Here is a 144179-nt window from a genome sequence, read left to right on the forward strand (position 1 = left end):
CTTAAAGATGTCACGATAGCACACAGAGGTTCTTACATTTACATATATTAGTAGATCAGCCACAAAAATAACCACACACTAACTTTACAAAATGGCTACTAAAGAAAGCTCATTTGTTACTATATGTGCATTGCTCTTGCTTATAAGTGTTAATGAAATACACGTGTGTTAATAATGCAAATTGGGAAGTATAAAATATCATTTTTAATGCATTAGTATTGCTATCAATTATTTGTGCTAATGAAATAATAATGGAGGTACAATCCATATGGACCCTTTAAATTTCCTTTTAGCCAATAATTGTTCTTTTCTATTCACCCAACTTTTTACCATAAGTGATAACATTGACTACCTTAATTCCATCTTCTTATATTGTCATCCCAGGTGGGAAACAATAACAAACAGAGAAATGGCCCAAAGCCTGGAAACAGAAAAGGGACAAGGAAAAAGCAAATGGCTTGGATAATCCACCATTTGGACAATCAATTTGGCTTTACTTCATCAGTGGGGTGGTGGTGGAGGTGAGGGGCAGGTGGTTGGTGATGGGAAGTTAGGGAAAGAAGGAAAAAATTTTTCAGTTACTTATTTAGGCTTATATAAGTGATTACATTCAAAGGTAAGATTAAAAAGAATTTTCATAAATCTTTTTTCCACGGTGGCACAGCTCACTCTCAGATTCTCATGAAGATTATCACCTAGTCTGCATGAGTAAGTGTCGTACTGACCTAAAAATGATATGTTTATAGGGGTATCCAAGGCACTGGGAGAGCAGCTCTCTTAAGTCAAAACAACTTGGTCTCTAGTCTCAGGGAAGTAGTAATTAAAAGCAAAATCTCCTTGGGGCTGGCCTGGCTGTGCAGTGGTTAAGTCTGAGCACTCTGCTTTGGCGGCCCAGGGTTTGTGGGTTCAGGTCCCCGCACAGACCGCTCGTTAAGTCATGCTGTGGCAGCATTCTACATACAAAAAAAAAAAACAGAGGGAAATTGGCACAGATGTTAGCTTGGCAACAATCTTCCTCAAGCAAAACAAAAGAGGAAGATTAGCAACAGATGTTAGCTCAGGGCCAATCTTCCTCACAAAAATAAATAAATAAGGAGAATTTCCTCTTGGACATAAACCATCTTGTCCATCTCCCCTGCAAAAGTTCCAGGAAAATCAGCCTATTCATTATTGTTCTGGGGCTCATGGATTATTTCTAGAGAATTCAAATATTTATGGATAACCTACCAACTGCTAGATACTGGGAATACAGCAGGAAACAAAACATTCAGAAATTTCTGGCAATATGGATTACTTTCTACTGGGGTAAGGGGTACAATAATCAAAGATGCAAAACATATGATATGTTGATGGTGATAACATTGCTATTGATGGTGATAATAGAGAAGTTTTAGACAATTTTAATTGAGGAAGAAAGCAGGAAAAGGAAACGTATGTGTATTTTAAGGTGGGTGATGTCAGGTGGGGGAAGACAAGTTGATGTTTGAGTAAAGACCTGGGCCTGAGGGGTCCAGCTAAGCAAATATGTTTAAGCCGGAAGGACCATTAAGAGAAAAGGCCAGTGAGACCAAAGAGAGATGGGATCATGAGAACAGGAGCATCAAGCAGGGGGTGAGAGTTGATAGTGTGGGACTTTGTAGACCATTGCAATGACTTGGGCTTTTCCTCTAAATAAGCTGGGGAACTATGGACCTAAACTATGGACCTAAGTGTCTGTCAACAGATGAAGGGATAAAGAAGAAGACATATGTATATATCTATATATACACACAATAGACTATTATTCAGCCATGAGAAAGAAGGAATCCTGCCATTTGCAACAACTTGGATGAACCTTGAGGGCATTATGCTAAGTGAAATAAGTCAGAGAAAGACAAATACTGCATTATCTCACTTATATGTGGAATCTTAAAAAGACAAACTCAGAGAAACAGAGAGTAGAGTGGTGGTTACCAGGGAGTGGAGGGAGGGGAAATGGGGAGATATTGGTCAAAAGTGCACACTTCCAGTTCTAAGATTAACAAGTTTGGGGATCTAACATACAGCATGGTGATTATAGCTAACAGTCCTGTATCACATACTTGAATGTTGCTAAGAGAGTAGGTCTAATGTTCTTCCCACAAAAAAAGAAATGGTAGCTATGTGACAGAATGGAGATGGTAGCTAATCCTATGGTGCTGATCATTACACAATTTATAAATGTATCAAATCAATACATTGTACACCTTAAACTTACACAGTTATGCCTCCGTTATATCTCAATAAAGCTGGAGAAAAACAAAGAACAAAAAACCAATGAGAACTGTGCGGAAGTATGGGAAGGGTTTCGAGTAGAGGAGTTGTCAGGCCCTGTGAGCAAGTTCCCTCTGGCTGCTGCTGGGCATGGATTGTGAGAACAGCGGACGAGTGCCTGCTACAATAACCCAGAGGAGAGATGAGAGGGCCTTGGACCTGAAAGAAGAGCGGAGTCCATGTCTGGACAGCACGGAGAGCAGAGGCTGCCAAAGAGACAGCCAACATCTACATCACAAATGAGTTTATTTTACAAATTCTAATTCATAATATTTATGTGTTGTGAAATCAGTCCAACAGGGAGAACACAAATTAGTGGCCTCCAGTGTTAAAATTTGTTATAAAATACATTTGTGTGTGCTTTCTTTAAAGTTACTACACATCCGTACTAAAAATTGAGTCAAACGTTTGAGGAATGACAGAGAGCCCTTGTGGAATCTAAGGGTTCCATGGGGCGCGGCACGCAAACTGGAGCTCCCTCCGCTGCTCTGTGAGGACTGATGAAGATGGCCCCAGGGTGCTCTTGGCAGGTGCCAGGGAGGTGGGGCTGTTGAAGTGACTGGAAGCAGCAGACCAGCCCACTTCCTCATCACTCTCCTGGGAGGGCCTGCGTCTCACAGCCCTGAACTACTTCCTTACTCACCTCACCAAACATCTAGCAATAATGTTTGACAGCAAAATGTGTTAGTAGAAGTTTATAGAAAGCATGCTCTTTGTGAATAGAAACATCACAAAAATACACGAATTACATATAATAGAAAAGAGTCATGAGAACTGCATGGAAAAGCCATAAAGGACTGAGGGAAAGGTTGATTACCACCCCCTGCCCCCGCGAGTTCAATAGAAGGACATGCAAAGTCCTGGGAAGCAGGTGCTGGGTGAGTGCACGATGATTGCGGAGGAAGGATGTGAGAGGAAGGAAGGGGAGAGGGGCCAGACAAGGCTGCTGACTAGCGTGGGGTCCTTCATGGGGCCAGTGCCTCTTACCAAAGGTTAAGTGGGGAAAGGCAGCGGGTCATCGACGCCTGAACCTGTAGGTAAAGCCCAAGGGGATGGGAGCTATGGACCGCAGCAGTCCATCCTCTTCCCTCCCTGCCTTCAGGAGAAGACCTGGAGGCACAAGGAAATCCAAAACTGAGGTTTCTTCCTTCCATTCAGGAATCCCAAATTTCAGAGAAGATAAGCATCTATATCAGGGGCACAGTGTCCTGTTAAGAAACAATTCAATTCAACAAGCATGCGTGGAGAACATACTCTTTGCCAAGCACTGTTCTAAGTGGAGAGTTGAAGGTAGCCAAGAGACTATTAGTCCCTCAGTGAATCTGCCATCCAGGAAGAAGTCTGGATATACTTTGTATATCCATCCTTTGTATAAACCAAACCAGCATTTGAAGTGTGCTCAGAAAAACATTTTCATAGGGGCTGGCCCCGTGGCCGAGTGGTTAAGTTCACGCGCTCCGCTGCAGGCGGCCCAGTGATTTGTCAGTTCGAATCCTGGGCGCGGACATGGCACTGCTCATCAGACCACACTGAGGCGGCGTCCCACATGCCACAACTAGAAGAACCCACAACGAAGAATACACAACTATGTACCGGGGGGCTTTGGGGAGAAAAAGGAAAAAATTAAATCTTTAAAAAAAAAAAAAAACATTTTCATAGACAAGAAATATTAGGTATTTTTCAGTGCTGTCAGTGAAAATCTCATTGGAAAGACGATTTTTTTTAAATGGCACACAATCAAAGAATTTAGACATTGGTTTTAGAAATTCACTTAGTACCAAGAATAGAAATGTAATTTATGTACAGAGCAACTTATAATGATCTTTTCTGCTGTTGTCACAAATCAACTGACTCTGCATGGTATCACAGAAGAGCCATGGCCAACGGAGAAAGCGGAAAGAATGCACACTGCCCTGTACTACGTGGAGAAGGAGCCAGCAAGCAGTATGATACTGTATTCTTTTTCAGCTTCTAAAATAATAGTAACATCTCCAATAGTGTTTCATAAAATCAGGGCAAACTAAGGAGTGGTCATGTTAATAAAGGGATTCTTCAAGATGTTCTTCAGAATATTGAACAAAAATGTTACTATGGAATATTTTTGCAGAGTATTTTAATCACTTTAAAGTATGTAAGGTAAGGGGAATGTTACTCCTAAAGGGGCACTTTTAACAAATGGATAAGACTGGAGGTGGAGTGATATAGTGAAACATTTATGGACCAACCCAGGCTCAAATCCTGCCTTCGCCACTTACTAGCTGTGTGACCTTGGATGAGTTACTGAATTTCTTTGAACTTCAGTTTCCTTATCTATAGCATGGAGATGAAAATTATCTATTTCAAAGAATTCTTCTGAGGATCAAATGACACTGTGTATACAAGATGTCTTACAGAAGGTTGGGTATATAGTAAGCATTTGGCCAATTATAATTTACCGAGTAGGAAACCAGCACATCAGAGTGCCTCCAGGTACACTACTGTACCCAATTACATTTAAAATAATTACCATAAAGTAAATACCATAAAGTAAAAACCTTACATATCCTATAAATTCACCTATCTAATCTTCTAAATCATGAAATTCATTCTCATCTCTTTCACAAATTATCACAAATTCTCAATTTGGGAAGCTTCAATCAGATTATCAAAAGACAATTGTAGAACAAACTGCACTACAATGCATTACCGCATACTGTTTTGTGATTATTTCTAAGTGTTTATCATTACCCAGATTTAGGAAATTATTCAAACATCCATAAGAAGCAATCTCTATAGGAACTTAGTTGTGAGATTTCCAAAGATATATATTAAAGGAAGATCAAAAATTATGGTGCCATATAGCGTGTAACAAAGCAACTACTTATTAGAAGACAAAACCTTAGATATATTCTTCTTAATTAAAGGAATTAATGAGCTGTGTATGTCTATATACGTGCATATTAAGGGAGGTGGAGAAACATGTAAATGTGTGTGGGGACTTTCACACCCCTCACGAGCCGAGACCACTTTGTTTAAGTGGCTGGAAGAAAAAAGTCCTCTGAGCTTCTCAGATTCCTTCCTAATTTTTAAGTCCATATCATTCATAAACCATTCCTTTCTCTTCTGTATTCCAAGGTAACAGAGGTCTCTATATTTTTGCTCCTCAGATAAACTCATTTTTTTCTCTTTCTTTTGAAGTTGAACCTAAGTCAACTCTTTCTCAAGACTATGCACGTACGAAATTGCTCTGAATTTGGGAACAACCGAGTATTAACTTGAATTTAGAAATCTCTCTGAACACAATGATTTGTTGTAGATCATTATTCTAGATTTTTAATTTTTTACTTTAAAATGTACAGTTGTGAAAAGTAATACACATTCTTGATATTCTATTTGGAAAATACAGGAAAAAAACTAAAAAAAAATGTAACCTTACATGGATATATACATATATATACATAAGTGTTTGTACCCTTGCGCAGGAGACCAGACTTTATATAGTACTATGTAAACTTATATCCGCTTTTCTCTTAATATTAAATCACGAGCATTTTCTTGCATTATTAAAAATACTTCAAAAATATTTAAATGCATCCTTTAAACAGTCCCCCATTCCTGAACATTTTGATCCTCTATTTTTTTCATTATCATAAATAATTCTGTGATGACCCTCATTTTAGAGTGCAACAAGTTTAGACCTATAAAGCAAATGTGCAAACTGAAACTCAAGGTGTAGTCTGAAGGAGAGACGAAAAGAGGAGGCATGCAGAGAAGGAGGGAGACCGGACATCCAGGCCCTCAGCCCGCATTTGCCCCAGAAGGAGGGGAAAACTCATTACCACTCGACAGCTGCTCCATCGTCTGCAAAAAGTTAAGGGTTCAAACCTCTTGCCAGTGACCAGATGTCCCCGGCTTCATGCGTTACGGAGTGGTCAGTAATTGACTCGCAAGTGTGACGACGACAGTTCATGTGAGAGAAGCTGCAGGAGGTAAGTGGGACTGCACACAGAGCGCCTCGCTCAGACACAGTTTGCTTTAAGGATACAACTGTGTATGTATGAATTTATAAAGCATTTAAGCTAAAGGGACTAAAGACTAAAGGAAACCTAAAGGAGAGAAAACAGTTAATGCATCACAATGATAGAATGCAGTGAAATAGCTTTTTAAAGTTTTCTCTTATCGTTGTGCTTTAGATTTCTTATACTAAAAACCAAGAGAGAAAAATAGGCAAGTTTGGTGAAAAAAACTTATTTTGTGACATCACTGCATGAGCAGGAGGTTCCTGGGCCCAGGGGCGGGGGCCGAGGGGACATGGGCGGGGGGAGCAAGGGCAATTAAAGAGCAAGCTGAGGGGGAGGGGTGGAACTATAGTATCTATAATATCAAAATCCTTAAGATACCTTGTGATTCCTTACAATACCCTCATTTTATTTTCAAAATTCAACTTCACTAACCTGACAACTTTTAAGCAGTTCTCACGTCTAAAAGTGACCATTGACAAAGCTATCAGCAGTCTGAACACATGCAAGACCCACACCCTGAACTATGGTGTCGTTTTTATACTCATTTTGCCGCTTGCTCGCGTTGCCACTTTGTACCTGCATATAGCTTCCGGCCTTGGGGTTAATTTGAAGGATTCTTTAATGCCCAGAGAAAAGATACTTGAGATTCAACTGATTTTCTTAGATCATTCATCCAAATATTATAGTAACGGTAAGTAATATCTTTGATAGTTAGCTATTCCCCTAGAAGAGGGCCGCAGCCTCCTACTCTGTGGACTCACAGTCTTCTTTGAAAATTAGATGAGAGCTATGTATTCTCTTCCTGGAAAAATGCGCGTGCACACAGGCAAAGTTCTACAGAATATTCCCAGAGGCCTCTGGACTCCCTGAATCCCCATTAGCAACCTCTATATCAGAAAAAGAGGAATTTATAGAGAAATAGTAAACTGGCTGACTACGAGGTGTAGAGGGAGATAAAGGAAGGATGGACAGGAGAAAAGGAAGTTTCCCATTCTGGGCCAGCCTTGTCCTAGACTTTCCCTATTCTTTACTTTTCGCAGAAACTCTGTGCACTACATATTATTATTTTTCCATAGTCAAGGAAACTACGGTTCAGAGAGGCTATGCAACCCCCAACAAAGCCATCGTGCTGGAAAGTGGCAGAGGCAAAATGCAAACCTGCTCTCTTGACTTTTTAAGTCCAAGGTACATTTCCTTTAGCGCTAAGTCCGCTTACTGCTTTTTCATCTTGGGACTTCTCAAGACAGAACTGAACCATTAGACCAACCGCATCTGCTAGACTGTGAACTCCCGGAGAGTAGGGTCCGTGTCCCATTCATTTGATGTCTCTGGTGCCTGGCACGTAGAAGGCACTCTTTAAAGGAGAATGGAATGTATAAATTAACACACTGGGGCAACAATCCCATGGACAGTGGCAGAAGCTATATGCTTCTGTGTTGCCACAAGATAAAAGTCCTTGTCACTAAATATTCCTTTAGATGAGCACTGGGCGCAGACTTCAATATATTGTAAAACATACATGGTAAAACTCTTTTGTGCAGAAACAGCGTTAATCCTTTTGAAAAATAATCTATTCATAAACCACAAAGCACCTTTACAACAATCTGCCTAATATTATCAGGTCAACAACTAACATCTTTTGGTAGTGAATTACTGTATCATGGAAAACCAAAATCATGGAGAAAATAAGTGCACAAATTAGGACTATTTCTAAAGATACTTAATTTTACAAATTTCATAATAAGAACTTAAATGCATTTTTATTTTTGCAATAATTGCTCCAAAGATGAAAACTAAGGCACCATTTCAATGTAGTAAAGGTAATTGCTGCATTTACTGCTCATGTCATGTTGATGTATGAGTATGTATCAAAGGTCATCCTTCTGTACTCATACATTATCAAATTTGAAAGCACAATATTTGATTCTGACCAACCTTTAAACTGCCCACAATGTGTGTGAAAAATAGATGGAGTTCTTCCTTGGGTTTGAGAAAAAAATGAACCCATGTTTCGGAAGCAGAAGGGTCAAGAAGCCAGCAGCAAGGTTAGATGTCAGCACTATGAATCTCACAGTGTCTTCGCTTATCAATGAGGTCTAGTACAATGATCACAAGCTAAAATTGCTGTACTAATGAAGACAAAGGTCTAAAAAATTAGATAGCACGGGCCCTCTGACAGAGGGCAGTACCTTGTGGACAGTAATGCAGAAATACGGACATAAATCACTCTTCAGAGACAATAAAACCTATAATGCACAAATTGAATTGTTTACATGTCTATCGGAGGCACCGTTAAAAACAGAAGCGTCGGGCACCACACCTCTTGTTGCTCATCTGGAACGCAGCAGCCCCGAATTCAGCCTATTAGAAGGCAAGTCACCTGCTTCCCATCTCTCCTCTTCCAACTCCAAATACACAGCACGACTGTCCCGACACACAATTTAGTAGTCTTGTGTCATCCTACCCTACATGGAGTGCTGGACAGTCACGCGAGCTTCAAACTACCGCTTACAATTGTTTGCTGGATGGATAAATCGGTTTTATCAGAATCTGCTAAAACCTGAACAGATGCTGCTCTCTCCTTTGGTGTTTGGGGGTGGGGGTTTTAGGGGGCGGGGGAGGACAGCAGGAAAGAGAAAATCTCTGCTCTTCAGTGATGATTGTGGTTGTCTTTAAATAAATAAAATACCATTTAATTTCACCAGGCCCAACCACAGGAGATTGCCTTATTGAGAAGAGAGATCATACAAACACGTGAAAAGAACCCAAGTCTTCAAACACCAAAAGAAAAAAGTGTTCTGGAAAGAATCCACAACATCCTCCCCAAACATGTCTCAAGCGTACCAGTTTTATTTCAGCCTGTGTTCAGTTTATTTTTTTTTAATTTACTGCATCCTATTCTGAAAATTTATGTATTCTTTGGCTGTGCGAACACTCATAATTGAGCATGCAAGTTCATTCCAAAATTTGACTCCTTTTTGTTCCTAGGAAAAAGATTTTTTAGAAGGCAAACCACTATAATTTAATAAAATGTGTCAACGCTTGGCAGGTTGGCAAAGTCTTTAGAATTCTTGCTATAGACAGTAAGGCACAAGTAGCCTGTTTCATTATTATAAAAAAATAATGAATAACTTAGCTGCCTATAATTCATAAAATATACCACACTAGAGCAAGTTTTAATTACACTTGCCATGTACAGTATACATTGCCTTTTAATGGTTTTTTGAGTAAGTACTCAACTTTAAGGTCTGAATTCCTATGGCCTATATACTGAAAGAGGAAATATTCTTAAATTATATTGCATGTGTGTGTGCACATGCGTGCGTGTGTATGTGTGTATCCAGTCTCCACCAGACACAGTGTCAAAAAAGCAGTAACTGGGGCCAGCCCCGTGGCCAAGTGGTTAAGTTCGTGCGCTCTGTTTCGGCGGCCCAGGGTTTCGCGAGTTCAGATCCTGGGCTTGGACATGGCACCACTCATCAAGCCATGCTGAGGTGGTGTCCCACATGCCACAACTGGAAGGACTCACAACTAACATATAACAAGTTGTATATATATGTATATATACAACTATGTACTAGGGGGCTTTGGGGAGAAAAAGGAAAAATAAAATCTTTAAAAAAAAAAGCAGTGACTTAATTCAGAAAATTCCTAACTTAATGTCAGTTATAACATCAAATGGGTCAGAAATGAGATAAGGAATAAACATAAAAACAAAAAAGATATTTTTAAATACTCTATTCCATAGCTAAATAAAATATGGGATCAGGGGATGGGGGGGGTGTAGGGATCTTCAAGAATAGGAGTTTGTTAAACAAACTCAAATTATTTCATACACAATTTAGAAACCTTACCCAAAGAACAGCCTCGTGTGAATTAGGAAGAGCTCCGACACTGTAATCCCACCCTGGCACTTCGGCTCTTAGGTCGTCTCTGGGTCACTTCATTCAGTTATTGAGCGTCTCTGCCAGGCACTAAGAATACAGAAAGGAATGGCTCCGCCCCACCCTTCCTGTGCTCACAGTCAGCTTGAGCTAGTCCTCACTTTCCAGCCCCCATTAGTTCATTCGTAGGAGTTTCAGTAGAAGTAGCACACCAACCACTAGTGCTCCTCAAGTCAGGTCTATCCCTTATTTATGCGAGTCCACCCTCTGCACATATGTATGTGCAGCAGACACCATGCCAGGTTTTAGTTGTTTTAATTTGTGGTGTTTCGTTCAAAGAGAGCAAGAGTGAGCAAATAAAAACTGAGAAACATGGCCTATCTTCAGTGTTTAATATCAAATGAGGGAGGCAGACAGTAACAAAGGTGGCACTACAAGTCACTTATAGTGTATAAGTGCAGTGGGAACAAGCAGCAAGCGACTGCACAGGAAAGATGAGGAAGATGTCACTCAGCAGGGTACAGATAAAGCTGAATCTTAAAGAAATAAGAGTTCAGTAAGAACCCCATCGTATAAGATCAGCACAGGGCGTCTCTCAGAAGTACAAATGCTCAGCTGTGGTCAGAGCATAAGGAGAGTCATGCAAGAGAAGACTGGAAAAGTGATTTCCATTCTGAAGGGCATCTTACAAGCCACCTAAGCAGTCAGCTGTACATAAATAAGCATTAGAAGATTTTTTAAAATTTGTGATCTAGAGAGTTCCAACAGCAATGTGGATGATGGATCAAAAAAATTTTAAAAAGACAAAAGAGTTAATGGAATTTGCCTAAACTGTGAGTAACAAGTTATCTGGCCCTTCCCCTACTCAATAATTCAAATAACTTTGAGATTTGCAATATTCCCCATGCTATAAAATCTGCAGTAAGACTACAGCAGTATTTCCCATTCTGGGCATGTGTGTTCAACAGATAATTTATTGTGTCTTCTATCTGTCAGACACTAGGAACATGATAGCAAAAACAGATATGGCCCTGCCTGCAAGGAGCTCATAGTCTGGTGCGGGAGATGATATTATGAAAGAATTTCAAGGGGAGGGTGTGTGAGTTGAGAGTCTGACAAGTGTTAGGCTAAGAAAAGACTGCCCTGAAGATGTAACACTTGAATTATCACAAAAATATGAGAAGCCCAAGAGCAGATTTCTTCCAGCTGCCAAAGAAGGACAGGCTCATAGGTAGCGAAAAGGAGCAGGACTTAAAGATCCTAGGTTCCAATTCTGTTTACAACATCCATAAACTAAGTGGTACTCCATCTGCTCACAAAGTTGTTTTGAGAGCTGTAAGAGCGTGGATGTGGAAGTACCTGGAGCCCGGTGCCTGACCACGAGGAGGAATTCAAAAAACGTTCATTTAAGTCCCCACTTTCTCCACCCTCCAAAATCAGACTAACAGAGAAATGTTTATTTTCACAAAAATAAATGATTTTTCCCAGTTTTCCTAAATCAAGTGCCAGGGATCTGGTAAAAGTCTTTGGCAGCCGAAAATTTGGCCTATTCTCATATAATCCTGGAATAAGAACTTAAAAAAACTAATTTATGAGGGAGATTTTTGAGAACACTTTTTAATCTTCTCAGAGTGCTTCCAGCTTCTATCAGTTTTGCTGCCAAAGAAAAAAGGAAGGTATAAATACTAAAAAAAACAAAAAACAAAAAACCTAGAGAAAAATGCACAAAGCAGAAAATCTAGGTTTTAAAAAACATCAAGAAATATAGAATTATTTAAGTGCATAGAGTTTTCTTCTCCTAAGCACACAAGTAGTATAGATTAAACTACATATAACAGGACCTCTGGAGGAGAAAGAACAAAAAATTAAATAGAGTCTAAGTTTCACACACAAAAATACTGATAAAAGGCAATTGAAGGGACACATACTACCCAGCAAATATAACGATTTTTAAAAGGCATTTTTAAATAGTAGTAAAGTAGAAAATATAGATTCGTTTCTAAGGAGGACAGAAACTAGGCTGAGACAAATAGTTTATGGATTGATACAATTTAATAAGGTTTCAATTCTGTTCTTGTTTTAATGTTTATTCTTATGTTTCTATTCAAATAAATGTACTTTTCTATATTTACTTATATTTAAATTCAGAAACTGAATGCACTTACTTATTAACTGGGTAGAGTTAATATATTTAGAACTTTAATAATTTTTAAACAAGCAAATTACAAACTGTAAGATTTAGCACACTGATTCACAACCATCTCTAACTTGGTTTGTCTTTACATAAGTACATGAATTATTATTATTATTATTATTATATTACTTAGGAAGATTAGTCCTGAGCTAATATCTGCCACCAATCCTCCTCTTTTTTGCTGAGGAAGACTGGCCCTGAGCAAATATCCATGCCCATCTTCCTCTACTTTATATGAGGGACGCCTACCACAGCATAGCTTGACAAGCAGTGCATAGGTCCACACCCAGGATCCAAACTGGCAAACCCTGGGCTGCCAAAGCAGAATGTTCAAACTTAACCACTGCGCCACCAGGCTGGCCCCAGTACATGAATTATTTTTAATAGTTCTTTGGGAGTTCATAAACTGTATCTAAATGTCTTCTATAATTTTTATAATGAATTGAAGTTATACCAGATAATAACTTAGTACATCATCTAAAACAGCTCTCTTCTCCATAATTCTTTCAAAATAGCCATCCATAATTTCATACATTATCCTCATTCTTTGACCCTTCAACTAACTGATGTGCACACAATCCAACAGGTAATATTGTAGGGTAATATTGTGAACTACTATTATAAGAAAAAAGTTTTAGGAAAGCTAAGTAGTTGCTGTCAGCTGGAAATAGAAAAACGTACTACATTTTTTAAGTAATCTTAAATTCTAAAATCAATATTGATTGGCAGTGTAAAATCAGTGGTCCAGTATAAAGCACGCTGCATTAAGGGTTAAGATCTGAATTCTGGCTTGGTCAGATGCTACCTATCCCTATGACCTTATATAACTCATTGACCTTTTCTGACACTCAGTACACAATATTTAGTGAAAATCATATAATTAGAATATCCTCTTCCCCCCCCCACACACACACACGAAGGTTTAGCCCTTCTGATTCAATTACGTTCTCCATAACAATAGTGATTGTGTGCCCAGTGCATAAAATGAGAAAGATCAATTTCAAGAATAAAAGGCATAGCTTATCAATAACTAGCAAAATTTCCAAACTTCAGTTCTAACTGGAACTATTTCAATTCAATTCAGCAACTATTTATTGAATGTCCCTATGTCTATATGAGTGTGACAATATCCCAGGGGGAGAAAGAGCATAAAGAGGTGGGGGGATTAGAAAAAACTTTGCATATGCAAACTACAGAAAATATTAACATAGCTACATTAAAAGTGTTGGGGGGGGGGAAGGGGGAATGATGAGAGTAGTGGTGGTAAGAAATGCCAGAGGTAACTAGGGGCAAAATTACAAAGGCTTTACTCAGTGATGAAAAGCTAAAACCTTTTCCTCTAATATCAGGAAGAAGACAAGGATGCCCACTCTCGCCACTCTTATTCAACATCATGTTGGAAGTCTTAGCTATAGCAATCAGACAAGAAAAATAAAAAGCATCCAAACTGGAAAGGAAGAAGTAAAACTGTCACTATTTGCAGACAACATGATACTATATAGAAAACCCAAAGATTCTACCAAAAAACTTAGAATACGTATTCAATAAAGTTGCAGAATACAAAATAAATACACAGAAATCAGTTGTGTTTCTAAGCATAAACACCAAACTATCAGAAAGAGAAACTAAGAGAACAATCCCATTTGCAATTGCATCAAAAAGAATACAATAGGGGGAAGATCCAAGATGGCGCCGTGAGTAGTCCTCTTTGTCTCTCCCTCTTTGAGTCTACAATTATTTGGACACTCATCACTTAACAAAGGATATCCAGATAGCATCTCAGGATGTCTGAGAGACCCACGCGACTATACATCGGAAGGCGGACGGACTTCCCTCCGGGAGGAGGTGGAGATAGGTGAAAACTCTCCAACCCTGACCGAACAGCCTAGTACCTGCAAGCAGCTTTCTTCCAACGGATGCCCCCAGAAGATCAACACACACCTAGGGCAGGAGCGAGCACACACCAGAGGAGCGACGGTGGAAACAGGTGAGCAACCCTACCTAAACCCCCCGCAATTACTCCTAAACGCAGAGGGAAACTTTACACACCTCTAGAGTTACACACCTGAGCCCACGGGGAAAGTCTCGCCCCGCCATTGGCGGGGAGATCCCGCCTGGTGTCCACAGGCCCGGAGGGTCCCAGAGAGAATCACAAAGGGCGTGGTGGCCCCCCAGCTGCCACTGTCTGCACGGCCGGGCAAGGGATTGCCGGAGATCTCGGAGAGGACTGGTGCTGGGTGAAGCTCCAGAGGCCGGCTCTGCGCCCCGGAGGGGAAGCTCCAGAGTTCTGCTCAGGCAGCAGACAAAACTCTCTGTCTGCCATTAGCGGAGGGGCCACACCCAGCATTCACAACTCCAGGAAAGTCCCCGAGAGAATCCCAGAGGGCGAGATGACCCCCAGCTGCCGTTGCCTGCCCCGTGGGGCAAGGGGCGGCCGGAGATCTCGGAGAGGACTGGGGCTGGGTGGAGCTCCAGAGGCCGGCTCCATGGCCCGGGGGGGAAGCTCCAGAGTTCCACCCGGGCAGCAGACAAAACTGTCTGCCATTAGTGGAGGGGCCACGCCCAGCATCCACAACACCGGGAGGGTCCCGGAGAGGAGAATATCAGGCAGGGCAGCAGCTGACCAGCTACCACTGAAATCAGGATCTCCGGCTATCCCTCAGTCAGGGCAAAGGGCTCCCCAAGTTCCTGGGAAACAGGACTGGGGCTGGGTGGAGTTCCAGTGACCCGGCTCCGTAGCCTAGGGAGAAACCCTACAAGCTCACAGCAGCCTCAGCGAAAGCCTCTGCACAGCACTAGTAGAGAGCACCCATCCGGCAGCCACAAGGCTGGAAGACCCCGGGACAAAAGTAGCATAGCTAGGTGAGCTAACCACAGACTGTAGAAGATGCCAATAGCTCTGCTGCGACCCATAGTGGACAAGTGAGATTTTGTGGGTGCCGACAGTGACGGAGCGGCAAATGTAAGTGATCCTACCCATGGCCGCTGGAAAAGCCCATAACACTGTTGCAGACCCCAAGGAGGGAGCACGTCTAGGTGGGCTGCAACAGTAGGCACTAGCAGCCTGAAGCCCCCCCGTGACGGCCCCCACGGCAGAAGAGGGAATCCAAAGGACCACTGTGACTACGAGGAGGGGCCCAGGCCCAGTTAGCAACTGAGGATAGGGTTCCTGGTTGGTGCAGTATAAACAGCTGCTCCCCCACCACACCAGCAGAAACAAGTGGAAGGAGCAACTAATCTCTATCTCTATGCAGAGGCACAAATCTACAACATCAAGCAATATGAAAAAATACATTAAATCTCCAGAACAGAAGGAAAATAACAAATACACAGACAACAATCCCAAAGAAAATGAAATATATAACCTAAATGACGATGACTTCAAAACAGCCATCATTAAAATACTCAATGAGTTAAGAGAGAATTCAGATAGACAACTCAACGAGTTCAGGAGCTATGTCACAAAAGAGATTGATACAATAAAGAAGAACCAAACAGAAATACTGGAAATGAAGAACACAATAGAGGAGATTAAGAAAAATCTAGATGCACTGAACAGTAGGGCCGATAATATGGAGGAAAGAATTAGCAATTTGGAAGATGGGAATATAGAAATGCTGCAGGCAGAGGAGGAGAGAGAAGTAAGACTAAAAAGAAATGAAGAAACTCTCCGAGAATTATCAGACACAATTAGGAGATGCAACATAAGGATTATAGGTATACCAGAGGGAGAAGAGAAGGAGAAAGGGGCAGAAAGCCTATTCAAAGAAATAATGGCTGAGAACTTCCCAAATCTGGTGAGGGAGACGGATCTTCAGGTGACAGAAGCCAATAGATCTCCAAACTTTATCAATGCAAGAAGACCAACTCCACGGCATATAGTAGTGAAGCTAGCAAAAGTCAACAACAAGGAGAAAATATTAAGGACAGCCAGGCAAAAGAAACTAACCTACAAAGGAACCCCCATCAGGCTATCAGCAGATTTCTCAGCAGAAACTTTACAGGCTAGAAGAGAGTGGAATGATATATTCAAAAATCTGAAGGACAAAAACCTATAGCCGAGAATTCTCTACCCAGCTAAAATATCCTTCAAATACGATGGAGAAATAAAAACTTTCCCAGATAAACAAAAATTAAGGGAGTTCATTGCCACAAAACCTCCTCTTCAGGAAATCCTCAGGAAAACCCTCATGCCTGAAAAATCCAAAAAAGGAAAGGGGCTACAAAACCAAGAGCAGAGGAGATAAGTAGAAGGACAACAACAGAGAGTAGCAGCTCTACATCGGAACAGATTAAACCATGGGACGAGAAACAAAGGAAATTGAAGAAAACCGCAAAACAAGACATAAAATGGGAGTGGTAGGCCCCCACATCTCAATAATCACTCTAAATGTAAATGGATTGAACTCCCCAGTCAAAAGACACAGAGTGGCAGCATGGATCAAAGAACAAGACCCAACAATATGCTGCCTCCAGGAAACACACCGCAGCCCCAAAGACAAACACAGACTCAGAGTGAAGGGATGGAGAACAATACTCCAAGCTAATAATGAACAAAAGAAAGCAGGTGTCGCTATACTAATATCAGACAAGGTTGACTTCAAAGCAAAACAGATAAAGAAAGACAAAAAGGGACAGTATATAATAACAGGGACTCTCCACCAAGAAGACATAACACTTATAAATATATACGCACCCAACACAGGAGCACCAAAATTTGTAAAGCAACTCTTAACAGAACTAAAAGAAGACATCAACAACAACACAATAATAGTAGGGGACCTCAACACACCATTAACACCAATGGACAGAACATCCAGACAGAAAATCAACAAGGAAATAATAGAATTAAATGAAAAATTAGACCAGATGGATTAATAGATATATATAGAACACTTCATCCAAAAACAGCAGGTTACACATTCTTCTCAAGTGCACATGGAACATTCTCAAGGATTGACCATATTTTGGGAACCAAAGCAAACATCAATAAATACAAGAGAGTTGAAATAATATCAAGCATCTTTTCTGATCATAATGCTATGAAACTAGAAATCAACTACAAGAAAAAAGCAGAGAAAGGTGCAAAAATGTGGAGACTAAACAACACGCTTCTGAACAAACAATGGATTATTGAAGAAATTAAAGAAATCAAATATTATCTGGAGACAAATGAAAATGAGAACACGACATACCAAATCATTTGGGATGCAGCAAAAGCAGTCCTAAGAGGGAAATTCATCGCAATACAGGCTCACCTCACTAAACAAGAAAAAGCTCACATAAGCAACCTCAAATGACACCTAACAGAACTAGAAAAAGAAGAACAAACAAAGCCCAGAGTCAGTAGAAGGAGGGAAATAATAAAAATAAGAGCAGAAATAAACGATATTGAAACAAAAAAGACAGTAGAAAGGATCAATGAAACGAAGAGTTGGTTCTTCGAAAAAATTAACAAAATTGACAAACCTTTAGCCAGACTCACCAAGAAAAGAAGAGAGAAATCTCACATAAATAAAATTAGGAATGAGAGAGGAGAAATCACAACAGATACCAATGAAATACAAGGGATCATAAGAGAATACTATGAAAAACTATATGCCAACAAATTGAACAACCTGGAAGAAATGGACAAATTCCTAGACTCCTACAACCTCCCCAGACTGAATCAGGAAGAAATGGAGAATCTGAATAGGCCAATCACAAGTAAGGAAATAGAAACAGTAATCAAAAACTTCCCCAAAAATAAGAGTCCAGGACCAGACGGCTTCTCTGGAGAATTCTACCAAACATTCAAAGAAGACTTAATGCCTATTCTTCTCAAACTATTCCAGAAAATTGAGGAAGATGAAGTACTCCCTAACACATTCTATGAAGCAAACATCACTCTGATCCCCAAACCTGACAAGGACAACACAAAGAAGGAGAACTACAGGCCGATATCACTGATGAACATAGATGCAAAAATCCTCAACAAAATTCTGGCAAACCGAATACAGCAATACATCAAAAAGATTATACACCATGATCAAGTGGGATTTATACCAGGGACACAGGGATGGTTCAACATCCGCAAGTCAATCAACGTGATACACTACATCAACAAAATGAAAAACAAAAACCACATGATCATCTCAATAGACGCAGAGAAAGCATTCGACAAGATCCAACACCCATTTATGATAAAAACCCTCAATAAAATGGGTATAGAAGGAAAGTACCTCAACATAATAAAGGCCATATATGACAAACCCACAGCCAACATCATACTCAATGGACAAAAACTGAAAGCCATCCCTCTGAGGACAGGAACAAGACAAGGGTGCCCACTTTCACCACTCCTATTCAACATAGTACTGGAGGTGTTGGCCAGAGCAATTCGGCAGGAAAAAGAAATAAAAGGAATCCAAATAGGTAATGAAGAAGTAAAACTCTCGCTGTTTGCAGACGACATGATCTTATATATAGAAAACCCCAAAGAATCCATAGAAAAACTATTAGAAACAATCAACAACTACAGCAAAGTAGCAGGGTATAAAATCAACATACATAAATCAGTAGCATTTCTATACACTAACAATGAACTAACAGAAAAAGAACTCAAGAACTCAATCCCATTCACAATTGCAATGAAAAGAATAAAATACCTTGGGATAAACTTAACCAAGGAAGTGAAGGATCTATACAATGAAAACTACAAGACTTTCTTGAAAGAAATTGACGACGACATAAAGAGATGGAAAGACATTCCATGCACATGGATTGGAAGAATAAACATAGTTAAAATGTCCATACTACCTAAAGCAATCTACAGATTCAATGCAATCCCTATTAAAATACCAATGGCACTTTCTAGACAACCAAAACAAATAATCCTAAAGTTTGTATGGCTGGAATGACAAAAGAACCCGAACAGCCAAAGCAATCTTAAGAACAAAGCTGGAGGTATCATGCTCCCTGATTTCAAACTATACCACAAAGTTAGAGTAATCTAAATGTACGGTACTGGCGTGAAAAGACACATAGATCAATGGAACAGAATAGAGAGGCCAGAAATAAACCCACACCTATATGATCACTTAACCTACAACAAAGGAGGCAAGAATATACAATGGGGAAAAGACAGTCTCTTCAATAAATAGTGTTGGGGAAACTGGACAGATACATGCAAAAGAATGAAACTGGACCACTTTCTTACACCATAGACAAAAATAAACTCAAGGTGGATTAAAGACTTAAATGTAAGACCTGAAACCATAAAGCTCCTAAATGAAAACAGGCAGTAAACTCTCTGACATCTGTCTTAGCAAGATTTCTTTGGATATGTCTCCTCAGGCAAGGGCAACAGAAACAAAAATAAACAAACGAGACTACATCAAACTAAAAAGCTTTTTTTTTGCACAGAGAAGAAAACTATCAACAAAACAAAAAGGCAACCTACTGAATGGGATAATATATCTGTAAATGATCTGATAAGGGGTTAATATCCAAAATGTATAAAGAACTCATAAAACTCAGTAGCAAAAAAGACAAAAAATCAGGGCCAGCCCTGGTGGCCTAGTGATTAAGTTCAGTGCACCCTGCTTTGGCAGCCTGGGTTCAGTTCTAGGGTGCAGACCTACAACGCTTGTCTGTCAGTGGCCATGCTGTTGCAGCGGCTCACATACAAAAAGAGGAAGATTGGCAACACATGTTAGTTCAGGGTGACTCTTCCTCAGCAAAAAACAAAAACAAAAGCAAAAAATCTGATTAAAAAATGGGCAGAGGACCTGAATAGACATTTTTACAAAGAAGACATACAGATGGCCAACAGGTAGGTGAAAAGATGCTCAGCATCACTAATCATCAGGGAAATGCAAATCAAAACCACAGTGAGATATCACCTCACACTTGTCAGAATAGCAAGTGTTGGCGAGGACGTGAAGGAAAGGGAACGCTGGTGCACTGTTGGTGAAACGTAAATTGGCGCAACCACAGTGGAAACCAGTAAGGAGGTTCCTCGAAAAATTAAAAATATAACTACCAAACAATCAGTAATAGCACTTTTAGGTATTTATCTGACGAAAACAAAAACATTAATTTGAAAAGATATATGTATCCGAAATGGACACTCAGGGCTTTAAGCAGAGGAATGAGAAGTGACATGATCTACCTTGAGTTTAGAAGAAATCCTCTGTTGTATTTAGAATTCCCTGGAAGTGTGGAAGTGACTAGATCAAAAAGACACTAAAACAGTGATGCAGGTGAGAGAGGATGGGGACTCCAGCTGGCTCTTAGCAAGAGGAGTGGTAAAATTCTGGATATATTTTGAGGGCAACGATAACAGGATTTCCTGAGGGATTGGATGTAGGCTGCTACGTCTTCATTTTATTGTTCATTTCGTCTTTATCAATTAGCTTTCTGCTATGGGAGATGAGAATCTAGCTTTTCTTTTGCATATTTTATTCCTCCTTACACACACACACACACACACACCCCTGTTCCTCAAACCCTACAGTATAATTATACTTTAATTTTAAATAATTTTGTATTTATATTATAGAGATAATAAAGATAGTTTTCACAGCTAAGCTATACGGGTGCACTGTGATTAAATATCTTTTCTCATAGCTTTGTGCTGTTCATTGAGTTAATAAATGTTTTACGTGTGTGTGTAAAAAAAAAAGATATATGCATCCTTATGTTCATTGCAGCATTATTTACAACAGCCAAGATATGGAAGCAACCTAAGAGCCCATTGTTAGCTGAGTGGATAAAGATGTGACACACACAAACAAAACAGAATATTACCCAGTCACTAAAAAAAAAGAATGAAATCCTGCCATTTGTGACAACATGGATGGATCTAGAGGGAACTATGCTAAGTGAAATAAGCCAGAGAAATAATACTGTATGATTTCACTTATATGTGGAATCTAAAAAAAACAAAACAAAATAGAAACAGACTCATAGAGAATAAATTGGTGGTTGCCCTGGGGAGGGTGGGGGAGGAGGATGGGGAGGGCAAAACAGGTTGAAGGGGATTAAGAGGCACAAACTTCTAGTCATAAAATAAGTAAGTCATGGGGATGTAACGTACAGCATAGGGAATACAGTCAACAATATTCTAACACCTTTGTACGATGACAGCTGGTTACTAGTCTTATCAGGGTAATCATTATGTAACGTATATAAATATCGAATCACTGTTATATACCTGAAACTTATGCAATATTGTATGCCAACTATACTTCAATAAAAAACTAAACTAAAAAAAAAAAAATTACACAGGCTTTGTAGGCAATATCAGTCAGTTTGGACCTCATCCCAAGAACAGTGAGGAACCATTAAAGGGTTTAAGTAACGGTGTGGCATGATTCATTTCCCAATTTTGAAAACTCATTCAGGCTGCAGTGCACAGAATAGATAGCAAGTGGGCAAGCTGGAGACAGGGGAAGCAGTTGAGACAGTTTTGAGATGATGGAGGCCTGAATCAGAAGGCAGTACAAGTCTTGAAGAGCAAGACTTCTGAAGTCATTTGCCTGCATTCAAAGCCCAGATTTTCCAGTTACCAAGTTGCTTATTCTCTCTACACCTCAGGTTTTTTTCTCCTCTACAATCCAGAGATAAAAATCCTCATAGGGTTGCTGCCAGAGAACAAATAAAATAATACACATACAACAATTAGCATCTTGCCTGACACAGAGTAAGAACGCAAATGTTTATCATTATTAATGGAATGTTAATGGAATGGAGAACTGAGTATGTAACTGCAAGATGTTTACAAGACAGAAACTGACAGTTAAGATCCAGGAAAAGGGGGAAAGGGATGAGTGGATAGACTGGTTTCTGGCTTGAATCGTGGTGCTATTTGATGAGATGAGAAACACAGAAGGTGGAAAGTTTTGAAGCTCTGAAGGAGAAAACAGTGTCCGTTTTTAATATATTGATTGTGAGACATTCCAGCAGGCAGGTGACTATATGGCTCTGACGTAAAGGAAACAGATCCAGCTGGAGGGTTGAGAATCAGAGAGACAGACGGTGATTCAATCCCTGGGGGTTGATAAGAGCCAGCAGAGAGGGAATATGTAGCATGAAGAAATGCTGACACTAGGTAGAAGCTACAGCACACCAACATTGAAAAGCTGGGCAGGGGAAGAGAAGCCTGCAAAGGACACCAAACAACAGCGTGAGAACGCAAAAGCCCAAAGAAAATCGTGTTTCAAACAAAAGGGAGCGCTCAACAATGTCAATACTGCCAAGGAGGGAAGTTAAGGACTGAGTTTTCACTGGATTTAGCAACAAAGTAATCTGTTCACATAATAAATATGTGCCAAGCATTGTGCTAGGCCCTGGAAATACAGGTAAGTAAGACAAATAAGAGCCTTGCGCACACAGACTTTAGGTTGTAAAGATAGACAGTAAAGTAGAAAACAGATATAATACTTACAAATTGTGGTAAGGACCTTAGTAGAGATAAAGTGACATGATAGAGAGTAAAAGCTTTCGACAGGGAGTTTGGAAGGGCATCTCTCTGAGGAGGGAGCATTTAAGCTGAGACCTACGGCAGGAAAGGGCAAAGCATGGTCAGAGAACTGAAAGAGGCCCTGGAGGCTACAGCATAACGTGGAGGACGGATGACGAGACAGAAGGCAGGCTCTGTCTGTAGCTCCTGCTGAGGGCATAGTGAGAAAAGTTTGAATGACGACCTGCTGAGCATCAGGAAGGCAGGCAGTTAAGATCACTCTCGCTACAGCACTTAGCAGCTTGCTTTTCCTCATTTTTATGCTAGCCTTAATAATCAGAAAGAGGACATTTTACCATTCTTTCAATCATTAACAGTTTATTACAACAGTATCAGAATAACCTTTTCTGTTTAAAAGGGTACTCTATAATTACAGCATGTTACCTGTTGCATTAATTTTGCTAATCCCCTTTTTAACCTTATTCCATATTTCTTTCAAAGATATTTCTCATAATATCTCCTTGATTCAGTCACTAAATTATATTTCTCTGAGGTACTCCTCATCTTCAAGCAATGTACATCAGAATTTGAATATTTTATAACAAGAAAACTCAGCAAGGTGTTACTAAAATGTTTACAGGCCGATAATGCACAAAAACCTGATGGAATTCATCAAAAAAAATTATATTCCATAGTTTCACATTCCTATTTCCTTAAACTATGTATTTATATATATGTATATGATAGAGAAAAGTTGATGAAGAAAACTTTGGCTTGACTCTGAGCAGATGAATTATATGTTCATATTATTTTTTTCATTTCCCTATCTGCAAGAATTATTATTTATGGCCCTTTCATATTTCATAAAGATATCAATAATATAAAATGCTACATTTATTTAATATCTACTATCAGGCAGTGAGCTAGGCACATTACATAAATTACTTTTAATCATTCCCATACCCCAAAAAGTAGGTATTATTTTTCCCATTTTACAGATGAAAAAAAATTCAGAGAGGTCAGGTGACTTGCCCAAGAGTGCAGGGCTGGTATTTAAGCACAGTTCTGTAATCTCAAAAACTCTGGTCAATACACCAAGATGCCTCAGACTATTAACATGTTGGGATCCCTAAAAATACCTATCAAATATAAGATATTAAATCATAAAGATGAATTTTTAAATGATAAATGTTATTTTATTAAATTTTTAATAAACTGTGTACAAGTTAGAAGTATTTTCCATATACACCATTCCTATATATTCCTCCTTTTGGCATAATAATGTGATCTCAATTTTCTTTTAATAATGCAAAAGAGAGATAAAAGGAAGATAGAAAAAATAACCAGATGGTATGTAAGGTCCAAGAACTGCCATTCTGGGTCAAAACTTTCCCAGTTAATCCTTAACACACCTAGTAAGTCCAACGAATTACCAGTAGCTGCCTTTTCTCACAAAACTCATTTGTCTTTCCAAACTAAAAATTACAAATGGCCTAAGGTTTTCCTGAATCAGAAAAACCTAATTTCTGATTAGAACCTCTAAATGTCGCTATTATCTGAATTTGAAAGGTAACAAGCCTGAATGAAAGCATTGTACTTTATTCTCAGCAGAACCTACAGATTTATTATATCTTGAGCTCTTCCTACCAAGATTTTTCAGGTAGCCAAGTCATCCACCAAGACACTATCTGAAAAAGTCTAGATGTTTAACAAAAAGAAACTGCTGCCAGATCATCTTTATTTTCCTTAACAAAACACACACAAGAACACAAAATTCACTTATAATAATATCATCATTATTTTACAAGTATAAGTAATGCTCAGAATTCAAGTACAGTCAAGTGCAGAGATATTTCCTATATGTTCATATGTAAACATAAGCTAATTATATACATCATGTGCCTTTGGCCTAGCTGCAAAATGACATCAAAAAGAAACACTGCACTTGACTGTTCAATTGCATTCTTACTAAGAATTCATACCAATGCCTATATAGTTACAGGTACAATTTTCATACTGCTTAATGTAAATGCCTAAATAGACATTTTTCCCCCTGGCAAATATCCCAAGAGTTAAAATTCTATCCATTTTTAATGATGAAGTATTAAAAATCTTAATTGAGTTTCATTCCTTAAAACAAACACTATTATAACTTATTCCTAACCAAAATTCTTCCTATGTCAAAACGGATATTATTTACAGGTCACACATATAGAAAACAAGAATGCTATCATGTTTGTTTACTTTTAGAATGGAAAAAATATCTAAAAGTTCTCTAAACAGTGTGGGTCTTTGTACATTCAAAAGTTTCTTTATTAATATCACTTGCTTTTAATTTTAATACCTAGTAAATATAACTGACATATTGAAACAGCCAGGCAATCTGAATTCAAATGATATCAAGCATATCCTCAGAGTGGGGGAAAAATGCACCACCTAAAAAGCAAACACTGACATCAAAAAAGACTACAAATATCCAGTTGAAGGCACGTGGAAGCATTTACTACATTGTCACCAAAGATTCTCCACTTAGTTCAGAATCAGGAAGAGAATCAGCTCTGGGAATTGTTGATTTGGCCTCTTTCACCAAGGTTCCCTCATTCTCAGTTTCTTCTTGCTTCTCCGGTTCCTCTGTGCCAGATGCTTTTTCAGTCACTTGGCTTGTCTGCTCTGTATCTGATATTTTGTCATCTGTCTGCTCTGTACTGTTATCAAGAACATCTTGTTCTTCTAAAGATTCTGAAAAGATAAACAGTCAAGACTTTAGGAATACGCAAACGACAACTGCTAAATAAGGTAAGCAAGAGATAAGCATATGCACACATGGACTAAGAAATAGTAGAATGGCCTAACATTAGGTTTAAAATCTTTAAAAATATGTACTTAACTGCCCATAGCATATATGAGTTGGTATGAAGGAAATAAAAAAAACAATTTGGGGGAAACAACCCATAAACATACTTTTATCTAAAACCCTGTATTTTCATAGATTTTAGGAACTTTCATAATATTTAGGAACTTTCCTAAAGATGCATTTGAAAGTTGAATGTCCAAATACATCAAAGTCTCAACAGAATTGGGTGTTATAAGACAACAGTCCAGCACTAGATTATGCTTTCTGAAGGAACTGTCTCCCTTGTGCACAGGCAACTCTGTGAGCAATGTGTAAATGTGTACTTTTGCGTGTTTGTGTGTACATGTGTGTGTGGGTGCTATTTCCCACACTGATTTACATCCCTATTATCTGAGGACTGGGGAGGTCTGGATCCACCTTTTCCAAAGGCATAATAGGTCTCCCCTCAATCCTCTGCAAGGCAATTCCTCATGATTCAGACCTCTGGGTCAGAATACGCTACACATCGAGCAAGCTAGAGACACCAGAAAGGGTCTTCTGCACCTGTCTCCATAGCAGAAGGTAAGTAAGGGTCTTGGTCCCTACCTGAAAATTTCCCTTTAAACTCTCTTTTGCATTTCATTAAATTCAAATCCCTTAATAATAATTTAATAATAATAAAAATTTTATTAAATAAAGTCCTTTTTTTTTTTTTTTTTAAAGATTGGGACCTAACCTAACATCTGTCACCAATCTTCTTTTTTTCTTCTTGTCTTCCCCAAAGCCTCCCAGTACATAGTTGTATATTCTAGTTGTGGGTCCTTCTAGTTGTAGCACATGGGACACCGCCTCAGCATGGCCTGATGAGCGGTGCCATGTCCACGCCCAGGATTCGAACTGGCAAACCCCAGGCCACCAAAGTGGAGCGCATGAACTTAACCACCCAGCCACAGGGCCAGCCCCTAATTCTTTAAAGATTAAAGTTTAAAGAGTGGGATCAGGGAGGGAATGACAGGAGCAGAAAGATTTGGGCCACCCAATTTCCAAATCAAAGATAAAAATCCAGCTTTGAGGTGTTTGTTTTGTTGTTGTAATAAATAGCAACATCCTTGCTAGGAAAAATATGGTCAAACCACATCAGCTAAACAAATAAGCAGATTTTCCTACCTTCACAGAAGATCCCTTATGATATACTACAAATGAGACTGATTCAAAAAATCTGGAGGAAAGGCCTGTCTACATTAGTAAAGAGTTCTAGTTTAGTTCCTTGTATAGCACAGGCCAGAGTTTTGCCAAATAAATAAAATTAATCAATAGTTTTGAAAGAAATTATGTGCTATATGCACACCTATTAATGTAGAAGTCTTACAAATTCATGGTTTTACCATATCAGTTTTAATACATACAAATTTTCCATATCTCACACTCTTTGCGAAGACTTTAAAAGTATCTTAAAAGAATTATTTCTTTAAACAGATATCTTAGACTCTAGTTTACAGAATTAATTACAATCTCTTTCCCTCTTTTTACATATAGAATGAAAGGCCAAAATCCCACAGTTAGAGACATCCAAGTTAACGAGCTTTTACTGTATGAAAACTTCACATGATCACAAAAAGTAGCAAGGAATGTTCACAATCATATTTGTGCCAAATGTCACAAAAATGCTATTTTTATCTTAATAGAAATTTAAACTGGTATTGCTGCACCAGTTGGAATTATGAAAATCCAAAGTAGAAAAGCTTGTTATTTGAATGTTCCAGCACACAAAGGAAAAGAAGAAAGTACAAATGAAACTCTACAGACATGTACAGATCATTTCTGCTTCAAGAGCTAGCAAGTCCTTCAGTGGAAAACTTCAGGAGTCGCCAATGATTTGTAATTCTACTCTCACAGAATTTATCCAGGTAGAATTTATTTTATTTTATTTTTTTGCTGAGGGAGATTCATCCTGAGCTAACATCCACTGCCAATCTTCTTCTTTTTGTATGTGAGCACCACTACAGCACAGCCACTGATAGATGAGTGGTGTAGGTCCCTGCCCAGGAACTGAACCTGGGCCGCTGAAGCAGAGCGCATCAAACTTAACCACTAGGCCACCAGGGCTGGCCCCAGGTAGAATTTTAAGGGTCATGGTTTCACACAACTCTCTGGCCATAAAGCAATACTTACTTGCCAAAAACTTTAGAATTTGTTATAATTTACTAAGCCTTCTAAAACAAACCAATAAAGTCAAACAAAATGAAAAAACAAGCAACTCAGGATCCAGGACTAAACTCACCAATAAACACGTTTAAGTGAACACAGGCCCAAAGAGTTTGTCACATTCTGTCTGACAGATTGCCTCAGTACTGAACTTCAACAGGAGAGGTATCAAAGTTCATAGTTTATCATCTTAAAGCTTTGTGATATAACTGTTTTCAGAAACAGACACATCACTAGTCAAATCCAATTTAAAAATTCTGGGGTCTTAAAGAGGAGAACTACAATACCTAAATTTTTAAATGTCTACAAAGGTGAACTCTAAGAAATACCATGTGCTGTCACAGTTAGAAAACAGCATCATACACAAAGCTTGCCCGTCAATACCGTATTGTATTTCAGAGAATACAATATATGGAAGACTAAAAATTGGTGAAATGCTGGGTAGGGCTTGAAAACAATCAAAAAGCCTATTAATGACTACTTTTCTTCCCATAGGTTAATTTTCAGAAAAGTAATTTTAATAGCTGTAACACTACAAAAAGCTGGTATGTGTTAGGATGCCTACAATGCAGCCATCAGCTAGTATAAATGACACTAACATTTAGTGTTTGGATGCCAATGCCATTTTGTAAGAAGTCGTCCAAACAAGATTTAAGTGAACTAGGTGTGCAAGATTAACAGAAAATTACATATCAGTTTAATAATGAAAGCAGAGAGCTTTATAACAAGATTATTAAATGTATTCCGAGAGTACTTACTTTATTTCTGTGGGGGTGTACCATTTGCCTGTTCTAATAAAAACAGTAAATTTTTGCTGTGAAGTTGTAGTTTAAAATAGCTTGGTGGTATAAAATACCTAACAGAAGATGTCAACATTTGGGCATCAAATACTAAAAGAGAAACCAGCCTTCATGATCATACTAATTAAACAAGCCTACTCTCTTCTGTGCAGTACCAGTTCAAGACTAAAACTGAAACAAAATTACCTGAATGACCTAATTCCATCTGTAAGAAAATTTTAAAACCAACTTCAGCATCTGTAACACCATGAAAACAATATATTGCAGTGTGATAAAATAAAAAATGACCCATGAAATCTGTTTCTTTCCCCTCTCCTGCCCCCTACCCCACTCCTACTGCAACCTTCTGGAGAGAGAAGTTTTTTCTACCACCTGTAACAACCAGCTTCCAGTTGTTTGGGCAAAGCCTCAACTCAGCTAGGAAACTCAAACTCATAAAACTGAGCATAACTGTATAACAAATACCCCTGCCTCATCTATAAACCACACACATGCAAAAACATGTAAGAATGTCACCTTAGCTTTAGTTCTTTAGTCTAGCTCTTGAAAAAATAATTTTCTAAGAAAATTAAACAATAGTCTAGCAAACAATTTCCTATATTTTCCAAAGGAAATAATAATTTCCACAGAAAAATACATGATTCTATTTAGATTATGCCTTTGAAAACCCCTCATATTTTGGTGAATTCATTTAGATTCTTACTTTTTATTTCTTTTTACAGTAATAAAAAAAATTTTGCCTTGCTAACACATCGAAATTTTGCCTTGCTAACACATCGATACCCACTATATGTGTTGACTGTAAAACTTACTCAAAGGAAATTTGTTAAATTAAATGGACAATTTGTCTTTGAACTCACAGGTTTTAAACAGAGCAGTTTTTACAAGATTTTTCTGCCTAAAGGAAAACGGCCAACTTATATTTAAGGAACAAAGACACGAATTTCATCCCAAAACTGAATCCAATGGCACAAGGAATAGAATTCAATTAAATAATAACTACCTATGAGAAAATAGCTCATATTCAACATACAGAATACTGTTTAATTTTTCACCATTGGTGAACAAATCCATTAGATGAGTAAGAACATCATTATTAAGCAATGATGTAAAACTATTAGGTGAAGGTGTTTTAGAAAAGGGAATCAGAAGGTCAAAAGATCTCTATGTCTAAAACAAACATGCAAAAACATACTACAGACAAGTTTACATCGTGAGTAAGCTGTACATAATTGAATAAAATAAAGGTATAAATCTTTTTGGATCTTCTAGTAAATACACAGAATTCAACAGAATTTACATTATCAAATAGTTCAATTTCCTAGGGCATTATAACAAAAAATACTAAAAATAGAATTTTCCCTAGTTCAACATAACCTAATAGTAACAGTATACTGCTTAAAAGAAAGGAAGGGAAGAGCAGAAATTAAATTACTAAGATAAATTTCACCTTATATAAATTTTACTTGCTACTTGTGATAGTATTGATTAGATTCCATGAATTGTATCATTAGCAAGTTATTCTCAGTCCAATAAAAGCTATCTTCTACTAAAATAATTACATAAGATCTAGATAAATACAACTGAGCAACGAAAACAATATTAACATTTATTAAACATGCTAGCCCAAAATCACTGTACTGGTATACTAACAATGTAGCAACCTCATAGTCTAATTATTACCATATCTAACAAAAAGAATGCTATATACCAGGTATTTTGGAAAACACATTAAAAAAAAAGAAAAGAAAAAACCACTTTAATGTGGCGTAGCAGAGATTCAAGTATTACTGTCCTACTCACTTAGCCATAAAAGAAACTGAGGAACCTAAAAGCAGTGCATTACTTTGGCATACCATATCTAGTATGCTCTTAGATAAAAAGGCAATCCACAGTCCTAATTTCTTGTGTTTCTCTAATACTCTATTACTAAAGCATCTAGATATACAGTTCTGGGAAAAATTCTAGGAATTCAAATGAGCAATTAGTGGGAGAAATTTCATCTAGGTCTCCTCCTGTGATGAAAACTTCCCAAGATTTCATGTTGTTCTAAAGAGTGGTCCAAAAATTTCAAAAGCCTTGTGCCTTAGCCTAAATGCAAAATCTTCCAGTAGCAGAATCAAGACAAAACTTAATTTCAAAGTCTTGCATCATGGATTGAAAAAAAGATTTCTTTTATTAATTCTAGATTATTCATATAAATGGTTATAGAATATTCATTGAAAGAAAAATTCAGATGGAAGACAGCTACCTTTCGGTTCCATCTGTAAATTCAATAACCTAATCTCAGCAGTTTCTGCTGCTATCAAGGAGCTATTTTAGTACTTTAAAAAACCTAAAAATTAAAGCAGTAAAGTTTTCTTTTCAGACCTCAAGTCTCTACACCAGCTTCATCTTTTTATGAGAAATACTTCCAGTTGTTTACTAAAGGAATTCGTCTTGGAATCGATAACTGTGTATCAGTGTTGAGATAGGAGTCTTGGAGAAAAGTTTCAGTCTTCTGGAAAGCCAAAGTAAAACGTGCTCATAGCCATTTTGATGAATCCAAAGAGAATGTGAAAAAGTTACTACTCAACACTATCTTAAACAAATGGAATTGTTGCTTCAGTTTCTAGCACTATGGAGTTGTCAGACCCTGCCTCAAGTTTTGTCTTCACCTATTAACGTTACCTTATTAGGGTTGAGTTTGAGCCAGTTAGACTTCATTCCAGAGATTTCAGACAGAAAATGGGACATCTGGGGTATTGCTCCTCCTAGATTAGATGAGAAGGAAAGGTATGGCTGGGTGTTGTTTGCTAACTATCCATCTAGACCTTAGCAGAAGATATAAAGCATGGGACTCATTATCGAGAGTTTTATTTTGTTGCTGTTTTTTCTTTTTTTCGTCCCAACTGTTGGCTTTCAAATATTCACTTTAGCCTTCATAAGCAAGGTTACTCTTGGAAAGAGCTTCGATTTTTCCTCTAGGCATCTTCAGTATGAAATTCTTTAATTTTCAGTTCCAAGAGGCTGCAATGGCAAGGCAGATGATTTGCATGTGACAGCATGCAGCTCAGAGCATGACTTAAGCAAAAGAAAAAATCTGATATTGTGTTTGGAGTTGATGCTGCAGACCTGGAGAAGACGAATGCACTGATTCAGCGCTGGAAGTATACAGGCCTCTTGTCATGGCTATCTGTATTCCAATTCATTTTGATATTTGTTAGTAAGCCAAAAGCCAAGCCCAAGTCAACACATGTATTTTCACTCTTCAAAGTTTAAAAAAAGAAGACACTCAAATTTTCAGCCTAAACTTCTAATATCTGAAAATTCCTTGCCTCATATTATTCTTGGTTAAAGCAATTTTTTCACTGATCAATGCTTTTATAAAGAAGAAATCAAATATACGTAAATGATAATTCCTAGAAATTAAAAGGATGAATACTAACTGCTAAATAAACTATGTGAACTAAACTTTCAATGTGGATTTTTTTTCTATACCAAGTACAGAACCAAAATATCATGGCCTGTCTCATAATTTCAGCAATCTTCATAATTCAGACCTGCTTAAAAAGTAACTCCTCACCTAATACTAACAGCAAGAAATAGTTAACAATTAACAGTCAGATCTTCCATCTCATCTTTTCTATTTTTTCATGAAAGTTCCTCAAGAATTCCTAAAATAGGATTGCAAGATGAGTTCTAAAACCAAATAAATTCTGGCTCTCTAAAATAAGGTGATTTTACATCAAAGGCATGCATCAGCAATGTTAATCTTGTGGACCTTGATAAATTGTTTGTTTCAAAGGAACACCAGTTCTACTGACACAGTCATCCCAAGAATGCAACGATGACTTTTCAATTCCAAAGTTTCCTCCTTTCTGGTACCTTCTACCAAGTCAAGTGGTAGGCACAAATTTATTTTATCAATGTTCATTACAAATCTTATAAGAATTCCACCCTTATAAGTCATTGTTTCATAATTCTCATAATCTGCTTCATTTAAATAAACTGAAAAAAATGATTCCATGAAAACATTACTAGTCAAATCTCCCAACAGTTATTAGAAGAGGTCGCTCCATAAACAATGCTTACTTAGCTGTAGCTAGATGCTGCTTAACACAATAGAACCTGAATTTTAAAACTGAAACACATCATACCAATCACACAGGAGGCTACAGTATCATAGCAAGAGCTGATAGATGCATGCTGCTACATCTGATAAATTAATCTATTCCTATCTAAAAGCATTATGCTTTTATTGTTAAATAGCAAACACTATTAGGGGACAAAATTTATTAATTAACATATTCATACCTTCACTGATCTGGTTCTCTGATGAAATCACACTTCCTGAGGGCAAGTGACCAACTGAACTTGGGCCTTCCACTGCCTGCCTCTTCTCAAAACTAAACTCTGGAAGTCTCGGAGCCTGGGGTCTGGTTTTTCTTGCAGGATTCAAGAAAAAACAGTAGGCACATCGAAAAGCTGCAGAGAATTAAAAAAATAAAACCAGAAACCAAAGAAAATTCAAGGACTAATCAGATAACTTTCAGGATCACTTTTGTAAATAGTCAAAGAACCCTTGAAAAGTTAGTTATCCCTTGTGAAATTGGTTTTAATAACATTATGGCAGGTGTTCTAACCAAAGCTAATTTTAAAGTATATTTTCTAATTACTATTAGAATTAGAATATTAATTTTAAAGCAGAAAAGATAGTAAGTTATATATCAAGTTAACTAACAGCAGAACAATAGTGATGTAAATGTATTATAGAAATTACATTTCTAGTCAAAAGAATCATTAGGTATTTTAAAATCCAGAACCTTGCTCATTTGCCCAAGAAAATGTAGTATGCCATATTTGAGAAGCATAATTAATTAAGTATAATATTTTTTAATAGTGGCTGCATTTGAGAACCATTTGAGGAGGTTTAAAAACAATGCTGATGCTTAGACCCTATCCCAGATCGATTAAAGCAGACCCTTTGCAGGTGGGTCTTGGGCATCATAATTTTTAAAAGCTCTTCTGGTGATTCTGATGCACAGTGAAGTCTGAGAATAACTAGCCTAGAGGTTATACATTGTATGAGGGAAAAACCTTAGCTATCTTTTCTGCTTTGCTCTGTGTTCTAAATAAGGACAATATGCCTGAACAATATATACAGAGACAGTCGCTAAAATAAAATGATTGGCATAGAAAAAATATTTAAGAGTAAAATATTTAAATCTAACTGCCCCATAATTCTTACCAATGTATTCAAATTCTTCTTTCAAGGCCATGCCATTATGAGAAAAACACTGCTGACATATGAGGGCATACCTGCACCAAAAGGAAACACGAACAGGCCAGTTACAAATGCAGACGAAGCCCAGAGGAAAGGCTGCTTTCAGCCATTATGGCTAATTTATATCTTAACATAGCTAAATATGTCATAGTAAACAATACTCTTTAAACATAACCACAGCCACAAATTCAACCATTTTAAAATATAATTTATATGTCAAATTAAAAATAAATAAGTAACAAATGAATATATACTTACTAAGTTAGCAGAAACACATTTGATAACAGAACACTTAAATTTCAGAATTTCCTAACATATATTCCTGGGGATGATAGACTCCAAATCTGTGGTCAGAGAGGACTGGAAAAGGTGGAACCCCTTAGGGATTCACAATGAATATTATTAAAACCTCGGAGAAGTCTTGCACTAAAGAAATGAATTTAATGTTTTTAGTACAATCCAAAAGTTACTTTCTGTACATCATGATTCCTGTATCTATCCCAGTTACATTTAGACATCTTCCTCATTTTCTGTTTATATACTCTCTCTGTTCTCTGTGTACGTATTTAACAAATACTTGGCCCCATCAAACAACATTCTATCTGTTTGAACAGCATACCATTTATTACATTAAATTCTAGTCCCATTATTAAAATGATAATATTAACCAATAACCTTATCAAATATCTACTCTACTACCCTAAGAATTTTTTAAAAGTCTATACTATGAGAATTATCTGCTCATATCATATCTATCTTCCTAGAGTTACTGTAAAGATCAAATAGGATAATATTGGAAAAGCATTTTGAGAACTGTAAGTGCAAATACATGTAAATTATCTTCATGTTATTAAAATTATCACCATCATCAAGTCCAGTACTGACATCTTCTTATAACCTACCAAGTTTTCACTATTTGTGTTTTCTTCAAGTTTAAAAGTTTCAATGAAATTATTCAATTTCTCTAAAAATAATGTTATAGTAGGTTATAATATAGTAAGGTTACAACATTTTTTCTGTCTTTTATTTATATATATACACATATATGTATGTATTTTCTTTGTTTTATCTAGATACTTTATCTGAACACCTACTGAGAAACAATCAAATATGTACTCTCTTACAAGGCTACAAAATATAATGTTCTAAAATTAGGAAACAAGAGCCACAAAACTATAGAAAATTTAGTGCATCTGCACGCATACACACACACACACCCTCTGACCAACAAACTCTTTCTTCGTTTTCATTTATCTACCACCCTAGTAAACATTACCTGTTCTGCGGACCATCACCAACTAAATATTCAACAATTCTATCCAAAGCACCTCGTTCTCGGGGGAGAATGGGTCTTGCTAAAGGTGGGCCTGGAGGATGAAGACCTAGCAAATAAATAAATACATACAAAACTTATATGTACAAAACACGTTTAAATTTTAATTCACTTACCAAGAACTATATTTGCTTATCAGAACTTTTAAAATATTTTAACAAAACAAAAATAATATCCTTATAAATCTCTATAGACCATCCAAATTTTCAAGAAAAATACTACACTACAAAAAATATGTTTAAGTATGTGCTATTATATCAGAACCACCAACATAATCTATTAAGAAATGAAACTATGCTGGGTTCTGCACAAACTAATTTTAAAAATGCCCAAACTCTTAACAGCTTATGTAATAATAAATTAGGAGACTTCCACTTTGGGCCATAATAGAGTAATAAGCGTCAGATTTACCTTCCAACGTAAAACAACTAAAATACTGTGCAAAATATATGATACTACAGTTTTAAAGACACTGCATATCAGGCAATGCAGGATAAAGACCCCTGAGAGACAAAAAGCAAGTAAGATGAGCCCTACAATTGCCCCAGCTTGTTGCCTAGAGAGAGTTTCCAGCCAGCAGCTCAGTGAGGGTAAACCCAGGTGAAGTGCATCAGTCTCTCTGAGTTGAGGAGATAAAGCTGGAACTCTGGGGAAGCCAAAGCAGCTTGAGTTCATAAGAAAGAGTACCAGGGATGAGAGCAAGAACACCAAAGATCTGCAGAGGATCCCCGAGACTATTCAGCAGAGTACTGATTGGTGCATGCGTCTGAGGACAGAGAAAGAACTACCCCCGAATATTAAAGGCAACGGTGCTCATATGGGGCCAAAAGTATTGCATGTTGCCACCAGTCAGGGTGGAAAACTTCACACAGGTCACTGGGTAAGTATTCAGAGGAGTTTTGTATAGGGATTTAAAGACATCCAGCATCCAGTAAGGTAAAATTCACAATGTCTGGCTTCAAATCAAAATTATTAGACACGAAAAAAAAGCAAGAAAATACAACCTGTAGTGAGAAAAATCAAAGTGATCCAGAAATGATGGAGATGATAGAATTAGTAAATATATTAAAACACTTATTATGACCATATTTCATATGCTTGAGAATCTAGAGGAGAGATTCAGTATGTTAAGTAGAGACATGGAAAAAATTTAAAAGACACAAATTGAACTTCTACAGATGAAAACTACAATGTCTAGGATAGAAAAATCCACAGAAGGGATGAATAGTAGTTTGGGACATTACAGAAAAAAATATTAATAAACTTGAAGACAAAGCAATAGATACCATACAAAATGAAACATAGAAAAAAGACTACAAATTTTTTTAAATGAACAAATCATCAGCAAGCTGTAGAACCACCTCAAGCAGCCAAATATACATACAACTGGAGTCCAAAAGAAGAGAGAGAAGGAAAAGAAAAAATATTTAAAGGAATAATGCACAAAAATTTTCCAAATTTGATGAAAGCTATAAACCCACGGATCCAAGAATATAAACAGACCCTAAGCACAAGAAACATAATTCTGCACCAAGGCACACCATAATCAAATTGCTTAAAATCAGTGATAAAGAGAAAATCTTAAAAGCAGTCAGAAAAAGATATATATGCACACAGAAACAGAGATAAGAATGACAGTAGATTTCTCATCAGAAAATAAGAAAGCCAGAAGACAGTGAAACAGTATCTTTAAAGTCTGGAAGGAAAAACCATTAAATTAGAATTCTGTATTAGTCAAAACACCTTGTAAAAATGAAGGCAAATGAAGACTTTTTCAGAAATACAAAACTGTAAGAATTCATCACTAGCAGAACTGCGCTAGTGGTTAAAAAGAAATGTTAAAAGAAGTCCTTCAGGCAGAAGGAAAATGAAGCCAGACAGAAAGCTTAGTCTACATAAAGGAAAGAGGAGTACCTGAAATGGTCACCATGTGGGTAAATACACAAAAATTTCATTATTTAAATGTCTTTAAAAGATAATTGATGGCTTAAAGGAAAAATAATAATTCGTTTGGAGGTTCATAACATGTAGAAGTAAAGTGTTCTGACCACAACAGCACAAAGGCCAGGAGAGGAGAAAGTATACTATTGTTACGTTCTTTAACTATATGTGAATTGGTATCATACTACTTGAAGGTGAACTGTGATAAACTAAAGATATATACTATAAACCCCAAAGCACCCCACTAAAACAACACAAAAAAAAGCAATATAGCTAACAAGGCAACAAAAAAAGATAAAATGGAATCATAAAAGATACTCAATCCAAAAGAAGACAGAAAATGAGGAGAAAGGTAACAGAATAGATGAAACAAATAGAAAAAAAATAGCACAATAGAAAAACTTAAACTCAAACCCAAACATACCAATCATTACATTAAATGTATGTGGCCTGAACATCCTCATTATGAGGTAAAGATTGTCAGAATGGATAAAAAAGCAAGACCCAATACATACTACTTACAAAAAACCCACGTTAAACATAAATAGGTTAAAAGTAAATGATATAAAAATATATAAATATACTAACACTAATCAAAAGAAATCTGGAGTAGCTATATTAATATCAAGCAGAGAAGATTTTAGAGCAAAGAATATCATCAGAGATAAAAAGGGTAACTTCATAACAACAAAGGAGTCAATTCAGTAACATTACAATTCACGACATAATAATCCAAAACATATATGTGCATCATAACAGAGCTTCAAAACACATGAAACAAAAACTTATAGAATTACGAAAAGAAACAAAGACACAACTATAGTTGGAGATTTCAACAGCTTTCTCTCAATAACTGACAGAATAAACAAACAGAAAATCAGACATGATATAGGAGACTTGAACAACCTTATCTACTACCAATTTGACCTAATTGACATTTACAGCCACTCTACCCAAAAGGAATATATTCTTTTCTAGTGAACATAAAACATTTACCAAGACAGATGATATTCTGAGACATAAAACAAATCACAGTATATTTAAGAAGATTCAAATAATACAAAGTATGTTTTCTGACCATAGTACAATTTAAATTAGAAATTAGCAACAGAAAGACATCAGGAAAATGTCCAAATTTGGATACTAAATAACATACAATTTTTGCATTTATGATCATGAAGGATATTAATCTGTAGTCTTTCTTTTAAAAAACTGAAATTTTAGTTTAAAAAAAAAACTTTTCCACAAAGGAAATACCAGACCCAAAGGCTCTAACCTGTAAATCCTACCAAACATTCAAGGAAGAAATAATATCAATTCTACGTAAACTTGTCCACAGAATTGAAGACGAGGGAAAACTTTCCCATACTGCGAGGACGGTACCACTCTGATACCAAAATAAGACAAGCACATTGCAAGAAAAAAAAATACTACAGATCAATATGCCTAAGGAAAATTGATGTAAACATTTTTAACAAAATTTTAGGAAACCAAAACCAACAATATATATACAAAATAAAACATGACCAAGTGAGATTTATCCTAGAAAAGCAAGGTGGTTTATGTATTTCACTATATGAACAGACATTAAAACAAGGCATCTCAATAAAGGCGGAAAACCATTTGCCAAAATCCATCACCTCCATAAAATAAAAACCTTCAGCTAACTAGGAATAGAAGGATACTTCCTCAACCTAATAAAGCGTATCTATTAAAACAAAAAAACCAACAGCTGCCATCATGCTGAATGGTCAAAAAGTAATTGCTTTCCTCCTAAGATCAGCAATAAGGCAAGGACACCTGCTCTCAGCACTTCATTCAACCTTGTACTAAAGGTTCTAGCTAGTGTGATAAAGCAAGAAAAAGAAATAAAAGAGATCCACATTAAAAAGGAAGAAGTAGAACTGTCTTTATTCAGAATGTTGACAGTCAATGTAGAAAATATTATGGAATCTACAAGAAAGCTATTAGAACTAATAAGTGAGTTTAGCAAGATATAAGCTCAATATACAAAAATCATTGTATTTCTACATATATTAGCAATGAATAATTGGAAACAGTTAATAAAACAATACCGTTTACAATACGATCAAAAATAGGAAATCATTAGATGTACATTTAACAAAAAAATGTGCAAAACCTATATACTGAAGACTACAAAACATTGCTGACAGAAACTAAAGAAGATCTACATAAATGGAGAGAGATGCTGTGTTCATGTAATAAATTAGGCAATATTAGAAGAGACAAATGGAGAGTGAGAAGTGGAAGAATAACCTAGAATTTACTTAATGGTTTATATCATACAAAACAGTAATAACAAAAATAGAGAGTTACACATTCAAACTTTATGAATTGTAACTTCAGTCTCTGAAAACTGAAAGAGAACTGTTTTCAGAAGATACTCTGGACAGAGACAACACAGAAGAGGGCACTGAGAAAAAAGCGAGAGGATAAAATAAATAAGATTCGTGATGCCTGCCTTTGTAAAACAAGGCAGGATGAACTTAAGAGTAAGATGAGCAGCAACAGAGGTTTACATGGAGACCTCACAGAAAACCCTGAAACAAAATGAGGCCTTGTTGGAACAAGCCCTGCAATATAAGGATACAAGGCTTTCAAAATGACTGTGACAAAACCTTTAAAGGATTCAAGAATGGCTTTAGGGTGGCGATATCATATCACTATTTTAAAGGATAAGAAAAAAAGATTTGCTTTGTAAATAATCACAAACCTAAAAACTGTTACCATCTAAAAAGGGCAAATAATGTCAAAATTATGGCTATTAGTAAATGAAATTTAGATTCTAGAATAAGTTCTTAGTATTACAAATCAAGTATATTTTTCAGATTTCATCAGTTATTGGTTTACTTGTACTAACAACATTCAATCATTATCATCAAAAAATAAACTTGAATACAGACATTAAATGTCATCCTTCATTATCAAAGTTTCAACTTGAATTAGCACGCCAAATTAGATTTCGAAAGCATTTAAGCCAACTTAACTTTTGCTGGAGTATTTTATTTCTATATGTTTAAAATGAAAATGTCCATAAAGGAATCTAGATACATAAAACAACATATTTCATAAAAATATCTTAAACTCCTTGCATATTAATAACTTTTAAAATAACACATCTTTGAATCCATGCTGTTATGAATAACAGCAATTAATACAAACATCAAGAGCAATCATTGTAGGAATACTGGTCATTTTTACACAGCTTGGCAAATTATCAAGTACCTGCTGGTTATTAATTTTCAAACATATGGGAGCCCTGTGGTAATACACATTAAGTTGATTCTCTTCCACAAATAAGGCATAATGAAAAAATGAATTGCTAATCTTCTCTCTAAGAAATCACTTAACTGATTCATATTTTTGGCACTGTACAACTGAAATACAAAGTCTTTTACACAGAAACTAATTAAAAACTTTAGTAAAATATGTTCTATTCACACGATCACAAAATTAAGGCCATGTTCCTTCAGTAACCTATTCTTACATGGGCAATACAGTTCTTATTACTTTAAGTTGTTAAAACTTTTATTTCTTTAAAACTAGTTACACAAATGTATATAATTCACGCATTTTCACAAAAAAAGTTTTTTTATTAAACAACTAAGAACTTTTCAAATCATGGGTATCTCATATCATACAGATAACTGAAAGATGAATAATTTTCAATCAATTTAATTTTTCTCAACTTCACATAATATACAGCTGCCTTAAGGGACATCATTATAAGTCAAGTTTTAAAGTATTTTTTCAATAACTACTTTAAAATTTATGGTTTCATTTTAAAAGTTACATTTCATTTGTGGCCAGCTTCCTTAATTTGTTTATAAATTAATATTTTTCTAGTTTTCTAATATCTTATGTAGCTTTTTTTGAAGGAAAAGCAGGGAAAAAAAATCTGTAATAGTAACATTTATATTACCTATTGGTTCTATTACATAAGTGCGCTGAATACCTGATATCAAATACTGACTGGCCTCAAAATCATTATAAATTATGTTAGTAATTAGTCATGAAATACCAAAGTAATCTAAACTAGAATTAAATATCTGAAAATAAGATAAATAGTTGACTATCATATTCAAGGACCTGACATGGAAATCTACATAAAATAATGTGATCTGCTGAAGCAACAGACTCCCACAGCCCAGAGATACTCCAAAAGAAAGCTGCAGGGTTACAGAATCCATTACACTTGAAAAGCGGGATCTTTCCCTAGACAGCTGCCACACAGAAAAAAGAGAATCCAAAGGAGTGAAACAGCAGTAAAGGCAGTATGTTAATTTAATAGAACTTTATGTTAAAGTATCTGCCAGAAAATACTAAGGTTCCACAGCTTAAAAAAAGAAAAATCTACCAGCCCAAATTAACAATAGTAGTAGTATACATCACAATGCAGGAATATTCTTCCTGAAATAGGTTAAGTAATCGTCAGGTTTAAAAATATATGGGAAGAGTTTAGCAAAAAGCATGAATATATTCCAAAAGTGTTCTCTTCTATCCTCATTTTATATAAATATGGAGCCATTCTAAAGCTGAATATAAAAAGATATGCTATACTGTTACTACAGAATACCACAAAGTTTTATTGCCATTTAAACAAAGAAGCCATAACAGTTAAATGAGCTCAAGAAATAGGTTTCAGTATCACAAGGTGCCAGCTGTAAAGAGTTATGGCTAATTGAATATGGAACTCCTGCTTAATCAGATAACTGCTCTGCTATTTCCAAATGAAATGCCATTTCCATACTGTCTGAAAATGGCCCGTTTTATTGGTAACCAGAGAAAACAATATAAACTGTAAATAACATTAAGTGCTCTGTTTACCCATTCCAGGCACTGAAGTAGCAGGGGATCCGAGACGTCTTGGTAACACATTTGACGACAGGGCTGGAGTAACAGTTCTTTCTGGGGGTCCACCAGGGGCTGAAGTGTCCTTTGGTGGTCCAGGAGATACTGAAACCTGTGGAGGAGGGCCCTGGCTAGAGCTTGCTGGCGTTGGAGAAAGGTTTCTTTGAGCTGCAGTGCGCTGACGAATCTCTGAGAATAAGAATAAAAAGTATATATTAGATTCAACATCCAATAAACCACATTGCCAATACAACAAATCACTTACATTTAATAAAGTTTTGTGGCACCAGAAGACATCTGTAGGGTCAAAACTGCTTATACTAAGAAATCTATAAAATGCCACATTGAAAACTGACTGTAACACAGTACTCCATCTCCGAACCTACAACCCAACTGCATATATTTACACAAATGGCCTTCATCTACCTCTACCGACTGATAGCACTTTTCAAAATAAATTCAAATAACATAAAATCATCACCCAATTGTGTCATGTCTTTTTACAGTAATCTCTCCTAATTTATGATAAAGGAAAGAAACTTTATCAGAATTAGTGAAAACTGCAGATATATTTTTTCAAGACAAAAAATGATAATTCTAAGAAACAAGTGAATAAATATATTCTGGAATTATCAAAAAATTTATGAGGTAATTAATCTAAGTATAGTCACAGAAATGCTGAGAAAGTGTTCTTTACTATTAGAAACCACTCCCATTCTCCCTTACACTATTACTATCTTTTGGGTAAACTTTTTTTGCCAGTACATTCAATTAAAAAGACTTCAACGCTGCATAAACAATGTATCATCATAAATAAATCTTATCTTTTAGTAGCAAAAATTAAAGATTTTCTGTAACAGGGGTTGGCAAATGTGCCAGATCCAGGCTGCTGCCTCTCTTTCTAGTTTTACCGAAACACAGGAATGCTCTTTTGTTTACAGATTGTCTACGGCTGCTTTAGAAGAGTTGAGTAGTTGCAACAGAGACCATATGGCTCTCAAAGCCGTTTACTATATTTAGTATCTGGCCCTTTACAGAAAGTTTCATGATCCCCTACTCGATGACATAAAATTCAATTTATCATTCCCCATTCCCACCAATATCTTACTTGAATGTTCATGGTAAGATCGCAAGTAAAAAAGCCCTTATAGCTTTTTAATTCTACATATCACATCAAATTATAACAAATTCTGAAACTGTAGGCTGAAACTAAAGAAGTTAAATTTTAATTGGCATAATTGGTAAAAATGCATACTTCCAGAAGCAAAATACTTAGATTTGGCCTCTATTTGACATGGAAAGTTCACTGCAATCAAAAGTACAAACTCTAGCATCAGATTTCAGTTTGCTACAATCTACTAGTTAAGAACCTAGGCTCTGTGTGGTCAGAAAGGTTTGGTTAGAATCCGAGCTGTAGCTAGAGGACCTCAAATGGGTTAACTTCGTTAAGCCTCTGTTTCTTTATCTGTAAAATTAGGATAATATTCTTAACTCATAGAATTGTTATGAGAATTAAATAAGATAATGTCTGTAAACTGACAGCTCAGTTTGAATAGATATTATTTCAGATGACTGTTTTCACACTATTTTCAAATGACCATTTAACTATAATTACTGAGACCAACTAATTTTCCATTGGTTCTTAATTTAATCCTAACCCAGCCACTGCAATAATAAATTACAAGCATGTCACCATTATATAAATGGAATTGTCTTTATATTTGGCTATTTTCCATGCAGTTTATATACAAAATTTCAGATTTTACCTGGACTAATTGCAACCGAATATCTCCTGCAAATTAGCTAGCCACTTAATTATTTTTTTCTCACAAGGAACATTTTAAAAAGTGGTTATACATTAGAAAAGCCATTAAATGCTGCAAAAGGTACTGAGGGCAATGAAATCATGTTAAGATTTGGTCATTTAAATTATTTTTTTAAGTATAAGGCATCAAATATTGTAAATCACTTTTTAGCCAATTTTCTGGTAAAACGCAACTCAAAAAATGACATTTTTCCTCCCAATAAATAAAAGTTCAACATTTATTAGACTATATTAAGAGTAGCTATTATCCTTTTACTTCTTGAACAGACTTCCTCTGAACGTGCACTTACCTTGTGAAAATTAAAGCACTCTTAACATGAAAGGGGAGGTCTATAACGAACTAGTTAACAAAGAACACTATGTCTAGCATTCCAGAAAAGACACTTGGCTTAATAATTTCTAAATCCAAATTTAGGCAGAGAAAGGAGAAAAATGATATAGAAGAGTCAGGAAAGGAAGAAAACAGTTTCATCGTCTTCAAAGGAAAAGCAGGAAACAAAGAGTTACAATATCAATAGCTGAAAATAGTTAGCAATACAATACCACTCTACATTTGGTAAAGTGTTATGAAATATTCTGGTAGGCTCAATTTAAAATATCTAAGATCTATCTACTTTTAGCTACTTGACATTCACAAATGCTTTGTATTATAATTACTCTAAAAAGTTTCTAGGTCTCAACAAAGTAGTCATATTGGTTATATTCAATATTTCCTGCATTTAAATGTAAAAGGCCATCTCCCAAAAAAGATTTACCAAGCATTCCACATCAATCTGGGAAAGTATCATAAGGAGTGTTCCATAAGGTCAATTCTTGATTGGAGGATGTCTTAACATCCTCATCAATGATCAATCAATGAGTCAATAAAAATCATGCTCACCAAATATAAGGACATATCTATATTTTTAAATTTGAAATGAAGCAAATAGAATCAAAATGAGATTAAAAACTACTATATTACAATAAGCAAAAGGAAGAAAACAAAGTTTAAAATAATGATTAAAACAGGATAGCTGTTAAAAGCATAGACTGGGATCAAACTGTCTTGATTTAAATTTTAGTTCCACTCTGTTTACTAGATGTGCATGCAGCCTTTTCCATGTTGATGACACCTCTCAGTTCAGCTTCCTCATAATGAGAATACTTAACCTCTTATGGTTGTTAGAAAGATTAAATGAGATAACCAATGCAAAGAGCTCAGCTAAAGCACAGGAAAAGTACTTAACTAGCTATAACTATTAGAAGTAGTATACATTTAAAGGTTCTAGAGAATATAATAAATCAAAAGCCAAGCAATCTAGAATTTCTAAAGCGATTATTAAAATAAAATATAGATACTAACAAATCAAATGCCTTCCTAAAGTTATTTGTGAACTTGTTTAAATGTGTAAATTCACAATTTATGTAAAAACTTAAATCTATAACTCTAGATTGCTATTGAATAATTCTTTGAGTGACTGTTCTATAATACAAATAATTATCTCTTAATTTATCAGATTTTTAAATACTGATTCTTTACTGGTAGGTTTTGTCTTTGTTTTGGTATTAAGCTGTAGTAGGAAGAACACCATACAGTAGTTAGGAGGCCTGGATTTTCATCCTAGCTGATACCACCAGTTTCTTACATGAACTTAAAAAGTCTTTTTTTTCACTCTGGGTTTCAAATTTCTTTAAAGAGCATGGGAAGAACTAAAAAGACAATCCTCTTATTTTTCCCTAGCACTGGTCAAGGCTTTATGAACTATTGTGTCTAGTTCTAAGCCTCATAAAAAAAAATTTCAATAAATATGATTTTAGTAATAAGAAGGAAAAAAAATCTTTAACCCCATGAATGATTCACATATGCAGATGTGAAAACTCTTAAATTTAGGATGAATTTGGCTCTTTATAAATGCAATTATGAGATGCAATTAGGTGGGGCACAGGGATGTATCTTCAGGAGAGTTTCTATTTTTGAATTTATATAAATTCAGATCTCTATTGTCTAAATTTATATCAATACGATTCCTCTAAATAATCAAAATAATAGAGACCATGCATCTAACATCTCTTCCTTATACTTTCAAAATTTCCTGAAGTCTACATTCACTCTTCTTCACATCCTACTCATACTAAACTCTTTTAAAATTCAGCTTCTGCCCCTCTTCTCCACTAAAATTGTTTTCTCAATAGGTTGATGGCTTTTTATTAACAAAAATGACTCCATAATCCCTTCCTTTCCACAGAGGCAAAGCTTTTTGAAAAAAAGAAAAACTCTCCCAACATTTCACTCCTCAACCTAATGCAATCTGGCTTTTGTCCTCCTTCTTAGCTACCACAGTATCACCCACCACTGAACGTACCATTGCTTTGGTTACCAACAAACTTATAACATCACCATTACTGTTGTTATTATAGCTACTCTTTAACAAATCCCTGTTATCTGCTAGGAACTAAACTGCCGCTTTACATGAGTTTACTAATTTCATCTAATGTTTAGACAAACTCTTTAAGATAACTCCTATCCTCAGTTTTCAAAAGAAGAAACCAAAACAGAGAAGCTATGTAACTTGCCAAAACTCTCAGTAAAATTAGAGATGCAGCTAGGATTCAAACCCCAGTTTTTATGACAACAATGCCCTCCCTCTGTTGTACAACCTGCCTGATTCAATAGCCTCATTAGTATTCTACTTACTTGACCCTTTGCAGACTATGACAGTGGATACCATCCCTACTACACCTCAACTTTCTAGATGCCACTTTAGTTCTGCTTTTAACTCTGATAATTCTTTCTTTTTCCTGGGCTCCTCTTTCTGCATCTACTCTTAAATGTTAATGTTCCCTGGGGTTCTGCCACAGGTCCTCTTACTCTATTTTCTCTCCCTGGTTTCACTCAATCCCATGGTTTCAATAACTGTCACCTATACTTCCTAAGGATTCCTAATCTGTATCTATAACCTCAACATTTTTCCTGAGCTCCACATGAAACAATTAACTACCTGTAAACTGCACCACCTGGATGTAACTCCCACTCAAGAGATCCAAAATCAAGTTCATTATCTTCTAACACACCTACCACTCCAATTCATATGCTTCTTATCTTGCTTTATTAAAACACTAACACCCAGGGGCTGGCCCCGGGGCTGAATGGTTAAGTTCGTGCGCTCCGCTGCAGGCGGCCCAGTGTCTCGTTGGTTCAAATCCTGGGCGCGGACATGGCACTGCTCATCAAACCACGCTGAGGCAGCGTCCCATGTGCCACAACTAGAAGGACCCACAACGAAGAATATACGACTATATACTGGGGGACTTTGGGGAGAAAAAGGAAAAAAATAAAAAATAAAAAAAACACTAACATCCAGCTACTTACCCAAGTCAAAAACCTAAGTGATATCTTGATTCCTCCTTCCACTCCCCACTTTCCAAATCTAAATGTCAAGTCCTATCAATCTACTCTTAAATCTGAATTATCTATTAAATCTCTTCCTTTTTCAACTCCTTTGCCACAACTTTATCGAGTGCAGGCCTTTATTTCTTACCTATATTAGATGCTATCCTAACTGATCTCCATGTCTTCAGCCTTGCTCTCTCCATTCTCCATGTTACCAAAAAAAAAAAGTGTTCTTTCTAAAACGCAAACTTGATCTGAAATGCAAAGCCTCCAGTGGCTTTCTATGTTCCATATAAGATAAAGTCCCAAACTCACACGAAATCCTTCATAATTATCCCTTCCTCATATAAACCTCTTTGTTTGGGCATATGGCTCTATTTGCAGTCCCTCAAGGTACTGAGCTGTTTCTCTCTCCTTACCCTTGCATATGAAGTGAACCGGAAGAGTCTTTTCCCAACATGTTCTCAAAGCAAATTATTATCAAAATTTATAATGCATTGTGATTTGTGCCTACCTTCATTGTGGTTCTTAGTGGGATAAGATTATTTACATGTGCATACACTTTTTAATCAAGAGCTAATAGACAGGAACTGCATCTTTGTAGCCTCAGGATGTGGCAAGGTAACTGGCACAAAGTATGAGCTTAATAAATGTCTGAAATAAATTTACTTTACTCCTGTATCAAATTTCCAACTGCCTATTACCTAACTTACATGGTGTAGTAGGCAGAATAATGGCCTCCCAAACATATCCACATCCTCATCCCAAGAACATATAAATATGTTATGTTATATGCAAGGGGATAAAGTTCCAGATGGAATTAAGATTGTTAATCAGCTGAATTTGTTTTGCTTACTGCAATTGAGATTTCAGCCTAACTTTGGGAGACCATACCAAAAAGCTATCTTCAAACAGAAAATTTGCTAATAACACCTACCACTTGCCAGCCTTGAGCTGAGTTTACTTTTTCTGTTGTTCTGCTTTTTAAATTAATAATATATTTTGCTTTATAGTTCTTTATCTCGACATTTACTTTTTTTCATCACCTTCATGATCTATTTCTACTCTAGTTTGTCTCCTACCTTTCTCAACTTTAAACAACACGCACCTTGCAGTTCACCAAGGTCCCATTGGTAAATTACTATTTTACAACATTTAAACAAAATTCATGAATTCTAAAAGAAGTTTCCTTTTATTTCCTTCAACTCAACATATTTATTAAGCAACCACAAGGAGTAAGGCACTACTGAATGGGATTCAGAGTTGTATTAGAGGCAGCAAGCAAAGATAACACAAAATTAAGAAATACATTAATGCAAGGTAAGCACCATTAAAAAGGAACCAACAAAGTACATAAAGGGTTCAAGAAGGAGGAAATTAAACTCAGCGATGGGATGAAAAAAGGGATCATGGCAATGATGGAATTTAAGATGAACATTGAAAAATGGATAGGGATAGAAATACATTTGTTACCTGGATTAAGGTACATGTGGTGGTTTTAAAATAAGAGTCTAAAATTCTCTGATTTCCCTCCCATCAAATGAAGGAGGGGGGATGTCTATGTCCCCTCCCTTGAATCTGTGCTCTGTTACTGTTTGACCAAGAAACTATAGGTGTGTCAGTTTTCAGGGCTACTTTCTGTCCCTTGGGCTGCTTGCTCTTAGAACTCAACCACCATGTTAGGGGTAAGCCCAAGCAACCCCATTAGAGAGGTCCAGGTGGAGAGGAACCAAGAGCTAGCACCAACTTGCTAGCCACATGAGTAAGCCATCTTGGTAGGAGAACCTCCAGCCCAATCAGGTAGCTCCAACTGATGTGAGGCAGAGATGAGCTGTCTCGTGCCAAACCTCAACAAAACTGCAAATTCATGAGTAAAACAAATGAATGGTGTTTTAAGCCACTAAGTTTTGGAGTGGTTTGTTACACAATAGATTAATGTAACAGTATCGGTATGACACTTAAGTAAAGAACACCCAAAACAGTGAATTTTTCCAGGTTTTCTTAATCAAATGTTCATGCTCAAAACAGCAAAATATGAAGTATCTTTCCATTTGCTATCAAGATCAAAAAAGATTCATGATTTATACTTTAATCTTCCATATACTCCATGGAACACAAATGAGTAAACTCTAAAAACCTACTTAAATAAGAAGTTGTAATCCATTTGCTAGAGCCCTTAAATTTTTCTGCAATACTTATTGATTTCAAATTTAGCTGTAGCAGGATACAACTGACTTTTCTTTTGTTAGTTTCACTAGTAGAGATGCAGGGTTATGTATAAAGGTAAAAGAGAATGTACAGGAAGGTGGCTTCCTTTTACAATAAATATAGGAGGGTCTGCTAAGGATGTATTTTTAGCTATCAGTTAGCATTCTTCAATAATTTTATCAGCTTCCCTATTTCAGTCATTCACTCCTATGGTCATACAGAGTCCTAGAACCTTGCTATTAAAAATAACTGCACCCCTCTCAAGTTCAAGCATTCCACTCTCAAACCACATTTACCTTCCCAGCTTACTTCCTCTGTTATTCTTTCAACTCCAAGGGGATCTACAATCCATTAATTATTAATTATTAAAGGCATCAGAAAACTTTTTTCGTAAAGGGTCAGAGAGTAAATACTTTAGGCTTTGTGGACCACATATGTTTTCTGTTGTATATTCTTATTCTTCTTTGTTATTTTTTAGAACACTTTAAAAATGTAAAACCGATTCTAAGCTCAAGCCATATAAAACGTGTTGCCCTTGGCCCAGATTGGCAGGCTGTAGTTTTCAGACAGCTATACTAGCAACACCTTTTGACTGTCTATCATCCCCCTCTCATGTCCTTATTTCCCCCAGGATCATCTCAGATTCCATAATCTATTGTTACAATCACCCCCTTGCATACTTCACCTCCCTGCCTCTATCACTTTATCTAATCCATTAGGCAAAACCCTGGTTAAAACCAACTCTGCCTACTCCATTCCTGTACCCATCCAGCTAAATATCACTGGAAAATACACACAACTATGCTTTAAATTCATGACCATTAACTTTAAGTGGACCTTAGTGTCCCCTGGCATTCCTACATTTTCCTAATGCGTTTACTCTCTCTCTCTCCTAGAGAACTACTTTATACCTCGTCTTCAGGCCCCCAACATCATCTTCCTATCCTCACTCTCACTGAGAAAACAGATACTGAAGACAGTTCCCACCACCTACCTCTATCTGTTCATGTTCTCTGTCTCCTTACTATAGATGAACTGTGCACAGTCCTACCAAAAGCCAACTCTTCCACTTGTACACTAAATTCCATCTCTTCTTGCCTCCTCACGGACGCTTCACGCTCAATTGTCCCTACTCTCTCCATCATCAATTACTCAGTGTCTTATAGGACATTCCCAGTGGCATACAAACATGCTATCATTTCTTTCATATGGCATGTTAACCCACACACACAAAATGCTTCCCCTCTAGGTATCCATTTTTCCACTGTCTTTTACTCAAAAGAATTGTGTGTTCTCATTGTCTCCAGCTTCTCTACTCCCATACTTTCTTAGACCCACTCTAATCATGCTTTTGCCCCAATTTCTCTACCAAAACTGTACTTTTCAATGTCACCAAGTACCTCAACATTGCTAAAATCAATGGTCAGTTCTGGACCCTCAACTTACTTGGCAGCAGTATTTGTCACAGATGATCACTACCTTGAAACACTCCAATATCATCCAGGACTCCACACTCTCCTGGGTTTCCCATCTTACTGACCACTTGTCAATTTCTTTTTATGGTTCCTCTTCATTTATTCCCAACATCTTAATGTTAGAGTGCCCTAGGGCGGCCTTGGTCCTTTTCTCTTCTTTCTCTGCATTTACATCCTTGATAATCCCATCCAGTCTCATGGTTTTAATACTAACCACTCACTGGACACTCAAATTTATATTTCCAGCTCAGATAATTCCTTTTTGCTGGACTCATATTCAACTGATTCCTTAAAATCTCTACTTGGATGTCTGTCTAATAGGCATCTCAAACATATATGTCCAAAATCAAACCCTGTTCTTCACCACCTCACCTCAACCTGCCCCCCCCGCCCCCACCCCAAAAAGTGCTCCTCTTGCAATTTCTACCATCTCAGTAAATGGCAAATCTTCCCAGTTGCGCAGGCCAAAATCCTGGAGGTCATCTCTGATTCCTCCTTTTCTGACCCCATATCCAATCCATCAGAAAATCTGTTGGGTTCCACCTTCAAAATATATGCAAAATCTGATTCAAGCCACCTCCAATGTTACTAAACCAAGGTCCAAGCCACCATCGATGACTTCCTAGATAACTGCAATAGCTTCCTACGTGGTCTCCCTGCTTCCACCTTTATTCCCTTTGGAGCCTCAATGCAGCCTTTCTTGTAAAACATAATTTAGATCATGTCAATCCTCTGCTCAAAACAAAAAACAAAACGAAGTTTAAAAAAATTTGAAACCTGAAGTTCTTAAATTGTCTACATTCTACAAGGCCATAAGATATGATCCTTTGACACCTCTTACTGCCTTTCCTACTACTCTCTCAGTTGGTCAATCCAGTCCAGCCATACTGGCCTCCTTGCTATTTCTAGAACAATCTGGGCATGCTCTCTACTCGCTTTCTGCACTTACTGATTTCTCTGTCTGGAATGTTCTTCCCTCAGATATCTGCAAGGCTTATTCCCTCACTATTTTCATGTCTTTGACCAAAGGTCACCTTATAAATGTGGCCTTCCCTGACAAACTTATTTAAAATTTCAACCTACCCTCACTCAAGGCACTCCCCACTCACCATCCTTTCTTTATTTTCCTCCATCTAACATTATATTCATATCTGTGTGTGTGTGTGTGTGTATGTGTATAATGTCTATTGCCCCACCCCCCAAACAAAATTTGTTCACTACTATGTCCCCAGAGCCTAAAACAATGCCTGGGAGACAGCACACACTCAGTAAACATTTATTGAAAAAATCAAGTGAATAAATCAGAAATTAGTACATAGAAGCCAAATTTATTCCTACATACCAATTAAAATCTTTAAAAGAAATTTAATTGTTCACCATCCCCGAATATCTAGATTTCTTTATCCTATAGAAGCTACTCAGGAATTTATACCATGGCAAATTCCATTTTCATTAAATCCAAACTTTATTACTTTTTAATCTATTAAGGACATAAAGTCTTTCCATCTCCCAGTCCATAATTTCTACACAACTAGAATAAATGCTAAGCATCTAAGTACCATATCATTTTATTTAATGTGTATGTGTGTGTGTGTGTGTATACTTTTTATGTTCATTTATTCCTTCAAATCAAATGATGACACTAAGATTATGCACTGATAAAAACCGCTCATAAAAAGGGGTCAGGGCTAAACTGTCAAGGTTATCAAAAACAAGGAAAGTTGAGAAACTGGCACAGCCAGAAGAAGCCTAAGAAAATGGGACAACTAAATGTAATGTGGCATTCTGTATGGAATCCTGGAACAGAAAAAGGACATTAGGTAAAAACTAAAGAAATATGAATAAACTATGTACTTTCAGTTAATAATAGTGAGTCAATATGTTCATTAATTTTAACAAAGGTACTGTGTTAAAATAAGATGTTAATAACAGGGGAAACTTGGTACAAGGGTATATGGGAACTCTTTGTACTAGCTTTGCCATTTTTCTATAAATCTAAAAATGTCCTAAAGGATTAAGTCTATTAAAAAAGAGGGAGGCAGTCAGGTTAGTATCATGTCCAGTAAATATTACACTCTTTTTAGTGCCAAACCTAAGGAAATCAAAGAATACTAGTCTCAAATTTTATAATCAATATCAGTACAATATATATCATTAAAAACTAAGTAATGAAAAATAAAAGAAAGATATCTACTACACATGAATCAAAATTCTAGTTCAGCAATCAGGCAAGAGAGCTAATAAAACAAGGACAATTAGATTCAACTTGGGGAGCAGATCTATTCAAGTACCACATACATACATCCTTTAGTGTTTTTTTTCCCCTTTTCTGTTATTTAATTTCAGAAACAGGTGAAAGGAGGAAGAGGGGAGGGAACAAGGTAGAGAGAGAACGAGAGAGTAAGGAAGGACAGAAGGAAGGAAGGAAGAAAGGAAGGAACTAACAATGGCTCAAGCAAAGAAATAAAGACTTGACTTTCAGAAAAACACAGAACTTAAATATAAATAAAATATATGACTAAGTCACCTATAAAAATGATAGGAAGCTAAAGAGATTTGACAGGATTAAACAACAAAACTAAATTATAATTCTCAAAAAGTAGAATAAAGTTGAGATATAGTTTAGAATTTTTTCAAAATAAGGAAAAAATTCCTAACAGCAATTAATTACCATAGACCTGGAAGAGCTAGGAATACTAGAATAGTATACTCCAGAAGAATATTTTTTAAAGAAAAAAAAGGTTATAAGCTTCTTAAGGTCAAAAACTATATTGTATTCATCTCTTTATTCCCCATGGTGTCTATACATAAGAGTTATTTAATACATCCTTTTAAATGAACGATTCATTTATATTATAGCTAAATGTTAATTCTCCCCTAAAAGAATATCCAAAAGCAGTGCTGCAGGAATAAAGCAGAGAGACCAGCAGTAGTTTTTCTATAATTATGGTATGACATCAGAAGGAAAAAATTTATTTGTGTTTCAAAAGTTTTTAAGAAAAGATAAGCTGAGATTCTTAAAGGAACTTATGTTGCCTAAATTTTAATAAATACTTAAGAATGTCAGTAAAGGGGATCATACAACTGTTCTTTTTTAATAAGAGAGAAAAGAACAGATTTTTTAAAAACAACAGCACAGCTTTCTGCAAAATATCAGATTTTTAAAATGTTTTCACTAGGTTATTTAACAAGTATTTTTGAAAAGTTAGTACCAGTAATAAAAATACTATAAAATTATAGAAATCTGGCCCATAGGCCAAAAAATGTTTTTTATAATTACTAGAAAAAAGTATAAGTTGTAGAAAAATTTAAACTAATTATGGAAGTAAGAGTTTCATTGCAAGTATCTATGGCTAATTTATTTTAATCATATGTAAACTTTTACATTTATCAAGAGCAAGCTATTATTTCTATAAACCAAAATCCTCCTTAGGGAAGATGGGAGAGGGTTGGCTTCTTCCCACATAGCTCTCCCATCAGAAAATCTAAAACTATTATGGCTTATTTCATACCCATGGTATTTGCAGATATTTATAAAAGAATTGACTTCTCAAAGTTCTAAATGTCATCTTAACTTTATAAACCAGGCTACACTTATGATGATTTACAAGAATAGAAGTGAAATTCTTAAAAATAGTATACTCTGTATTGCAACAAAATTCTTACAAACTATATTATTACACTGTAGAGAAGAGAACAAAAAAGGAAGCCAATGAAAACTCAAAAATATCTTTTCACATGCCAGTCTTGGGAATATTTTATATAACCACTTAAAATAATGACTTTTAAAATTTTACATAATATTTAATGATATAATAGTGATGGCTTCACTAATAATCCAGCAATATAACCTCAAAAAAAAATTTAATGTTATTTTATAGCAGAAATTCTATTTTTTTATCATTTCTAAATTATTTTAGTCTCTTCCTAAATAAAAATGTTATTTTAGAAAAAAACTTCATATTTGACAAAAATCTTCATTAAGTTCCTCAAAAATAAATCATATAAATGTAAGAATTTTCATAATAACAGCTATTCCAAGAGATTCTTATTTGAAGAGGGAAAAAAACATAAAATATTGCTGAAATTATTTAAACTTCAAAAGATGAAAACCGATTATACAATTAATCTCAACAGATAACATCTATATTTATCAACACACTCCTGTAAAGTGAAAATGAAATAAACTTATTGCCATCCACATTAAGTCATATCCTAAATCAGCAAATATAAATTAACATAAAAGCATTCTATATAAGTTTTCACACATCTCTATCACACTTTTGAACTCACTTGGGTAAATATGGATCTTTCCAAGAGCAGCAGCAGTTTCTACAAAGTTATTTACCTTGTCCAGGTCTTGCAGTTACAGCTGCTCCAGCAGATGGCGGCTCAAACTCCTGTCAATTACAATAATGTTATTAGTGACCTATTACAATGTGCAAGTTATAATAAAATAGTAGTGATATCACAGCCTTACCTTTGCTTTCTTTGAGTCTGGATCAAACCTTTCAAGAATTAATTTAGCCGTTTTATAAGTTTCTTTTTCCATGACTTCTTCAAGCTGCGAACAAAAATTTCCATAAGTTGTCACATTTTAAAACACATGTATTATTTATTTTTATAAGTCTTATTTAAAAAGTTTCAAGTGCAAGGCTTAAAATAAACAGCACATCATGTGTCCAGATAACATGAAAGATTTCCTGCATTCAAATAATTAAAATTCAGATTTTAAAATGGCTTCTAACCTCTAATGTTACTTGTATTTAACAGTTTTACTGCAAGGAAATACCAAATATTGCTAATTGTTTACATATAATGAGGAGAATAATTACATGCACCAACTTCAATAATGGAATGTGCAAAAATCTATCAGCTATCATTATTGGAAGTTATTAGACATGACAAGCAAATGACAGGCAATTCCTCAGATTTATTTCCTCATGACACTTAATGCTATTAATTTAAAGAAGGTCGTTAGCCAAGAGCTTTACAAAATAAAATCTCTGTGCCAATTAACTGCTGTCAGCATCGATTTTAGATTATTTATTAGCAGAAGCAATTAGCTTGCTGCAAATGCAGTGAAAACTAACTGGGAGAACAGCCATGGAATTTGCTCAAACGACTTCAAAAGCTGAAGCTCCCCCTTTTATATTTAGATTCAAACAATGTTAGAGGGAAAAAACTGAACATAGTAAGAATTTAAGTAAAAATTTTATTGAGTTTTATGCTCACACTAGGGACTGTCATTAAAACACTTCATTATTATAGCATTTTATTTACAATGCACTCAAGTCACTTTATGGCTTAATACATGGATTTAATCTAAAAAGTAATCACTAGTAAAGTATCATTTTAGCAGTTATGGCCCAATATCAGAAAAAGTTTAACTTTAGTACAAGACAGTCAAGACAGACAGTACAAAAAAAACAGCTAATGTGTACAATAAAATGCTTTTACAAAAACTGGAACGAGACCTTTTCCTTCTCAGTGACCACCGATAGCCTCTTAGATTCATGAAATGTCATATTTATTACAAAGGACATTTATTTTAAAATGCAATGCAAAGCACATTTATCAAGTTAAAAATATGCTGCCACAATAGTAGTTAATAGATTCTTCCTTAAAAACTCAATTCAACATTTAAAAAACTAAACTGCTTAGATGAATGATTTATTAACCTTGGTTTAGTGAAAGTAAAACATTTTCCTAATTATTTTAAAATTATGATAAATTCTTAAACAAGCAAGTTTAATTTTCTGACATAAAAGAAATGTTTGTAATCACTTTAGAGTTGAGGAAAGACTGGGAATGGAGAGAGGGCATGATAGAATATATCCCCAAATCAACATAAGATACATGGAACACCAAAGAACTGAATCTCTCATCTCTACAAATTAATTTTTGATGTTTTACACCAGTATTGTGGCAATAAACTTTATGTAATTATGAAAATGGTTTATATCTGCACAATACAGTAGCCATTAAGCCATGTGTGATAAATAAATGAGCACTTAAAATGTTGCTTGTGCAACTGAGGAACTGAATTATAGTTTTATTCCATTTTAAATAATGTTAATTTAAAAAGCTACATGAAGTTAGTAGCTATGGATTTGGACAGCACAGTTCTAGACTAAGACTAGTGCAAGGTTTAATCAAAAGATTAGCTACAACTATGATTTTTAAAACAACACAAAAACTCAAAACCAAAATGCCACATCAAATGACTGCAATTCCTCGTACATCATTCAGTTAGTGTCTGTGTTTATGTCTGTGTACATGTAAAGTATCTCACATGAAGTCATTTTAAAAATCATTTAATGGATACAAATCCATTCTCCTTTTTTTTTCCATTTACTTCTAACAAAAATTTTCACATAATAGCTTAATTACTCTGTGTTTTTCATAATATTCTATATATGTTAAATAATAATGAATGATAGAATGAATTGTTTTTCTGTGATATGGTTATACCAAAAGTTCCAGAATTTTTTTATTTAAAAAAGAGAACAAACACGATTATTACGAATCAATATTATTTTGACAAGATTATATATTTTGATAACAGGTAAAAATTATTTCTACCTGATATCGACATTACATCATAGAGAACACTAAAAGAAGGGAGAACACAAAATAAAGTCAAAATTTTTAATTTTGAAAGATAATTCTACAAATATTTAATAGTTAAATTATCATTGTTGAAATAAAATTTTAAAACACACAAAGCACTAATTGCCCTATCCAATATTCTAGATCTTTGTCTCATGACACATATTCCAGATGCAGAAAATTTTCTTTCGTTTTGCACTACTAACTTTGGTCAAATTATTAAGAGTGTGCCCAAAAGCATCTTCAATTCAGAGTATTAGGGTACATATTGCATCATCTTTTTACAACAATGAACATATTGTCTGCTTACTCTGATTTTGGTTTTGCTGCTGAAATCAATGTTGCTTTTACTAATTTGGATTTTATGTTATCTTCTGATTTCATATTAGGAGTATTCCACAATTATAAGTCACATCTTTTCTCTCTGCATTTCTTCTGTTAAAGTATATACAAGGTCTGTAGCCCATAGTGAAGATTCAAACACTGGAAATGCCAGCAAACATTATTGGGTAATATGAAAATGTAACATTTGAAACTTCTAGTGAGGTTAACAGTCCTACATGGAATCAACATGCTGAAATTGTCAATTTAAGGACTTTTGCTTCCAAAATTTATTTCTTGGAATATCATTCACAGGATTTTGTATAAAGTATACTATGTTCATAAACTTATTAACATTTATTTGTAAGAATAACTCTCTATTAATAAGAGACAGGGCCCATAAAACATACTTATAAAATAGCCACATAGGTAAAACTGACTAATTAGATTGTGCCACTTCTCTTCTACCTGCTCCTGTCCTGTTCCCAGAAATGTCCACATTAACCTACAGCTCAGCATGGCAGCATTTCTTGCTCTTCCTTTCAATTGACATTAGTGGATTCCTTTGAACCAGTAACATTAGTAGTTGATTCTTAAGCTTTAATTCTCAGAGAATTATAACACTTCTTCCCATGTTCCCAATTTCTTAACTGATTTTTCTCAAGATTTTAAAAAACAAATTTCCTGAGAAATGCCACAAAGAAGTACCATAGAAAAACATTATTCTGGAAAAAGCACAGCATGTTCATGAAGCCACTTAAACAGGTCATCTTGACTCGTTTTGATGGATCTTGATTTTGAACTGTTTAGATGAGAAGCTTATGGATGCAGAGGGATTATCTATTGAACAGTGACTTTTTAAAAAAACAAAAAGTTTTTTTAAAAGACCACAAAATACGTGAGTGGCAAAATGCATACATCCAGAACTGGGAGTGTTTTCGATAACTAAAGTTTAACTTCTAGCTTTATTTTAATAAGTAAATACTTAGATTTAGCTCTTAGATTCAAAACATTGTTGTCACTCGTTTTTCTAAGAAATTTGACTTTTTAATCAACTGATAATTCAAGTTTATTGTTACAAATTACACTTTTACAAATTACAAATTACATTACAAATCTATACAGATTAAAGAGATGCATCCCTAAGGAAACCACCTCTAATAAAACATCAAGTAGTAAGTATAACTTGTATTAATTTTGTTAATGAAAGAAAAGGGTTAGGAATTGAATAATTTTAGACTGATAAAGTTTTTTTTCTTCAGGTATTTCAAAACAATAAAAGTATTTTTAAATCTATAAATGTAGAGTTTAAACTTAAACATCAATAAACAAGATCAGTTTTGATTACATTTAGCTTTTGCTCAAAAGCAACGTCCCTTCTTTTTCCTCTCATCACCAGCACAATCATTAGCTAGCACTGTGCTCCTTACTAACTCACACTTAACACCTATTGTTCTAAACAAAGTATAAAGCTACTCAAACAAAGCAGTTCTGGCCAGGAACTAGTTCCCAGTAGCAACAGTATAATAACCACAATGGTCAAGTCAACGCAAATTGTGTTCCCTAATTAATAAAATGAGTTAGAGCAGCCAACTTCTTTTTTTAATCATACTGCAAGAGAAATGCCATACTGAACTATTCTGTAATATCGATGCCTCATGAACCATTTAGATATACACAACTATTGAACCCTGAACTGAATTTCCAACTGTCAGGCGTAGATAGAGCATCTTTTATGTTGTGATTCCTTTAAGGGCTATTAAACAAGTAAACAGCCTGGCCTGCCCTTTCACAGCATTTACCAAGTCTGCTCTGTTACTCTATTGAGAGTTTTTCCCCAATCATATGTTCTCCAAGTTTCTGTTTTCTAGTCATGTGATGCCACTGACACTGGGTCAGCTTCTCATCACCTAGAATTTTTTATTTTCTTTTGTTTCTTTTTTCTTTTTTCTTTGGCTTCCTCCTTGTCTTCGCTACCTTAGTCAGTATTTCTCCATTTTGGTACAAGTCGGGCTTGGCTCTGATCACCACTGCCAGTTCTTCTTTTTTATGACATCACCAAACCAAACCAATAATATCACAACTTCTCTATCACTGAGAACCATCAGTATTTCCTCACTTTGAATTTCTGGCTGTTCCATAATGTACAGAATGCCAGAAATATAATAAGATATAATAGGAATATATGTTTCAACTCAGGCCCATCAAAAATGTCAATGTAATTTTGCTAAATACCTCACAGAACACTGAAGAAGCATCAAACAAACAAAAAGATAAAGAATCCTTTCAGAATTAAAGTTCCTTTATTTTTCAGGTACTTAAAACCCTCAGAACAATTTTTGACACTGATCTTAACCCTCATAATTTTCACTAGTTTCACACATAATTGTTACTTATTACGTGTTAGACTAAAATACATTGAATTGATCATTTGTATCTGACTAAATTTCATTAAGTAAGTTTCCATATAACATGATATTGCTAGTAATTACCATTTGCATACTTCAAAAATAATTATATGAAAAAAGCATATGCAAATTCAAGTCAAACATCAACTTCAATTCACTTATTAGAGACCATCATATATCAGCCTCTATATATCTAGGGCCCTTCCTCTCTTACTTTTGGCCCTCTTTCCAACACATCGGAAGGATGGCCCCCCAATAGATACCCATGTGATCAGCGTTGCTGATAGAAAACGGAAGAAATCAAAGAAAAGAATTTTCCATCTCTCTTCCCCTTTTCTTCAGCCTTTTCATGTTAAATTTGTCTTCTACAACCAATCTTCTTGATTCTCTCTCTCCCAGCCTACCGCATCAAGAAAACCTGAGAACTGACATATGTAGATATTTGGTCTTTTTTTGGCCCTAATAATCAATCTAGACACCCACCTTTTTACCAATGTTCTCATTTAGTCCTCCAATATGATTCATTTACTTACTTCTCAGCTTCCAACTGACATAGATTCTCAGAATCTCAAAAGTCCATCTAACTACTTTTTCCTGTCAATCACTATTAACTAGCAAAAATATTCATAATTTAGCTTCATCATTAAAATGCTATCTAAAAGCATACTTCTTCCTTGGAGAGTCATTACTTACAACATATAAACATTAATTATTCAGTTCTTAATTTATTAGTTTCATATAAATTAACTTTAAATAAAAGTTAACTTACGATTTTTTTCTTCTGGGATTTTAAATCATCCAATGCTTCATCTAGAAAACAAGATTTAAATCAAAGCTAAATCAGATATTAAGATAATGAGATATAAGAAAAAATCATGCCAAATGACATACATTAAAAAACCACAAGAAAACTTTCTCATTTTAGGATTTCTCGCTGATGTGTATAAACAAATATTACCTCAATCTTTACTCATATATATTTCATATTTTTGCCTATTTTATATACTGCAAGCTAAGTAGGGAAAAATGGACTTTACGTAGAATAAAATACCTTTCCAAATTTAAAAAGATACATATTTTTAAATGTTTTCAGAAACATTACTATTATTTCTTCTTCCTTTCCACATCTCCTTCAACATCTCACTCACGTTAACTTCAAAATTAATACCCAAATCTCTTTTCATACATTGGTAATAAAAGTGTTCTCTCTTTGTTTATAAGGAAGAAGTGCATAACTTTTTAAATTACTCAACCTTTAAGATATTGAGCGCTAATAAGGAAAACCTTTTGAAAATCGATAGTATTATACCTGAGGAAGGATTCAAAAAGGAAGGGGATACTTTTCAAAATTAAACTGTTCTAAGGTGTGCCTGCTTATTTAGGTTGGCATGGTGGAACATGAAGAATTATTTCAAAGAATATCATTTGTGAATGTCAAACATATACTTTACAAATTTATCTTAGGTTTCTAGTCTTTCTCTAGAAATATTTAACTGTACAATTGGGAATGCAATTCCAGCTGGAAAAAAGAAAGAGTCAGAACTTGATTTAAACATTTTTGCAAACAGAATTTAAATAACTGTTCTTAATTTTTAATCAAGTTTATAAATAAAACTGTTATCTCTTCATTGAAGTTTTGGGGTAGCAAACATATGAACACCCAATTCAAAGTAAAAGTATGTAAAACTCCAAAGAAATACAAACTTATAAAATGATAATTTTACTATAAAATTTTTTTTCAAAATATATTAAGTAGTCTTTAATGTGCTAGCAGACTTATTACTAAAGAGGAAAAAAAACCTGCTGACATCTTTAAAAAGAATAGTCATCTTTAGTTAGCTAAGACCAAGCCAAATATCTATCCTTTAATCCACAGGTCAGCAAACTTTTTCTGTGAAGGGCCAGACAGTGACTATCTTAGGCTTTATGGACCAACAGGTAAAATCAAATTGGTTATTTTAAAGCAAAAGAGAAAACAAATTTCCACAAACTTTTTATTGACAAAATTCAAATTATATAGTAATAATTGAGTTTAATTTTTTGTAATACAGGTCTACCAATGAAAAGGAAGAAATTATTTTCTTTTGGGTAGGAGGATAAAATTTCACTTAATTGAGGTTCAAAGCTAGTGTTCCCTATTATCACAATTGATTGCAAATGTTAATCTGTTAATGTTGATCTGTAATGAGATTTTATGCATTTGATTATCAAAAATTTTCTTTCACACAGATAGGTACTGCTAAAGGTTGAAATCAATCCACAACCACATGATTTAATTTATTGTATGGAAGGTACCCATAGAATTCTTTAGATTCTTGATATTTGCCTGTTATCATGTCATTACACTGCAAATTAATCACTTCCAAGTGAAGATTAGTGGAAGCTGCTCAATTGTACAGTTAAATGGATTTTGAAATATGGAAATTTCCTTTGCACTTGCATGAAGTCTGAAAAACACTGCTGGAACTGGCAGTTTGAGCTCAGATAATGTATCTGCTACACTGTGTTAGAATGGAGATCTTGCTTCTTGTTTTGACTTTTCATAGCTCTTTTTAAAAAATTACTTTTTGTGATTACAATGCTATTTGTTTCCTAAATAACTTTACGGCAGTATAGGTTTCCCACATAAGCAGTGTTTTCTCTTGCAATCTTAGGCTGAATTCATTAAGAACGACCCTCAAGTCTGCAGCAAAAGCTAATTTCCAAAGCCAGTCAGTGTTCAATCATAGTGATTGAAGAGGATTCTTCTCATTCAGAAAAATTTCAGTCTGAGCTCGGAGCTCAAAATATCACAGTAAAGCTTTACCATTGCTATGCCATCAAGCTGCTGCGTAGTAGGGCAGGTCAAGATATTCAGCCTCTACTTCTGATAAAAGTTTACATAACTGACGACAGTTAAGTCCATAAGAGCAAATGAAGTTCTCCATTAACATTACTACCTCAAGAACACATGATAGGTTTAAACACGCTCTGCAAAGTACCTGCTGTCAAATAACACAGTGAATAACTGTAGGTTTTAACACCTTAGAGTTCACAAGCTTTATAAATTAACCCGACTAAGCCTTTTTCTGCTACTCATCTACATTTACCACCAAGAGTTGTAATACATCTTAGCAGATTCCACTTCAGGTTGTACCGTTTTTTCAACTTTGAAAATATTCTCTCCTGGAGTGGTTCCACACATACTATTCATAGAGGCTAATTCTTCAGCCACTTCAAGCTCAGTACTGACTCCTCAAATAAACTACAATTGAGTGGTATTGGTAACATCTGTCAACTCATCTACAGCCAAGGAAGATCACTTGAAATTATTTGCCTTGTTTTTAAATTGACTATGATGCTTTCAACATTCTCAATTCTTTAAGAAATTTTTCTTGCCAAAAGGCTACTACTCAAGCAAGTATATTTTCTCTGAACACACTTCCTAAGCTGCTGCAATCAAATGCAATTTCATGAACTCGCCATTGATTAATGGCTTTCTTTGCTTCACAAATAAGCCACTCAGAAACTTACTTTGGTCAAAGTTCCATTTTCATCTTTTATTTTTATGAAGAAATTCTGCTATGATGAGATATTCCATTTTAAATGCTCTAATTTTTCTGGACATTGCTTTTTTGTGAGTTAGGAATATCATGTTGAGTACTTAGTATGGTAATGTCAATGTATAGGAGCATTCTTTTAGCACAGCTGTAATATCATTGCATAATAAACACAATACTTTGCATTTTGATAAAAATTAGTCCACCTTCCATTGCTCCCCTAAAAGTGCAACATTCAAAGTCCAATTTTCTCTTCTTTTCTTGTTTTCACATGATGAGTATGAGCTGGTAATAAAAAAATAAAGTGTCGCAATACAGCAACATACATGGTACCTGAAAGGCTGTCAAGTCAAAAACGTGTCACTATGATTTGTTGTGCATCCTGCAACAGTCTGAAGTGTTGAGAGCACCATATGCACTCTGTCCAAACTCCTCAACTCTGCCACTATGGAATGAAAGCAGCTATAGACAACATGTAAATAAATGGGCATGGCTGTGTTCCAATAAAAACAGAAATTTGAATTTCACACAAATTTAAATGTCACAAAATATTATTTTTTGAATTTTTTCAATGATTTAAAAATGTAAGAACTATTCTTAGATCATGAGCCATGCAAGGTGGTGGGTAGGACTTGCCTCACAGGCTATAGTTTGCCAACCCTCACTTTAATGTACACTAAGTTCAACTTGTAAAACAGGAAATAAAACTAATAGAAAACAAAAAGCAAGGACATAACCAATAGCTTCAGGCTTAAATATATATATATACATATGTTGTACCTGACTTCATGCTAAAAAAAAAATGTGTAATACTGCAAGACAATCTTTTATGAAGTCTACTTTAAGTGTGCAAGCAATTCAAACAAATTAGTAAAATTTTTTAAGTGAAAAAATCCCTGAAATAAACTTTTAAAGCAAAAACATCCCTTTATATAACAGCCACATCCTGAAATGCCTATTTGTAAATTAAAATATTTGCTCATTCGATTTCCTCAGAGAAGTAATTCCAAGGACTCTTTTAAATATCATTGGAAAAATACCATACGCTTAATTTCCTTAATCTGATAAAAAGCATCAATGTTTTTTTAACTACAGGAAACATCATATTTTTATGGTAAAAATTAAAAGCTTTTCCACTGAAATCAGGAACTAGACAACTATATCTGGTATTTCCACTTCAATTCCATATTATACTGGGTCCTAACCCACTAAATAAGGCAAGAAAAATTTAAAAGGCAAGAAAAATAAAAAAGAATAAGGATTGGAAAAGAAAAATTAGTACCATCAGCCGACATGTATATAACACTTTGCAATTTTTACATGCTTTCACAAATAATACTCATAACAGCCCTGCCAAAACAAAATATTTGTTTCCATTTTATAAATTAGGAAACTGAGGTTTAGAGAATTTGTTTGCAGGACAAGAAGATGGACAGTGTGGCTGAAGCAAAAGAGAGAAAAAGGAGAGTGGAAGCAGATAAAGTTAGAAAAATGAGCAGAAGTCAGAAAGCTGGGATAAGGAATCAGATTTTACTCTGGTTGCAATAGAAAGCAATTAGAGAATTTTAAGCAGAAGAGACACAACATCTGATTTATACCTTAAAAATAGACTTGTTAGGAAGCCACTGCAGTAGTGCAAGAGATGATGATGACCAGAAGGAGAATTGAAGTAGTAGTAAAGAAAGTTAGAAGTGGTCAGATTCCAGATAATTTTGGAGGTAAAGATGATGGGACTTTGAAAGGGAGAGAGAAATGCATGGTAGATTAAAGGGAATATGGAGTCAAGATAGAGCTTTTTTCCCCCAGAGGATTGTACTGAGGCAGGATTAAAGCCAACAGGGACAATCCAATAGAAAGTGATGATGCAAAAGAGAGGACAATCATAGGAAGAGATAACCATGACAAATAAAAATGGCAAGCAACAGGATATGTTGGACTATAAGAGGAAGTCATTCAGTGTAAACCTAATTCTGCCTGCTTTGTTTTTCCAAAAGGACCTGACATGGCCATTGAGCCTGCATTGTATATCTGCTTTAAGCATTTGCTATGTCCCAAAGACAACAATAAATGGCCTTAAGATAAAGGTGCAACTTCCCCCACATTGGCATTTCCTTAAGGGTAAGCATCTCTCCCTAGGCTAGGAACTGATTCCTGTGACCACCCAGCTTGAGACAACAAACTTGCCACCCTGCTGTGTCCACCGAGACCAGCAGACCTACCACCTGCTGTGTCCATCAATCGCTGTGCCAAGAGAGCAGCCTCATAATTACTGTAAAAGGGACATTTCAATCATATGTGAAACCTTCTCTTTGAGGGTATATAACCACTCTGTACACCCCACTTCTTTGGTGCCCTTTCTTCCTTGGGGAAGGAAAGCCCCAGGCTATACAATCCTCACATTTGGCTCAGAACAAACTCACCCCAATTTTCATTTATAGATTGGTTATGGATTATTTTTGTTGACAACCACAAGGGCAAAGTTCTTGAGATGTCCAGAGTATCTAGAATCCAGAGCATAAATGGAGGGCTTAGGCACAGATGGGATCAAGGTCAGTCTTTCAGAATATCATGAAGGATGACAACACACTGAGTAACAGATGGACTTAACTTGATGTATTTGGTGGTAGAGGTAGCTCTCATCTGTTAATATCTATTTTCTCTATAAAGTGAGACAAACAGGTGACAGTGGCCAGGTAGATTTTGTGGGGGGGTTTTTTGTGGCTTTTGAATTTTTTTTGGTTGGTTGTTTTTATTTTGGTTTGGTTTTTGGTAGGGAGGCAGGTATTAGTGATTTAAGGAGAAATACAATCTCAAACAATGCTTTCAAAGAAAAAAAAAGTGAATTTCCTAGGGAACTAACTGTAAAATAGAACTGTGTAGTACTGTTGACTGCACATTTGATATTTGCAATCATAGATTTAAAATAAGTCTGGTCAGCACACTGTATGATTTTCTTCTAACAAATTTTAGCTTTTCTGATGCAGGCATAGATTAAATATATAAATGTTTTTAACCAGGATAAGGTTTTGCCAGTCAAAGATTAAGCATTTAATTGTAATTAAACAAGGTACAGTTTGCAAGATTAGTAGGATGATAAGAGGGACAAAGGAGTCAAGAGTGTCTGCAAGGGGCTGGCCCCATGGCCGAGTGGTTAAGTTCACATGCTCCGCTGCAGGCGGCCCAGTGTTTCGTTGGTTCGAATCCTGGACGCGGACATGGCACTGCTCATCAAACCAAGCTGAGGCAGCGTCCCACATGCCACAACTAGAAGGACCCACAACAAAGAATATACAACTATGTACCGGGGGGCTTTGGGGAGAAAAAGGAAAAAATAAAATCTTTAAAAAAAAAAAAAAGAGTGTCTGCAAGAGATGGTCATTGGGCTAGACCACAGAAACTAAACTGAGCAGGAGACAAGTGATGAGCAAGGAGGGCAGTTTGAAAGTCATATATCTGTATGAACCTTACTTGGATCTTGAGTCAAACAAAATATTTTTTAAAGCAAAGGACATGAGATAATTGGAAATTTAATATTTTTATATTAAATATTTTGACACTAAAATTCTTTTTTAGGTATGATAATATATTGTGCTTTTTTTTAAAGTCTGTTATGAATAGATATATCTGGGGTATACTTCAAAATAGTACAGGAAGTGAAGAAGTGGATGAGGGTAAAAATGAAACAAGATTGACCATGGGTTGATGATTATTTAGGTTGTATGATAGGTATATGAGGGTTCATTATACTATTCAGTCTACTTTTGTATACCTTTGAAATCTTCCATAATGAAAAGTTAAAATAAGAAAAACGTCACACATAAAGTTCATTTTAAATGAAATCTGCATCTTTGATTAATTACAACTCATAGTTTTAAGACCTGAAAATCTTTAAAATCTGTACATACACACAACAAATACAGAAGGAGGTTTTATCATAACTTGTACATTTCAACAAAAACAAAAGCCTAGGGGCTGTGAGGTTAACGAGAATGGTGCAATTAATAGAAAAAATCAAAGATATGTAATTATACTTTATTCCATAGTAACATAAGTTTTCTATAAAGATTAATTTAACAAATATAATTTCTCAATTTAAAGAAATGAATTGTGTAAAAAAAATTCTAAATGAATAAGACAGAAATAATACGAATGAAAAACAGAACCATCCTGATCACTCATAACCTTTCTTATGCTTTAATCAACTCTTGAATATTTACCATGTCATTTCAACATACCATTTCACAAACTGCCATTCAATTACAAACAATGCACTATCAGATGGGTTTTTTAAATGTATTTATAAAAACTAAGAAATTAAACTTACTATTTCTTTCTGTTCTCTTGGAAAAGAAGAAAATAAGCACTGTTCTTATGCTCCAGATTCTACAAAGGAAGTAAAATTCAGAAACAAAAACGATCATTAGGATAAATGAATAAAAAGGCATATAAAATGAAAACAAACACACATTTCCAATTTGAGTTAGGTACATTGTTTCCCTTTATATTTTGAAAATCAAAAAGTACTCCTTTCAGAGACCATCAGAAAGTCTACCGGTGCTTTCAAAGGAGACAAAATCTCAATCTAAAATCCATGGACTTTCTGAGGGTCCCTCTGAATCGCAAAATCGCCTTTGTATGTATAATTGCATTTCTTTGGAAAGGCCATTGCTTTCATCATTCTCAAAGGGGTCTATGAACCCCTCAAAAATTAAAAACAAATTATAGAATGCCTTCTAAGTAAATATCAACTCCAAAAATTTGTCTAATCCCATGCATCAAAGTAAAAAGGAGGTTTTACAAATCCAGAGCATTATACAAATATAAGTTGCTGCTCCTTCCTTATTATTTAACATTGGAGAGATCTGGAGCTTTCTGGAGGGTAAAAAAAATCTTACCTTCAAATAAATACTGATAAAGTAAACTCAGCTAAACAGTTCCTTCCTAAGATTTTATGAGGATAAGTCTTTAGGCTTTGCATTAGTAAGACATCAAATTATATTAAAAGAAAATCAAAGAATGATCCTAATCACCAGCTTGTCAAAGTCATCTCTTAAATTCAGTGTAAATATAGCAAATATGTCTTTCTCCATAGAACACAGCAGAATAAGTATAAAAACATTCATCATGTTATAAAAGAAATACATTGTATTTGAATATAAATTCAGATAATAAGTATGAAAATTAGTTCTCCATTGAAATATATCATTGCTCTTCTTGGGAGTCAGCCTGTAGGGCAGGCAACAGTGAACTCTATCTCCTGGTATTCACACCTTGGTGTAGTCCTCTCTCACCAGTGTTGGTCTGTGTGACCAACAGCATATGGCAGAAGTGATCGTATGTCACTTCAACATTAGATTATAAAAGACTGCAGCTTTCATCTTGGAACTCCTCTTCCACTCACTATCTTTCTCTCTCTTGGATTACTCGGCCTGAGAGAAGGCAACTGCTATGACACAAGGACATTCAGGGAATTCCATAGAAAGGCCCACGTGGTGAGGAACAAAGATCTCTGGCAAACAGCCAGTGAGGAGCCGAGGCCTGCCAACAACTGCGTGTGTGAGCTTAGACTCCAGCCTTAGTTAAGCCTTGAGGTGACTGAAGCCTCAGCCAACAGCTTAACTGTAATTTACATACAAATAAAAGACCCTGAGTCAGAACCACCCAACAAAGCTGCTCCCACATTCCTGCCCCTCAGGAACTGTGGAGATGATAAACATTTATTGTTTTAAGCTACTAAATTCTAGGGCATTTTGTTACACAGCAATAGATAACTAATACATGCTTTTTATATTGTGATGATTTATTTTTAGGATATGAAAACACCAAACAACCAGTACCAGATTGCTATATGGTCCTTGGACAACTATTTAAGCAATACAGACACTGAACATTGTCCTTATCAAGGGAAGGGCGATGACAGAAGAGGTTAACCGTACTGCTCATAACCCTCAAAGGATCCTACGATAGTAGAAAAGTCCCATACTATTTCTCCACTGCAAAGCCACTGAAACAGTGGCAAGCTGATAGAGATGACTTAGAAAAAAAGTACAGGGAAAGAAAATAGAGACACAGGAGAAGGAATTGCAGAGATGGTAGCTATAATTCTGTAAGAAATCAGTAAATTTCCTTAAACGAGTAGATACTTTTTTAATAGTGTATATAATTTTCAAAGGGTAGAAACTACAAGAATTGAAATATATTCCCTTACTTCAGAATAAAACTCACTAATGCCCCACTTTGTGAACAATAAATTCTCCTGTTCGTTTTTATCACAACTACTACTGGAGGAAATGAGCTGACAAACAATACATATTTCCATGCGTCAAGTCTTCAAGACTTTAAAAGGTAGAACACATAGAATTAGTTATTTTTTAAAGCTAAATTAAATTCTTTTGTATTTTTAAAATAAAATTTAGAAAAAGAATTAAAGTATTTTAGAAATCTATATTCTAATTATCCCAATAAAGGTTTTGCTCTCCCAATAATTAAATATAACTTATAAAAATACAGCAACATGTTTTGTGAAGATGTTACAATACTATTACTGACACCTACTTTGAGAATAGTGGCATAATCCCCATTTCCTCCTTCTCTTCTTAAAAATCATCCAAACAAGGAGAACAAAAACAAAAACATAAATTCCTTTTCTGATAAAATTAAGATAGAGCTAAAACACAGCCCTCAAAATATGTGGAAGGGCTCGCAAAAGCAATGGAGATGATGTAGGGGCTGAAAACAGTGGAAGAAGAGAAGGAAAACTGCTTCTCTCACAAAGAGGTAGCAAGATAAACTTCTCAAAGTGTAAAGCCTAAAATCCATGTTTATAACAATGAGAATGAGATACACATGCTACAGGCAGAAACTCCTCAGTTTGGTTCCCACAATGAAACAGAGAAGACAGAGCTTAAAGGAAATCATTCAGGAATGCACTATTTACAAAGAACACTCTATTTCTATGGCAGCAGGAGAGAAAAGAGGTTTTCTATTACAAAAAAAATACAGTAGCCTAACTCTATTGGCTGGGGAAAAATAAAAGCTGAACAAACTAACACACTTATTCTTGGATCATAAGGAAAATTCTAGACAGCCTGGAACATAGGAAGACACACCTCCATACTCACACACACTTCCTACAAATAACTAGGCCAAAGTAAACATACTACATAGTTAGAGATTTTTTCACAGTTATAAAAACCAAAAGCAAAATAGAAAATTATGTTTCAAAACTTAGACTGTCTTTCATTTCAATAAACATAAGTGAGCTAAACTCACCAGAGGAAAACAAAAAGACTGTCAGACTGGATCATAAAACAACATCCAAGCCTACAATGTAAACTGACATCTAAGTGGTTTTGAAGGTTGAAAACAAAACAAAGGGCAAAAGTATACTAGGCAAATACAAACAGAACAAGGGTTGTGATCTTAATACCCTACAAGGTTGAACTTGAGATCCCTCAAAAAAAAACTTTAAACTAAAAAAAGGTCACGTTATAGTGTAGTGTTAAGAAGGACGCAGTTCCTTTCCAACGAATGGTGCTGGAGCAATTAGGCATCCATGGGCAAAAAAACCCCAGAATCTCAACACGAACCTCACCCCTTATATAAAGATTAACTCAAAGTGGACTATGAACTTAAATGTAAAATGTTAGAAGGAAAAAAGCATTAAAACAAAAAGCAAAGAAGAAAATCTTCAGGACTTACAGCTAGGGAAGTGTTCTTAACAACAAAAGTGCAATCCAGAAAAGGAAAAATTAATAAACTTTCTCTGCAAAAGACCTTATTAAGAGGATGAAAAGACAAACTATAAAATGGGAAAAAATATTTGCAAATCATATAGTGAGCAAAGAACTTATATCTCCAATATATAAAGAACTCTCAAACCCAACAGAAAAAGGACTAATAATCCAATTAGAAAACTAAAAGATACAAACAGACATTTCACTGAAGAGGAGATACAGATGGCAAATAAACACACGAAAAGATGTTCAACATCATTAGCCATTAGGGAATGTAAATAAAAACCACAATGAGATATCACTACATACCCATCAGAATGATTAAAACAGAATAGAAAACAGTGATAATACTAAACGTTGGCAAGGATGTAGAGAAACTAGATCACTCACACATAACTAGTAGAAATGTAAAAAGTACATCTACTCTGAAAAAAAGTTCAGCAGTTTCTTATAAAACTAAACATGTACTTACCATATGCCCAGAAATTGCACTTTTGGACATATACCCCAGACAAATGAAAACTTACGTTCAGCAACACCTGTACACAAATGTTCATAACAGCCTTATATGGAATAGCCAAAAACTGGAAACTATTCAAATGTCCTTCAACAGGTGTATGATTAAACAAACTGTGGCACATTAATACCATGGAATACTACTCAGCAATAAAAAGGAACTGCCGATACACTTAACATCTTGGATGGATCTCAAGAATATGCTGAGTGAAAAAAGCCAATTTCAAAAGGTTACATACCATGTGATCCCATTTTATAACATTCTTGAAATGACAAGATTATGGAGATGGAAAATAGACTAGTGGGTGGCAGGAGTGAGAAATGGAGCAGGTGGAGGAGGGTTGGTATGACTACAAAGAGGTGGCAAAAAGAAGCCTTGTGGTTTTGGAACAGTTCTAGATCTGAATTGTGGGGTAGTTACATGAAGCTACACGTGTGATAAAATTTCACAGAAATATAAAACACACACACAAATGAGTGGTATGTAAAACTGGTAAAATCTGAATAGGCTTTGTGAATTGAACCAATGTCAATTTCCTGGCTGTGATATTTTACTATAGTCAAGATGTTACCATTGGGGAAGGCTGGGTGAAGCGTGCACAGGACCTGCTTATACATCTTTTTTTTTTTTTTTTGCAACTTCCTGTAAATCTATAATTATTTCAAAATAAAAAAGTTTTTTTTTAAAGGATGTGTTTACAATGGAGATATAACAGGAATATCTATTCATCAAACAGCAAAGCATCAACATTCATAAAGCAAAACTAAAGAAAATACAGAGAGAAGTAGAAAGATATTGTTATTAGGATACAGAATGAGATAGTTCTCATTGAGAATATTAAACTCTGTGTACTTAAAAAAAAAGAATACATCTTTAAGTGTTCATAAAACACAACTGACCAAATAGCATGCCAGCAAAATAAAGTTTCAACAAATTCAAAGAAGTAGAAATATGACTCAACAGTATTCTCTGAAAGCAATACAATAAAACTACAAATAGTAATTAAGCCAAAAACCAAACATATAAACACACATTTGCCACCTGGAAATAACACTTAGATTACAAAAACTAAAAAAAAGAAAAAGAAAAAGAAAAAAATTATGATATCTAGAAAACAACCAAAGTAAATTACTACATATCAGGACCTGTGGGATAACATTAAAGCAGCGGTCAGAAAATATCACGGCCTCAAATACATATGCGTACAGTGTCTTGTGTTAATAAGTAAGATGAAAATAAATATATTAAGCATTCAATTTAAGTTACAAAAATAAAATAAAGCTAAGGAAAAGAAAAAAGAATTAACAAAAATAAGTAATTTTTTAAAAGCTGGTTCTTTGGGAGAAAAAAAGTATGTAAACAACTAATACAAAGATAGAAAATAAAAATAAGGAAGCAATAGTCATAGATACAAAGAAAATTTTAAAAATCAGTAAGAGGCAATGATGACTACTACTATTACAACACTATGTAAATACATTTTAAAACTGTAGAAAAGGTAATTTATATATAGAGATAATTTTTAACAAAACACCTTGGAAGAGACAGAAAACTTACAAGATTAACCACTATTGAATTTTTTTTTTTTTTAAGGATTGGCACCTGGCCTAACAACTGTTGCCAATCTTTTTTTTTTTTTCCTGCTTTATTTCCCAAACCCCCCTGGTACATAGCTGTATATCTTAGTTGCAGGTCCTTCTAGTTGTGGGATGTGGGACGCTGCCTCAACGTGGCCTGATGAGCAGTGCCATGTCCGTGCCCAGGATCAGAACCCTGGGCCACCGCAGCCGAGCGCACGAAATTAACCACTCGGCCACGGAGCCAGCCCCACTACTACTGAATTTTAAAAGTTAAGAGCTACCCTCTATAAAAAGCACCAAGCCCAAAAGATTTCAAAAGGAATACTACCAAACCTGTAAAGGACAGATAATGCCAGTACTATTTAAACTGTTCCAGAGCATTAAAAAATACAGAAAAGCTTTCAGATGTCTTTATAAAATGATTACAACTATGAAAGTAGAAATTTTCCTGGAAATCAAGATTTCAATATTTGAATTCAATATTTAATATAATTCGTCACATCAAGAGACGTAAGATAAAAAAATCATACAGCTATTTCCATGGATGATAGAACAGCATTCAACAAAATTCAACAATCTTTCTTGATCTAAAAGAAAACTAAATAAAATATGAATGGCTAGAAAATTCCTTAATGTGATAAAATATATCTGTCTCAATCCCAAAGTCAGAATAATGCCCAGTGGGGAAACATCAGAAGGATTCCCAAGGAACAATTCAAGGATGTCCACTATTTTTTCTATAACTTAACATTGTCCTGAAGGTGTTAGCCAACACAATTAGCCAAGAAGAAAACCTCAGACAAAAAATCTGAGAGGAGGTGTTAAAATTATTGCTGTTTACAAATGATATGACTGCATACTTGGAAACTCTCAAAGAATCGACTGAAAAACTTATTAAAAACAAGACAATTATTGTAGTTGAATACAAAATTAGTATAGAAAATCAGTAAGCTCATAAATACAATTAGTTCCAAGACATATTTAAAACTCTTTCTTAATTCACATTCATCAGATCACTACAGTTTCTCTTTTCTGAATGAAACTGATGCTATTTGCAACATTAGTACAGCATGAATTTCTGTTAAATAATACCTAGTGACTTGAACTATAAAATTACAAACGTGTTCTAACGGAAATACTTGGAGCCTCAATATAACAGAACCACACTCTAGATAGAGTAAACATTTTAAGTCCTTAATATTCAGTGTTTTACTGTACTAAAATTAAAAATGCTAAAAGTTAAAATATAGCAGAATACCTAAAACTCAACCAATATAATCAAACCTTTCTCACTTTTACTAAAGGATTAACATTCCATAAACCTCTGATAGTTTTTCACCAACGTTCATAATATGAAGCATTTTTCACCTATTTAGTCCTTTCTGCCAAACTTAAGGGTTCTCTTTCCAACAACCACTTAAGTCCTACTCAATTTACTGCAATGTTTTTAGATGAGATTTAGCAATATATAAAGCTAAAAATGAAAAGATATACAGGTCTCAATATTTATAACTATGTTGACTATTTTGTCAGTTTATTCAACCGTCAAAGGCTCTAGCAAGAATTACCTTCACATTCAGACAAACTAATAATAATTATTTATTTTGGTATAAGGAGTAAGGCAGGAATCAAGCTTTGTTTATTTTACTTTTTTGGATATAACTTAACACCATTTTCCCCCAACAATTTGAAATGTCACCTTTATTATATATAAAAACCATACATAAAAATTCCTTTTGGGATTTATTTCTGGATTCTTACGGCTCTTTCTTTGGTCTGTGGCTCTCCTTATTTACCATAGCAAACTTTTAATTAATGAAGTTTTATAATGCAAGTTATTATTATTGTTTTATCATTATTTACAATAATTTTTATTATTATTATGAAGTCTTTTGATGCCTGGTAAACCTCTGCTTCTCATTCCTCTTCTTTTTTATAATTTTCAAGACTATTCTTATTTGCTTATTTTTCCATTAAAAATTATGGAACAAGCATGCCAAGATTTTTTAAGTATTACTGGTATTTTATTGTGATCATACATTTTTAGATTAATTTAGGGAGAACTCATCTCATTACAATACAGAGTCTTCCCATTCAAGAATAGTATTTGTCTCTTAGTTATGTCTCAATACACAATTCTTTAAGTACAAAATTCTATCAAGTGACTATCAATATTCAAATAACTATCAATATTGCAAAAGGGATGCTTGCAAAATGATTTTCTTACCTACCAAACCTAAGAGTAAATAGTCTCCTTAATATCAAGAGATGTTCACAGATATCTTCTCCTTTAAGAGTCGAGTATAGTTGATGAGCGATACTTTGTATTTTTATTAGAGTGTCATGAAACAAATGTTTAACTTTCCTCAAAAGGCTACAAATTATGTTCGTCAACCTTCCAGCTGGATTGAAGAAACATCTATTACAACTAGTTGGAAGAAGCAGGACTGGGAAGGAGGCATAAAAACTGTCTAAGATCAAAGTTCTCTCCTCAAATGGCTTTCAATTTAAGTAGAAAAATAAGAAAAGAAACAGAGACAGGACCACCTTCTTCATTTCCTTTGCTTAAAATTCTTCCCTCATAATCCCATTTAAGAGGCAAGAAAAAACCCAAACAAAAAAACACAGAGGGGAAACATGGTTAAATCCTCTGGGAAAGAAAACATTTTACGTGAGTTGATCTCTGAAATGACTGTATACAGAATGGAATTTCTAGAAAGTTATAATCTGTAAGAATAAGGGATCCAGGAGTAAAAGTCTGTAAGATTGCTTGTAGAGTTAGTTAAGGGTAGAGACAAAACTTAATGGTTGTTCACTCAGAAAACGAACCAACTCCGAAGGCAATGCATGTCTGCCAGAATAATGTAGAAATACAAGATTTTAACTGTAACCCAAACCTTCCCTTACTATGCAGCACAGCTTTAATGAGTCCTATGAAATAAGCTCAGCATTTAGATTAAAATTTCAGTTTCAGTAACAGCTGAAAAGATCAGAGATATAAAGATATTATTGAATCTGAAAGGCAGAAAAACAATACCCTGAAATCACACCAAGTTACTCCATATTACACCCTAAAAATAAGATATAATAAAATCTCAAAGCATCTTAAATAGAATACTGATTTTCTACCATAAAACATAACTTTGGAATAGTTATGGTTACGTAATATACATTCAGTCCTGAATGCCTGACTTCTCTGTCCAGTAAAAGCATTTGGGAAACTTGGAATGCAGAGATAGCAGTCATTTTTTGCAGCTATCAGGTAGATTTCCAAGCTTTATAAATCAATATAGACAGGGATGAGTAAACCCATACATTTTACTGCTCCTTCTGCCTCCATCTCTTTAAGTAAACCCTGGTCTGGACCTCAAACCTTTTGTTTCCAAAGGAAAAGAAGTCCAGAGATAAGCTTGGGCAATAGCTCATATTACACGCAAAAGAAAATGTCCCGTGGTAAGCCTTCATTCTATTTACCACAACTTCCACTCTGACATTGTTGTATTTTATTTCATGCTTTTTTGATTGTCATCAATCAGAAGGACAATTCTATTCTTTGTTGGATAACCGGTCTATGCTTCCAAAAGTGAAGAGCTCACTGAAACAGAAGCCGCAGCAGTTGAGACCCAGGTCACACACATGAATGAGACAAAGTGAGAAATGGCTCTGAAGCTTAACAAGCCCAGAAATACTAGATGCAGGTGATGCAGAACAGGCAGAAGGACACAGTAAGGGTAATAACGCTTCACACTCAAAATAGTAGGAAGATCAAACTGAAGAAATAAATATTTCTTAAATGAAGTTTTTCTACTTTTCAAAACAATTAATATATTACTTATTTGCCAAAAAAAGTCTTCTGAGGCATAATAGCAGATCTAATAGTTCACAATTTGTGGATAGCCGTTAGAATTACCACAGTAGAGCTGTGAGACATTCTTTTGCAACTAGATACAAATCTTTTATAATCAGAAAATCAATTTTTATACGGAAATGGATGTCAAGTGGGTTTTTAAAAAGTTTTTAAAAGAAGTTTAAATCAACTAAACATCTCACACTGATTCCCTTTCTAAATTTCTTTTCTCCCCTCTTTCTTAGAAAAAATAGAAGGGAAATAAGGGGAAGGGAGGCTCCGTATTATGAAATCCACTGCTACACCCGGGATAAGAAGCATTCCAAAAGATTACAAAAGAAAAGGAAAATAAAGAAAACGGCACAGCCAATTATTTTGTAATATGCATGCATTCAATTTTTGGCTCTTTTGTCTACATACAAAGTTAAAATTTTATAAGCTCCAGGAGTTCCAATTTCAAAATATGCCCTGCCCTAAAGACTAAACAAAAGACTTTACTATAGCAGTTCCGAAGAAAAAGATCTTTCTCCCCTGCCCCTCGCCGAAATGTAAACCAAAAACCTAAGTATCACCCTGATTCTTCCTTTTCCGTGGCCTCCCACCAAGTTGTCGTGATATATTTCCAAGTCACCTATTCATCTCCACTGCCACTGGGCAGTCCATCCGTCTTCATCTTTAGATTAAACTTCTGTAACAGCCTCCTAGCTGATTTGTCTGTTTCTACTCTTGTCTTCTTACTCAGCCTCCACAAGGCAGCACATACGATTCTCTTAACTTAAATCTCATCATGCCATCTCACCTTTATCTTCCATAAAACCTTTGCAAGCTTCCCATTTCACCCAAAATGAGATTCAAACTCCTTTTGCATCTCCATGATGTGGATCCCGCGTGATTCTCACCTCCTATCACTCTTCCTCTCCATCATACGTTCCAGGTATACCTATCTTTCTGACACTCAAGTCAAGCTCTCTCCTACTTTACAGCCTTTGCATTTTCTGTTCTCTCTTTTTGGAAAGATCTTCTCTCAACTCCTGGACTTTTGTTTTTGTTTTTAGGATTTAAAGAAAACATTGGTGTAAAAAAATTCAAATACCAAAAAGCATATGGAAAGAAATAACTACTTAAAATTCCACCACCTAGAGAGAATTACCATCAATACTTTGATGATAATCCTTTTCTACATCTATCTATGGATATATGTGATACTACATACTGAATATATAAATAACTGTCCAGAAATCCAAACTCTTTCCACGCTGCTTCTTCCTCATACATTAGTTCTCAACTCCAGCACCACCTCCTCAAAAGAGGCCTTCCAGGACCATCCTAAAAGCAGCCTATTCCTCTCACCACCCTGTTTATTTTCTTCATAGCACTTATCTCTCTCTAAATTAACTATGTTTATTTGTCTCTCACTTTTTATCTCCAACCCCAATAGAATGTAAGCTCCATGAGGGCAGAGATCTTGTCACAACTTTCTCAATCACTAGGGTCTAGCCCAATACCTAAAACTTTGCAGGTGCTCAATATTTATTGAATGAACAGAGGATGGCTTTGATTAGAATTTATAGGCTGCCAAATCCTAAATATCTATCCCCCATTCAAACTTGTCCTCTGAGCTTCCTACTCATACTTAACCATCCCACTGGGCAGCTCAATCTGGATAGACATAGGTATTTTAGGCTCAGTGGGCCACCAAACCTGCAACTCCTCATGTTGTTCCCTGTTTAGATGAAAGACACTACCACCAACCAAATTTATCAAGCCTTAAGGTTGAATTTTATCCTTGATGCAATTCTTCCTCCTCACCCCACATCCAACCAATCACCAAGAGTCTTCCCGTTTTACCTCAATTCTACCTCCTAAATCTCTTCAATCCATCCATTTCATTCAGTCCACCTGCTTCTCTTCAACCCTGCTACCACCACTCAAGTGCAAATCACCATCAATCATTTCTCCCCTAGACAACCATAACCTTCCCACTTGTGGCTCCAGATCCATTCTTATTCCTAATTCCATTCTTATGCCTAATTTATTTTCCAAGCTGTAGCCTCAGTGGTATTTTCAAAATAACAATATGATCTTGTTATATTCCTTCTTAAAAATCTTCAATGGCTTCCCACTACTCTTAGAGTAAAACCTAAAATCCTTATCATGGACAATAAGGCCTATAAGAAATATCCCTTACCTAAATATCCAGACTTTTCTCTATAATCCAATCTTTGGCCTTCTTTCAATTCTTTACACCTACCATGCTCTATCCTCCATTAGGGCTGTTCCTTCTGCCTCACACACTACCTATCATGTCACACCACCCTTGATGCACATACTCACCCTTTGGGTCTCAAACTCAACTATCACTTCCTCAAGGAGACCATGATGGGCAGAATTATAAAGATATCCCTGCTTTTTCCAGATCTCTAACCTTTAGTTATACAGGTAAACAATAAGTTAGGTACTGCTGTGAAGGGACTTGGCAGATATAATTAAGTACTACTGAGGCGATTTGAAGATAGAGAGATTATCCTGGATTATCTCGACAGGTCTAATATAATCAGTTAAACCCTTAAAAGCAGAGCTTTCTCCCCAGTGGGGGGCAGAAAAGGAACTCAGACAGATTCAGCATAAGTTAGCCTGTAAGTATCACCACCCTCCCAAAGACTCCAAATAAGACCCCAGGCCAGCTGACAACCTTGACTGTAGCCTGTAAGACCCTAAACAGAGAACCCAATCAAGCCATTTGAACTTCTGACCTACACAGCTGGAATATAATAAAGAGGTGTTGATTTAAGCCACTAAATTTGTGGCAGCAATAGAAAATGAATACAAAGGCCGTTCCCTGATCCCACCTCCACCCCTGACTGCGTCAGGGCCCCTGTTAAATGCTCCCATGGTATCTGGCACTTCTCCTTCATAACATTCATCATACTTATTACTTAATTTAAGTATGTAGTCTAAGATCTACAGTCAGAGATTTTTGTATTTTTGTGTACCGTACACCATTATAATCCAACATCTACACAATTGAGACCCATAAATGTTTGTTGATTGAATGACCAAATTTTTTATTCAATTGTCTCTCAAAATTCTCAATCACAATACACTTTCTGTAAAGTGCTATATTATAAAATATTTCTAAAATAAGGGTCAATTGCTTTATAGCAGTGACTAAAAAAAGGGAAAGAAAAGTGGGATGAATGGAATATATTCAGAATCACTGGGGCAGTTGTCCTCTTTGTTTTACAAACCGTCCCTCACTTTCCAGTATCCACAATCTGAAATGCCCACTCCATGCCCAACACCCCTAACGGAGCATGATCATCTACCAGAGAATCACAAAAGACTGCCATATAGAGCCTTTATTACTAATGTCACTGGGCCATATTCCTCAGGTATGTTGAGTTGCAAATAAAGGTTTAAAACAATTGTCCTACTTTTTTTAGAGAAATATTTTTCAAACTGCCAAAAAGAATGAAAATTTATTCAATCTGAGACATTACTATTTCACAACAAAAAGAGACTGAATATATTAAAACTATCTGTTCAGAAAGAGGAAAGGTCAACAAAAACAACAATTTACTTACATTAACGGGAAAGCAAAAAATGGGAGTGTCATGGCAAGTCTTGCTGTCAATTCATCGGGAAGATACCACAAGTATACAATTAAACATGTAAACAGATAGAGAATTGAGGAGTAGAGAATTAATCTTCCAACCCATAATTTTTGTAATCTCTGATTTTTTTCCCTAAATTCTTCCAATGCTTGAATTTCCTGTTAAGAGAAAATTATTCTATATTATCTCAAATTTCATAAGGAAATTAAAATGTTAAAAATTTTTAACATGATAGAGAGGTTATATAGAAAGAACTCTTAAAATTCAACAAAATATAATATCTTAATTTTTTTTTTTTTGAGGAAGATTAGCCCTGAACTAACATCTGCCACCAATCCTCCTCTTTTTGCTGAGGAAGTCTGGCCCAGAGCTAACATCCATGCCCATCTTCCTCTACTTTATATGTGGGACGCCTGCCACAGCATGGCTTGACAAGCAGTGCCATGTCCACACTCAGGATCGAACTGGCAAATCCTGGACCACAGAAGCAGAATGTGCGGAACTTAACTGCTGTACCACCAAGCCAGCCCCCTTAATATTTTAAAAACAGAACATAATATGAAAAAGAAAACAAAAAATGAAGTTAAAAATATATGAAAACACCTATTCTGACAAATCACTTTTTTAAATACAAAATTAAGATACTATTTTTAACCTGTCAAATTAGCAAAGATCAGAGGGATGAAACTGGCATCAATAAGCAGTATTTTTTAAAATCAAATAAGTAATAATTCTCCCCGTATAAAGCCTAAAAAAAAAATCTGGCTATAAGAAGAATTCAAAAAATTGAAACAGTGACACATACTAGATTGTTTCAATCTATTCAGCACTCTTAATATTCCCAAGGAATAACCATTTTTGATAATGATAGAAAGTATAAAAAACTATGAAGTTTGCAGACTGATTAAAATTGTTGCAGATTATTTTATAATCTACTTTACCCTATCTGCAGCATTGATTTGCACCACGCTGTAGATCTAATTTCATTCTAACAGGCTCTATTACTTGACACAGACTTCTTAAGTCACTGATAGACTTTGGATTTTCTCGAGATCATGTAACAAAGTTCTCAGGTTTACTGTATATCACCTCTAAATTCCCATACCAGATATGGTCTCCAAAATAATATATATTAAAATAATATTTACATAACACCTAAAATAAATTAAAATACCCCCAAGCCAAGGAATATACCTTACCTTATCTATATTTTCCAGAACTTCTACAGTTGAAGGTTTTGTCTGACATAGAAAGAGAAATAAGAGAGAGCATTAAAACTCATTACTGCAAACTTAGAAACACTTTGATTTATATAATCATAAAAGAACATTTGAATCCAAAATTAAGTTTTTCCAAATGTTATCAAGCAATATGTATTCTTCTTTATTTATAAATGAGATTGATTTAAATAAAAATTATAAACAGAACTACATAAGATTAAAGAAATAATCACCTTCCCACTTAACTTCTTTTTATTCCTAGAAGTACTTTCAACTCTGATAGCTCAATTTTTGCCATTCTCAACCCCAATAGAGCATACTTTTATAAGGAGAAATAAATTTTCCTCCAAGAAAAATTTTCTTAGATATGATTATTCAAAAGAATTCACATACTAAAAAATTCAAGACTAAAGATGGTGTCATTTGCTATTACTAAAAGTTCACTTAGGACTCTCGAGGTCAAAATCAATAGGCTACCTCCTTTCTGAATTCCTAAAATACTTTTCTGAAGATCAGATTTTAAAAGAGCATCTTAGAATACTTCATTATTGTTTGTCAAAGATATTTTTTATACCACCTAGAATAAAAACCAGCCAAATGGCTCATACAAAACTTGAGAAAATATTTACCAATTATATATGCAATAATCTAAGAGGGTAATGAATATCAATTCATTATAGTTCCCACAAGAGTTGTTAACATAAGGTTGAACCATACGAAATTGCTGTTTATGTAAGTCAAAGCTATTGAATATTGGCAACTTCATATGGTTCAACCTAACACTAAAGACAAAGGAAGAACAGATAAATCTGATCCAAAGGCAGAAACGTAGAGGAGGGATCAATATAATGCCAATCCAAAACGAAGCAGTTCCAGCAATAGTCCCAAAACTAAACTGAGCACCAAGTATTGCTAGACTCCATTATTAAGATAAGAAGAAATCAACAAATAAGCAAAGTAGTTTGTCCTAAACTATATTATCTTCTCTTATATTAGAGAAGAGCATTTATCAATATATTTTATACTTTCTAGCTCTAAATTTGAGATACTTCCTCTAAAGGTTTAACCAATAAAATCAAACTGCATTTTTACTTTTGTTTAACCTACAATGCTTAAAAGTATATTTAGTGTGACTTCAGTAAATATTTGTGACAAGCTTTAAGCAAAAAGATATAGCCTGTACAAACGTAAGTATTGTATAGAATACTTAATTTCAACTATCTTTCAAGTAAGTTTGAAATTTAAGCAGTATGAGAAGAAAACAAGAAAATTACCATTTGTACAGGAATGCACAAATCAGAAATAAAAATAATTCATAAGTCAAAGTGAAATAATTCTGTTAAACAGAGACATTAGACACCTATATAGCAAGTAGAGCTATTAAAGTCCAAATAAAAAACTAATTCATAAGGAAGAAATTTTTAAAAATCAAATAAAGTTAGAGATATCAAACTACTACTCAAGTCTACATAAGGGAGACTTTCACAAATAGCTTTCTGTGACAATTTTATGTTAGACTAATTACTGGCTAGAAAGAAAGGTAACTTACCCTCCATCGAGAAAATAATCCACCCATCTTTTATTTGTAGAAACTGGGCACAATAACAAATGACATCAATTGTCCAAAGGAATTCACAACTAGAAATAAAGCAAGTATTCGAAAATTTTAAGTTAAACACACAGCAAACTCACTATAAAATTTAGCTGTTGCAATACTGCCTAAAAATACCATAAAATACTAATTTCTTTAGACTCTACTTAAGTGGAATTTTAATTCAGACAGTCTTGGGATAGAGTCCACCTTTTAAAAAATTCTTTCTTCTAAGCCAGGACATATTTAAAAAGTGAAAATAAGGCTGAAAAGGCTTTTAAATGGTAAGGCATTTAGAAATGCATTTCATACCACTTTGCAATTTCTCTTCTTTTAAGTAGGTCCCCTGTGTTGTTCTTGTAAGCAAAGTTTTACTATACTGCTTTCATTCTACACGGGCTTAAATACAACCATTTCTATCATTCAGCTATCTCCCAACTAACCTAGTTATTTGGAATGAGGAGTGTTTTACAATGTTTAGAACAACATCACATTAAAAGCAATAATAGCCAACTGGATTTTGAATAAAAAAATAAGGGTTACAAGGCTACCTGTGACCTAGAGCAAATCATTTATTGTTTCTGAGTCTAAATTTTCTTTTCGGTAATTAGAGTTAATAATACTACCACTTTTCACAACATAGCCTTCATTATTACTATTTTGCAGATAAGAAAATTAAATGAAAAGAGGTTTAGTGATTTGCCCATTAGCTCAGAGGAAACGGCCCAAAGCCACTCTATTTTCAGACTTCTGGTCTACTCACTACTGTTCAACACCCAAATAAACTTTTCTCTCTGAAATTGTGTCTAAGGGCCTCAAGTTAGTTGACCTTCATGTCAGCTGGCTGTACATCCTTCTTTTAGTTGTTTTTCTATGACTTTCAAATGTAATATAATATTACTATATGTTTGAAAATGTATCAGCAATATTATATTCTAAATCAATTTACCAGTCAATAATTATAAAAATTTTTATTCTTTTAAGTTGAAATAGTGAAAATACACTTTCAAACTTACATATTTTTACGTTATAGTTATATACTGCCAATGTCTAAAACTACTTCATTTCCACCCAAAAAAGTTAGGCCATAATTCTTAGAATTTTTAAAACCATGAATGTAATCACAAAATAATGCCAGTACCAAGTAAGTACATTCACTCTGCAATTCTATTTATAGGTTGGAATTAGTATAAGGCATATTTATCTCAGACTTTCTTGGTTAAAGAAGTAACAAAGAGCCTAATTATGAAATACTTACACTTACAAAGTAACTTTTAGGGACATCTTGAAAAATTCTTAAGTTTATAAATATAATGAATGTTATAAGCCACATTTAAAACGCAATCTAAATATTAATCCTTCAATATTAACTCAGTATTCAAATTTCTAAACTTCGGTTATAAGAAATCCAGGAACCTTACTGAATAAAAGCACAAATTTCTGAATTAAGACATTAAATAGTCTTAAAACCTTCTTAAGAAGCTAAAAATAATCACCAAGAAAGGTAACTGGGGAAAGCAGATTCAGATGAACCACTTAACCTGGTATTTTCAAGGTATATACCATCCCACTATTTTGGACCTAACACTGTCTAGCACATTGTTTTGTACACAATTGACCTGCACATTTTGCGTTGTAACAGTTACATGCCTCCAAGTTAAGTTTGTAGCCATCACAAATTAGAATTTTTCATATTTGAAAGTAATGACAATAACAATATCAGGTAAACACTTGCTAAGCACTTAATCTCTAGTAGCCCCTAAAACCAATGCTTTACATGAATTTTATCATTCAGATACTACTGGCCCTCCATTTTCAAATGAGGAAACTGAGGCGAGAGAAGTGAAGTAATTTGCTAAGGTCTCAAAGATATTAAGTAGCAGAGCCAGATACAGTATTTTCGTTTTGATTTTTTAAAAAGCAACCAGTTATTTCCAATAACACGAGATCAGAAATAAAGTCTGCTTTATATAGATCAGATTGGAATATTTATACATAAAATATATGAAAGCACCCCTGACATTCTCAAATAGCTGGTAAACAGAGCTACTGAAATGGAAAGTGAGTTATAAACACAAGAGACATTGTTAGTACAGTGTATCATGTAGCCCAATTCCTTCATTTGCTTAAATATGAATGCTTAAATCCACCTGGAAGAGAAGCTAAACGATTTACCAAAATCATGTAGCTCCAGCTAGGGGCAGAACTGATACTAAAAGTCTGCAAGCACTGCCTTTACTTGCTTACTGCGTATCACTTTTAAAATAAGCGCAATATGAAATATATGCATAATACTGCAATTAATTCCAACTTTGACATCAATTATTTGCTTGGAGGATTGTTTTGGTGTTAATGAAACAAACTACAGCTTAGCCTTTAAGATGTCTGAAGCAGAGGATTGCGCTTTTAAATTTATCCTCAAAAACAACATTAGGGTAATAGTCATTAAATCCATGCTTTCAGGATCACAATCAAAGAACCAGTAAATGCTTACTGTTCCAGCAATTTTCCTTTCAAATTCTGGTATTTGTTAAAGAACCTGGTTTACTATAACACACAGGTAATGGCAGAACTTTCCAACAGATATAAAAGCATAACAAAATTAAATAAATCAACTATTTGTCTATAGCTTTATTTTCATACCGCTTCCATTTTCAAACATTTTTCCCCTCCTTGCCACCCAAACATCCTAACTCCAATTCCCGTGGCCCATTACTTTCTATGAAACCTTGGGCAAATAAATTACTTAATCTCTCAATTACTCAGTATCTTCATCTGCAAAGGAGGGATAGTTAGGGAACCTCTTAAATGTTGAAAGGCTTAAGTGACATAATGCATTCTAAAGTATTTACAACAGTGCCTCTCACATACTAATTTCTCAATACAAATTGTTGTTTTTACTGCTGTGGTTGATGCCATTTTCTAGTCCATCTCTGCTTCCTTTGAACACACGGAAAAAACATGGAAACCAAATAACCAGCATTTCTTTCTGAAGCATAAATCAATTTGTTTGCCCTTGAGTGGACAGATGGCTCGATCTTAAGTGGCCTGCCCCCAAGAACTCTTCCATGAACATGTACAGAGAGTCTCTTTCTACTCTGATATCACAATGGGAGCTCACATGACCTTAAGAGCTGGGTGCATCTAATGTGTTTTTCAATAACAACGCCCACCGTACTATTTAACTGTTTTCTATTAACTGCTATTCACTGTCAGGTTTGGGTGTCAGAATTTAAAATCATGGGGCACATTATTCTTAAATTTTCAACTCACTTCACGTCAGATTAAAATAATGGGAGTAAAAAAGGTCTGGGTTCAAAATGTGGCTCAACTACATACTAGCTACATTATCTTGGGTAAATGAGACTCTCTAAGCCTCAGTTTCCGCATTTGTAAAGTGGTGAAAATATCTACACTTCACAGAATTGTTGTATGAATTAAACGGAATCACATATCCCTTGGCACATTTTCCAACAAATAGTAAGTGTGTAATAAATTGTGGCCATTATTATTACTATTACCAGAAAACACATGCAGTACAGACAACAGTTCTCATATGGAACAAATTTCTAACTTCTTATAAAGAAAAGAACTGTTTCATAATTTTAAAATTGGAAAATAAAATTACAGTTTGTATTTTAACTGAAATTGTATTGCTCTCATTTTCCCTAGTATAAAAAATAAAGCAAAATACTTCGCAGATTCTTCCATTAAAATAACCTTGTAGGCCTTTAACAGTAAAGAAGTTTAGTTTTATGTTTATTAAGTTCCAAACTTAAGTAGAAACTATTCAATCACCATCAACAGTACTTCTATAACATATTGTACTATTCAATTTAAGATTAAAAGTGATTGTTCTGGAACTGTAACTTTCAAATTTCCTAAATGAAAAAGGCAATTCTGAAATACCCCAAACCACCACATATTGCTCAAAAATAAAATTATTGAAAAGAAGTACACCTCTAAAAGCACTTTTATTATATGATGATGAAGTTCTTCATGATTAATTATATGATGATGAAGTTTCCATGATTAAGGTCTTCACGGTAAGTCGATGTTCATTCTGAACTAAATACCACCAAAAAAAAGACTATTTGATTAGAAAGATGTCTATATGAAATCATACCTGTTTGATAGCCATATAACTTCTTTCTTTATATTCTCTTTCAAGTTAATAATATATAAACACTATGTAAGTTTATTAACAGCATTGGGCTGACCTCAGTAGAGAACAGAGAAACTTAAAATTCTAATTTTAAATGCACCACTTTTGTTTAAAAAAAAATGTGTTCAAAATCAACTTGGTCCTCCTAAAATGGAACCATGGGGGCTGGTGAGGACAAGAGATTGGCATTCCCTGCCAGTTCGAACATATGCCTCACACCAAGTTTACTCACATCCACACAAACCGCTATTGAACAGGGTCAATTTTGTCAGTGGTGACATCCAAGCCACAGAGAAAGGACAAAACACAGTCGACACTAAGGGACCACAGAGCAGAAGCCAACTGGGAAAGGCGGAACATGGAAAACTCAGTGAGTCATGGGTTTTACTTAGCACTGTGAGGGCACCATCAGCAAAACTGAGTTCACCAATCCCAACTCTCTCTATCCCCATACACAATATTAAAGAATTGAAACTCCTGATGTAGTTTAGATCTGCTCTTCTCCTTCTGCCATGCTTATGACACCTACGCAACCTCGCCCTTCCCTCCACCCCTTAGACCACCCACCGTCCCCCAAACAAGGACGAGGGTTGCCGAGAGGCTTCTCTAAGCAGCACAGAATCCACGCCCACACGCCTGGGCCGAGCAGCATGACACTGACAGTTTTCGATCCCTCCAGATCTTTCCAACTCACGGCGCCTCCGCACGAACTCAAAGAAGAGACGGGTAGAACACTCAAAGCGATCGCTTAGCAGAGCACCTTGTGACCCTTCGCCTAGACACAGGCGGGCCAAAGAGCCGATGCTCAAATCAATCCAGTCACCCCCGGCATCTCCGAGAACAGAGCTGGGGAACAACCTCCCCTTCGGGGGCAGAAGGGAGTCCCCAGCACTGCAGAGCCACCCCTGCCACGGTGCTGGGTAACCAAGGGGACCAGGCGGCGAGAGTTGGGTAGCGCAGCCGGGCAGGGCTTGACCAGCCGCCGCCCCGGAGCTCTTAGGCCACTCGGCGTGGGGCCGAGCGCCCGGGAGAGGCGAGCGGGGGAACCGGCGCGCATCTCCCAGGGAAAAGCTCAGTGCGCCTCCCCTCCGCCGCGCCCTCCCAACGGCCCTCCTTTGGAGCGCTCTACCTTTGAGAAGCGGGCAAAGCCCGGCGCTGGCGTCCACCTCTGCCAGCTTGCGCCGCCGCCGCGCAGCACGCCTCCGGAGCAGGCAGCAGCCGCCACTGACAGAGCTCTGGGCCCGGCCAACTCCTTCCCATCAAACCCCGCGCTCCAGCCGCCAGCCAATCCGCGCCGCCGCCGGCGCGCGCCGCTCCCCCGTCACGTGACTGTGACCCGGCCGGGCAGTTGGGGCGGGGGAGTCGGGCGGTGGGTCGGAGGATGCTTGTGCCTGTGGCCTCCGCGGCCAAATACGGCGCTGGTCGCCTCGTCTTGGAGGTGTCCTGCCATTTATGATGACTCTTACCAGTGCGGTTACTTCTTGCTGTTCCTCTGCCTCCTTCTTGTCTTTTAAAGCCTGCACTGGTAGGTCTCGCTGGAGACAGAAGACCCCGAAATGGGTCCTGGTGCTCCTAGACGACCGCGAGAGAGAAGAGTGGGGTTGAGGGTGGAGATGGGTGCATCTAGAAAGGAGTCCGCCCTGAAGAGTCCTCGATCAGCTGTCATCCAGCCGGCAGCAGAGCAAGTTAATGCTACATAGCTTAGAAGAGACCCAATTCCCAAACAAGCCAGTGACATTCAGCCTAGAGTCCAGGAGTGCTTGAGGCTTTTATCACTCGTGACGTCAAAAAGGTTCATTTGATGCCTGGATGCTTACCTCACCGGCGTGTGGTACACTTCAGATGCCAAATGATGTTGATTTCAAACCTGTGGTTAACAACAGAAGCCGAGTTTTCGCTTAAAACTCTCACCTCAAGAAAACTCCTTCACAGGTCCTGATACGTGGGCCCACCAATAAACCACCGAGACCTCTTTGCCTCAGATTTGAAACATTGGCTAAACAGCGTTAAATTTCCTAGTCAACTGGGAATGACAAGTCTAAATAGCAAATGAAACTTGAAGCACACAAGGTAACTTGGAGAAAAGTAAAGAAACTTCAGCAAAAACTTTTGTCAGGTTTTACCCCTGTGACATGTTTTAGCCCTCTGTGCAAACATTTTTTATGGGATTTTTCTGTTTTATTTATTTACATATACATTTTAAAATAAAAAGTTTCCATGATTTTTAAAGAGTATAATCACTTTAATATGCTGCATTTCAACTTTGACAATGCAAACAGGTAAAGTAAGAAAAGAAACTGAGTGTAGTAGTATCTAGTGGGTAAGAATAATTTATTATACTGGAAGCTACCAGATAATTCACGGTGAAGATGCTTGTCCTAACTGCTAAAATCTTTAGTTACATCTTTGTAAACTTGAAAGGATGAAGAGGAGGGAACCAAAGTTTTTTTCTTGTGTACTCTGGGTCAGGCACCTTACAAATCCAGAAGAAAATGAAAAGAAACATTCTGCCTATCTTGACATGGAAATTTAAACATTTTGTTTTTCATCCTTTGCCATTTCAAAGTATTAAAAAAAAAAAAAAGGCCTATGCAGTTATGCAAATAAATCTCACCTCAGGAAGATGCCTTTTCCTAAGAGAACAGGGTAGAAATATTTTCCACTTGCTAGTGACTTGTTACCTAGTTTTAACTAAGCCGTCAGTCTAATGTAAAGGGGGAAAAAACAGGAGAGGGGAAACAGAGAAGAGCTAGCTGAGTGCCAGAGATTCCAAAACCCTAATCCTGAGACAAAATTCCCTAGGTCGTTCTCTAGAAGAGGAGAGATCTGGCCTGGCAAGGGGAGGGATAGAAGTGGTGAATCGTTAACTCTTTTAATCCTCCCAACAACCTTTTAAGATAGGTATCGTTTTTCAAAAGAGGAGACTGAAAGTAGAAAGATTATATTGGAGAAGGTAACATTATACCACTGCCTCCTTTACATGAAGTGGGAAGAGTTTGTCAGGCACAGTGAGGGAAGACATTACAAGCAGAGAAATCAACATATGTACTATATGGCTGGATTACAGGCCACAGGGGTCATTCCAAATATTTATTGAGGACAAGACCTTGTGTTAAGTGCTGAAGATACAGAGATAAATAAAACAGCTGCCCTAAAGCAACTGACACTAGCGAGAGAGACCTTCAAGAAAACAAACAAAAAATATAATATAGGGTGAATAACTGCTGTGATAGAGGCAAATGTTCAAGAGATTGGAAAATGATAAGATGAGCAGCCAGAGGGGATGTGGGAAAGCCAATGAAGGTGGTGCTTAAGCTAAGTCCAAATGTTAAAGTTATTCGCTACTGATTCTAAAATTGTTCTGGGATAGATTCTAAGGAAGTGAAACTGGAAGAACATCAGAGAAGATGAGAAAAGAAACAAACCAGTCAAAGGAATTCTAAAAGGTCTAATTCAAATTTGTGAGCCACGTTTATTTAGAGAAATAAATGAACGTTGCAAGAGATAGCTGCTATAAGAGCTTACAGTAGGGTCATTCACTGATCTGGCCAGAAAGGTTAGGAAGGCTTCCTTGAGGAAGTCACACTGGAATGGAGATCTGAGGATAAGAGAGGAGAAAAAGAAACAGAGGGAACTTTTGTCAGGAGGGAACTTTGGAAGCCTGAGGGACTGAAAGGAGGCCATTGTGGCTAGAGCAGAGAATGCTGGGAGGGAGTGCTACAGTATGAAGCTGGAGACCAGATTAAGCAGGACCTCACTGGCCATGCTGAGAACCTTCATCTTTTTCTTGAGAGCATCTTTTTCTTGTGGAGGGGATTTGACATAGTCAGATCTGTGTTTTAAAAAGATTATTCCAGCTGCAGTGTGGGAACGTGAACAGGGTCAGCATTAGACCAATTAGGACCTATGGGTAGTGGTTAGTGTCGGTAGTGGTTCAAGTGAATTGAGTGGGAAGAAGGAAGTGGAGACAAGTGGGAGAAATGGAACAATTTGGGAAGTAAAATGGGAGATCTTGGTGATGGATTTAGATATGGTAGAGTGGAATGGGGACTGACGGACGAGAGGGAGGAGTCAGAGATGATGGGATTTCTGGCGGGCCCAGTGCGTGGGTAGTAAATGCTATCGCTGGATGTGGGGGACACTGAAAGAGAGTTGGTTTTGGAGGAAGATGGTGTTTCAACATTTGAACATGTTGAGTTTAAGATGTTTTTGTGACTTCAAGGAGAAATGTCAAGTAAGCAGATCTATGGATCTGCAGAGGAGAAGTCTGGGCTGGAGAAAAAAAATATTTTACAGTTTGTAATTTGTCCTTTTCCACAAGGTACATATATTTTCAAAATGCAAATATATTTACTTATTATAAATAAATGTTTTATTTTAAAATACATTGCATAAAACCAGAAAATAACAAGTGGGAGTCTCTACGGCAGTTTCCCAGACTTCCCTGTGAGTCACTTGGGGCCTTTGTTAAAAAAACAAATTCTCAGGCCCCTTCCCTAGGGATTCTGATTCCACATGTCTGGTATGGGGCCCAGAAATTTGAATTTCTAACAAGTGCCACTGACGATTCTTCCTATCAGGCAGTTTCTCTGGACATTGGTACTCCAGTGCCAGAGGCCGCCTGCATGAGAGTTACCCAAGGTACTTATCAAAATATAGACTCTTGGGCCCTGCAGACTAAAGCCTCTAGGGGAAAAAGGGAGGAGAGGAATGCAAAGAGGAAGATGGCACAGTACCAGGTGGTCCAAGACTTCACCCGCCATCTTTGACAGAGGTGTCCTAGGCTCTCCACCAAGCAGTTCAGAGGAAAGCTGGTGTCCTTTGCTGGATGATGCTTTTGTAGGCACAGGCTGCTGTAATCACAGCTTTCTTGACTCCTAGCTCAGGCCTCCTGCCCTGTCCACTGAAACGGCCCTCAGCCCACTCTGATGTTCTCTGTTTCCACCACTCCCATCAAACCTCATCCTTCCCTCCCTGGCCCCTTAATCTTCCTCAGTGTTATGCTCCCTATATATTCCTCCCAGTTCAAGGGTTTTTAGCTAATCTGGCCAGGACTGGGAGGGAAATAAGATGAAATGCTATGTTTCACTGTCATCAAAGCTTTTTTTATTCTCAAAAACTACTTTGGAAGTGTTTTTGTTTTTAAAGACTGAATTGTTTATTCTTTTTGTTGTCGTGTAACAACTCTGAGTCTAAGGCACTGTAGATGCTTCTAACTAGAGGAAGAATCAAGAAGTATGAGGGAAAAAGAGAAGATTAGAATTATTTTTTTGTGGTAGGAAATATAACAAACACACAGAAAAGTTCATAAAACGGAAGGGTACTACTTAAAGACATAAACCAAACACGCATGGAACCCCACTGGGCCAAAAAGTAGAACATTACCAACACCCCAAAAGGCCCCACTGTGCCTCTCCCCTTATAATCCCCAAGTGCCTACAGATAACCACTATCATGATTATTAGCATATTCATTTTCTTGCTTTTCTTTACAGTTTTGCTGCCTAATTGCTCATTCTTAAGCAATATAGCTTAGGCCTGTTTTTGAACTCTGCGTCAATGGAATCATAGAGTAAGTTCTTTCACATCTTGAAATTTTTTGATGAACGTTATGTCTGTAAGATTCACTTATGTGGATGCGGCTGTAGTTTACTCATTTTCATTTTGTAGGTTACTATATTGCATGGGTATACCATGATTTGTGTATCTATTCTACTATTGGTGGACGTATAGGCTATCTTGTTTGGGCTGTTATAGACTATGCTGTTGTGAATGTCTGCACGTGTGTGCACGTGTGTGTGTATCCTGGAGCACATAAACATGGATTTTGATAGCGTCTTTACCTTGGTATGGAATTCCTGGTTCATAGGGAATATTTATCTTCAGCTTTACAAGACCATGCCAAAATTTTTCAAAATGATTGTACCAATTTATGTAACGTAAAAGTTCCTGTCACTCCACATCGTCACCAACACTTGAACTGTCTGACATTTTAATTTTTGCCAATATAATGGATATGCAATGCCAACTTATTGTGGCGCTATTTTGCATTTCCCTGATTATTAATGAAGAATAGCATCTCTTCGTATGTTTCATTATCTCATTGTTTAGGTGTTTTCCCATTTTTATATTGGGTTGTCTGGCTTTTTCTTATTGATTGTATTAATTGATTATATAATGTGGAAACAAGTCTTTGGTTGATTATATGTGCTACAAATATTTTTTCCGCTCTGTGGCTTGCCTTTTCACTCTCTTAGTAATGTCTTTTGATGAAAAGGAATTCTTTTTTTGTTGTTGGCTGACGAAGATTTGCCCTGAGCTAACAGCTATTGCCAATCTTCCTCTTTTTTTGCTTGAGGAGGATTCATCCTTAGCCAATAGCTGTGCCAGTCTTCCTCTGTTTTGTATATGGGTCACCACCACAGCATGGCAACCAATGAGTGGTGTAGGTCTGCACCTGGGAACAAAACCCAGGCTGTCAAAGTGAAGCACACTGAACTTAACCACTAGGCCATGGGGCCAGCCCTGAAAAGAAATTCTTAATGGAGTTAAATTTATCATTCTTTCCCTTTATGACTAGTGGTATCTGTATCCTGTTTAACAGCTCTTCTCCTACCCTAAAGTCATTAAGATAGTCTCTTATATTGTCTTCTGAAATTTTATTGTTTTGCTTTTCAAATTTAGTTCTAAGCAGACCTGAAATTAACTTTTTCACTTATGAAGAAAGGGATACATCTGTAGTCCTCACATCCCTCCCTCCCACAATGTTGAAAAGTAAATCAGCACCATTTATTGACAGGTGGTCCTCTCCACCCTACCTTGCAGGGCTGTCTGGGTGATAAACCAAGTAGTCATATATATGTGGATGTGTTTCTGACCTTGCTATTCTGTCCCATTGTTCTGTTTTCTTTTTTATATATTTCTGGACTCAATATGCTAGTATTTTATTTAGGATCTGGGGGGCTGTCATGAATGAGATCAACCAGTAATTTTTCTTTCTGGTAATGTCCTTCTTTGGGTTTAGCATCAAAGGTGTACTAGCTAGCCTCATAAAATGAGTTGGGGAATATACTTTCCTTTTCCTACTCTAATATCGTTATTTTTATCCATTTATTCTTCTTGTCTTTGGAATCACATTTCCAAGAACCCCCAAAAATCCATTTAGATTTTTATTAAACTTTCTTTAATTGTGTATATTAATCTCAGGGAAAATAATATCCTTCCACATGAGCTTTACCTTTCTGGAATATGATATGACTCTACATTTGTTCAAGTGTCTTCATATGTTCTCCAAAAATTTTATTATTTTCATCATATAGGTCTTATTTCTCATAATAGGCAGAATTCTAACGATGTCCCTCCAAGGTTCCCATCTCCTGGTTAGTCAGTAAACCACTAATCTAGGTACTGCTGTAAAGGACATTGACAGATGTAATTAAAGTTATGGATTATCCTGGATAATCTCCGTGGCCCCAATCTAACCACTTGAGTCCTTGCAAAGAGAAATTTCTCTAGCTGGAGTCGGTCAGAGAGATGTGGCAGAAAGGGGAAGTTTGGGAAAGGTGAGGCAGAAGAGGTCAGAGAGATTCAAATTGTAAGGACTTGACCCATTGTTGCTGATGTTGAAAAATGGAGAAAAAAGGCCATGAGCCAAGAAATGTAGGCAGGCTCTGGAAGCTGAGAATGCCTCCTGGCTGACAGATAGATAGCAAATGGAGAGCTCAGTCCCACAACTGCATGGAACTGAGTTCTGTCAACAACTGAATGAACCTAGAAACAGGTCCTCCCTTGGAGTCCCCAGAAAGATATGCAGCCTGCTGACACCTTGATTTCAGCCTTGTCAGATGGGAGCAGAGAGCCAGCTGAGCCACAGCGTACCTGGATGTGTGACCAACAGAACTGTGAGGTAATGAATGAGTGCTGTTTTAAGATGCTAAAGTTGTGGTATTGTGTCATGGCAGCAAAAGAAAACTAATACCTTTCTCATTAAGCAAAAATATTTTTGGTGGCTCATCAAGTAAGCCTTTACTCTAAATAGGATTATACCAGGTCGCACCTTCAAATCCTGTGGCTGGGCTTGTTTTACCATTTAGAATCCAGACTAAAAATGCACATCTAGCACATGAGGGAGGTGGCGCTTGAATCTGCCTTCTGAAGGTGCGTTTGGCAGACAACATAGACAGTACTTGAGAGGAAAGGGACAACTTTGGGGAAAGCACAGCACCAAACCAAGAGCTTGGGGTGCAGCAGAAGGAGCAGTGCAGCTCCTCAACCCGTTTGCTCGCTTCAGGTTTAGACTCGCATCACACTCTCCTGGGGCAAATGCACACTAAGTGTGGTTCCACATTCCAATAAAAAAGTGAGGAAACAGAATCTAGACTGCTGTGAAATAACTCTGAAAATATCAATGTATTTTTATATTGACATTTATCAAGGCTAACATTAAAGATTCCTATTATCATAAATAATGCATAATTTCAGAGATGATTTGTGTATGAAAGACAATTTAAAATTAGAACATAAGATATCCTGGCATGTAGACAATGGCGTGTGAGCTCAATCTAGTTATTGAAAAAGAGAAGAACATTTCCTTCTTACAATGAGAAAAAAAAGCTTTGCTTGTTCTGTTAAATATATATATAAACTAAGCAGGTTGATATAAATTCTTGGCCTTGTGCCCAGTAATTCCAAAAGGTGGCATTCTAATGCTACCTAAAAAATAATGATAGGCGTTACAAATCAGGTAGCTGGTGAAACTTGAGGCTTCTCTCGTGTGTGTGTGTGTGTATGTGTAAAGCTTATACATAAAACAAAGAAGATGTAGCTTTAGCTAATTCATACTGAGATTTATTGTTAATAAGAGTCATAAGAGTACATGGTGTTTTATAAAGCATAAAATATGGAAGACAAATTTTCTGCCCTGAGGAGGTTAGTAAAACCTGTATAGGCGGTAGCTAATGGTGATTTACAAAGTGATCACCAATGGAAAACAGCATCAAAATGATGTCTTATAAGAAGAAAGAATTGGAAAATGCGAACGATTTGAAAAAAGAAAAGAGATTGCAAGAACTTGAAGGAAGAATGAAAAAGAGATGAAAGAAATGAAAGACAGTTCTAAGAAATGAGGAAAGAGGGAAAACGGAAGATAGAGAGGAAAAGACTTGCTGCTGTGAGACACGAACTCATACATGAGAAAGAACGGAGGATTGATTTGTTTGACAAACCTCGGATATTGGACAATTGGAAATCCTAACTCTACAATTCACTTATAACGCATAAGAGCTAGTTTTTCGAAACAGCAGAAACTAAACCAAACCTCTTATTCAAGCCATATTATTGCATCTGTAACATATGTATATATAAATAAAACTCCATACAGCTCTGTATGCAGTTGAATTGTGAATGATTTAAAAAGTTCAAGGGTATTTTTGAGCTAAAGTATAAAAGGAACTTCACTTTAGAAGATATATTGAAAAGCACTAGTTTTCTTCATATATACATATATTCTAGAAAAGTCCCAATGCTATAGCAATACTGAAATCAGACCCAATATTTCCCTACAAGATAAAGACCAAGTTTCTGTGCAGTGTACTGAGGGCCCAAACCATCTCCAGGTCCCCGCTTTGTGGACGTAGCAGCTGCACAGACTTCTCTTTATTCCCGAAATAGGCCATACTCAGGGAGCTATCTGTTCAACACGTTTGCCCATTTTTAAAATGGCATTGTTTATCTTTTTAGTAATGAGTTTTGAGCATTCTTTATAAATTCTTGTTATTGGTTCCTTCCCAGATATGTCATTTTCCCATATTTCTCCCAGTCTGTGGCTTCTCTATGCATTCTCTTGTTTGTCTTTCAAAGAGCAAAAGTTCTTAATTTTGATGAAGGGAATTTATCTTTTTTTTTTTTTATTTTATGAGTTGTGCCTTTGGTATGCTCTAAGCCAAGATCATAAAGACTTTCTCCTGTTATTTTCATTTACAACTTTTATGCTTTAAGGTTTTGCTTTTAGGTCTGTGATCCATTGTGAGTTAATTTTGCATAAGGTATGAGGTATGAGTTGAGGTTCATTTTCGTAATTTTCTTTGCATGTAGGCGTTAAACTGTCTCAGCACCAACTGTTGAAAAGATCATTCTTTTTCCATTGAATTGCCTTTGCACTTTTGTCAAGAATCAATTCATTAAATATTTGTGGGTCTATTTTTGGGCTCACTATTCTTTTCCATTGATCCATATTCTCTATTTTTGCCATTTGCCACACCATCTTGACTACTATACCTTTGAAGTGAGTAAATGAGGTAGTGTGAGTCCTCCAACTTTGTTCTTTTTAAAAATTGTTTTTGTTATCCTCATTCTATATGAAATTTTAAATAAACATCAATTTCTAGAAAAAATCTTGCTGGGATTTTTATTGGGATTGCATTGAATATGTAGATCAGTTTGAGGAAAATTGCCATATTGACAATATGGAGTCTTCCAATCCATGGACACAGTATTTCTCTCCATCTGTTTAGACCTTTGATTTCTTTCATCATTATTCTATATTTTTCAGCATACAGATCCTGCATATTTTTGTTAGATTTATATCTAAATATTTTATGTTTTTGGTACTATTATAAATGATACTGTGTTTTAAAATTTGATTTCCAAATATTTGTTGGTAATATGTAGAAGTAAAACTTATTTTTATAGTTTGACCTTTTATCCTGTGACACTTCTAAAATGATTTATTCATGCTAGGAGCTTTTTATAAATTCCTTGGGATATTCTGTGTAGAAAATCACATAGTCTAAACAGAGAGAGTTTTATTTCTTCCTTTCCAGTCTGTATGGGTTTTTTTTTTTTGTTTCTCTTGCCTTCTTGCATTATCTAGTACCTGCAGTACAATATCGTACTGGAGTAATGAAAGCAGACATCCTTGCCTTGCTCCCAATCTTAGGAGAAAACATTCAGTCTTTCACTTTTAGTATAATATTAGGTGTAAGTATTTTGTAAATCTCTTTATCAGTTTAAGGAAGTCCCTTCTTAGTTTGCAGTAAGTATCATGAATGGATGTTGAATTTTGTCAAATGCTTTTTCTGCATCAATTGAGCTGATCATATGGTTTTTTCTTCTCTGGTGAGTTGATATGATGAATGATACTGATTTTCAAATCTTAAATCCTGTAATATACTGTAGCCATGAGTATAATAGCTCTCAGTGAGTTCTGTGAGTCCTCCTAATGAATTATCAAACCTGAGAACGCCCCTGAACTCGCAGCTGGTGTCAGAAGTCTTAGGCGGACTGGGCAGTCTGGAGAACTGTATCCTCAAACATCACAGTTTTGCTAACCCTAGGTAGAATGCAATCCATTTATTTAGGTTCAGAGCACAAGTTTCATCTCTCCTTCTGTAGGTGATGGTTCCAATGTTAGTTCAGAGTTTTTTCATTTTGTTTTGACTGATTGGTTGATTTTTAAAAATTTCTTTGCTAGGCTGTTTTGTATTTGTCTCAAGTATCACTTAAAGGTTAGTCTGAGATTTGAGATTTGTAGTTCCATTCTCAAAGCCCTGGCTATGTAACTTTGGGTCTGTCCCACTGTAGTAAAATAAAAAATATATATTTGGTCTTTGTCCTTTGTTCCTGGCACAGAACTCCTAAAACTCTTGGAATCTCCTATATGTTGAGTGCCTTTGGCATGCTAATGAGATGACTGTTGGCTGAGGGATTCCTAGATAGTTTCATGGTAAGGGAGCTGGTGGCCAGAAAGAACAAAAACCTTGATTATAAGCTTAGAACTTTCAATCCCTTCCCCCACCCTCCGATGGGTGGGGAGGAGGGGCTGGAGATTGAGTTACTCACCAATGGCCAATGATTTGATCAATCGTGCCTTCATAGTGAAACCTCCATAAAAAAACCATAAACTACAGGAGTCGGAGAGCTTCCAAATTGGTGAACATATTGAGGTGCTGACAGGGTGGTATGCCTGGAAAGAGCATGGAGGCTCTGGACCACCCCCTCTCCCTCATACCTTGCCCTATGTATCTCTCCCATTTGGCTGCTCCTGAGTTGTATCCTTTATAATAAACTAGTAATAGGAAGTGACTGTTTTCCTTAGTTCTGTGAGCCGTTTGAGCAAATTATTGAACCTTTGGGGGGAAGAGGTTGCGGGAACCCTTGATTTGTAGCTAAGTCACACAGAACAGTGAGTAACCTGGGCACCTAATACTTGTGACTGGCATCTGAAGTCAGGGCAGTCTTGTGGGCCTGAGCCCTTAAATCTCTGGAGTCTGACACCAACTCCAGGTAGTTAGTGTCAGAATTGGATTGAATTGTAGGACACCCAGTTGATGTCCAGAGAGTTGGAATATTGATTCGTGTGAGGAAAAAACCCACACATTCGGTGTCAGAAGTGTTGTAAGTAAAAACAGCTCACCCACACATGTGCAACTCAGTGGTGAGGCTGGCATTACGTTGGTTTGTTATAGGATTTGGGGATTATCTTCTCCAAGTCTCACCCTTCCTGGATATCCCCCACACTCTCAGCCCGCAAGAGTCCTTTGCGTTGATCTTCTGGCCAGAAAGATGGGACTCCTCTTGGATTCCTGGATGCCCATGCTGCCACACAATTCCCACAATTGGGGCCACCCATGGGGCAAGGCAGAGAGGGGAAAAAAAGATGAAGAAAACAGTAATTCTTCCTACTTTGTCTGGCCTTCAGGTCCCTTTTCTTCACTCCTTTGGACAGGAAACTCGCTGCTTCAGCTCCACTATAGGCCAGCCCTCTGCAAGCCACAAAGGAACAAAAAGGGATGTAAATGAAAAAAGTATTACCCCCACACTCCCTAACCCACAGGGATCCCCTTTCCTGGTCTTTTGGACAGAAAGATAGAATTTCTCTGAGTTTTAGCTGTCTGCAGTCTGGATGCCCCAGTTCTGCCAGCGACCCACTCTTGGCTTAAGACCATGAGCAAAAGGAGAAAAAAAATAGGAAACTCATCCTCATACAAGCTTGTTTCTCCAGGTTTTGACTCCCTTCCCCAATCTGCCTGCTTTACTTTTCAAATTCCTCAGATAGTTGCTTTTTGTATTTTGTCTAAAGTTTTTAGTTGTAATCAGCAGAGAAATAGGCTGTAGTGGGCTTACTCCATCTTGGCCACATCAGAAGTTCAACCTGCGTACTTTTTAATTGCCTCTTCATGTAACAATGATTTTGTAATATCATTTTCTATAAAGAGTAGAAAGATAATTCGGTCTTTTAGTTGGTTTAAAATTTTTTGCATTTTTATAATTCAGTCTTTTAGTTGGTTTAAATTTTTTTCCATTTTTGATAATTTAGGAAAATATTTCAGCCTTGTGTTAATATCATGTAAATTTTTAGATTGGCTGTCAAATGTGGGAAAAGTACTATCAGGTGGTTAGTTTTTTCATATATGTACTGTAAGATGTCAGAGCTTTTCAAATTTCCTTGTGCAGTAATTAATCTGAAATATTCTTTGAATCAATGACAGTTACTAGCCTTCCCTGATGTCCTTGTAATAGCATATTATGTTTTATGTTACTTTTTTCAAAGTAACCATTTTATGTCAAATCAACAAGAACTTTAAATCCTTTTCCAATGTGTTCATATGATTCTCTCCTCTCACTAACTGGATTATCAAACATTCCAAGAGCTTATTCATTACTTTTATTTGAAATATATCTCTTCCTACTAGTGAATTCCTGATTTTAATGATGATTTGAAATCTTTTTGTTACAAATACTCTTGGTGTCAGAATAATTTCTATTGACTTAATTGCTTACCTTCTTCCACTTTTGTTTTATATTCCATTAATATTTCATCTGAAAGTTTTGTCAGTTGTTTCTAAATAGATTTAGAGATGACAAAAGATGATCCCCTTCATATAATTCAAATAAGGTGATTGCAATTTCTTAAATTTCTTAAAGCAATGTTTCAAAGTGTCTTTCTGAATTGCAGTTAAAATGCTGTATTTAATTTTTATCAACTTTTTGAATAAGGTTTTAAATGCTTTTTTGAGTGTTAGGGATTTTCTTCCAGATCTTTGAAATATGTATTTTAGAATTCATAAAATGTCCTTGACTCATATTGCAAGGCTTGCACAGCTTTATAATGGATAAGCCATTACATTACACTTAGACTTTTTAAAAAAAATCCGAGTTGATATGTATATGTAAGATACACCATTTATGAGAGGAATCTGAAAGGAAAATAACAGTCATAACATGCCAACGTGGTTAACAATGGTGGATGCAGCTTTTTCTCTTACCTGGTGATAGGCATGAGCTGCACATGGTCTACATGCTGCACACTGATTAATATCTTTAAAGAGTGCTGGAAGCCCTTTTCCTCACATAGCAGCCACGTTGTTGGACAACACTCCATGAATGTTGTCAACCACAGGTTCCAACGTCCAAAAGTTCTTTCACATCGTTGAGTAAAGCCACAGGCTGGTTTTCACTTGGTGAAAAAGTTTAAAACTATACATAGAGTTTTCAGTCACAGCAGTAGAACACAATAATAGCCAACTAATCAGTGTCAGAGACATCTGGCATAGAATCTGCAATAATGGAGCAGTATTTGGTAACAGCGTGGCCTGATGAGCAGTGCCATGTCCATGCCCAGGATTTGAACGGGTGGAACCCTGGGCCACTGAAGCAGAGCGCGTAAACTTAACCACTCTGCCACGGGGTCAGCCCCTCAAGTACATTTCTGATAAGAAAGAACTTTTAATTTCACTAGATGTTAATGAGAACTCATTCCTCTACTTATAATTTTACTCATCTGATTGAAAGAATTTTCCACAGACTAGCTTCTGACTCCATACATTGCAGACCTTGTTTCTGCTCCACTGAGAACCTATTCCCATACTCAGGTACCACTCATTTTGTGATAGCCTCTAAGCTTGTACTTTCATACCACCATGCCAAGTTGAGTCGGCAGAATGAGCAATTGGAGTATGCCTAGAAGATATTCTTACCCTGAGAAGGCTAGCAATAACCACAGGAGTGGCTGTAAACTGTGTAAATAAATCCCACTAAACCCAAAATAGCATTATCTCCAAATAAACTACCCCTAGGCTAGATCTCAAAAATGCCTGAGCAATTGCAAAGCCATCTAACCCAAGGGGAAGTGTGATGGAGGGAAACCCAGGAGGGAAACACACAGCAATCTTCACTGATTGGAGTTAAAATAACTTACTTGGGCAAATTTTTCAAAAATGTATGATCTTATGAACACATTGCTAGAGTCCCTATCAAGAAGCTTAGTACAGTTTCTTCCAAGGAATCAGGAGACATCAACTTCCTTAGCTTCCTGGTAGATCTGTCTCTGGGCATGACTTCCAGGCTTTATCCACAATTACCCCCACTGCCTGAAATGTCTTGTCCCTTCTTCTGCTCCTGGAAAATCCCTACTCTTCTTTCAGGGCTTGATTCAAATGTCAATAATTTCCTGAGAAAGAATCTAGTGTATGGGAAACAATTTGGGCTTTGGTAAAAGACATCTAAGTTTCAATCTCTTGGCTGAGTCACATGCTGTTTGTGTGTCACAAGCAAACTATTAACTTCTTTGAGTCTCAATTTCTTCATCTATAAAATACGGATAAGAATATATACCTAGCTGCCTTGTAAGAATTTTTTAAAATTTAGCATTTCATCAATTCTGTTTTTTCTCATCTTAACATCTCTCCATAGAATATTTGGAACATTGAGAAAATGGTGCTTAAGAGAGGCTTTAACTTGTTTATTTCTCTTTTCCCTACATCATTTTGTTATTTGGGTGATCAACAGGGCTGGCACGAGGATGAAGCAACTGAGGCATTTGCCTCAGGTCCAAAATGTAGAGGGGTGTCAAAAAACTCAGCAAATATAAATAATATTTTAATTCAGTATTTTTAAAAGTCAATGCAAAAAATCTATGATGAACAAAACATCAAAATCTTAAATAAAGACAGGATCAGTATACTGATTTCTCCTTTTGCCTTAGGCTCCAATACGCCTCACACTGGTTGGTGATCCAAACTTAATGGAAGAATTTGGAATATTATGTCTCTTTATAATTATTCATAACAACTTTGAATTATTCTCTTTCTTTTCAGTGGTTTTTCCAGATGCCATCTTTCAACACCTCCAACATTAATTCTTTTAGCATTAAAGCTTGACCCTCTACAACTGGTGATGTGAGCAAATTATCTTTGTTTTATCTTAGAAATATTGTTTGTGCTTTGAAAAGTGGCTTACTTTTTCGAAAATCTTTCCATAATTTCTATCGGAGATAACTTCACTCTAGAACGGTCTACTCCATTTTTTCCTTTTCTGAAGTTATTTGAATTCCACTCTCAACTTTTTGCAAAATGGTTCATTTCAGAGTACTTCAGAGACTTTATGCTTCCTTTAGGAATTCTACCTAAATATCAGTAAGTTGTTCTTATTTTCCATCTAAATTATTTAGCCAAATTTAGTTACGACTATTTCTCTGAGATGTTGGAGTAAAACATTTCAAATATCCTACTTGAGGTGTGCTCTGTAGTGTTACTCCCATATGCTGTTGGTAGAAGTATAAATTGGTACTAGCTTAAGGCCAATTTGAAAATAACTGCCAAATTTGAAATATACATGACACAGATTACTTTTATAATTAAAATAATTTTTTTAAGCAGTATTTTTTTCCCATTGTATCCTTCTGAGTGCAAGAGTACAGAGTCTCTGGCTTCAAGGACCTCGTACTTTAAAGGTGAAGGAGAAAAGAATGATAACTTGTGATCTTTACATAGGGCAATATTTAAAAATTGTTTTGAGGTGTGTTTTCATATTTTAAATATTAATTATAACCCACACAGAAAGTGTGAGCAAAGTCTAAAAAATTTTGGAATTTCTTTGATTGTACACTTTGAAATTAAAGATAATTTCATATTTAATGTAAATAAATCCTGAAGCTAAGAATAAATGTTGTTCCACTATTCACAATATTTCTCTATTTTAATTATTTTGTTTATTTTTTGAATGGGTAATACACATATGATACACAATTCAAAAGTTGCAAAAGGGCATATAGTGAAAATTAAGTCTCCCTCCCACCCTGTCCTGAGGACTCATGGTTTCCCTCCCTGGAAGCAACCACTGTTGCTGCTTCTTGGGTAGCTTCTCAGATATGTTTTGTGAATATGGATATATTTCTCTCTCTTTCTCTCTCTCTCTGTTTTTTCTCTTTTTTTGCACAAAGACTAGTTTATTCCATACACTGTTCTGCATATATCTTAAGAATCATTTCTCAGTCTTTGTAGTGGCTGCATTATATTCAATTGAAAGGATGAAGCATTCTTCATTTCCTCCTGATGGACATTTAGGCTGTTTCTGATCTTTTACAATGACAAACAATGCAGCAGTCTAGGACCTTGTGCATGTGCCATTTCTCTGTGTGCCAATGTACATCTGTAAGAAAGAATTTCTGGAAGTGGAATTACTGGGTTAGAGGATGTGTGCAGCGAAAATTTCGACAGATATAGCCAAATTCCCCTCCACAGAAGTTGTACTAGATTACACACCCGCCAGGATGGTGCCTCTCTCCTCGCCTGGACCACACAGCGTATGATCACGTTTTTTAATTTTTTTTTAAGATTTTATTTTTTTCCTTTTTCTCCCCAAAGCCCCCCGGTACATAGTTGTATATTCTTCGTTGCGGGTCCTTCTAGTTGTGGCACGTGGGACGCCGTCTCAGCGTGGTTTGATGAGCAGTGCCATGTCCGTGCCCAGGATTCGAACCAACGAAACACTGGGCCGCCTGCAGCAGAGCACGCAAACTTAACCACTTGGCCACGGGGCCAGCCCCACATTTTTCAATTTTTGACAATATGATGGGTTTTAAAAAATGGTGTCTCACTTTAGTTTGTATTTTTCTAATTGTGAGAGAGGTTGAGTATCACTTCATGTGTTTAAGAGCAACATTTACATTTAAGATTCCTCACATAAAGAGTAGTGATATTTCCATTAAATTTGACTAGATTTTTTTCCCCTCAATGAAAAAAAACCTCCTACAGGGTTGTAACTATATAGCACCTACCATTAAAATAAAAAAATTAATAAAACTCTACAACATCTCAGAATATAAAAGCAGGATTTTTCCACCTTTCTGGAAGAATTCAAAAGTTCATCTTTGGACTCGTAACAAACATGTAAAGTTTCACTAAAATTACTTATTAGTAAAGTTGGAAATCGCCACAATAGATAAATTCTCAATTTTAATTGTTTTTCACAATTCTGTGCTAAAATGCAAAAAACGTATATATACCAATAGCAAAAATATTTTCCTTCAAGATCATAGCTGCAATATTATTCAGTATTGAAAAAGCAAACTTCTAAGACTTACAAAATCTCTTTTCCATTGAAAGCTTGTCTTTAGGGGCCTTCTAACATGACTATTGATGAGTAATATAAATATAGTATAAATTTTAATGCAGTATCCATAAATGGCATTTTTACATTATTGCTATTGCTACAACACCAATGTAAATAAATATTGTAAATGAATATCAACAGTAACTCTTCTCTCTCTTCTGTGTCATTTCACTGCTGACGTTAAGTCATTATCTTTCCATCATTGCTATAGAAGTTAATCTTACTAAACAAAACCTAGCACTTGAAGTGTATCAAAAATCTTAGGACTTTTCCAGTTAGTTTGTATTGATCATATGGAAGTTACTTAGTATCTTAGAGTTCTAGGTACAAAGTATACTCTTTAATATCATTAGTTTGGGAAATCAGTCTTTTTGCTCCCTCCTTCCCACCCCACCCCATCAGCCTTACACAGAGAAATAACTCTTTCAGGTTACAGATAAGAGATGCCAGTTAATCAGTCCGGCTGGTCACTGGAGTGAAAGATGTCACTGCCAGATCCCCTGATACCTTGTGCAGTGGCACAGACTCCTGGAATTGAAAGGGAGCCAGCTCAAGGAGTCATTTAATCCAAACCTCTCTCTTCCTGCAAGGCTCTGCCTGAAATGTCTAAGACGGATGGTTTGTCCTTAAAATTCACCAGGGACAGAGATTCTACAATATCACTCTGGAGCCTTTTCTAATGTTTAATCACTATTACTGTCAGGTCAGTTTAAGCTCTTTCCTGCTAGTTTTTCCTCTGCAGCCGTGGAAAACAGTTGGTCAGCAACCTCTTTATAATCGCCTTTCTAATACGCAAAGACAGTTACCAAGGTGCCCTTCAGCCTTATTTTTTTAAGATTATATAATTTATCTTCTGTCCATTTTTAATATATCAGTATTTTATCTCATTAATCATTTGGATTAGTTTTCATTAAACTCTTTCCATTTGTTCTATACCACTCCTAACTTAGCATTATAGTAAGTTCTTTAATTGTAATGTGATTTTTAACATTTTAATTATTGTAGGGCAAGGTAACTACACTTTCATTTGTTCACTAAATATGTACTTAATGAGTATTTTATGCCAGAAAGAAAAAGATAGACAAATCTCCTGCTCTCATATAGTATATATTCTAATAGAGGAAACAAAGAATAAACAATTAAAAATGGATCTGTAATATAATATAATGTCATGATAAGAATAAAGCATCTTGTATTAATTAGGAAAAGCCTAGGCTGCTGAGATAGAGACCCAACAATAACTGAGTGGTTTGAGGAAAAAGTTTGTTTCTTACCTAATAGTCCAACATGACTACTCTGGATCATGAAGAAGTTCTGCTCCATGAAGTCACCCAGGGACCCCAGTCCTTCTTTCATGTTGCATTATCACATACCTTAAGTCACTATCATTATCTTTATAGTATAAGCTTGGTCATCCTGAGTTCCAGCCAGCAGGGAGGAGAAAGACAGCATGGATGAAGCTATCCCAGGCCCAGAAGTGGCACACGTCACTTCCACTCCATTCCGCTGAAGAGAACCTGGTTACCATCACATTCAACATAGGAGGCTGGGAGACATAGTCTGAACATGTCCCAAGAAGAAAAGGAGAATGGATTTGGGGGACCAGGTAGGACATTGCAAACACTGTCATTGTTTCTCCTCAATATCTTCACATCCCTTTTTACCTCTTTGTTTCTGCTTCCAACATCAAACACTGGGCTGTTTTTCAGAAGATGTGCTGGGGACACTGGATCTCACTTTGCCAACACTGGAAAGTGCCTAGGAATTTACCTCCCCTACCCCACCTCAGCCAGGGAGGGCCAATAGGTGCAGGAGTATGAAAGATCAGCTTCCTTACCCTCTGGTCAGGACAATTCTGAGGCATAACTTACACTCGAGAGTTCCCGTGCAGGCACAGGCTGAAGCTGCCCTCTATGGGAGATGGCCTGAGATTCATCCTTGCTTGGCTGTCTTCTCTTCCCTGTCCTGCTTTCCACATCCCCTTACTGGTTTCCCCCAGGAGCACTTTCTTAATAAATCACTTGCACAGGAATCCTCATCTGATGGTCCACTTCTAGGAAACCTTATCTAAGACACAAGGTAAAGGGTTAAAGGTGCTGGATCATTTTTAGTGGCCTCACACGTAAGATCAAAAGCAATATTTGGACAAGTATGAATGACTTCACTCACAGCTATCATGACTACTATGGAAAAAACAAACAAAAATCTGTATTTTTGTTGTTTTGCCAAGGTCACATTCATATAGTTTGTATAAATGTAGCTTATGTGAGTGGATGTCTACAACCTGTTCAAAAAGTGAATGCATCTGTATCTTATTCTATATTATCAAATCTTCATGAAAGCTATCTTCTAATTGGATCTTTGGAGATAAAGGGAATACAGTTAAGTGAATGGAGGGAATAGGCAACAAAAGTGCTCAGCGATGCTCAGCACTGAGTAACCCAAAGGGGCTTAGAGCATTTCAGAATACAGGGTGTCATGGATTCCAAAGTAACTAAAACACTGAAGAGTGACATCTTTCTGTGGACCAAATATATCACATGTAATTGTTTTGAAGAGGGTACTGGCTGCTGAACCATGACGAAAACAGTGTGGTGGTGGGGAATGGGAGGGAGGACTCCAGAGGGAGCAACTGGCAAAAGATCAGCTGATTGCTTGAATTTTGACTTTACTCATTGTAACCATCTATGATCCTCTTCTATAATCTAATTAATAAATTAACACAAGTTTATGTTACACTATTTTTTACCATAATATTGAAGTATGTAAATATTAGAATTGTTTGTGTGTTGCAGACTTACTAGGTTTTGTATGAGTAATTGACTCAGGAAGATAGAACTTTTAAAAAATAAATTTCTAATTTAAAGTATTACCTTTGGTAAATATAAAAATCAGGAAATATAGATGATACTTCATGTAAAATTAACTTACATTGAAATCATCATTCTACTAATTTTACCATCTCAGAGCCCTGCAGACTTCTCTCAGAGACCTTTGTGGCTCTGATCAGTTACAAGTGTACATTTATTTTTGCGTTTATTTGATTATTTTATTAATGTCTTTCTCCCACACTAAACCATAGATCTAGGAGGGCTGTTTTTGATCACCATTATATACCCAGCATCAAATACAGTGCCTGGCACATAATAGGGACTCAAAAGAATTTGTTGACCGAAAAAAATTAATGAATGCATAAATACAGAATAATTTATATTAAATTTCAAATATAGAATCTTTACCATCTAAAGTGCATGGTGCAAGTATTATTATGTATTACTCTGTAAATTATAGAAAATGGATAATACAAATGATTCTTGTCCATAGAAATGTAAATAAATTAAATGTAGAATGCAGTTGGTTATTGCTCTATGTGTAGATCAGTTTTGCATCTATTTGTAATTGTGTTTTAGCTTTCCACATTGCCCCCACGTATTTGCTTCTTTGAATTCTCCTTTGAATTGCTTATATCATTCTACTGGTTCTCTCAATAATTAATTCATTAAGTAAAATATTTGATATGTATTTGTTTTATATTTGTATGAGTCATGATTTTACCTTCTTTTAGAAAGTACCCCTTAATACCTTAATAATACCTTAAAAACATCTTAAATAATGCTAACAGTTTATCTGTGTACACAAAAATCTATTGAAAATGCACTACATGGAAAGAATTATGCCATGCCTGAGCAAAATAAACAGCAAGTGCAGGAACTGAATATCTTCATAACACTTGTTTAAAGAATTTTGTTAGTCAAGCTGCAAAGAGATTAGTAAAAGAATTATTCATACACATTTTGCTTGTTATTCATATTAGTTCATGCAGCCACAGAGTACTAGCACTGCACGGTGCCATTGGGACCCTGTCCCAGCTTCCTGGGGATTTGTATACTAGGGAAATATCTTACAAAGACCCTCTATACAAACATTTCAAAATGTGCTGGTTTGTAGTTAAATTTATTCTTTCATTTTCTGCTTTATTTTGTTATTATTGTGTTCCATTTTATGTATTCTATAACTGAGGAATTACTCAAAATTGGGAAAAGAGATAGCTGAAGCATTGGAATTTCAACTTCATACACGTTTCAAAGAGAGCAAAAGGTTGTATTTCAGGGGGGTTCTAAAATTACATATGATTTTTTTTCAAACAAATGCCAAGAACTGTATCTGCTAATAAGTTTTGCCCAGCTTGGAAACCAAACTCAGCCACATAGTATAAGAATGCCAGATAGACGACAATAAATATTTTTGGCATAGTTTCAAAGCTACATAATGCCAGACATAGACATGTAAAAGTAATGGCAAGAACTACAAAGATTATAAAAGAAATAAAGTCACAGTTCGTAATTCATATGATTATGTTCAATAGCAGGCTTAGACAGCTTTTCACATAATAAGATCCACATGTAAAAGCATCAGCTTATTTTACTCAGAAGAAGATAACAAATATTAAAACGGCTTTTAAAAGTAAAATTCTATTGAGAGCTTATAAATGTATTTTTGCAAGCTGAAGGAGAGGAACTGAAATTGTTTTTTTGTTTCTATTTAGATACCCAACTTCTGCTTCCCATTTTGTCACACAGAAAAATTAAGTAAAAGAAGAAAACGCAACCTCAAAAACGGGACCATCTTTTAAATATTCTCACTATAATCTGTATATTAAAAATGGAGTTCAGGGAAAACACCATTCCTCTGAAATTAAATAAATTGTGCATTGTGTTTAAAGAAAGGGTGAAGGAGAAATGATTGTCAGATGTTCAAATCTTGAGTTGACTACTGGGTCCAGATTATGGGGCTCAAAGCTAAAGCGAATGAAATAGTCCGAAGCAATTCCATTGCATCTGCCATTGCAAGGTGAGTGTCTAAGGCTGGTTTTTAAGTGCAAGGATTCTAGCAATATTTTGTGCTACTTGGAGTATTTTATGTTAGACCTAGAGAAATCAAACTAAATTGAGTTTGTGAAGGGTTTGGTTTCCAGAGATAAAAGAAGCACACTTTTGTTTTTCCTTCTGTTTAATTTATGAAAAGTGGTCCGCCATCAGGGTGGGCTAATGAAAAGCAAGACTAAGGGGAAATGCTAGTGAAGGAAGGATGGCAGAAACTGTAGAATCTGAGATAAACTGTCAGTCCCTTAGGCAAGATAAGCCAGAGCAGCACAGTGCTGAGCCCAACTAGCTCAGGTTTCAGTTCCCACTCACAGCAAGTCTGTGTGCTGGCGTTCATTTATTTAAAAAGCAATTTTACCAGGAAAGAAAATGATAATTTAGTAGGTGAACTGAAAATTATCACATTTTACGATTTTATATTAAATGCAATAAAATGTTTGTTAGTACTATAGGTCTATATTATATTGAATTTTTATTTTGTTGTGTCAAATATAAAAAAATGCTTTTTTCTTTTCAACCTGGTGAAAATTCATAAGGTCGGATAGACAGGTTATGTGGCATCTCTTATCTATCAACTATTATAAAAGAAAAAATAATGTTTTGCAAATGTATATTTTCCTTAGTTTCAAGTTTTGTGTGAAATTTTTAAATACCCCTCTAGCAATGCACTGTTTATGTTGAACACATGTCATGCATTGGTGGTGAGACACACTTTTACTTAAATGTGGGTGAAAATGTTTGTCACAAAAAGACACTCTCAGATTGCGTTCTATCTCCATTTACACATGGATCCCTTTAATGGATGTTGAGAGTCTTGATTTAGAACGTTTAATAGGCTCGTTTACATTTTGCAAATCTCTACCTTTGAAATAAAAATGCAGTGACCCACCCATCTGCAGACAATTAAGAGCAGCAGCCAAGTATAAAAGGGTGGAGAACTTTTAATGGGTGTTTATAGATGGGAAGCACCGACCCCCTTTTAAATGAAAGAGGCCTAAGAAGAAATAGTAAGTGTTAAGGATAACCATGAAATTCATTTAACCCCCCAAGCAGAAGATCCGTTATCAAAGAATTGACAGGACTCTACACCTTCCAACTTAAGGTTCTTACCTTAAGTACTTACAAAAGAAATGTCTTATTTAGAAGTGTTTTGATTATAATTTCTTAGCTGCTTTAAAGTCAAAACACAAGCCCACAGGAAGACCAACAGTAAGGTATGTGATATAAAAACAAATATTTCCATAAAATCTTTGCCCTAGCAAAAAGAGAAATTCTTAGTAGGTTCAAGGTGGGAATTTAGGGAATAGTATTTTTTTACAGGAAATACTGGTTAGGCGTTTTATATAGGGGGTTCTGCATTTGTGAAGGGATAATTTGCTCTAAAATATGTGGGCAACCAGCCTAAATTCTCTAATTGAGTAGTTTGCTCATAACCCCAGGCCATTAGGTGACTGTAAACTGTTGCAGGCTTAGTAAGAAAATAGTCCCATCAGGATTTTTGTATTTGTATGCGGTTGTGGGTTAGAGTAACTGTTTCCAAAATTATGGATTAATGAAAAGCTTTTTTTTCTGAGTTTGCAAATACCAGCTTTGAAATGCTCAAAGTCAAATTAAGCCAAGGATTCTTTTTCTCGTTGTTGTTTTTTTTTTTTACAGTAAAAAAAAATTTTTACAAGATCAAGTCTCAACTATAAGTTCCATTGTAAGTTATCTAAGGAAATTTAGAGATATTTAATTGACTGGCTGTTAATAATAAAAGAAAACTGCCACATTTTCTTTGATACTGTCATTCAAATACTTTGCTCATGTCCTAAAATGCCCCTCACTGGCAATCACCAAGGAACTGGATACACAAAAAATGGGTATGACTTTCAGAAAATAAAGAGATGTGCAGAAATTCAAGAAATGTCGTGTACCTGTATTTTATTTGGTACACGTGCTGAATATAAGTTTGCATTTCTGTGAAGGGGAAGACAACTTTGCGTGCTGTTCCTTGCATCCAATCTTGGGCTCCTCTCTCGTAATGGATCTCTTCAGTTAAACAGTCTGTTTTCTTTCTTGTTCCCTCATCCCTGTTAACTCATCACATCGTGTTTCTTACTAAGCATAGTATACTTGTGCATCCCAGAGCAGGGCAAGGAAGGAACCCAAAACAGACTACGTAATCAATAGCTGTAAATGCAAATCAATAACTGGAAATGCAGAAGAAATTCAGTCACAGGGAGAAAATATCTGACCAAGCATGTCAGATAAATTTAATAGATATATTCAAAATTGAAAGACTTCATGTTTTTTTATGTCTCCATTTCCGCTTGAAGCTGGCTCTAGTACTAATAAGGTTGTGGCTCGTATTACATCAAATCTGTTTGTACAAATTGAATTACATAGAACTTTTCTTAGCAATTAAATAAATAAGAAACAAAATCACAGTCAGAACGCAACATCAATCTCTTACTCCACCTGGGGCAGTGCGAGGCATTTTCATAGGCTGTTTAACTTTTTACTCTATCAGGTTTTCTGTTTTAAAATTTCTTGAAAACATTATAACAGAACAGCAATACCATAAACATATATTTGTCTAAGCAATTTAGTTGAAAAAAATCAGAATAATGTGATATGGGAGGAAATATCTTTTTTAAAAAAAGAAATTTTAAAAAGAAGATACCAAAGCAGAATTGTTCTGAAATGACTTGTTGTGGGACGTGGAGAACTGGACTCACACACACAGGGGGACGTGAAGACGGGAGGCGTTTGAGGAGGGTGTGCTGTCCTGTGGGGCGTGTCTGAGCTCTGTGCCGTGAAAGACTGTGCTAAAGATGTCCAGAACACTTCGGTAGTTTTGAGCAGCTTTCTTAAAAACTTTCTAAAAGATTGAACAAAGAGACTATTTATTCTCTTCCTTGGGTTGAGATTGAAGCTAGAATACCTGAATAATAGATTTTGGACAAGTTGAGAGATGAGATTTGCTAAAAGGACTGACAATAAAGGAAACACAAATTGACTCTGGTAACAACCAAATGGAGAAAAAGAATTTATCTTCAAAATCCCACCCTTAATTTCTCATTTTCAAAAATAATAAAAAATACGATAGAGAGGAAAGGCAGTGATTCATCAGATTCCTTCACACACCGGTTTACCAATGTTTTCAATACCAGCACAGCTATGAATTGTGTGAAGAGCAAAATGAAAATGGATGTTTTCTTGGAGAACAATCCCTCTTGGAATCACCAAAAGATGCAGTCAAATGTTCATGATAACTGCGATCTAACAGAGAAAAAGAAAAATCCATAAATATAAACATAAAACTAGAAACTGTCTGCATGTAAAGATGCTTCAAAGGGATCCTAGATGATCCCTCAGAAGAGATGTGGGTGAAATTTTAAAAGAATAAATGTCCCATCCCTCTTAGTTCCATCTTGCACGTACAATACCTTTAATCAATATTTTTTAGATGAATGAAAACAAAGAAGAAAAGCAAGCCTGCTATCACATAATATCTATTTTGTGAGAAAGAAAACACTCTAAGTCTAAATATTTGCTCTTTCAAATTTACTAAAATATGATTTAAAGTAGGTTCCCAGTAGATAACTGTGTAACTCAGGTGGTGGATTTTATGATAGCATTCTCTCTTTTGTATATGTTTGAAAATTTCCATAACACATTTAAAAAATGAAAAAGTAGATTCCTTAAGGTTTAGAGAATAGATAAATTGGCATTTGCAAAACTTATGTTTAGTAATCAAAACTTGGAGATTATTGTGGAATTTCTTCTCTAGGACAGATTTGTTGGGGGAAGGGATAACACGGCCGTGTCCGCTCTGTCTAGTGACAATGAAGCAAGAAGGTGGAATGGGGCAGGAAGGGAGTCAGAAGGGAGGGGCGAGCCAGCCGTTTTAAGTGTGGCTGCTATTTTAATACTACAAGACTTCGTTCTTCTGATGCTTCACCACCTCATTAACCTATGTGTCGTTCTGAAGTATTTTGCCATGCTCTGATGATTAGAGACTTGCTCGCTAACAACACAACATTTTAAATGCAAGCTCTTCCCTGGAGTCGTGGTGAATTAATTTTCAATTAGTTTTCATTAATGAACTTCATTTTTATGGGTCTAATTGCTGTCCCAGCTTCAGGAAATTCAGCAAGTACTTTGGTGGGGTGGGAGGTGGGCAGCTATATTGGGGTCAGGAACATCCTAAGCCCTTTTCAGAACACCTTCCTTCAATCATTGTCCAAAACAAACCGAAAAATGTCTAAATTATAAATCAAACACGTACCAATGGAACCCATGCATCTTTTCTGGGGTCTTCAGAGGGAAGTTTTCTTTCTAGCTGCATCTGGTGTTTATCATGTGCCCCACAACCAGACTCAAGAAGGGAAAAGATCAGATTTAAGTAGAAAATGCTCTGAGCAAGTCATTCACTCTTCCTATGCCTTAGTTTCCTCTCATGAATGGATTTAGTTCAGATTGTCTAGATCCAAACGATATGAGTCTATACTAGTTGGCAAATAATCACAAATCTAGTACAGAAATACAAACTACATAATAAAACCAATATTCTTGGGTTGCTGGTGAAGGACTAGTAGCCTGAGAAACATGACCACAAACCCAAACTCCAGCAGCTTCTCAGGAAGAGTGTGACGCTCTTGTGCCAAAAGACTAAGATTTCTATGTTCTTCCCATTTCCATTTTTAAAAACTTGCAACTGAGACCAGTGAGACACGCATCACTCACAGCCTAAGACTTCGCCTTTATAAAATTTAATAAGCATTTTTCTTCCTCATGTTTTTCCATGAAAAAATGAGTTTGTTGATAGCTTAATCCTTTGGCCTTTGCTCTTGAGGAGGCACACATTTTAAAGTACATTGATTTTAGAATTAGAGAAAGGAATTTAATTCCATCTTGTTACTTTGACTGGAAAATAAAGTGTTTTTCTTAGTTAATGGTGGTAATTCTTCCCTTCGCAGAGAAATGATTATTTCAGTATTTTTTCAGTAGGTATTTACTGAGTCCTGATTTACTGATCTCTTCAGGATCATAATACTGAGATCTTCAGGATCATATTTTTTTTGAAAAACTAGAAGGCAGAGTCTTGTTCTGGTGAAATTATAAGTTGAGATGACAAAAGGGGAATGCATGAACCTGCAGAACACTGACAAAGCAACAGCTGAATAAGTAAAAAATAATGCAGTAGAAATTATAAGGGGAAGTGCCCAGGGCATGTAAAACAGAGTCCATTATCATGGCCATAAACCCTAGCTGGTGTTATATTGTCTTTATTTACTTCCTTCACCAGAAGCAATTTCTCTGTGTTTCTGGTCATTTTATTGTGCCAACAAACTCAGATTTTAATTCTTTTTAAATGATTGGTATCTTATAGACAGAAGCATTTCCTGGCATTCAGTTCTTTTCTGTAGAAAGGTTTATGAATAAAATTGAGGATCTTCTGTGATTATGTAAAGATAATGACTTTCACAAAAATCAGCAAGAAACTGGAAATGTGAAACACTTTATTATGTAAGTCCCTTTTAAAGATCTGGAACATCACTGTGCAGATGAGAATCCAATCTGTAAAAATATTAAAAGAACTATAGATGATAGTACTGAATTAATATTGTACAGGAACAAAACTAACCCTCAGGAAAAATAGGTTGCCCATTAGTTAACGCAATGAATTAACGACAATTTGTCAAAACAGTTAAAGATGTTTAATCTTTAATAAATGTATGTGTTTTAAATGAAATATTGTCTAACTAATTGGTTATGCACTTAAGGTCTGGAATCTGACGACGGCAAAGTAGAAAGAGCTCAAGTTTTAGCGTTGACAGACTGGAATTAATCCCACTTCTGAACAAGATCTTTGACAACTTTCTTAACTTCTCTGAATCTCAGTTTCATTATCGGTAAAGTACAAATAATAATAAATGCCAACACTATAAGGATTTTTGTAAGGATTAAATGGGATAACTCATGTAAAATGTTTTGCACATGGTAAGCACTCAATAAACTGAACTATTACTATGATGTATACTCAGCTAAATGTTTGGAAGCAAGCAAGACCCTCTAGGAGCATAAGGGAAGTCATCTTACAAAGTCCTCTCACTAGTGGAGTCAATAAAATATTTTTATTAAAAACCACTAGTAAATTTGGAGGCATAACCAAAGAACAATTATGTGACTGCCAATACTTAGGTTGCTTGGTGGTCAGTTCAAAAAATTGATGAGATGTCAACAGTTTCCAAATTTCAACTTCTGACACAAAAATCAAGTATTTAATATTATTTTACTTCCATAATTCCACTGAAACACCAGATTATTGGGTTCCGCCTTTTGTCCTAAGCTATCTTAAGTTAAAATCAACGAGAACACACATGTCCTGTGTCATCCCATGAATAAAACATAAGTGGATACGTGTGGTTTTATTAGGTCGGCTGGGAAAATACACTCCCCCGCAGCCCTGCACCTGTTTCCTCCGTATTCCGAGATGGGAAACGTCAACTCCCGCAAAAGAACCACCTTGAAACCGCCTCTAACTGCATTTCCCTAAACTCAACATAACAGTGCCTTTTTTTTTTTTTTAACATAATCATGTTTTTCCAAAATATTGAAGGGTCTTTTCGGGATTCTCTAATCCTAGTCATAATGTTCTTGTAAGATGGATGATTTTTATTACTTTAGTCTTTTTTTAGACAAAGTCATGCTATAGTAGCTGAAAGTCAAGTAGTACGACCAGAAAAAAGCAATGAGAAAGAATTGAGTAAAATTATAATTCTGACTCTGCAAGATACTTTTTAAAATAAGCCATTTTACCTGTGGTAAAACAGGATGTTTTTGCCCCCATTCTAGCCCAATAAAATGTCAATTTTTTCTTTTTATTTTTTGAGAAACAATAATACGTGTACATAGTTTCAAAAATTGAAAAGTTCAAAACGATATGCTCCCCTCACTGATCTCCCAATTGAACATGGTTCTTAAATTGGGGGCACTATTCAGTCACAGGCATTATAAATGTAATTTTACATTGATTTCCCCAATACCAAGACAAATAGATAGATGATAGATAGATAAATAAACTTTTACTTCTGACAATATATGTAGTATGTATTTTATATTATATTTAATATTATAATGTTTGTTAATAATGTAGTATGTTAAATCAGAAGTACATGAACAAATAGTACATAAATTACTGCAAGTCTTGTGATTTTTAGGTTTAAAGGAAATATCCAGCACAGAAGAGACTATTGTATTATAAAAAAGACCCTTAAGAAAAGGTCTGAAAACCATTTCACTTACGTTACTATTTACATGAACTCAAAAGGAGAATTAAACCAAATACCATAAGCTACTATCTAGTCGGACCCAAAAACCAGAACTCTTTGCAGTCACAGACAGCAACAATTTATGTCCCTATAGACAGCCCTGTGACTCTGCAAGATGCAGGTGCCTTCTGAAGCACAAAGCAGGACGATTATGTTTGACTTAGTCTTAATGTTGAAGTGATCTTAGTATATTCTATTTCCCTCAAATGTATGATCCAGGACTAAAAGTTTCACGTTTGGCAATTTTTTGTTACCCCTTAACTATGTAATATTTCTTTATCATTAAATTCTTTAAAGAGACGAGTTTCCTTTAAGTTTAACTTGGAAATAAGAGGACCTATGGAGAGAAGAGAAGGAAGGACAATCCTTGCCGAGAAGGCATTGAGTAAGACCTGTTTGTCCTCATTCCTGAGTGCATTGGTAGTAATACTGCCTTAAAGGATACTAAGCAATTTCATCATTTTTTTGGTTTTCCCTAATACATATAAATCAAACATTCAGATGTTTTCTTGATAGATTTTGATTCTTTAAGCAAAATCTCTTAAATGCATATAAATGTATTTCAAATGGTTGAAGTGCAGCTATTTAAATATTTTATAGAAGGAAAAATACTTTCAGTAAATACAAGTAATTGTGTTGATATCATAGATGTACATTGAACATTTATGGTACTCAGTTCTGTAAGTTAATTTAATATTGTTTGCTGTTTTTTTACATAATTTAATTTCTTCAGAAAATTACCTCTATTTTTTACATTTATTTAGTAATTATGCATTGTATGTGGTTAGAATAACCACCTTAAAACCTCTCTCCCTGAATATAAATTGGAAGGTAAATTATTAACACAGAAAACTGCTTTTAGAGGTTCCTATTGAAAATTTAAAAAATATTTTGTGTATGCTTTGCTTTGAATTTTAAAAATATTTTGAGCATACTAAATTGTTTCATTATTAACTATTAATTTTTTTTATATTTATATACGTTAACATCAGAATATTTCTGTTTTGACAGATGGAAATCAAAGGCAGCAAGGAAATGCACAATTAAACCAGAAAGATACTGTGTCATCCAACACTCAGACACCACAGGGTGTGTTAAGAGAGCCATTAAAATAGCATTCTTTTGTGTTATGGTGACATATGGTAGGCTTCCAAAATTAACAGAGTATCTTGCTGCCTACTGGCTTGTATCACAGTCTTAATAGTTTGTTGTGGTTTTTTTCAGAGGGGGGTACTTAAAATATCTTCTGTGTTTTGATAAGTACTTTTGAGAGTTTATGAAGCATTCATCTCTTTTAGATACATGATTCTGGTTAAGCAAACCCTCTTCCCTCCGCTCCGCCTATCTTCCCCTCCTTGTTCTTTGGGGGTAGCTTCGCTGTTCTCTTTCTCTCAGCCAAACTGCATTTTCTTAACGATATTTTAAAAATAGACTAGGGACGATATAAACTGGTTCAGTTGTGGTGTCTGTTTCTCAGGCCTGACCTATTGGTTGTAAGTTCCCCTTGACCTTTCACACGTGCAGCTGCGTCTCCAATTTCGTTCAAGACGCGCAGAGTTCGCTCCGCCTCAGCACACCCTTGACACCTCGACGTAACGGGAGTCACTCTCACTTAACTTCAGCTTTATAAAATATTCCATTTATGCCCCAGAATGTGTTCATGATATAAATCAGATTTCAATATGATTCCAAAATATGGCATGTATTTCTATACCATAAGGAAGAGCATAGAATCTCATCTCAAACTCCACGTAGCCAGGTCACTATGTGGCACTGACTGTTTTCAAAATGAAACGAAGGTTTTCAGAGTCATATAAACTCAACCTCAACGTCCATGTATACACTTTCTAAATATTAATTAGGATACTCTGTGGCTTTGATAAACTGTAGTGAGGCCTCCTCCTCCAAACTTCTAACCACCGCCATCTGGGTCTGAAACATCCATTGGCCATTTGTTCTCCCGAGCATCAGATTTCTTTTTGAAGCTGTTATACTCAGATTCCTAAAAGAGACGGCAGTAATACTTAGTTCTGTACCCCTCACTTACCCCAAAGGAGTCAAAGGACAGTACATATTTTGAGGTCAATTACTCTGTCCCTTTGGTTTAGAAGGACCTTGGTTATGCAATCTTCAAGACACAAAAAGGAAAGTTTTCCAGCACCCAAAATTACTGACATCACATAGTGAGAGATTCCAGCCCTGCCGAATTCCTTCCTCACATGGTGTAACACGACAAAGCACAGACACGAGCTCACCAGGCAGAGGATAGCTGGAGTGTTGTTAGCTGCCCATAGCTGATTTTGTCCTCCTGGAGCCAGGGGAAAGACTCAGACATTGTATGTTTAAAAACACAGGCACTGGATTTAGACGACCTGGGTTCAAACTTCACACATTTCTAGCTGTATGTCTTTGGGCAAGTCAATTAAGCTTAACTTTCTCCTCTATAAAATAGAGTAAATAATAGTATCTTCTCCATAGGGCATCAGTGTGATAATACATAGAGTGCCGAGCACATGGTAAGCACTCAGTTAAGTGTTGGTTACTATTTCGTTCACTCATTCAACAAAAACTGAGCACCGACTGCAAAGCATTTCATGGATGGACAATCTGAGGCACAGTTATCCAAAATTACTGTTGAAATAGGACTGGGACACAGATGTCCTAATGTCAATTTTTATCTCACCAGGCCAAACTCATTTTCTTAAATGGGATATTAAAAACCTAACTGAGATTTGGGAAACAGCCAGGAGCTTGTCAAAAAATGAAACATTTTAAGAAAAGCCAATTTCTTGTTTTGGTTTTGTGAAGGGTGTAATGATTTCAAACACGTCTAAAATGTTTTCATGAGCAGAACAAAACGACACTGAGATGTAAATACGACCCACGAAAAAAAAATGCCAACAGATCCTTAAGGCACACAAAAACTCATTTCGCTACTTTAGCCATGTCTTGTGCAATCTAAAAAATATGCCTTGAAAATACAAATCAAAACTACACTAAGATATCACCTTACACCCATTAGAATGACAAAAATATCTAAAACTAATAGTAACAAATGTTGGAGAGGTTGTGGAGAAAAAGGAACCCTCATACACTGCTCGTGGGAATGCAAACTGGTGCAGCCACTATGGAAAACAGTATGGAGATTCCTCAAAAAATTAAAAATAGAATTACCATATGATCCAGCCATCCCACTACTGGGTATTTATCCAAAGAGCTTGAAGTCAGCAATCCCAAAAGTCCTATGTACCCCAATGTTCATTGCAGCATTATTTACAATAGCCAAGACAGGGAAGCAACATAAGTGCCCATCAACAGACGAATGGATAAAGAAGATGTGGTACATATATACAATGGAATACTACTCAGCTGCAAAACAGAACAAAATCATTCCATTTGCAATAACATGGATGGACCTTGAGGGAATTATGTTAAGTGAAATAAGCCAGCTGGAGAAGGATAATCTGTGTATGACTCCACTCATATGAGGAATTGAAAAATGTGGACTAAGAACAGTTTAGTGGATACCAGGGGAAAGGTAGGGTGGGGGGTGGGCACAAAGGGTGAAGTGGTGCACCTGCAACACGAATGACAAACAGTAATGTACAACTGAAATTTCACAAGATTGTAACCTATCGTTAACTCAATAAAAAAAAATATGCCTTGATGTCAAGGCCTGGGATTTTTATTTCTTTAATTGTACATATTGTCTTTATTTCTTCATATAATAAGACAAATTTTATTCATACTATATATAATATAGGAAATAATCAGTAAGGACAAACAACGGGTGAGGGACAGGAAGAGAAAAGATGGATGGATGATTTATTTTCTCAAATGAGTGCTTCCTCTGAGATCGCCTGACAATGTGGGGCTATTATACTAAATGGAGTAGCCCATATCCACCCTACCAAATGTTGATGATGTTAGATGCCCTATGGAACCCATATTACCTAAATCTTTCATTTCCACATTACTACTACTGAATTGAAAATTTCAGGCTCTGTAAACCCAGAATAACTAAAGAATGGATAAAAGACTGTAAGACAAATTAAATATAAATTTATTCACATATTCTAACAGGCATCTGAACATATGATACTTTGGTTGTTTCTGCACAACAATGCAAAAATAAGTTTATGATAAAAAGTGATAACATCCATAACTAGTTCGTGTGGTCACTAAAACACTTCAGTGTTTACTCAGGACCAAACTAACAATGAGACTTTTTCCCACTGAAAGCATAGAAAACAATTATATTAAGGTCAACTGAATAATTTTACCAAATTAAATTAATGTTCTATGAGTGGATCTTCCAAACATCCTTAACCAGAATGCTGAGGTTTGATGGGATAGAGAAGACTCACATTTTACGACATGAATATTTCCAAGTGTTGATAGTTGATTTTTCCTAAATCCCTCTAATTGAAAACTGTACCGAAATTATATATGAAAATAAATTTTGAAACAGCCAGGAGTCAAAATGCACGTTTTGAATGATAGCAGTTCTACTGACTTATAATCATTTCTTTAGCCCCTATAAAAAACCTCTTTATAGTCTCAGTTCCATATTGTGCATTTCTGATGCAGATAATTTATTACAAGAAAAGCAAGATAGTCCTGGTCTGTGTAAGTGCATTCAAAATATGCTCTGCTGTGAGATACAACCTTGATAGTAAAAGAAAGTGGGAATGAATATTATTACAAATGACAAGACTTTTTACACAAAACTGGCATTTGACAGTGTCATCTACAATAACAGTGCATCTTTTAATCCATGTAATTCCTGGAATACCTTATCTGTTTTACATGGTACTTATCAGTTTTGGGTCACATTGTAACATAGCTCTGAGCTTAATACTCACTTTTATGTTACCCCTCCCCTGGTACAATAGCAGTTTTGAAGCTGATCAAAGTAAAATTTCTCCTTACTGAATACGAGCTGAGATTAATCCAGGCGTTCATTTCACACATTTTTATAGAGTGCCTATTACGTGCTAGCTAGGGATCTGTGCTGAGAAAAATTCATGGTCCCTGCTCTCATATAGCTTAGAGTCTAGTGAGGAACCAGATTTTTTACAAATAATCACACAAATAAGTGTGTAATTTAAAGGTGATAAGCGTTATGAAGAAAAACTATGGGATACCATGAGCTAAAACAGGAAGACTCCAGTTTGAGAGAAGAGGGAAAGCCTCTTTGCAAACCTGACATTTAAGGTGAAAATTAAAGAAAGACCACGAGTTGTCTAAGCAATCTGTGGAGCAATAGGGTAGATCTTATGATCGCTGCCCTCCAGACCCCTCACCCCCACCCCACAACATCCCTTACGCACACAGTACATAGCCACAGGTTTGGGCTATTATAGAGCCCGCCTTCATCCCAAGGATTGGGCCCCTGATTGGTCCAGTCAAATCTCTTTGTCACAGTGGTTGGTTCAGAGATGGTCTGACGTAAGACAATCGATACACGACAGACTTCAAGTCTACGTATTTGGTTCACAGGGGGCATGTGACCCAAGCTGGATTAATCAGAAAGAAAGTCAGGCATTTGTTTGAAGGTGGAAGGGAAACAGCTGCTTTCTCGTCCTTGTTGTGAACAAGGACATGTATCCTGGGAGCTAACGACAGTCAACTGTCTACCAAGAGAAAAGCCAGCTTGAAATAAAGCCAACATACAGGAGAAGGAAGAACCAAGATAACTGGATGATCACAGGGAAGCAGAACCCTGATGGTATTATGAATTGAAAGTTAAATCAACCCCTAGTCCATCCAACTTGGCTTTTTTGCTCATGACTACCAAAAGCATTCTGTTACAGGCAAAGAGGATTCTTGGAAGAGGATATAGCCTATGTGAAAACCCTAAAGAAGGAAAGAATGTGATACAATGTTAGATACTTCTTGTTTTCAACATAGTTCCGTTCCTTTGTGCCCTAAGGACACTAAGCTCCTGGTCAACTCCAAAGCTGTGCTCATACTGTTCTCTCTGCCTCTGGTATTTTTTCCACCTGCAATCTACCTATCAAATCCTACGCATCCGTCAAAGTCCTGTTTAAGTACTTCCTCTTTCCCCACAAAGTCTTCTCTAACCATTCCTACCCGTAATGGTAGCCCTTCTCCCTCCTGATCCTAGCCAACTTTTTTCCAATTTCAGCATCAGCATCTACTGTGTCACTCAACCTCCGCCTCCAATCAGTTCTCGTTTGCACCTGCACTTTTGCACCTGCATGCTTTCGCCCAGCATTCTTCACATTTCCTCAACCTGGAAACAACTTCCTCTTACACCATCTATTAAAATCTTACATCCTCTTCAAATATCTATCATGCCACCTCTCTTGGAAAGTGTTCTCTAATCACCAGTAGGACATGAACATGTGTCTCTCTCCTACTAGACTGTTTTGTCTTGAAGACAGGGACCATCTTTTATTTAACTCTGAGTTCCCAGTACATTACTATAACAGACTAGACACTAGAGACAAATGCTTATTGAATGAATAAGTGGATGAATGGATGGATGGATGAATAGGTGGACAGATTCCTGTAAATACATATATATATTTATATGTATGGAAGTTCTTAGAAAAAGGAATCATTTCTAATTTTTTTAATCCTCTCAGTACATAGCAGTATACACACACATATTGTAGGAACTAAATATGAATATTTATCGAATGAAAAAAACTTACACTTGAGATGCTAGAATTTAAAATAATCAGAAGTGTGAGAATTTAAGCAAATTTGTGTTTGAAGTTTTCTTTTTTAAAAAAAACTGGAAGCTATAGAATGTCATTTAGCCACTTTTCATTTAATGCCAAAGTTAAGTACATTCTTTGCTTATAACATAAATCATCAGAGCCATTACTAAAGTCACTGATGTACAAGGATAAGAAACTAATAGAAACCAGAAGTGCTGTTTATGTGGTTAAGCACTAAATTTTAGTGACTTGTATTTAAATGGCAAATAGCTTCAGCTGTAAATACTGGACTGAAAGAACTAAAGACTAATGTTTACTTCCTTCCATGAACTGCTTTTTTGAAATGGCAAATACATTTTTAAAATGAGAATGTCTTTCAATGGACCAAACTGGAAACTTATTTGCTTTATCATTTTCCTTACAATAAGTAGCCTCAGATTTTTAAGTTATGTTAAAATTTTTTTGTTTTAGATTGGCACCTGAGCTAACATCTGTTGCCAATCTTTTTATTTATTTTCTCCTTCTTCTTCTTCTCCCCAAAGCCCCCCAGTGCATAGTTGTATATTCTAGTCGTAGGTCCTTCCGGTTGTGCAATATGGGACACCGCCTCAGCATGGCCTGATGAGCGGTGCCATGTACGTACCCAGGATCTGAAGTGGCAAAACCCTGGGTCACCGAAGTGGAGTGCACAAACTTAACCACTCGGCCATGGGGGCAGCCCCAGGTTAAGATTTTTGGTGCCACACATACAATGTTTGCTGGGAATATAATTGGTACAGATTTTTTGAGTGACAATTTGACATTATCTATCAAAATGTAACACGCGCATAAGCTTTGACCCATTGAATTCACTTTTAGGAACCCATCCCAAATAAAAACTCACAGAACACAAAGAAATATGTACAAAAAATGTTTGATGCAATATTATTATTGGTTGGAGATGACTTAACTAGCCATCAGTATGGGAATGATTATATAAATGGAAGTATTTTTATGCTGTATAATACTCTACTGCTGCTAACAAGAATGAGTGGATCTGTATGTGTTAATATGGAAGACTGTCAGTGATAAATTACTGCAGACGCTGGATGGTGAGTACTTACTCTTTTCTCAATGTGTTTGAATATTTGAAAATTTCCATGATACAAAGAGTTTTTTAAATATCGTCTGGACTTCCACTTCTGTTTAAGATATAGAAAGCTTCAAGAGAACATTGCTCCCATCCCAAGAATAAGAAAAAGCCTGATAATCTATAAAGTCATAGTTTTTCTTAAATCCATTAGAGAGTTAAGTACACAAGGCACTAAATGAACTAAATTCCAAAGAGTGGCAAACCCCTCCAAGGGAAAAAGTGAACACATGAATTGCCTTTGGAATGGCATGGAAGGAAGGAATGGCCACCATTAAGGTAGGTAAGAAGAAAACAGCTAATCTTCTTTTTCAGTTATCTTATTGAAGTCGTATTGGTTATAACACTGTGTACTTTCAAGCGTACATTATTATATATCAGTTTCTATTTAGAATGCATCTTGCTCATCCCCAGTAGTCTAGTTTTTATCCGTCACCACACATATGCGCCCCTTTACCTCTTTTGCCCTCCCTCCCATCCCCCTCACCTCTGGTAACCACTAATCTGTTCTCCTTATCCATGTGTTTCTTTATCTTCCACATGTGAGTGAAATTGTGTAGTGTTTGTCTTTCTCTGTCTCGCTTATTTCACTTGACATAATACCCTCAAGGTCCATCCATGTTGTTGCAAATGGCACAATTTTATCTTTTTTTAATGGCTGAGTAGTATTCCATTGTATGTATATACCACATCTTCTCTAACCTTCATCAATTGATGGGCACTTGGGTTGCTTCCACATCTTGGCTATTGTGAATACTGCTGCAATGAACATAGGAGTGCAAAAATCTCTTTGTATTGTTGACTTCACGGAAAACAGCTAAATTTTTAACAAATACTTAAAGGCTGAATGTGGACCAGTGTATCAGTTTAGAATAAATGGGAACCCTAGGCTTCTACAAGGAACATGGACTTGTTCCTAAGCTCTTATCCACCAGGTGATCATAGGCAAGATTGGAGGAAGACCAGGAGACAGAAGAGAGTCCCCATTGGGAGCTCAGCCATGCAGGTGGTGATCCACTCCCATTGGGGGAGAGTTAGGAAACATAACCCACTTCCCCAAACCTTCTCTCCTACAAAGCAAAAGCTCTGAGCAGCTAAGGGGCAGGAGGAGGGTGGCAAAGCCTCTCCTGCAGGGATCCAGGCAAAGAGCCACTGCTCCTGGAGAAAGGGTAGAAATGAAAGCCCCTCACCCTGGAAGAGAGCTATGAAAACCTGTTGGGCCTGGGATCTTGCAATGATGCAAGACAGGGGTCCTCTCTGGGTCGGGGAGGAAAAGGAAATTTTCATCTGCTCAAGACTCAGTACAGGTGTCCTTGAGATCCACCCATAACTTGCATACTTTTTAAAGAACAAACTTAGTTAAATTACTAAAGTTATCTCTTCTATTAAGGGTCACTTTTCTCTATATGAAGAAGTCAGATAGTAGTGGAGAATTTCACAGGTAGTCAGAAACAGCTAGTGAGTGATCCTCCAAACCAAGCTTCAGAGGATATATTCTCTTCATTTTCAAAGAGGACCAAAAAACTGACGATGATTATGTTCTAGGGTTGAGAGGACTAATGTCTGATAAGAATCCTTTCCAAACACTGTTCTCCTGTAAATATGGCGTCCTGGCTTGTTGAAGGCAGCTTGATGTAGGAAAAACATAAGCTTTTGTCTCTCTCAGGCCTTGAGCTGTGGGATCACACACACAATGCTGAGCACCATTTCCCTCATTTGTAAAACAGGAGGGAGGGGCAAGTAATGCTTCCTCTTCTGGTTGCCTATGAAAATCAACTCGGCTCAATATGCAAACAACTGGCCCTGTGCTCGGCACGTGAAAGACACGCACTGCAATTGTTTGGTGCCCTCACTTCTTACCGCCTCCCCCCCCACTACCCTATTTCTGCATATTTTGTTTCATGGATTTAGCCACCAGTTTGCAAATCTTGTTGCTATGCACCACTCTTAGATTATGACTTTGACCCAGAAAACCATATTCCTCATTCCCTTGCACGTGGCTGACCTGTGAACTGCTCTGTTTCTTATCTTCTTGCCCTTCTGCCTCAATGCTCCAAGACTTTTCTTCAGCTCTCATCATAACTGTATGTGTTTACTGATGCTATTTTTTAATCCTATTATAATAATTGCCTTTAAGCTGAAGTTATTTCTCTGTCCCAGTAAATAAATGACACATGGGAATATTTCTAGGCAGCAAATTGTCCTGTGCTTAGACATTTTCTACATCCTAATTCTTGATCAATTCATCTTCCTTCTTAAAACAATACTGTGTCCAAGCAGGAGGAGAAGTTAGAGGCCATCCAGCTCATCCCCCAAGAGAGGCCAGTCAGCCAGCTAATGGCAGAGCCCAGATTGAAACCCAGGCCTCCTGCCTCACTCTGTCATTATAAAGCAGATCAGCTAAGTGATTTTAAAACTCAAGTAACTGTGCTCATCTCTATATCATAATTAAAAATCTCTAAAATGTTTAAAAATGCCATGGGGAGGGTTTTTATGGCTGAAAGCACTTCAAGACCTCAGGAGAAAAGAAACTGTATTAATCCAAAGTTGTAGCCCCATTCTTCATTATTATTACTGTTATTCAAACAATTGAATTGCTTTAGTTAATTTTAATACCATACTCTGGTAGAGTAAAGATGGCCACAAATTTTTTGCTACCCCTCCCATAGAATATGGGCTGACCTCAGTAACTTGCATGACCTGTAAAATACAGCAGATTGAGGTCCTGGGACTTCTGAAGCCAAGTCATAAGAAGTCTTGCAACTTCCACCTGGGTCTCTTGGAATCTTCTATCTGAACACCGTGAGCTGTCTTGTAAGAAGTCCAAATATACAACTTAACAACAACAAAATAATCCAATTTAGAAATGGGCAATGGACTTGAATAAACATTTCTCCAAAGAAGATATGCAAATGGCCAATAAGCACATCAAAAATACTCAGTATCACTAGTCATTAGGAAAATGCCTATCAAAACCACAATGAGTCTCCACTTCACACCCACTAGAATAATTATTATCAAGAAAACAAAATAAAATATGTTGGTGAAATGTGTAGAAATTGGAACGCCCACGCGTTGCTGGTAGGAATGTAAAATTGGTGCAGCCACTATGGAAAACCGTTTGGTGGTTCCTCAAAAAGTTAAACATAGAATTATCATAGGATCCAGCAATTCCACTTCTAGGTATACATCCAAAGGAATTGAAAGCAGGGACTTGAACAGATATTTGTATATTCATGTTTGTGGCAGCATTATTCACAATAACCAAAAGATGGAAACAACACAAGTGTCCATCAACAGATGAACACATAAACAAAATGTGGTGTGCATACAATGGAATATCATTCAGCCATAAAAAGGAATGAGGTTCTGACACTTGCTACAACATGGAAGAACCTTGAAGACATCATGCTAAGTGAACCGAGCCAGACACAAAAGGAAGAATATTGTAGCATTCGACTTATAGGATGTATCTAGAATAGACAAATTCATAGAGGCAGAAAGTAGATTTGAGGTTATTGGGAGCTGGGGGCAAGGGATAACGGGGAGGTACTGCTTAAAGGGTACAGGGTTTCTGTTTGAGGCAATGAAAAAATTTTGTAAATAGACAGATGATTGTACTACATTGTGAACATACTTACTGCTACTGAACTGAAACTTGAAAATGGTAAATTTTATGTTATGTATATTTTACCACAAGAAAAAATTTGCAAACTCTGTCATATATTAACAAAGAGAAGAAGGAGGAGGAGGAGGAAGATGGAGAGGGGAAGTGAAGGGGAAAGAAAGAGGAGGGGAAGGAGTCCGAGTCCTAACACCTCGAGGCCACCACTGGAGAGGCCACACGGAGGCTGACAGACTCAGCTAACCCTGACTTTCCACCCACCCCTGCAGGAGCGGACACATAAGCGAAGCTGTCTTAGGGCCTCCAGAACAGCCTCACCTCCAGCTGCTTACCTCTGAGTGACCTCAAGCAATGTCTGAGGAAGACACTGGAACTGAGGAATTACCCATCTGAGCCCTGTCCTGCTCCTCAAAATCACAGACATGATAAAATAGTTGCTGTTTTAAGCTGCCAGGTTTCAAGATAATTTGCCACACAGCCATAGATAACCAGAGCCTACTCCCCCTCCTTTCGTAAGTGGGCTGATCCGATGGTTCCTAAGGCAGAACTGGCAGAGTGGTTTCGGTCAAAATACCACTCCGTCAAGTTTTAGGAGGTTTGAAGAAGTGTTTGGATGGTGTACGACACTGGTTCCCTTCGCCTTGGGCAGAGGCAACAGCAATCTGCCTTAAACATTACATCCTAGGCTACTGGTAAACATCCTCTCCAGACAAAGGCCAATTCAGTCATAAATTAAAAAGTTTACAGACTGCATTTTATTTTCTTTCAAAATGAAGTTATTTTTATTAAGTTCCATAGGGGGAGCGGAAAGTCATAAAAAGTAAGATCATTCCCTTTACTAAAATGACAGTGAGGAAAGTGATATGTTTTTCCACACAAAAATATTACTATTTGGTGATATTTGAGAAGCAGAATTATGAAAGCTGCTTTCTAGTCTTTTGTCCTAAAATTGGAAAGCAAGTAGGCTTCGCTGTGCCTGTGAACTGCAGGCTGCTCCTCAGTGCCCCAGCGGAGAGGAATGTCTCTGTCTGAGGCAAAAATGCACAGTATGAGTCATATACTATGAATAGTGTGTTAGATGTCAGGAGACCTGAGTCTTTTGTTCATTTCCACCCAACACGTAACCTGGGCAAGACACGTGACTTCTCTGGAAGTCAGTTTCCTCAGTCACAGAAGGGAAATACTTCAGCTGCACACTGGAACCAGCAAACTAAAATATGATACTAAAATCTTGATGCCCAGGCTGCACCCCAGGCCAATTACATGAGAATCTTTGTGGATAAAGATCTCAGGATTTTTTTAAAAACTCCCTAATATTTTCCAATATAAAATCAAGGTTGTGGGAGCTGGCCCCGTGGCCGAGTGGTTGAGTTCGTGCGCTCCACTTCTGTGGCCCCGGGTTTGGCGGGTTCGGATCCTGGGCACGGACATGGCGCCGTTCATCAGGCCATGCTGAGGTGGCATCCCACATGCCACAACTGGAAGGACCCACAGCTGAAAGATACAACTATGTGCCAGGGGGCTTTGGAAAGAAAAAGGAAAAATAAAATCTCAAAAAAAAAAATCAAGGTTGAGAACCATTGAAATGGAGGACTGAGGCATGGAGGAATCTTTAAAGTTTCCATCCAGCTCTAAAAATTGTATAACCCCGCTATTTTATCAGTGCACCGGAAGAAGTGGTCCTCTTTTCATGCCTAGTGGCAGCCATGGCTCTTGGTCCCAAGTAGCGTCTGAAGTATGTAGCAGCTCCAAAGCATTGGATTCTGGATAAACGGCCCAGCGTGTTTGCTCCTTGTCCATCTACCGGTGCCCACAAGCTGAGAGAATGTCTCTTCCTCATCATTTTCCTAAGGAACAGACTTAAGCATGCCCTAACAAGAGATGAAGTAAAAAATATCCGCATGCAGTGGTTCATTAAGATTGGCAAGGTCCCAACTGATATAACCTACCCTGCTGGTTTCATGGACGTCGTCAGCATTGACAAGCCTGTAGAGAACTTCCAGGTGGTCTATGACAGTGAGGGTGGCCTTGCTGTTCATAGTATCATACCCAAGGAGGCCAAGGTATTGTACAAGTTGCACAAAGTGAGAAAGATCTTTGTAGGTGTGAAAGGAATTCTTCATCTGGTGACCCATGATGCTCACACCATCCACTACCCTGATTGCCTCATCGACGTGAACACCACCATCCAGACTGATTTGGAGACTGGAAAGATCACCAGCTTCACAAAGTCCAACAGTGCTAACCTGTGTATGGTGACCAGAGGTGCTAACCTGGGAGGAACGAGTGTGGTCACCAACAGAGACAGACAACCTGGTTCTTTTGATGTGGTTCACATGCAAGATTCCAATGGCAACAGCTTTCCCACCTGATTCTGCAAGATTTTTGTTATTTGCAAACGCAACAAAACTTGGATTTCTCTTCCGCAAAGAAAAGATATCCACCTCATCATTGCTGAAGAGAGACAGGAGACTGGCGGCCAAACAGAGCAGTGGGTGGAACGGTCTCTAGGTGACATGATTGGAAGAGTCTTTGTGTTTAATTAAAGATAATATGACGTAAATAAACAAATATGGTATAACCTGATACTCAAAAATGTTATTCCTTCAATAAATATTTATCATGTGCTTATGTTCCAGGCATTCTGCTTGACCCTAGAGATACCAAGAGGGGTTCAGCATTGTAGACAGAGGGAGCGGTGGAGAGAGATCAAAAATACAGACAGTATTCGGTCTCAGCTCAAGGGAAGACATGGAGCAGTCAGTTCTCTTTGGAGTAGGGGAAAGAGATTCAAAGAGGAAACAGCTTGAACCAAGTCTTCAACACTGATTTGGCTCTAAATAGATGTTAGGAGCAGATGGTGGAGGGTGAAGGAAGGGCATCTCCATTTGCCTAGCATCCTAGTGTCCAATTTACACATAAAGTTGTTGGCATAATTAAGTGGGAAACTCTGTTTTTGTTAATTCTATGATACCAGTAAAACACTTTCCTAAAAGGGCTTGGCTTATGAAGAAAGAAATGGCTCAAAGGCAGTATGATAATACAACTAATAATGATAGCCAACATTTATGAGGTGTAACCACGGGCCAGCACTCTGCTAAGCACATGATATTCATGAGTTTTGTGACCACTGGTTACACAAGCAAGCTGCCTCAGAATACTCAAGGACTATTATGTGGATTTCCTCTGTGTGGTCCTGGGCTAGAACTAGGATCAATGGCTGGAAGCCATAGAAAGACAGACTTTAACTCACCCAAGGGAATAGCTACCAAATAGGTTATACTAAGATGGACCGAATGACCTCTGAACAAAGTAAGTTTTCCACTTCCTTTTTGCAATTTTTTTTTTTTTTTGGTGAGGAAGATTGGCCCTGAGCTAACATCTGTTGTCAATCTTCCTCCTTTTTTGCTTGAGGAAGATTGTTGCTACACTCATATCTGTGCCAATCTTTCTCTATTTTGTATGTGGGGTGCTGCCACAGCATGGCTTGATGAGCAGTGTGTAGATCCACACCCAGGATCTGAACCTGCAAACCCCAGGCCACCAAAGTGGAGTAGGCAAACTTAACCACTACACCACCAAGCCAGCCCCAGTTTTACACTTCTTAACACTTTAATACTTACCCTTGTAATAGATAATTTTTACCCCCGACTACTTAGAGACTGAAAACAAGAGGAAAAGGCAGAATTTAAAGAATTCTGATTCTTTAAGAGTTTGTTATTCCTCTCACCCACAGATACACCACTATTTCCTACAAGACCAGCAAGCAAAAAAGACGATAGGGAGAGGAGTTCTTGACTCAGGTACAATGCAAGCTTAAGCAACTCGAGTGCACTGAGTTCAACTGGGATCAGCCCGACAAGTAAGTCAGGTGTTCCTCACAAAACTCTGAGACGACAGTGGTGCTCAAGGCTTCCGCGGTGGGGCATGGCTCACTCAAGGCTTCTAGTCTGCTCTTCTGGTTGTAGAGCTGGACTGGTGCCCAGACTGCCAGTTGCAGCTGAGTCCTTGTCCCCTGCCATCCATCTATGGAGTCTACCTACTCAGTTGCTTCTTACTCTAAGTCCCTTGCTTTGACAGATGGTTTGAACTTCAAATTACAAATAATTTTCTCTCTGGGTACTATCTCAGTCCCTAACTTATGTTTAACATTTTAGGTAATAGCCTGCCGTTCATCATCTTAAGCAATTTACAGATTTAAACATACGCTGTGTGTGTGTGTGCATGTGTATATAAATACATATATGTTCTGATACACATAACTTCCTGCTTCATTATTTTCACACATAACATCCTGAACCGGAGGAGGAGAGAAAAGAGGAGGCCTCCAGTGAGCCAAGGATGCCCCACACTCCTATCACCGTTCCACCGTACTTGAAGGACCCCGCGCCCTACGACTGGTAGAAATGTTGAAGGAGGGTCTCCAAGTGTTGGATGGTAGTTGAATTAGATTACCTGGAATTTTTCTCCCAAGTTTGAGAATCTGTGGCTCTCTGATAATTGACTTGAGTTGAAATCAGCCTTGAAATGGGACTATTTCCCATATCTGTCTTTCAGTCACAAGTTATAAATCATCACGGTTGGCTTACCAAGATCAGCAAGGGGGAGGATCACAACACAAATTAAGTCATTGATTGACTGTTGGGTTGCAGCCGAGATTACAAAAATGAAGAAGACATGGTCCTATGCTCAGAAAGTTTATAGTCTAGTGGGAGAAACAGATCCATTTTAGATCATTTCCAAAAACTGTGGCAAATAAAGTGATAAAAAAGATGTGTACAAGGTGTCGTAGACCACTGAAGAGAGGCACCCAGCCTATCTGGAGTAAGGTGAAGAATTTGGAAATCATCTGGAGGAAGTGATTACTAAAATGGATCTTAAAATAAAAGTAGGACTTACACCAGCATATAAAAGGAGATATCAGCATTCTGGTGTTGTGTGGTGTATGGAGGGAAAATTCTAGTCTGGGACAAAGATGTCAAGGCTGGCATAGGTGAGAGATGGGGCTGGAGAAGTCACCAGAGGCCAGATCACAAAAGGCTTAAGTGCCTCGTTAGGACATCTGGGCTTTACTTTGTTGGCAGGAGTGAGCCATTGTTGGGTCTTAAGCTGGAGAGTGACAGGGTCAGATATACCTTTCAGATAATTCTCTCTGGCATGGCTTTGTAGAAAACTGATTTAGGGAGACAAGTCAGGAGGCAGGGAGTAGTGAAGAGACTGTTGTAGTAATCCAGAGAGGAAACACTAGGGGCCTGAACCCGGGTGTTGGTAGTCAGGGGAAGAAATAAAGTTGAGAAATACTTCACATATAGTGAAATTGGAGGGTTCACCAGATGGTTGAGTGTGGGAGTTGTCAAATAGGGCTGGATTAGGGACAACTTCCAGGTATTCATCTACAGTGTCACTTCTCCAGTGAGGCCTTTCCTGGCCACCCTGATAAAACAACAACACCATCCTTACCAGCATTCCCTAGCCCCCTTCCCTGCAACGTCTTTCTCTGTAGCTCTTATCATGTAGGACATAATTCTGTTACCATCTGTCTCCCCCACTAGAATGGATGAGGTTCTTCAGGGCAGAGATTTCATCTCTTTGGTTCACTGCTGCATCAGCACTACCTGGAGCAGTCACTGGAACCTACAATATGCTCATTAAGTATCTGCTGAATGAATGAATGCGTGATGGTGGTGCTGAGAAACTGAGCAAACACGTAGGAAGAGAAACAGACCTGGAGAAAAAGATATTGAGATCATCTTGGGAGTTTCTGGACCACTCCACGGAAGGCTCCGTAGAAGAGATGAAGCTATGTAGAGTCTCAGAATCTTACCTCTGACAGATGCCCCAGAGACTGTTCTGTACAGGTCCTTCATTTGGAGAAGAAACTGAAGTCTCGAAAAGTGAAGTGCTCTGCCCACGGTGAGACAAACACTAGCTAGATACCAGCCCAGCTGAGCTGAATGCCCAGGCCTCCGGTTCTCAGCCCCATGCCTTTAGTGTTTATGTTTCATGTTGTCTGGTTTCTGCTGATCTGAGAGATGGCTAAAAAATCACTTGCCCCTTTGACCTTCAGCTAGAACTTAACTAAACTGTTAAATGACTGTTTCTTTGGGGCCTACTTAACCAATTAGTCCAGGAAAGGTTTTATTTTTCATGAGGAAGATTGACCCTGAGCTAACATCTGTGCCAATCTTCCTCTATTTTGTATGTGGGTCACCACCACAGCATGGCTGATGAGTGGTGTGTAGGTCCACACCTGGGATCTGAACCCTCAAACCCCTGGGCCACCGAAGCAGAGTGTGCAATGTTAACCACTACACCACTGGGCTAGTCCCTGGGAAAGAAAACTTTTGAGACTGAGATCTAGTCATGGAGGACTCTTCTCCCCTGAGATCTTACCAGGCCGAGGCTGCCTTACCAGCTGTGCTAGAACAATAGATAGCTCTGCCTCTCTGCCTCCCACCAGGCAAGAGGTGATTTCATTTTTATCTGATATTTTTTAATGGAGGTATAATAATAATACAGTGAAATGTACAGATATTCAGTGCACTGATCCATGAATTTTGACAAACATATACACCCATGTAACCACCACACCAGTAAAGATCTCTGTTGCCCTTCTCAGTCAAAGCCCCCTGCCAGAGGCAACTGCTGTTCTGATTTCTATCACCACTGATTAGTTTTACTAGTTTAAGCACTTCATATAAAACAAAAACTGCCGTGTAGACTCTTCTGTGTCTGACTCCATGATGTCTCTTAGCACCACATCTGTGGGATCCAACCATGCTGCTGCTTTATCAGCGGTCTTTTCCTCTGTATCACTGAGTAGTATTCCATTTTATGAACATACCTCAATTTGTTTATCCATTCTCCTATCGATGGGTATTTGGGTTATTTCTCATTTCTGACTATCGTGAATAAAGCTGCTATAGGCATTCTTGTTTACATCTGTTTATGGACATATGTTTCACTTCTCTTGGGTAAATATTTGGAAGTGAGATTGCTGGGTCACAGGGTAGGTGGCCTTACAAAGAACTGCAAAACCATTTTCCAAAGTGGTTATATGATTTCACACTCACACCAGCAATGTGTAAGATTTCATTTCCAATTGCTTCATACCCTCACCCATGTGGATGTTGTCTAGTCTTTTCATTTTAGCCATATGAGAAGTAAAGCAAACACAATGCCTTTGTTGGTATCTGCTAACACTTTGGAATGCTCTATTATTATGGAGAATCTCATACATTTACTAAAGCATTAAATGTACCCACCACCCAGCTTCAGTGATTATCAACTCATAATCACTCATATTCAGGTTCAAATATTTTAGCAAAACTACCTGACCCCTGGTACCGTGTTCCTCCACCAGGAGGTCCGTGGTGTTCCTTCTCTCTCCTTTTTGTGTCAGCACTGTGATGATCAATGCCTAGATCGTTAATTCATATTGGGCTCCAAAATGGGGATATTCCAGTTCTATTCCGTCTTCATTTATGTGTTGAAATATTTCTATAAAAAGAAACTTTCTTCATTTACTAATTGGTTACCCCACAGTACAATTCATATAAGAAAGATAGAATCAGCTCTTAATTCTTTCTCTTTATTTACCAATTTTTTTTAAAGATTTTATTTTTTCCTTTTTCTCTCCAAAGCCCCCCAGTACATAGTTGTATATTCTTCGTTGTGGGTCCTTCTAGTTGTGGCATGTGGGACGCTGCCTGAGCGTGGTTTGATGAGCAGTGCCCTGTCCACACCCAGGATTCGAACCAACGAAACACTGGGCAGCCTGCAGCGGAGCACGCGAACATAACCACTCGGCCGCAGGGCCAGCCCCTATTTACCAATTTTTTCAACAAAGAGTTCTCTAGCATTCTCCAATGATGACCAATTGGTTTGGGGCTCTTTTTGGTATCACTAAGATAAACTCCCGTGTTTAAACATATTTGGTGTGTTTCAATCCATTGCAGTTATTATCATTTTTGATGATGATTTTTCCTACCAATCAAAAAGTACTTAGCCCACTGACAAATAGCTTTGAAAAGCATTTACTGTGCTTCGAATGGTTTTTATTTTCAGTTTCATATGTGGCTGTCTTTCCAATTCAAGTAATTACATAGTATAAGGCAGTACTGAGAAGCGGCAAGATCTTTACAACAGCATCACTCTCACCAGCAGCCTCAGAGAGCACCCACTTAGGCCTGGCCTCTTGTGTAAGCTTGTGTCGGGAATGGACTCGGCTTGTGCTATTCTACAATATAGCGGGACCACCCAGAAGGCAGCATAGCAGAGTGGTTATCTACTAGAGCCCTGAACCTGACTGCTTGAATTCTAATCCTGGCCCTACCTGTCAAGCTTAGTGAAGTTACTTAACCTCTTTCTGCTTCATTTTCCCTACCTGTAAAACAGAGTAGTAACAGTACCTCAAAGGGACGTTATGATGATAAATGAGCTAATAGATGCAAAGCACCATTTGCCTGGCATATGGTGAGCACTCAATAAATGTACAAACTTATTACTGCTCCCATCATTCAAGCTGAACCCTGACTTCCTTTAGAACCCTCAGCCCTACCTAGGAATGCAGACTTGAGACCTCACACGCCTGCAAGAGCCCTCAAGCTCCAGTCTCTACTGAGAAGAAAAACACATCAATTAGGTGCATGAGTAAGAGGCGGTTGAACCATGACATGCACCAACCTTTCTAAGACACAAGAGGGAAAAGAAAGCTGGGCTTTCATGTACATTCCTTATTTGTTTTATCATTTTTAACTCATTTTTCCTGGGGGCCTCTTATATGCCATATGGGAATATCTATTTTGATAAAGACTTTAAACTTTAGAAAGCATTTTCACCCATATTATCTCACTTGATCCACTTAATAGTCCTAGATGGAGGCAGGGTTGATTATCCCCATTTGACAAACAAGAGAGCTGGCAGTGACTTGCCCAAGGTCACAGAGTCTATTGAAACCACAGCAGGAACCAAGAGCCAGGTCTTCTGACTCTTTTGCAGCACCTTTCTGCTTTCACTATCATGGCCTCCTCTTCTCATCTATTGATTTATTCATCCAGCAACTATTTATTGAGCATCTATTTATTTGTCAAGCACTGTTCTAGGACTAGCAAGTTATTGATATAGCAGTTGGGGGCAGGGGGAACCACAGAGACAAAAATTCCTGGCTTCATAGAGTTTATATTACAGTGGGAAGAGCCCAAAAACAAACAAATGGAAACATGTAGCATGTCAGATACTGATCAGTGCTATGGAAAACTATAGAGCAAAGAAGGGTGGCAGGGAGAGTAATAGAGTAATAGGAAAGGGTTACAACTTTAATTGACTGGTGAGAGAGGGCCTTACAGAGAAGGTGACATCTGAGTCAAGTGAAGGAGGTGAGAGAGGGACCTTGCAAATATTTGGTGGAAGAACCGCCAGGCAGAGAGAAGAGGCAGGGCTAAGGCCCTAAGAGGGAGCAGGCCTCGTACGTTCTAGGAACAGCATGGAGGTAACTATAGCTGCAATGGAGGCAGTGAGAAAGAGAGTAGCGTGAGGAGCAAATTGTTTAGGGCTTTGTAAGTAATTGTAAGGCTGTTTAACTTTTATTCTGAGTTAGATGGGATGCCATTGGAAGGTTATTATATAATCCTTATCAGGAAGTGAAATCGATACTAATACATGATAACCCTAAGATAACCCAGCAATTCCAACCCTAGATATTATATCCACCAGAAAAGCACACATATGTGCACCAAAAAACATACACAGGAATGTTCATAGCAGCATTATTCAAAATAACTAAAAACTGGGTACCATCTAAATGTCAAACAATAGAAGAATAGATTAATAAATTTTCTTTGTGGGTGTTATATTTCAACGACATTTATTAAAGAAATAATAACATGGAAAAATGAAAGATCTAAGATATCCAACCATTTACAAATCATTATTGAGTGCCTACTATTTATCACAAGGCACTGTTAACCACTCTCAACTTAGTTGTTGGATTACTTATTGTTATTGTACCACATGTGGCAGACCTCTGGAAAACGGGTCTTGGTTCTCTTGATAAAGTGGCAGCAAGTTCATTGTTCTGAGAGCAGAGGCTTAATGCTAAGCCCATCCACCCATCTGTGGTCCAATAACCAAGCAATGATGATGGAAGGACCTGAAGATAAATATCTCTCCTTAAGTGCTAGGATCTGCAAATCCTACTCAAACGCCTAACAAATACTTTCAATGTAGAATACCTAAATGGGACGTCTTTATCAGAAAATATCATCAATAATGTAGATAAATGACTCTCAGGAAATGTATGACCTTAATGTAAATTTTTTAAAATTCTAGTTAATTGAGAGAGGGCTGGCTTACGCAAAGATTTCACATTTCCGAAACCAACTTAAAGTCAAAACTTTTTGCCTATTAATAGGCCAGCCATCCATCTGGCATTTAAATCCATCTTCTAGGAGATAGGCTGACGTGGTGGGTTTCTTGTATTTTAAACTAAGGGATATATAGAGCAGTTCGCTGAAACCATACCCTCAATTAAAGTCCGACTGCATTAAGGCCAAATAACCTTAAGTACAGCATGTTTAGTGTTATGTTCCACAGTTGTTTTAATGAATTATATGTGAATATTTGTAGAGGCGCATAAGATGTGTATTACAGTGTCAGGAGCATTTTCTCCCTAAACCAAGAGTAAGGCCACAGTGGAACCAAAACTCAGATGGGTGGGGGCAAAACCCAGAGTGAGTCCGGAAAATAGTTAGGGAAATAAGAAACTCAGGGCTTAAAGCCAACCATAAACCACAGCTTTCTCATTCTGAGGAGAGTGGGGAACATCTGTTGACTGGTTAAATACTGCCATTTCCATGAAGGAGTACATTTACCGGACAAACCATTAAGATCACTGAAGGATGACAGGTTTGTTTGCAGTGATGTGTGGCTGCCCAGCCTTTCCAGCCAGCACTCATGTCCGATCCAACATAACTGAGTAACCCTGTGAGCCCCTCCCATTACAAATTCTCCTTGTTGAAAGCCTGTGTCCAGCAAAGAAAACAAAGCTGCTCTGGATAGTCCATGTGTGAGTTCCAGGACCGCAGAGCAAGCGGAAGATTCTCCTTGGACATATTTAATGCTGAGGAGCCACGGAACCCAAAACCACAAAAGCTAATAGTCTAATGAATTGAGTTTTTATGGTTATTTTAATCACCATTTTAAGAAGACAGAAATAGAACTTTCTTAAACACCTTGACTAATAAATTGTCAGTGTTTCAACAACAATTACTTTATGAAATGGAAATTAGCTGTTATGATCAAGCCATATGGCTACTATAATTGATTGGTTCATCTTTTTAAGAAGATGGAAAGCACAATCCAAACAATAACCGAATAGATTTTACAAAATTAACTGGAGGTGATAAATTCTATTTTTTGGACAAACTGGGGGGTTTTATGCAAAGAATAGAGAAAGAAAAACCTTTGTTATCTCTAATTTTGAATGGAAACTATGAATAAAAAAAGTTCAATGATCTGGTTAAGTTAAAACCCCCTCACACAAAATGGAAAACAAAATGGAAATTTGCACATATATATATGTAAAATAGATACACATATATGAGAGGCAAAGAGATATTAAAATGAGAAGCTATACAAATATTCACTTCTATAGATGATAGCATGAGAAAAAATGGTCCTGAGTTTTCTCCCTATTTTAAAAGTACACTTCAGCATATTTGGAGTAACTCTGCAGTTATATCAAGCTTTGACTATGTTTCATCTGCAGCCCTCCTCTAATGCATGACAATTTCTCTCATTGATACTGGAGAAACTGAGATGTGTTTACAGAAAAATATCCTTGGGCTTGATGGAGATATGTCTTGAGTTTTAAAGTAGCAAATTGGGCACGGCTGTCCCTTCTCAGAACTGAGAGTCCTGAATCCCCTCCCTGAAACTCATGCTAAGCTGCCTGTCTGGGTTGAACTTTCTCTTGTGTTGACCTGGCAACCGGAATGAGAATGTACCCTCGTCATTCTGCAGTGGAAACGTCTGTCCTTTTGCTTTGCTTAGATTTTGTTTGGGAGTTATTGTCATTGCTATTTTTAGTGAATTATTGGATCTATCCTTCTGGGCTGCCAGTGCAAAAGGCTTCACATATATTATTTCCTTTAACTTTCACAAAGATCCTTTAAAGAAGGCATTATTAGCGTCATCCCCATCTTACAATGAGGAAATTAAGAATCAGAGAGTTTAGTGGATTTGCCCTTAAAGAGTGCCAGAGACCAGAAGACAGCTCACTTCTAAGCCTGCATTATTTTCACTGGGCAAAATGAAATTTGCAAAGAGAAATTTGTTCATTGCTTTTCTTTGCCGTTTGAAATGGGTGTCTGGAAGGTGGAGGTGGCCAATGTTGCCTTGACTTGTGTGTGACATGAAATAACTCGTAAAATCCTTAGACTCCTCTTTGAGGTAGCACTATTATTTAACCTCATTATACAGAGAAGGACGCTGAGAAAGGTTAAGTAACTTGCCCAAGGTCGCACAGCAAATAAATGAAGCAGGTGGAGGTGGGGGCTGCAGACTTGGCTAAGGGGTCCCCCGGGGCTACTGTCAGGCCCACGCTGTTTCACTAGAGCTTTCCTTAGTGCCTGCCTGGACTGGGTGCAAGGACCTCAACGCAGCCACTAATGGTGGGGCAGAAGGCTGAGGGAGGAGGACGCAGTGGGTGGTGTTGCGCGCCCCAGGGGCCGGCGCTCTCACAGGGACTTGAGCTTCCATAGTCTAAGTCCTCGTTTACTGATGAACTTAGAAAAGGAGCTAGACGGAAAAGGTGCGTGTCGCGAGCTTCCGCTGACCGGTTGCCTCGCGGTGGGGGGCTTGCGTGGGCGCATGTGCTCGCCGGCAACAACCGGGGCCCTCTGGGCTGTGTGAAGTCCAGACCCGCCCAGAAGAAACATGCCCCCATCAACGCCGGGGGCACGTTGTAGAAAAGCCCCTCCAGCGTCCCGGCCCTTGGAAAAGGTGAGGCCCCGCTCTCCCTAGAGCAGTGTCACGGGAGCCGACACTTTTCAGGATATTTCCGGATGTTTCCGGGCATCCACGAGAAAGCTTTTCCAGCCGCCAATCGCAGTTCCTGGATAGCAGGCCTGCGAGTCCAAAGGTTGGCACGTCTAGGGCTGGGAAAATGTTGCGGGCGCTGCCGCGGGGCCCGCCCTGCCCCAGGGCTCCTTTCCGGCCGTGCCGGGGCTGCTGCCGCCGCCGTGTCCCCGCTCTGCGCGTCTGGCCATCACCGGACTTCCCCGACCCTCGCTACGCAAGTGACTCAGTTGCTAAAGGCGCAACGTCCAAAGTCTGTGGGTCCCGGACCGCTCTCAACGCGGCTGCCGACCCAACCTTGGCATCCTTTGGTTCACGGGATAGGAGCGCGTCTGTGACCTTCTTTGGCTTCTGTTCCTTCAAAGAAAAAGGGAGGCGGAACCAAAGATGGACGTAGGACCAGGAGTGACTATCGGGTCAAAAACCAATGTTTCTTTTCCTTTTTCTCTTAAAAAAAATAAATAATCCTTTGGCCCTACACGCCACTAATCCCCAGGGACAGAGTTATGCGAAGGAAGGGAAGCCCTCGGTGCCGCGAGTCTGGAAACTTGTAGAAGCCAGCAGAGGCGGACCTCCCTCGCCTCAGGAGCACCAGGGTGGGGCCCGCGGTCTTGTTCCCCTTCCCAGCCTGCGAGGCCGCGGCGGGCCCAGCTCGGCCGGCCTGGAGAGACGAGAGGCACCCAGCCAGGGCTCTGCGCGCGCCGGGCGCGGCCGCCGTCCCCGCGACAATGTGAGTCTCCGCAGCGGGACCCGGCTCCCGCATCCTGACCCTTGCGTTCCAGTTGGGGAATAGAGGACTCTCGGCAGGACACCTAGCTTCTTTTAGGGCCGAGTCCCTGAGGGTCTGGGCCTCTAACCTTTCCCCACTCTTCAGCCGCCCCTGTCCTCTAAGCCCCCAGAAACCGCACACGCGGGGCAGAGCTCAGTTTTGCGTAGCACGTGGAGGGCAGACAGAGGTCAAGATTGCTGCTG

General features: G+C 36.8%; 1 protein-coding gene, 1 long non-coding RNA gene and 1 pseudogene across 4 annotated transcripts in view; 2 read left to right on the top strand and 1 right to left on the bottom strand.

Annotated features, from left to right (window-relative positions):
- Positions 1 to 9910, top strand: part of LOC139045126 (uncharacterized) — a 28662-nt gene extending 18752 nt beyond the window's left edge. Inside the window, exons 2-3 of the long non-coding RNA XR_011502872.1 lie at positions 5952 to 6260; positions 8999 to 9910. This is a non-coding gene — a long non-coding RNA (uncharacterized lncRNA). The remainder of the gene's footprint in view (positions 1 to 5951; positions 6261 to 8998) is intronic.
- A 13263-nt stretch (positions 9911 to 23173) lies between these two features.
- Positions 23174 to 89381, bottom strand: LNPK (lunapark, ER junction formation factor). 3 transcript variants are annotated; one of them, XM_070508145.1, is made up of 14 exons: positions 89223 to 89372; positions 83887 to 83975; positions 82317 to 82358; positions 81088 to 81275; positions 68148 to 68206; positions 61054 to 61094; positions 55424 to 55507; positions 55292 to 55343; positions 42042 to 42254; positions 35196 to 35301; positions 33884 to 33954; positions 32950 to 33120; positions 31324 to 31406; positions 23174 to 25554 (listed from the first exon to the last, which is right to left on the bottom strand). In XM_070508145.1, the coding sequence occupies exons 2-14, from the start codon at positions 83911 to 83913 to the stop codon at positions 25546 to 25548; spliced, it is 1146 nt and encodes a 381-aa protein (XP_070364246.1). In that variant the 5' UTR covers positions 83914 to 83975; positions 89223 to 89372; the 3' UTR covers positions 23174 to 25545. The 3 variants fall into 3 exon arrangements, with proteins under 3 accessions (XP_070364246.1, XP_070364245.1, XP_070364247.1); XM_070508146.1 differs by lacking the exon at positions 31324 to 31406 and adding an exon at position 82789 and having other exon boundaries at positions 23302 to 25554; positions 83883 to 83975; positions 89223 to 89381; XM_070508144.1 differs by lacking the exon at positions 31324 to 31406 and having other exon boundaries at positions 89223 to 89374.
- A 42455-nt stretch (positions 89382 to 131836) lies between these two features.
- LOC106826577 (small ribosomal subunit protein eS4, X isoform-like) lies at positions 131837 to 132641 on the top strand (annotated as a pseudogene).
- The last annotated feature ends 11538 nt before the right edge of the window (positions 132642 to 144179 follow it).

This window comes from Equus asinus, chromosome 4 (assembly GCF_041296235.1).
Source record: "Equus asinus isolate D_3611 breed Donkey chromosome 4, EquAss-T2T_v2, whole genome shotgun sequence".
Taxonomy (NCBI): Eukaryota; Metazoa; Chordata; class Mammalia; order Perissodactyla; family Equidae; genus Equus; species Equus asinus.

What these genes read in the sequence shown, in the direction of transcription:
- LNPK (XM_070508146.1), bottom strand. Translation starts at nt 89,353, where the DNA reads ATGGGAAGGAGTTGGCCGGGCCCAGAGCTCTGTCAGTGGCGGCTGCTG. An exon ending in TACTTCAGTGCCTGGAATGG is followed by an intron (nt 35,302 to 42,041) that starts GTAAACAGAGCA and finishes TTTATTTGCTAG; the next exon opens with GTCTTCATCCTCCAGGCCCA. An exon ending in AGAAGAATTTGAATACATTG is followed by an intron (nt 33,121 to 33,883) that starts GTAAGAATTATG and finishes AATTCTCTGCAG; the next exon opens with CTTTTCGATGTGCCTACTGT.